This window comes from Tyto alba, unplaced genomic scaffold (assembly GCF_018691265.1).
Source record: "Tyto alba isolate M040663 unplaced genomic scaffold, T.alba_DEE_v4.0 Super-Scaffold_9, whole genome shotgun sequence".
In the NCBI taxonomy this organism is placed as follows: domain Eukaryota; kingdom Metazoa; phylum Chordata; class Aves; order Strigiformes; family Tytonidae; genus Tyto; species Tyto alba.
The window spans coordinates 19464055-19585950 of record NW_024881330.1 but is presented as its reverse complement, the minus strand read 5'-3'; the positions used below and the strand labels follow the sequence as shown (position 1 = coordinate 19585950).

At 40.2% G+C, this 121896-nt stretch overlaps 2 protein-coding genes across 6 annotated transcripts; one reads left to right on the top strand and one right to left on the bottom strand.

Moving 5' to 3' along the window:
* Nucleotides 1-483: 483 nt before the first annotated feature.
* Nucleotides 484-20725, top strand: EBAG9 (estrogen receptor binding site associated antigen 9). 4 transcript variants are annotated; one of them, XM_032988427.2, is made up of 8 exons: nucleotides 484-651; nucleotides 5865-5989; nucleotides 7831-7928; nucleotides 11210-11288; nucleotides 11498-11656; nucleotides 13694-13801; nucleotides 14800-14891; nucleotides 20190-20725. In XM_032988427.2, the coding sequence occupies exons 1-8, from the start codon at nucleotides 567-569 to the stop codon at nucleotides 20308-20310; spliced, it is 867 nt and encodes a 288-aa protein (XP_032844318.2). In that variant the 5' UTR covers nucleotides 484-566; the 3' UTR covers nucleotides 20311-20725. The 4 variants fall into 4 exon arrangements, with proteins under 4 accessions (XP_032844318.2, XP_042642043.1, XP_042642044.1 ...); XM_042786110.1 differs by lacking the exon at nucleotides 5865-5989 and adding an exon at nucleotides 6745-6920 and having other exon boundaries at nucleotides 571-651; XM_032988419.2 differs by lacking the exon at nucleotides 484-651 and adding an exon at nucleotides 6745-6920.
* Nucleotides 20726-25385: 4660 nt separating this feature from the next.
* On the bottom strand, nucleotides 25386-66965 carry SYBU (syntabulin). Of its 2 annotated transcripts, XM_042786170.1 has the most exons (7): nucleotides 66834-66965; nucleotides 66420-66606; nucleotides 52655-52852; nucleotides 32397-32499; nucleotides 29780-29983; nucleotides 28609-28758; nucleotides 25386-27486 (listed from the first exon to the last, which is right to left on the bottom strand). In XM_042786170.1, the coding sequence occupies exons 1-7, from the start codon at nucleotides 66858-66860 to the stop codon at nucleotides 26376-26378; spliced, it is 1980 nt and encodes a 659-aa protein (XP_042642104.1). In that variant the 5' UTR covers nucleotides 66861-66965; the 3' UTR covers nucleotides 25386-26375. The 2 variants fall into 2 exon arrangements, with proteins under 2 accessions (XP_042642104.1, XP_032844331.1); XM_032988440.2 differs by lacking the exons at nucleotides 52655-52852; nucleotides 66420-66606; nucleotides 66834-66965 and adding an exon at nucleotides 34358-34413.
* Nucleotides 66966-121896: the final 54931 nt, after the last annotated feature.

The following is a 121896-nucleotide window of genomic DNA, read 5'->3' as shown; positions in this document are numbered from 1 at the left end:
ACAGATTGCTTAACATCTCCCTCCATCTCTTTTCTGCACATCAGCAGTGAACGGACACACCGTACCCAAAGGCCAGCCAGTTAACACGCACAAGCAGTTTTTGAAGAGACACTGGCAAGACCCCCTGCCAGCTGAGGCTGCGCCCTCTGTCAGAAGCTACTTCAGCGATTTCTTTCTTTGTAGCTTCCGAACTCAGCATCTAGCCGATCACATACGCAGCGCCCTGGTAACATTAAGAAAACAACGCATTTTTATTACGGTTCCCCGAGGCCACGAAGACCTGGCCCAAATCTCCCCGGGGTCAGGCGGCCGCCGAGGCGAAGGCCCCGCCAGAGGCGGCGCGGGCCGCGGGGCAGCGCCGGTGCCGCGCGCCGGGTGCCGTCCCCGCCCGCGGAGCGCGGCCACGTCGCCCCGGCCGCCGTTGGCCCAGCGGCCCCGGGTGGGCGGTGGTTGGCGGCGCGAGGGGAAGGGGCGCGGCCGGAAGGGGCGGGCCCGTCTCCCGGGTGACAGGAGGCCGAGATGGCGGCGCGGGAGGCGGCGGCGCGGCGGGGCGCGCCCGGCTTTGAATGAGGGGCGGCCGGAGGCTGCGGGAGCGGCCGCCTCGGCCCCTGGCGCCCCGCGCCCCCTGGAGAGCCCTCCCCCTCGGGGCAGGTGAGCGGTGAGCGCCGCTTCCTTCGCCGCCGGAGTGGCCGCTTCCGCCGCGGCGCGGCCGGGCAGGGCGCCCGGCCTCGGCGCCTTCCCGCCGTGGGGCAGGCCCCGGCGCTGCTCCCCCCGCGGCGCTCCCGCCCCGTTGCCCGCCGCGCTCGAGGCGGTGCGGGCAGCCCGCGCCCAGGGGCAGGCCGGCCCCGGGAGCGCCAGGCCCGCGGCCGCCCCGTGTGTCCGCCCGGCCGGTCCGGGCCCCGTCTGGGACGGGGAGTGGGGGGAGCGCTCAGGGGCTGGGAAGAAGCTCGAGTGACTGGCGAGTAGATAGGCAGCGTTTGGAGGCTGGGAGCTTTGGCACCCTGTGGTAAGGGGGGAGGAGGCGGCCACGTCCTGTCGGAGCGGGTGGGGTTTAAGTTTTTTGGGGTGTTTCCGGGGACTGTGGGACCGCACTGTTTGGGGTTACCTCGTCTGAAATTTTTCTTTGTTCGTACTGACTGACAAATTGCATAAAAGTTAAAGTTGCTCAGTATGCTTTTAAAGACTTAAGAATCTCTAACAGGTCACAGAAAACTTCAAGTGCTACCATCTGGCTTCGATGCTGTCTCTAATAACACATGAGCCTGGGCTGCTCTGTAGAATGGTGGGGCACTATTTCATGGTCATGAATTCACAATGTAAGTGCTTCAGTTGCACATCTAATGAAAAACAGTATAGCTTGCTGCTTTATAGTCCTGAATAGTCTGGAAATATGACCATGCCCTGTAGAGAATTTTTTGAAGCCATCTTGCGCAACATGTCTTGTATCTTGGTTGTAAGTAGCTGGTGCTTGTTGGCACAGAAGGTGTTGCAAGATGATTCTGTGGTAGTGACAAGGAGGGTGTGTTAATTTATCATCACTGGCTTTCCATGTAGCTACAGATAACTCAAGTCCAGGATGGCTAATAAGGACTAGAACAGAACTGGAGTCTCTTGAACTCTGGTTCTGTGTCTGAGAACTTCTCCAGTGTTGTGAAGTGAGTTACATGAATTAGTGCATTATGAGAAAGACCTCTTTCAAATATGAGCAAAGTTGTAGTGTGGTATCATGGGATTGCATGACTTCAGTCTTCATATTCCATATGCCCGGTTTTCAGAAGGCAGTGGCATATATAGATAAGAAATTGTCAAAAAATGACTGTGATTAGTCAGTGAACACAAACTTTGTATTTTGACTAAAGCCTTGAAAAATTAAACTTCCTCTAATTCAGAACAGAAAGCTTCAAGAGTTCACATTAGCAAGATTGGAACTGTATTCAGTTTCTTGGAGAAGAAGGGGTGATATGTGATGGTATTACTGTAGAAGTTTTATGGCTCTAGGAGTAGCACGTTTAAAAAAAATTTGAAACTCCGTATGTTGTATAGCAGAGTGTTGGGTGTCTAGGAATATCTTAGGAATCACCAGCATGCACCAATTTTTACTGCATTTATTTAGAGAAACAAACATTCCTCCCTGAATTTTGGTATCTTCTGCAGCTCCTGATAGTCTTGAAATCTGTTCCTGGATTTGAGCACCTTAGGTGATTTAGTTCACTCCCATAAGTCATAGGCAGAGTAGTCTCTCACAGCTGCCTAGTTAGGGTGCTTGCACTGAAAGTTGGGGCATTAGTGTTGAAACTATAGTGCATGTTACGGACATCCCTCAACCACATACCTATAGTTAGACAGAGGAGATGCCTCCTAATCTTCCCTTTGGATTCTGCTCCTCTCTCCAGTGCCATTGTAGCATGGGTTCAAGGTTCAGTTATGCTGCCATTTAGTCTATCCGTTTATCAAACTCAGTGGTAAAAACACTGACCTGGTAAGTTTCTTCCTCCTTCCGCAGTGTTCCCAATATTACATTTCTATATAAAGCAATTATAAAAAACCCCAAACAAAAAAAGTAGCCAGGAAGAGGGGAGTGGAACCTCCTTATGAGGCTACAGAATCATGGTTGCTCTCTTCGAAATGCAGGAGATGGTGGTTGTGTCTTTCACTACCTGACTGAATGCTGTTCCTGGATCATTACATTGCCTTTTTTAAAATACAGAATGTCTTTGTACATCTTGTAATGTACATGATTGAAGGAGGGTTTGTGTGCTTGAAAATAAACATTTTTTTTAACTCTACTAATCTTCCTAAGATTCTTCCTATAAGCCTACTTGGGCATCTTTAGATTGGTGTGGCCGCTCTACTTTTGTAAAATTTCATACAAAATCAACTTTTAAGAAGTCCTATCCTTGCTGCTGAAACTTTGGCCTAATCATATCTTACTTGCTAGGTTTTTATCAGCTGGTCTAGCAAAAACATACTGGTTCAGTGGTGCTTTTCTGGAGTTTTGGTGCTGATGGATGTAAGCACTCAAGGCTATCTTAGTCTTTTGTACAAGGAAGTGGGCTTCTCATTTTGCTTTAGGAGGGTGAGGCTTTTTTTGTGGTTACTCATGTAAATATGTAGTTGGCAGGGAACCATTCAGTTTCAGACAGGTCATTTTTAGTATTGATTTAGATACCATCCTTTGACTATTTGGCTGTGTTTAATATAAGTTAAAGTCACTGTTTCCAATATTTCTTCATGTATACAGAGTCACAGATGAGCTGATGTGTAAGAAAATTTAATCAATTCACAAAGTACTGGTAATTCAAGGCAGAAATTCCATTTTGAAGATGGTGATATCTGAAGAAAACTACACAATACAAATCAGTCAGCATTCTAGGGGGACAGAGGAAAGCAGGATAGTTGTTCTATGAGTGTTTTGACATCTCTTTCATTGACAGTAAGAGATCATTCACTAGGAGAAAACAAGTTTCTAAAGCAATTTTAGTCCCACAAAATGACTTTATTTTAGAATTGGCTCTGTCTCCTGAAATATTCTTTAAGTGGTGTTTGTGTGTGCAATTAGGTATGAAAGAGGAAGTGCTTCTCCAGATGACGATGTGCTCATTGAACAGTGATGGCCAGTGAGAGTCTTGCTTGTGGTATGGTTGGCAGTTGTAGCTGACTAACTCAGGTGGGCTATGCATGCTGTGGATGATTTGCTGGCTGGTATCAGTGAGGTCAGAAGTGCCAGGAGTTCTAACAGGGCTACTACTGCAAGCCGAAAGCAATGTAGAAATGTTTCAGTTCAATAAATTTCTGAACATTCCTTCCCTTCGCTGTATTTCTTTTATGGATCCATAGAATGTTGCTGGGATAAGCTGCTTCATTCTTCTGAAGTGGCTCTAATGTGTTTGCTGCTGCCGTGTTTTAATCCTTTATGTGCTCATCTTCCGTGTGAACAACTGCTGTGGCTTTTTACCAATAGAAGGCACGATGAGCTATGCAAGTCAAACTCCAGCTAAATTTGGTGTCTGTTACAAAATTGTTGCACTGGCTCCTAAAATTAAATTAATTAGGATTCATGTCCTGATTTATTTGCTTATTTATATCTGCTGTAATGGAACTCAAAAGTTCAGTTGACAGCAATTCTGATAAATGTAATACATTAGAAGCAATCTCGATAGTCAGGGAAGGAAAGCTCTATCCCATTTTATAAAAGCTGAGACGTGTTATGCACAATGGTGTATCAGGCTGACAGACAACTCTGAGTTTCTTAATTCTAGTCCACTGTTTCACCTTTGCCTCCATCTGCTAAGAAATGTTCTAGGGTTCTTGCTGGAACACAGCCACTTTGTATTATGTGTCTGTGCTGTCCTGTGTCATAGTCATCTGCTGATATAATTGTAGTTCCTTTTGGGATTGATATCAAGGAAGGACTTGAGAGGAGAAAAGGAATAAAGAAGGTTGTGGCCCTGCCATTTAGTATTATGCTGTTCAGTATTTGTTCTCATTCATGAGACAAGGAGGATATATAGTTGTGCTTCTTTCCAGTGGTTGAGAAAGATGGACAAGAAAGGAATGAACACTGTTTCACTTAACAAGTTTAGTGTAATGGTATCAGGTGAATGAAGTTTGCAGTGAACTCAGGAAATACTAAGGTTCCATGTACATTTGTATTCATACAACTGCTTCAGAATATAACATTATTTAACTTTGAGACAATTATTTAACTAACTTTATAAAACCCCCAAACACAAACCAAAAAAAAAAACAAACCCAAAAGGTACCACACAAAACTCAAAACCTTTAGCTGACCATTAACTTTTCTTTTTGTGTAGTGCTGTCCTTAGAACAACAATGCAAGTACTTCAAGTGTTGTTTCAGACACTGGGGAGAATGCTTGATTTGTCCTAATCTTGAGCCAATAATTAGTTCAAGATCTGTTTTAAACAGCTTTTGGCATATTGCTAAAATAATACATATATACTACTTCATATCTTAATTAACAGTATAAAAACTAGATACACTGATTAAAGTACTTTTTAAAGGTGGATGATTGGTGATATTACTATGACTAGCTGACAGCATATTGTTGACAAAGCTCTGGTTGTGCATTGGACAATCTGTAGTGTATGGAGCTTAATTTAATTGAGAAAACTATATTCAAGCTCAGAGAAGAGGCAGGCAAAACAGTACTTACTGTCTCGAAGGGCCTAGCACTGCCACAGTTGAAGTGAAATGCAGCTCCCTCACAAATCCATTTTGTGTGTGTGTGTCTCTCTCTCTCTCTGTATTTCATGACACATAGAAAGTGGAGAGGGACAAGTTACCTGATTGTTACGGGGAGTGATGATAGCTGTTGAACCCTGCCAAAAAGACATATACTGCTGATATTAGAAGTGTAGTCTCTCATGTATCAGGGGAAAAATTGATTAACTTCTGGTGGCTAACTCTTGTCAGCAGTGAACTTCACAGACTTACAGGCCAGAGTTCTTGTGGATTCTGTTTTTGTAGTTGTTTAACTTTATATTGAGAAGTCAATACAGTATGCAATTTGATATATATAAAAAAATAAATGGAGAGCAGTTGAAAAACTGGGGTTATATTTGTATATAGATGTATGTGTATATATGTAACTGACACACTTGAACATTGTTTTGGTTTTAGCTTTGCATGTAGGTAGTAAACTTCCCAGTCCTTTGAACTTGGGCTCAAATAATATTGAGTCTGCAGAGGTTTTTAAGTAATGGATGCTTCCTAAAACAACCTTTTCAATTAATAGTTAGGAGTGTCCAGTGTGGCAGTTAGGTAGGCTAAACAGTGGGGAAAATGACTTTATTCTTTCTAACATTGAGTACTTTTCTACTCCTTCCCTTCTGCCCCCCAAGCTGATAGAAGAGTGAATTCTGATAGAGAAGAGTGGAGTGAGCTTCTGAACAAGCTTCCTTTCAGCAAAGAAGTACCTTTATTCTCATTTCAGCAGGTCACCTGCTCTTCATACCTCAAATCCCAGGTAGATGGCTTCTAGATGCCTCTTTTAAAAGTAACAATTTATTTCACCAATTCAGTATTAGTTTGCAATAATTTCTACCTTTAGAATAGAGAACTGTCCATCTAGTTACTGTCCACTCTTTTTTCACTAACTTATACTGGTTTTTGAATCCTTCAAATTCTTAACTGGTACATTCTCCTGTCACCTAGATACTGCCAAAATTGCTTATTCCAGAAGGTAAGGAAGTGCTTGAGCACAGTATGAAATGATAGTCCTATCTTTAAAACTAAAAGCTAAATGTGTTGGGACAGTGTCTGCTGTTCCTGCTTCTTTGTGGAAAGTTTGACTGTTTCCTGTTCCTGTTAGGTGAAGAGCCCATTTAATACCCACTCTTGTATAAGGTTCTCTACATTTTTAAGTTTCCCATGAAATGAGATTAATGCAACGCTAGTGTTGAAGTAGAGGTGAAATGTGTCCTATGAGGCCTTTTCCTGAGTTACAGCTTGGTAATGTGGTCTGTAATTTGGCGGTTACTGATTGATTTAAGCATTTCATTTTACAGTAAAAGGGCCTGTTCATTTAATAGCCACCCTGTATGGTTTTTCAGTAGCAGAAATTCCTGATCTGGACTTTATGTGAAGCAATATTTCCAGTACTGTATTACTGCAGTGTTTAATACTAGTTACATTATCTAGCAAATGAGCACCAATAAAAAGTAAATCTAAGCTCCATGAAGCTCACAAATCCCATTATGTACTTTTTAATAAAATCCTCAGGACAGTATTGGAGCAGCCTACCTAATGATCCACCTTCCTGACTCTTCCTAACTTAAAGCCTGGAATATAAAAAGTGATTTAAATGCCATAGCATATTTGAAATCAAGCTGTCCTTCCATGGAATACTCATGGCCTGAGGAAAATGTCACAGGGCTGCCTTCTCTTCTCACCAGGAGGTATGTTAAACTTGCAACAGAAAATGTTGTTACAAGTGTAGATGTATATAATGAAAAGCTATTTGTGAAGCCTAACCTCTTATTCTTTGCTCTGAAATGTTCATCTGTAGAAGAGAGAAAAGGTATCGTTGAATTAGAGCAGATTATTCTGACTCAGTCTGCACCTATAATGTGATATACTGAGTATAAATTCTCTAGATTATCAACTTAACACTGAAAAATAGCTGCCAACGTAAGTGGCTTCAGCCAAAGATGAATTTTTTTTCTTGGCTGGGTTTGCTAGCATGATCCAGTCTGGCACAGGAATATTGATAGATCTAGGGGTTAACTGGTGCTATAGTGCACACAGAGTGAGCAGAGTCTTTATTTGCTGATGATTTTTCAGTGACCCTGGTTCCAAAATAAACAAGACTTGTCCTCATCATACAGTTCCATCAAAATGGAAACTAAATTTAAATGGCCAATTTTGGGTTTTGACATAATGACTACATTTATAATTTGTATATGCGGAACTTGCTTGAGGAAGTGTGACCTTCTTACTGGTGATTGTTCTGTTCTCCTTGCGTTGCTGCTGTTCAGTGACACTGATAGTGTCTAAAACAGATCAGTTGTATGGCCACTGCAATTGGTTGCCCACACTTCCCCTTTAAAAGTATCTTTAACTGTGACTTTACCTATGATTATGTGCTGTTTCTTTAAAGGCCATATGCATTAGGTACATGTATTATTTACATCAGTGAAATGTCCCAACAGTAGGCAGGTAGCATCTTTGTTCCAGGTACCTCCTCTATTTCCTTGCATTAATACAGTTTCACAGAATGCTCCTTGTTTATCAGCAAGTAAAGAAATTGACTTTAAGGTCTATGTAAAGATGTATAATCCTCTACATCTAATTATTTTTCTTTTTCAGGAAGGGTTTCTCACCATGGCCATAACACAGTTTCGACTCTTTAAAATCTGTACTTGCCTGGCAGCAGTGCTTTCTTTCATTAAAAAGTTAATATGCAGGTAAAGATGTCTTACTTAATTTGGTTACCTTTTTTATTACAGGTTCTTGCACTTTTTTCCTTCTCCCAACACCCATCCACCACTTTTTCCAGTTCTAATTTTACTAATTGCAAAACAATCAAGACAGATAAAAATGAAGTCAAATTAATTCTTTAAACTGAATATTCCTTCAGAGTTCAGAAGTGTGTAGTGCAGTTGTGAGTGTATTTTGTGGTATGATAGCTTTAATGAGGAGTGTTTTCCAAGCAGCTATGACAGGGTGTTAAAATTGCCTTTTAAAACTATTGTCTCAAACTTCAAGAAGAATTGTTCTCCGCATTTTCTAGAAGTACTTGGCAAGAGATACTTTGTTTTTTAAGAGATTCAGTTAACAGCAGCATCCATCCAGTCATCAGGCTTTCATTATAAATGTGATTCTCATCCTGCTTTGTCAAGAAACAGTTGCCTGAAACTTCAGATTCTTCTGCCTATTGAAGATTATTTAAAAAGTTTGGAGGACAGTGATTAAAGGGAGCTGCTTTTTTTTTTTTTAATTAAATGAGCATGACATTTTTTGCTTACTCTTTTAAGTCGTATTTAGTGTTCTTTTCAGTTGTAGACCCATGAATGCAGCAGTGTAGTACGCAGAAGCATTCAAAAAACCCTCAAGAGTTATGATGGTATAATGGTAGAGGTCAGTAGTACAGTAGCAGAGTAACCAAGGTAGATCTCTGCACTGTGCTGTCATGTGAACTACTGTTGCTTCTTGCCACTCTTGCAAAATGTTGTTTTATGTAAACAGATAACAATTGAGAGAACTGTAGTCTCTGTTTGTGTATGATGACTACTACTTTGCCAGTGAGGTTAAAGCATATACGGAATATGTGGTAGACACAAAATAACTGTTTATTTCCTGTTCACCTTTATTTATCCCAAGAATAAGAGGAAGCTTTCAACTGGTTGATAAATTCACTACAGACCTAGTGAAGCTTTAAGAAGATACATTTTAATGCTACATACAACTATATAGATATCAACCTTAGTTCTATGATTTGAATTCCAAATTAAATTAAGAATATTTGCTGTTCAAGTTCTAAAAGAAGTCAGAACACTGAGTTGATGATAGCTTCTCTTTAAGTGTTAAGATAGCTTTTATAAGGAGGTAGTTGTTTAGTAGGTGTAATACCAGTATTTTCATCCGTTTTTCAACTTTTGAATGAACAGCTGAGAAACTGCTTAGGAGTGCTTATTAGTTGAAAGAATGAAAATTTAAAATTTTTTATATAAGCAAGTCAGTGGATCAAATTAGTTTAGTCCATTACCTACAGATGTTTCTTCTGTTTAATGTCACCGTGTTGTCCTGTAATGCAGCCCTGCATCAGAGGATGCCTGATAACCAGCAAATGGGATTTCATTCACTGTGCGTTTTAATATAATGAATATGAGCTATACTTATTTAGTTTATATAGTTTACGTTAGTTTTTTCATTTAAACAAGTATATAGATCATGCATCTTTCTAGTCAGCATAGAGCCTACAGATAGTACTCGTTATCTCTTTAGTTAAAACTTTTTTTTTTTGATAAGCAACAGCCTGCCTGAATCCACTGTTTCCATGAAATAAAGGTATAAGTATAAAACAAGATGAAACTTCATTCTGTTTAAAATCTTTAGTTGCCTTCTCCAGCTGAGAAATCAGGATGCTGCTAATTAGTAAGGCGAAACAAACCCAGGAATTCTTGAAACATTTGGCATTCACAGCAGTGATCAATATCTGTCTAATGATGGTTGTGAAGCAACTGTTCCTGTAAGCATCTTTTCCCCTTTGTAGAAAAGGTGGAGATATGTAGTCTTTCTCTGTGCTGCCCTGTGTAGCATATTCTTTCCCATGTTGTATGACAAGCTGTTTCCTCCCACCTTCACCATTGTCAGTGTAATAATTTTGGCTAGATTAATGTTTGTTATAAGCCGCTTGCTGGAGTCTTCTAGATCATATAAATAGGGAAATATATATAATTACAGAGGTGTTGGCTTAGAATAGTATTAAAGATATGTATGTTGTACAGGTCTGAAGGAGGATGTTTCTAAGCTTGTGTTGCCTTCAGAGACATCAACTAAATCTAGTCAGCCAGAACGATGAAAGTCTCTATGTGTTTGAGGGTCCTTTACCCCTAAACTGTGTTGCTTTTCAGCTTAAAAGAACAGTTTCTAAAGGGGCTAGAGGCAATTATATAGAGCTAGAATATTTGATGATAGCACCTGATCTTTTCTAAGGAAGAATCTATTGGGCTTACAGCAGGAGAAAAATATATCTAATCACTCACCAGCATGCAGCAGAGGTGGTAATTACAAGCAACTCAGCTATTCTGTGTTGACAGTAGAATGTTCTGTAATAGTAAAACTAATGGATACAAACTCCAAATTATAGTTTCCCACTTTCATTCTCATCAGTAGTAATAAATGAAACTTAACTTTTCTAAGCTGCATGAGGTCAGTTACATGACTGTCTTGCTATAGGAGATTACACTCCTTGGGGAAAATATGTGAGCCTGAATTTCATTCTCTTTATTGTAAGGTTTTAAAATATAGTAAATATCAGCTGAGAATATTTTAATTATTATTATCATCTTTGAATGCTGTCGTTAAATAAATATCTAGGTGATTTATTTGTAATGCATTTGTGTTTGTTTTCAATTAAAATTTTTTGATATAGTTGCTGAAATGCTTTCATTGAAACAGTATTCTTTAAGTAGAAGCATATATTGAACAGAAGCTGTTGGCTTGCACAACCTTATACTACCTCTGTTTAGACTTTAAAGGAAAAAGTGCTTTAGAGGGGCTTTCAAATCAAGCAGCTTAGAAAGCGATTTGTTAGACACAGCTTAACATGTAAGACAAGTAGAAAGATTTCTCAGTTTACAGTAGAAATGCTTATCTTTGAACAAATGTAGATTGATAGCATTTGCTTCATAAACTCTGACAATTTAAACGTTGTAACTGACTGTATTCGAATGAGTTACTTTGTCCATTTTCATATTTCCTAGAGTTGCTTCTCCTCTATTTCCACTGCAGTTTAAGTAAATTGCACTTTGAAATTGTTGTTAAACACTGCTTTAAATTCATGATGAAATTCCTTTGTTTAGCAGACTTTTGCTGGCAGTAGATAATACTGAGGTAGTTTAAGCACTTGATGTTTTAGCCATGACTATTTTCAGTAGTGCTGTTCTCAGACTTCCTTTTTGTTTTTCTTAAACTCAGTGCTCATGTTTTCAGAGCTTGGAGGAATCCTACATTTTTCTTTCAGGTCTGGAAGAGGGCGAAAGTTAAGTGGAGACCAAATAACTTTGCCAACCACAGTGGATTATTCATCTGTTCCTAAACAGGTAATTGCTTAAGTGGTAGGTAGGTGACTTAATAGATAATTGCTTAACAGAGTGATTATGCCCGTCCTAGAGTAGGACTGGTATTACCTTAGAAAGATACACTACTATTATATGTGCTTTATAATATTGAGTATATATCTTAGCAAGATATAAAAAGACAGGATTGTACTTGCAGATAATAGTAACTTGTACCACATACTTCTATTCAGCCTGAAGTAGAAGACTGGTCTTCGTGGGATGAAGATGCACCTACCAGTGTGAAGATTGAAGGCGGTAACGGTAATGTGGCTGCTCAGCAAAATCCTTTGGAACAAATGGAACCTGATTATTTCAAAGATATGGCACCAACTATAAGAAAAACTCAAAAAGTAAGTATTGCACTTTCAACCATACTTGTGGAGGGTTTTCCTTGCTTTAAAATAGGCTGTAAGTAAGTTGGCAACTTACAGAAAGTGCTGCTGGTAAAATTAAGCTGTCTTACTGAAACGAGAATAGGTGTTGATGTGTAGTCTCACATGTCTAATTGAAAGTACTGACTCATTGAAATCTTAACAAATGTGATGCTTTAGCCTTAGTGTTATTGGAAACTTACAAATAATTTCATAGCCTGAAAGATCTAGAAAGTATAATGTGAGAACCCTCAGGTCACTTTAATTCTGAAAATGGAACCACTGCACTGAGATACTTGTGGTCATACCCTTCCGTTATTTGAACAGACATTCTGTGTCCTGATCTTCTGAAGTTTGAAGTGGCAGCTGCTGTTTCAGAAAACAAGGCTTACTTGTTTCACTAAGTTATGTTGGGGAGTCTGGAATTAGGGAACTGATATCTCAAAATAATTTGCTCTTCAAATATCCGTTCTTATGATGAAGACAAGACAGAAGGGCATATCCACAAGAGCTTCAACACCATAAATAAGTGCTGCTTAAACTTCTGGTAACTGCAAGTTTTGTTTCTATCTGGAAATCTTCCAGCTGGGTACTTACAGGGCTTTGAGTCAATTGGACAACATTTTCACAAGAAAGGCAGCCAAGTACTGGAGCTGGTTACCACAGAGGTTATACAGGCTCCATCTCTGGAAGTTTTCAAGACCGAGGTGGATAAGCCCTGAGCACTTTCATCAGGCTCAGAGCTGACAGTGCTTTGAGGAGGAGGTTGGATTACAGACCTTCCGAGGTCCGTTCCAACCATGACTCTTCCTGTGGTCCTATGAAATGGAGATGATACTGGGGTCAGTTTTCTGTACATTCGGGATCCACAATATTCTTCTAAATTCTTCTAAGGATTTTGGTCTCTCAAAATCTGGGGGGGCAGAGGAGGACTGGGGAGAGATAGATTTCCTCTTTGTATCTAATGACATTTTTTGCCTAATAGAATGAGCTTCCGGTTCAGAACAGAACTCGAGAAGAGTGCATGCTGTTTGAATACTGTATACTGGGCTTAGTTTAAATGTATTTCTGGGAATGACTGCAGGCACAGTAAAGAACATTCCTGATAACTTGGCCTTGGTACCACCTTTAAATATGAATTTGTGTTTGTATTTTCACTGAATCTGGGCTCAATATAAACCCCAGGATCTGAGGTGGAATCTACTCGTGTTACTATTCATATCTTCAATGTCTGGAAATGGAACTCCAGTCATATAACTGTCATTGCTAAATAAGATAGTCTAGTCTGGTTTCCTTTCTTGCATTGGTACTAGTGCAGTCAGTGGAACTGTGAATCCACCTCTTTCGGAAGAAGCAGATTTAAAATAGGATAAATGAAATAAGCAAGTTGGTATGTTGAGGTCAAGACAAGTAAGGGATACATGATCATAGCAACCATGTTAAATTTGGTAATAAGCCTTTTAGGAGAAGCATTAATGCATGTTTTTCAGCCAAATCAGTACAGAGCTTTACCAATTGATGTGATAGTGAATTACATTGCAACTATTGAAACTTAAATTGTCTGTGCAGATATGCTGTTGAAGTAGCTAAGAGAGCTTGTGCTCCAAAGCAGTGTAACTGAGCAGACAGCACTATCCTCGAGAGTGGTATCTTACAGTGACCTGTCACGGAAGCAGGGTTTCACCAAGCATTGGTAGCTTATATGAGTACTGGGAGATGTAGCTATTTGGTATGTAATTCTTTGTGCACTTTCTCTGTCTTGATACAGTCATAGGTTTCCATGTGACTTAAAAAAAACCCTAGTGGCGGGAGGAGGGAGTTCTCGTGTCTTTTGCATTTGGCTTCTCTCACTTCTCAGTTCGTTTGGCTGTACAGCTTCCAGAACCTGAGCAGGTTTGAGGCACAGCGCAGTGTTGAGTAGCTGTACCTTCACAGACACGGACTTATATGATCACCAAGGAATCTGTGCAGTGCTTTGACTTACCACTTTTCATTCTTCTTTTTGAATATTTTCAGATAGTTATTAAAAAAAGAGAGCCTTTAAATTTTGGGATTCCAGAGGGAAACACAGGATTCTCTAGCAGATTAGCAGCTACACAAGATACTCCTTTTATTCACCAGTCTGTAAGTATGTTCTAAGTATGGCTCTTGTATTTGACAGTTAAATGACTGTTCTGTAGGAGAAGGAATAGTCTGCCTAAGGTCTACATTGTGGGGAGCAAGAGGAGTAGTTGTTAAATAATGTAAATTGCTTTAAAATTGACTATTTAGTTCAAAGCAATGAAGTAGTTAATTTACTTTTAACTAATTTATTCTACTGAGAAACTCTTAACAGGTCAGTGATAGAAAAGCACAAAGCTTCCAAACAGTTGTACATTTGCAAAATACAAATACTTACAAAACTGTAGAAGTCTTCTTTTTTTTTTTTTTTTCTTGAAGCCTCTGTGTTACCTTTGCTTTATTATCTTGGACCCATTTTCAACTTTCTGAGTTTCTCCCTCCCATTCTGTACAGATCTTTTTCTAAGTGTCCTAATTTTTGCTCTTTAGCCTTTGAAAAAATAGTCTTGTTACCTAACAACATGGCTGTTCAGAGATACTCGCCCTCTCTTCCTGTTTGCCTTCTTTAACAGTGCTTCTGCTTTGATTAACATAATGCACAAAAGGGTCTAGGCAGAAAGCAGTACAGCATGGTCATACCACTTCCCTAGACTGTCTGTAATTAAAATAATTCAGGAAAGGACTTGTAGTGAGTAAAAGCAGCACTCGGGTGATATCAGCCACAAAAACGTGTGGATGTACATGTTGGTTTGTCCATGTAACTTGCAGAAATCCTTTACACTATCTACTCAGTTCATCTGCTCAACTCATCTCTCATCTTCTTCCTAAAAATGCGCTACAGTACTTCCTTCCTTCCTTTGTTACACACCAATAGAATCCAAAAAAACCCTCCAACAATTAACTGGAAAAAGTCAGTATTAGAGGAGGGGAAAACACATAGAAAATAAGCTGAGTAGTACTGTCACATCCCAAATATTTCTGGAAGTCTGAAGCATCAAGGTTAAAAATAAGTCTTCTATATCATTTTTCCATGTGCTTAGAGCTTATCTTCTTTTGTTTCAGCCTGAACTGGGAGACTTGGATACTTGGCAAGAAAATACTAATGCCTGGGAAGAAGAGGAAGATGCTGCCTGGCAGGCAGAAGAAGTTCTTAGGTAACTGAAAATAACGTAATGCCATGTAAACTTTTTATATGTGAAAGACTCAAATACCAATTTGTTTGTAATGCCTTTCTGTTAAGTGCTAAGAATTCTTAAGACAAATTATTTTTATGCATCTATGTGACTGGTATGTGGCAGAATACATTTTGGATGTAATCAATTTAGTAGATGAGATAGGAGAAGAAATCTGAGAATCACTGAAACAGCGGAACAACACATTAACACCCTCCCTCCCAAAACCCCACCAAAACAGCAGCTGCCCCGTAACACCAACAATTTATTATGTACAGTAATTTATAATTTAACATGTTTCACTGGATGTTGTTATAAAAAGCATCACAAACATGTGCTGTAAAGTAAAAATAGTTCAGGGTAGAAGGTGAAGTGGTAAGTGTGTTCTTGGAATACCTGTAGGAGCTACACTTCTCTAGCTAACTAAACTGGCTGATAAGGCTTGCATGTAAAATCAGTGTCTTGCACAAAGTTAGTGCGAAGCTTCATCTGTTCCATTTGTGTTCTTTTGTGATCTTTTTCTGTCATTTTGTGTTGTTTTTTTTTTTTTCTCTTAAGAACATGTGGAAGGAGTATAAAGGGTAAAGAGATGCAGATTAAGTTAATCACCTGCAGTGATTTGAATTGGCAGTGATTTATGTTAATCTGTTTTATTTCAAGGTTTTATCAAACTTTAATTGTTCTCTACATCATATAACCTTCATCTGGTGGTTCCATCTTCTTGAACTGGTCTCATTCTGCTCACAAAATCGCAAATACATGGCTTCAGTGGGACAATAGTGATTATATGAAATAAGGACATGATATATTAAAAAACCAAATCATAGAACTATGAATCCTGAAAGCAAAAAAAGGTATCTTTGCAGAAAAAAGGGATTCTGGTTAACTATTTAGTGTAACATTTGGGTAAATTTTCATTTTTTCAATTAATAGAATAAGACAAGAGGAAAGCCACCAGCACACTTTGGATGCATTAATAATAGATAATAAATTCAACTAATTCTAATTCTGTCAGTCTTGTTTTGCAGCCCCTTAACATGTGACAATAGTGTTGTAATGCAAATATTTTTGTAAACTTAATCGGATATTGATAAGAATGTACACATAAACATATGTTTGGGTTTTTTTTTTTTACATTATGTACTGAAACTGTTTCCAGTCTTTCACTAATGTATCACAGAAATACAAGCTTTGTGATACGCATGATGAGCCTTTGGGACGGTTTTGTTCCAAGGTAGCACCTTTGCCTGTAAAGAATATAAGTAGGCTCAGTAAAATCTTTAATCTCTAAAATGAAATCCACTGAGACTTAATCTGTGATACACCAGACAAAGAAAAAGACAGTCAGCCTATTTTGCACTGAGAAATGAAACAGCTACTTTTGCTAACTGCAGACACCACGTTGTGCTTAACCCTTGCCACATTTCATTACAGATGTTTTTAGGACTATGGAAAGAAGTACTCAAACTTTCAGAAGCAGGGACTTGTTTTACACAAATTAGCTACTAAAAATAATCTGGTGTTTGCATATGCCACTTTATTTCTGGAGTGTAACATTTGTGTAGTGGATATTCCCAGAATGGTCAAAACTATATTGTCTGCCAATTGTCAGGTTCATGCTCTAGAATACTTCCTAAGAGAGATCTCTTATGTGGTGATAGCAGTGGGGTTTTCCCACAAACTCTGTTTTTCAAAATGTCATCTTACTTGGTTAAAGCTGTTCTAAAGATTTCAGCCTGGCATCTTTACTATTGAAAGGCTTCAGCTCAAGGAGTTAATTTTCACAGAATTCCTCCCTGGCCCCACTAAAAAGTATCAAACTTTACTTGTTTTAGAAAGTTTGTGTATGTGTCCAGATAGTTCAAGTAAATGGAAGGAACGTGATCAGAACTGTAACTGTCAATATTGCATACCTCTTGGCCAGCTATGAATGGCCACCTCAGTACAACTGATCATTGTGTAAGCTGCATCCCAGCTGTGTGAAGTAAAACCTTTGTTTTATTCATGACATATCGAATTACAATGTTTTTCTGTAATTGAGGAAAGTACTGGCTGATTTGTAGCAAGATTGATAGGAAATACCTTCTGGGTTTACAGTTTCTCTTGCAGTAGACATCTGTGGTATAATTAACATCTGACATTTAACAGAAAATTTAAGTATAGTACTTGACAAGCCTGGAACTGTTTTCAACAGACTATAGTAAGCAGGTGATCTGGAGTCTCAATGCTAGAAGACTGCATTGTGGTCTACAAAATGATCTGAAGGTTTCAGACTGTTAAATGGGAGACAAAGTCCCTTTATCCCTCCAGAATATTAATGCTGACTGTATTCCAGCAGTGCTGATTGAGAATTAAATCAGTGTGCAGAAAAAGTAAGGTTCTCCCTTAGCTAGCTGTGTCTGGGTACCTGTTGGTGCTCAGTTAGCATTCAAAAGTATCTTAGACTGGAATAATTTTTACATAGTAATGGAGTGCTGTTCAATCATCCAAAAATGGGCTGTGGCCTGCTAAAAAGTAGAGAAGACTGTATCCTGTGGCTTCTCTGGTGACTTAATGTGTATGTGTAACAGTTGAAATAAGCATGTATAGTAAGCCAGATGCTTCCTGGAATCAAAGCATGCTGAAAGACAGTGCTGAGGTGTAGGCTACTAGTGCATGGGAGGTTCCTGTAGTCTGCTTCGTGTTTTGGGTGGGGTTTTTTTGTTGTTGGTTTTTTTTGTTTGTTTGTTTGTTTTTTTTTCCCTGTTCCCCAGCAGGTTCTGGTCTGGGATGCACTGAAATTTTCCAGTCAGCAATGAATTCTCATAGTGGATAATAGATTGGATTTTCAGTTAATTGAATTTTGTTAGAATTTGGTTTCTTCTGCAAATTGTAGATACTTATCTGCACCTTTAGACTTTCTAATACCAAGTAAGTTTTTTGTTTCCCAGTGGGAACAGTTAAACTAAATGCTTCTTCATCTTTAGTTGTGTTGAAGTAAGGGACCAAATGTTATGAAAACATTATTACAGTTATTCAGAGGTATACAGTAAATAAAGACATACTGGAATAAGAACATCTGCTAACAGTGTTCTGATTATAATTCATGTTCTGCTAAACCAATGAGAAGTTGAGGGTTTTTTTGGATGTGTTAGGAATGCAAAGCAAGATTGACATCAGGAATGAATACTTTCCTGGTTTAAACAACTTATATCTTTCCATCCAAACTCTGCTGAACTTGTTTTGGAACCCAGAAAAAGTGAGTCAGATATGGCTGCAGTTCATCACAGGCTCTTCCTTTATTGAGAAATGAAACCTTTCTGAGCCTGAACGGTGGTAACTTTGTTGAAAACAAGCAGATGGTTTGGGATAGAGATCAGTGTTTTGAATAATGACCAAGTAGAAGAGTAGTGGGAGGGTAATCACTTAGTGGTAAGCTACTTGTTTATATTTTTTGGTGATTTCAGTACCTTTTATCTGAGGCAATGTGAAGCTCTCTTCTCATTTGGGCATAACTGAAGTCCAGTAAAATTACTCCGTTAGTAGAGAGCATGGAAACCACTTCTGCAGAGGAGTTCTGTGTCATGCATTTTATAGGGGGGGAAAAGAAACATGATCTGCTATGACTTTCCTCACTTCAGAATTGCAAATGAATAGCAGCATTGCTTAACACCTCATGGCATTTTGGAATTCTACTGTCTCTACATGCTGTCTGGTATACATCTAGCTTCTTGCTTTCTCCATCAGTTCAGAGGTGTGGGGAATATAAGAAAATCTGCTACTGTAAAGTGGGAAATATTATTACTTTGCATATGCTAGTCTGACAGCACTGTCAACTATCCAGCTTTCTAGTGGAATATAGAATAGCAGGTCATGATCTCAAACTGGGAAGGTAGATCCTGATGTGAATGACTAATTAAAGTCTTCCATGACAGACAGCAGAGCAGCTTAATAGAGTATAGGAAAACTTCTAGCCATTAATAATCAGTCAAGAGAAGCCGTGAAGGTATTAAATAAGTGCAGTCCCTCTTCTGTCCAATACAAAGAATATGTAGTCTTTCTGTGACAAATATTTCAAAGTTTTGTGTGCCTCGTTTGTCCATAGTTGTAATCTACCAGAGAAGGTTGCTTCAGGTGATGATACTTTTTAATTCTGTGTGTTTTACACTCTTAAATGGGTGTGCTCTGGTAATTTAGATGTGTTGCAAGTTAACTCCTTACTGGCTTGTCAATTAGAATCCTTTAATATCTTCTATATTGTCTTTTAATATAAGCAATTCTTAATTCTTACTGAATGTGTTAAATTTCACCTTTTCAAGTTAATTAAGCTTTTTTTTTCTTTAAATCCTCTTACGAGAAATGTAACAAATTCTTCACACCTAATAAACCGAATCCAGAGCAGGAGTGACCTTATGCCATTCTATTGCTACTTACACAATATCGGAGAGAACTGCCATGTGCCACTTGGAGTATGGATCCCATTGTTGCCCCTGTGCCACTCAGTAATGTGTTCTAGCTGGAGTGGAGGAATAAAATGAGTGAATTTTTGTGTTGCTTTTTATCTTTGCTCTAGTCCACTATGTATTTGTTGAAGTTGGAAACCTATTTCTGTAGACAGATTCTTTGAACTAGTAGTGATGTCTGGGGTTTTAAAGCTGTGATAAGAAATAATGCTAAAAGGATACACAACTGTAGGATTTTAAATTATTTTTTTTTATTTTCTTAAAGGCAATTGTTTATATTTGTACTGTACTGTAGAGTACAACACAGATCCTGAACACATGAAAGGGAATATTAGAAGTTTTCATCTCATGAGGAAAATGTTTGAAGTACTTGCATTAGAAAGAGGGTAACTACTGATGTGTCTGCTGCGGGAAAGGGGGGACACAAGTTAGTGTTCTAGACAAGTCAAACTGTTTTGGTCTCTTTTTGAAAAGATGGGTAAACTTGCTACTCAGAGCATTAGTTAGTGTTTTGGTTTTTGTTTTGTTTTTTTATTCCCCTAAATAGCTCTAGACCTTATAACTGACATACACTCACTGATTCACTTACTCTGAATCTTTGAGAATTGAGTGGCTTTTAGATTGTAAAATAATTGAACAAAAGTTACTGACTAAGACTAGATTACTCTGAAAGGATTTCAGCACAATTAAAGAATAACTGTTCTGAGCTTAATGAGAGTAGACTGAAGCTGTGGTTTTATTAGTTACTATAACCTATTCATTGATGGGAACTTAAGGTATGACCATGCTGAAAATTGGATTCCTGTTATTTAGCAATTCATGCTTTCTTTAATTACAGACAACAGAAGATAGCAGAAAGGGAAAAAAGAGCAGCAGAACAACAACGAAAGAAAATGGAGAAAGAGGCCCAAAGGCTAATGAAAAAGGAACAAAACAAAATTGGTGTAAAGCTGTCCTAACAGAAACCAGGCATCAGTGGCAGCACCAGTGAAAAAGAGAATTTCAGCTCTACAACATACATATTGGTATTGATTTAAGTATTTCTAGGACTTCAACACACTGCTTGGTTTCAATGCATTCTTCAGGTCATATTGGAAGCCAGGATTCTCCCAAAATATCTTGAACTACTACTAGGTGGTTCTTAAAGGAGAAAAAACCCACAGAAAATCATGCCTTGATGGAATGATGTTTCCTGCAATAGTTCTTTTCCAGCACCCTTCTTTGCAGCAAAGGTGATTGAGCAAGGATGTTGATTGAAAGACACTCTTAATGAACATCTCAAGCCTAGAGAAAAGAATGTAAATATTCAGTGGTGGGAAATCTACTGTATTGTCTGTGCTTACCTGAAACATGTAATTAAACAGTTTTAAAGAACCCTTTGCTTCCTGCCTGATAAAGAATGTCTGCTTTTGCCTTTTATAAAAGTATTTATAAATACTTCAGAGTTTTCCATGGGAGGTCATATTGACCTGCACAGAAAGAAAATGACTTGTTACGGATGATCTGCAGCTCTAAATGTACTCCTGCTAGAGTATGCTTTAATAGAGCACAAGTTACAGCTGAACACTGAAGTGAATTTCTTGTCACTTTGTCACTTGCAGCTTTGTGTGCTACCCTGCCCATTTAACATGCGACACTGCCCTGGATACCAGCAGTGGCAACTACCCAACAGTGGTGCATGCTGCTGCTTTCTTATGTAGGCTCACCTTGTAAACACAGGGGAGCGATTTAATCTCTTGTATTGGTAAATTTTTATTTCTAGCAGAAATTCTTCCTACTGTTAGGAAAAAAAAAAAAACCCTCGCACCTTATACTCATTGCATAAGTAGTATAACTGGAAAAAAAAAAAAGTGTCCTGTTAATAAAGCTAGTGTGAAAATTCTCAAGTCAGTTAACAGCACTGTTCAAATTCCATGGTTTTTGTACATTTACTGTATGTATTTACACTGCAATTCCTCTGGAAAAGTGTACATGGTAAATAAGCAGTTGAAGACAACAGTGCTTTAATGAAGAAGAAAACTTTAATGCTTGCTGGAAGGAAAGGTGTATGGGAGGAGGGGAGCCTGTGTGGGTCCCATGTCCATCTCAGAGCTTTGGTGAATGCCTTCTTCATATCTTACCTTGTGATAGATGGGTGAAGACAGCAAATTCTGTGCCTGAGACTTGTTCCTTGTGCATACAGGAACAGTGAAGTTGTAAAAGAATGGGAAGGGGCGGAGGGCTATCTGACTAGATCATGCCTGCCTAGAAAAATAGAAGAAACTTTGACAAAAGGTTTGCTTAAAAGATAAGTAATTGAATAAGAATTACCTTTAATGGCCTTAGTCATGGAGAAAAGGTTTTTTTAAAAGGATTAGTACACTTTTTATGTTGTTTAAAATCTTGCACAAGTCAACTGATTTGACAGCAATTTTCAGATAGGAAAGAAGACAATGAGAAATGTTTAAAACTTAAAATAGATTTTAGGAGGCAACAATGTGCACTTTTGTGCCTATTTTCTGCACAAGCGTTATAGCTGGAGTAGAATGTATGACTACAGTCTGCAGGCTAAACAGCGGTATGGCAAGCAAATCTGCTCCTAGGACATACCTCTAAAGTATCTGGCAGTGGATGGGAGATAAGGAGAAAGTGTGCATAAGCTTTAATAACAATCTGTGTCTGTCCTTTTAACCACACCGATGAAGCGAGGAGTCATAATTCTTCCTCTGTTACTGACACGGGACAGGTAAACCTAATATCCATTGCCTATTTAAGGTAAAACCTGTTGGAAGCAACATGTCGTAAGAAGAATAGTGCTTACTGTTGCTATTTCTGAGACAATGTAAAATTGATGCAAACAGATACTATTTATTAAAAATAAAACATGGGCTAGTTAATGAAAAGTTAGAAACAAGGCCCCTGAATACATCAGGAAACCATATTTGTTTTTTGAGCCTTCAGCCATTTTAAAACCTGTGGGGTGCTGCCACCTTCTTCCATGTCAGCCCTCTTGCATTGCTCTTCCCTCTCCTGCTGTGTGCTGCTTCACTGTTCTTCCCTCCATCTACCTGCCTGTACTTGAGCACCGCTGCTCTAGGGATTATTCCCATCTCCTCTACCATGTGCTGACATAATGCCAGCGAGGATACAGTGCTTTTGTAGGTAGCATCTTGCACGTTAAAAAAACATGCATTGGTATCTGTTTCATCTTTTTCCTGTGCCATATTGTCTTTCTTCCTTCCTACAACTTGATTTTTATCTTCAACAAACGTGAAAACCCTTTTGCTAAACCTTTGGTATAGCTGCTGCTCCATTATTATCGTTTCCATTTGTTTGGGTTCCTTGAGGGATCTCGTGCACCCTCTGTGTACGATTGCTTTCTTTCCCTCCTGCTTCCACAGGCTCTTCCTTTTCCCTCTCATACTTGGCCTATTAGCTCTGTCATTTTTTTTTTCTTTACTGAAAGCTAGACTTGATTGTCTTCACCGTTATTCTTGACTATGGAGAACTGACCTGCCAGGATGACTGCAAAATCAGTCTTTCCTTGACTGTGCTATAATTGTTCTTATTTGCAGTGTCCTGCGTTCATTTGTCTGAAGGGTTTTGGAGCAAAGTGCTCACTCGTTCTTCTGTTGTAGGACATACGTAAACCAGTGCTTTCATTTTAGTATGTTTCTAGAGGTTGGGTTTTAGAAGAGAGAGTTGATTTGGGGGGAAAGGAAAGAGAAATGAGTAAGTAATTAGAAGTTAAGAACCACCTTGTGAGAAGGTGGATATAAGTAAGGGTGCAGATAAATCTCTGGTGGGGAGGTGGGCAGTGCCCAAGCCTCAAAGTTTTCAGCACCTTAGGGGCATGTCAGGTACCTCTTAAGCTGAATATTAAAGAAAGAGGTTTTTGTTCCTGCGTTAGAAAGAAAAACGTGTAATGGGATTATCAACAAGTGTCACTTCAGCCCACGAAGGAGCTGACTTGGTTCCTATGCTATAAGCCTGAATTCAAGTAGATGTCTGCTGGTTTACCCTTAGCCTACGAGCTGCTTATCCTCCCCACCTGCATGTTTTGAAAGACTTTCCAGTGCAGTAGGGGCGTGGGTATGAGCATTTTCTAAACTCAAAAAAAAAAGGATAGTTTTTATTGACCTGTTTGGAGGCTGATGGTTTTCCCCTAGCTACACCATACAGCACTGGTGGGATCCAGGTGAGACACGACTAAGAGTAAAGTGAAATATTAGAGGATAAAAAAAAAAAAGATGGCATGTTTGTAGCAACAACTAGCATATCCTCTGTGGATTGGGGAACAAAGGCCAGTCCCCCAAAGTCTGGAGCTGGAGGTACTTCAGGCCTCTTCTTAGAAAGGGCACCTTGAGCTGTCTACACCCGTGCAGTACGGAGAAGGAAAGGTGGAGGCTTGGAAGCAAGATGAGTTTTGGGTAGAGATCAGAGCAAGGACTTTTATCAGGAATGCAATAGGAAATCTGTGACCTCTCACTGAGCATAGCTAAATGTCTTTTGAGAGTTGAGCAGACCTAAAGATTTTTAAGGGCAGGAAGAAACTTGGATGTTATTCTGGTGTTAGCACCTTACGTCTTCAAACAGCATGTTCAAAAACACTGCTTGGATTGAAACGAGTTTGGCTTATTGAAATTTTAAATGCAAGTTTGTGCTGCTTTGTTGCCTCTTGCTGCAAGAGACCCATATAGTTGCAGGTGAATGTCTCTCCTAGAACTGAAGATCATTTTTTCCTCTAAATTATGATCCATTTCACCACCACTCGAAGTGAAGATCACTTAAACAGTAGTGGCTGTAAAAGAGACATCCAAAATTGTAATAAAGTTGTTAACATCAGGTATAAAAGATTGCTCTCTTGGCCCTGAACAGACGTACTTTAAAGTAGGAATAAGGTATTTTCTGTAATGTGCTCCCGTCCCAAGAGAAGATACCTAAAAATGATGAAATTCCATGGTTATAAAAAGTTCACATTAACTGACCCCCAACTATTAATTTTGGCCCAAGTGTCCATGTAATTATCTTGTGGAAGTGACCTTTGAGCAGTATGTATTGCAGTGGTGTCCTAAGGCAAGCCACCGGCCTACAGGAACCCAAGGCAGCAGGACTGCGTGGACGAGGAAGTTACTGGCAAAGAAAGCAAGATGCTCTCATGGCCATTTCTGTGAACTCTTGGGAACTGTGTTACATCAAATTGTTTGTTAGACTTCTCTTCCTTGATATAATGTTTACTGAACTCTCTTGAATCTTTGGTGCAAAACAAATAATGCAGAACCTGGGCACCACAGGGACATGGAAGGTCTCCAAGTCACCTATTGAGTGTTGCAAGTGCTCCCCCTGTGCTGGCCAGTTATTCCGCCTCCCTTGTGGCTCACTAGTAACTTTGTTCTACTCAAAAACTGCAGTGATGCATGGTACTGTCAGGCTTCACCAGAACTCTTCTGCTCTGGGTCGCACAGGGAAATACTACGCTTGCTTTGCTGATGGGGAAAGCAGGAGGCTAGTGAGGTTTAAATGACCAAAGGTGGTGGTGAAAGCTTGGGTGGAGCCAGACAAACGGCACTGCTTCATGGGTTGCCCTCCTCTGATCTATGCACAGATCTCAAGTTTTGGATGTGGAGAATCCATGGTTTGATGGACACAGTTGTATCTCAGTGTGCACCCCAAGACTGCAAGACTCTTGGCCAGTTTAAACAAGGCCTTCTGGACCTCTGTTAAATGCTGGGAAGACTGATGTTCTTCTGGGAGCACAGAAATGAGAAGTTACAAGTTTCCAGAAGATTGCATTGAGTTAAAGATTAGGTCACTTGCATCTGTTAATGCAGGGTGAGTGCAACAGAGCGGGTTGTATGTCCACAGACCAACTGGAGCCTTTTTCTCTGCCTGAGAGCTTATGGTTGGAGCCGTACTCAGGTTTTCTCAGTCTAATTCTGGGTCCTGATGGTTCCTTATGCCTTGATACAGTGCCTCCTCCTGCTCAGCCTGTGCCTGACAGCTCAGCTGAGACAGAGAATTTTTTATAGCTTTGCTACAGTAAAACACGTGCACGTTTGACATTTCTAACATGCTTTACTGAACTTGTGATTATAAAGGTAATTTACAATAAAGCAATTAAATAAACAATAAGTTAAAACACAAAACATTTATGCATTGTATTTCAAAGGGTTTGAAAGAGTTTCGGGTTCCAATACGTTAAGACTTTAAAACAACATTAAGGTTCAAAGTGTATCCACGCCTATACTTATCATTGTAACAAGTTTCAAGACTCCCAACAACGTACATTTTTGGTTACAGTCCTCGTATACGCACAAGACCAGTGAAATGCTCAAGCAATTGTACGATTGAGAAGAGCACTACACGAGACAGGCATGAACGATGTGCTGGAAGCTGCCTGGGGAATATGGGTTTTACCTCTAAATTGAATTGACACTTTGGACGACGAATGGAAAGCGCTAGCATGCTTTCTGGAGCTCGTCTGTGATACTCGTAGTGGGAACAAGTCTCCATATGTCACTCACTTAATACTGTAGTTCCACAAATGTCTTAGGTTAGTGCTGCCTAAAGAAATACCCCACCTTTCTCTGGCCATTTGTTCCCATGTGCATCTTGCACTACCCTTGAGCCAGTGCAAAGAGCTTGTACAGCTCAGTGAACCAGCCAGGGAAAGGGCCCGGAGCTTAAAGTCAACTCAGCAAATGAATACGAAAGAGCGCTAGCTGTAATACTCCTTAATTTCCCTGGGCATGTTCACTGTGCACCAAAAAGGCAGGGGAGGGACACAGTGCCTGGGAGCAGGAGGACTGTTTCTGTAGGCAGCAGTACTGTTAAAAACACCAGTTAAAAACATCTTGTGGAACTACAGGGTTCAGCTTTTTCATTCTGAAACAAGGAACATGTTTTTGAACTAATTCATAGTGCAAATCAAATAGTCAAAAGCAAAATGGTGGACTCTGCCAGAATATACAGTAATTTCTTATGATCTATCTTATCCCTCTTTCTCTCTGGCTCAGCCATTTGGTGCCCAGGGACAGAGTGGAATTTAGGTTTTGATATTGAAGGGTGTACGGCGTAAAGAGTGCAGGGCCACCAGGCAGCAACCACGAAGCAATGCTCCAATATTGTAAATGGGATCTGTTCCTCCTCTCTGAGTACTGAAAGCCCACATGATAGTTGGTACCACAGGGGCTGCTACAGCCAGAACATCTCTGAGGATGCTGCTGCTCCAGTATCGCCTCTTTATTCCTGCCTGAGGGAAAGTATTGACATACCCAAAGGCTTCATCATCATGAGGTTCAGTAAAATCAAGTTCTTTCATGAAACGGTTTTCATTAACTCTGTGCTCCACCTTCCTGCATGGAGACTCCATAGGAGACAAAAGGATGGCAGAGTTTGGATCACTTGGAGTTAAGTCCACTATGATACCAGAATCACTGAAGCTTCCAAGAGAGAATTCACCCAATTCCTTCAGTGATGAAGGTGGGCTCAGAGGACAGGCATCTTGAGCTCTGAAGATGTTTTGAATGAGCTGCTCCACATCTAGGCTATACGGTACTATGTCAGTCTGGACGGCCTGTTCCACCATCATGTTGCTGCTTTTCTCTTCCTCCTGGGAAGAAGTTAGTTTTTCATCCAGAGCATTTTCAACCATCTCTTTATTCACAGCAGAACTGGAGGGAGCTGGATCACTGAACTCAGAGGTTGTGGTGGTCAAACTCTGTTCAGATGAATCAGTCCTGTTAGCTATGTCTTCATTAAGAAGCCCACTATCTGCCACCTCCTCCAGAGCTTGGTCCTCTGTGATGGGGCTGTCTGGCATCGTGGCACACAACGCTAACGGCTTCCTCTCCAATTCACATGTGTACTCTAGGCGCTGCTCATCCCTCACAGAGCCATTCTGAGCCATCTCCATGCTCTGCAGCAAAGATTCCAGTTTCTTGTTTTGAATGTTTATGTCTATGAAGTATTTCTGAATTTTTTTGTCTTTCTCAGCCAAGCTGTTTTTCATGGTTTCAATAACCTGCTTGAGTTGTTTAATTTCACTTCTTGCTTCCTTTAAGGCCAGCTCTGCCTCCACACGATTACACTCTTCTTCAATCCAGTCTTCCCTCATCCGTCCCAGCTGAGCTTTGAGCTCTTCTATTTCTGTTTCCCTGTAGCAAAACAAAACTGTTGTAACACTTCTGAGGACTGGTCAGCTAAAGAGGCTCCACCACACTGTGATGGCTGTGCTGCAGAGGTGCTCCAAGAAGGCAGCAAATTCCTCCACGCACCATTTGCTGCCGCCTCTGAGGGAGCTGGCAGAAATGTAACCCGGCTGCCAAGACGTGCTGGCTGATTGCTAACGGGAGTCACCGACCTTGCCACACAGCCAGCAGCCTTGTGGGCTATGCCATGATCCCGGACATTTTGAGGCTCAAGTGGTGACCTCTAGGTCAGGGCCAACATCTCACCTACTGCCTTGCCCTGGAGGAAATGAGAAACATGTGTCCCCCATGCCTGCCAACAGCTCTTCATGTACAGCCAGAGGCAACGCTGGCTGCTGCCTCGGCTTGCGAGTGGGGAGAGGGGGCCCCTGCGTGAGATCCAGCCCTCGCGGATGCAGAGGTCGGGCTATCCCGAGCTGGACCACGGGGTGCCCGGGCCTGGGTCTTGGGGCTCCACTCAAACAGTCCTTCGTGCCCACTTGGGTTGTGTCTGCTGGAGAGCCAGCTCTCAGAGCGCGGTTTTAGTGAGAGATGACAATTGTTGCTGTGTAATGCACATTGTCACTTCTTTGCTCAGCGTCCATACAAAGGGCTATTGTGAAAAATTCAATGTCTAAGTGACAAAAACACAAGCGGGCACGCTGGTTTGTGTAACAGCTTTTCTTTCATTAGGGGAGAAGGGGGGCATTTGTAGTCACATTTCACTGAGTGAGGTAGAACAGGAGACTAAGGTAATACATGCTGGCAGGTAGAAATTGGTTTATGTATAAAAGGTCTCAGGGCTAAATCAGACTGGTAAAAAATTATCCTTTAAAAATATTATGTTGTAAAAGTTCAAAGAAGGGAAAAGAGACAGCTATATTCATAGCTAAACTGCATGGTACGTATTCCCTGAGAAGGCTTTGAAACCTGAAACACCTGAAAACAACCTAATCAGACTGATCATATTTCAAATTTCTTAATGAAAACTATGTAGTCAGGAAATTAGTAAAAATGTTCAGGATTCCCTCCCCTAAGTGCTTCTGAGTAACTAATCTTTCTAACTCTGATTTCTGAAGTGAAATTTACCTTTCTTTAAGCTTGCTCTCAGATTCCTTCAGCTTTGTTTTCAAATGCCGTACTGTAACTTCTTTCTGCTGCAGAGGAGTCAAATACTGCTCTGGATTTTGTGGCTTAATGCTGTGATTGTCACCACAGGAATTGTATCTCCCTGATCGCCTGAAAAGAAAAAAACCCAAGCCATCACATAACATCACTCCTACAGTTGCTCAGCCCTGGCAAAAAGAAAAACATCCCATTGGCTGATACAAAGCTGAGACTACACTTGACTTGTCTGGGGCTCTTCAGTGTCCGCACATGACTCCCTCTGGCAGATCAAAATACTTGAGGAAACACCTGATTTGTGGCTATAGTGCAAAATTTACTATTTACTGTACTTGGTTTCAGTGCCATTACATCAAATGAGACATTTAACTTTAAAATACCTAGCCATCCCCTCACCCGAAATGGGTGGCATGTCCAAGAGCAGGCAGCTGGGCCACTGCCAAGGGCATCCAGCTCAGACACGGCCAGGTGAGGTAGCGTGTGGACTGGGTTCAGCTCCACACGTCAGTTATGAAGCTGAGCACACTGAAACCTGGATTCATCCTATCTAGCTTTAGGTGTGTATCTGACATGCTTGGCTGATGCTTTTTTTTTTTTTTTTTGCCTGAGAGAGAGAGAGAAAGAGAGAGAGAGAGAAACAGCAGCAGCATGGTGGCAATTTCTTCTCTGTAATATGTCACATTCCCTGGCAGGTATCTCCTTTCTTTCCTGCACAGAAAATTGAACAGGGAGGTGCCTAATACTGTGCAGGGTGAATTTTCACTCGAGCGCATTTTTTCTATACTACCCCACCCAACTCTCTCCAAAGCGAGAGGACCCTTAGACGAAAGAACCAGTAAATCCCCATGAGAACTGATGGCATGAAACCACATGAAGGAGCCTGACTTGAAGTGAAAACCAACTACAAAAGTTTTTGACTAAAAATAACCTTGAGTTTTACAGTGCTGGAACAATAAGGCTAAATTTTAAAAGGGATGGAGTACCCTGTTGACTGTCAAGCCACCAATATAAGGTGTCACACCTATGCTGAGGAGCAAGGTGACCTGCTCAGCAACTCATACAGCTGATCCCACGTTACAGTGCAGAGAAGGCAAGTCAGTGCGCTGAACACCGGGATGCTGAAATAAAGACTTGCCTCATCACTGGGCTGCTGTCGCTTCCTTTGTATGAGCCTGAGTTGCTGCTGCTGGCTGAAGAAGCCCTGTAACTCTGATGGATGTTAGCAGGGCTCAGCTGGTTTTTGCACAGTGTTGACAAAGGGTCCTTTTCACGGGAAGCAGGTGGGCTGGCTCCAGACTTGTAGGATAAGGATCCATTATTCCGACCATAAGGGCCACGACTGGAAGGGAACAAAAATGGTTAAAGCATATTGGATTATCCTCGTCACACAACCCATTATGTGTCCTCTTTTACACACACAGTTGTCTACACACTAAACCAGATAGATAACTGTGAGTGGCCAGGAAGAAAGAAAGTCCTGAAGTTATCAGCCACTGCATGCTCTTTTACTGACTGTGGGGTGCTCAGTCTGAATTATGTGATGTAGGGAAGCCTCGGCCATTTTCACATTTCTCTGTGAATAGCACACTTCCCAGTGACTCCATCAGACCGTCTGTGTTCCCTGAACCTCTGACTCCATTAAGTAATGAGAGGACTGCAGCCTGGGTGAGTGCCAAGAAAACCACGCTTCAGCTTTCCTCAGCCAGGCCCACAGAGAGATGCCCGTCCGTGGAGGTTTGCTGTAAGGCTGCTTTCATGCTCCTCAGCAAGCAGCCTGAGGGATCACAGCGTGCAGTGAAAACAGATTTTGTTTGAACCACTGTTATTTTCTGCCTGTGGCATACTGGGTGCTTCAGCTGTCATTGTCAGCTATTCATTTCCTTAGATACAGTTTGAACCCCACTGAAGTCAGGCTGAAATGGTATTAAAATAGACAAACGAAAGCACAGCCTTTTCTTCCTACAAGTTTCCCTCATACATATTTACCTTTCTTTTCTCACCCTTTATTAAATAATCTGACCGCCAACTGTGTGTGCTTGAAAGGAACTGGTATCTGCCCTGCCTGACAGCTGCCAAAGGGCTGGGCACTCTGAGGACAGCTGCTCGGGGCATGTTCCTTGCCTGCTTGCTTGGTTTGCCTTCCCGCACTACTACGCTCCTACCTTCGTCCTCCCATGGAAGTTGTTCTTCTAAACTGTAATGAAAGGGCAGGTTTAAAAAAAATACGGAAAAAGGCAAATCCAGCCAGCAAAAGGAAGGGCTTGAACATAAAAATTTAAATACCACAGAATTATGAAGCAAAATCTCTTCTTAAAATTGTCTGACTTGGTTTCCTCCTTTTTCTGAAAATGGAACAGTTTATAAGGAACAGATGGTTGAGCGGCTGCTGCAAACGTTCATCACACTGCTGCGGTTTGGGTGATTTTATAATTATTTTACAATGAAGTGCAGGACTGTGGTTTGTGACAACACTGAAATGTTTCATAGTCAGTTAAGTCGAACAGTTAAAAAAGAACATATTGCAAAGGAGACACCTCCTTCCACTTTGTACAGTATGGCATCAACTCTGGTGTGAGGCAGAACTTGCACAGACTGTGCATAACACAGCAATGCGTTTGAAGGAGCACTATTATAGAGGACTTCTGTTCAATTGAGTAGGTTAGTATGCTCTCAGTTAAAGTTATACTTAAATACAGAATATATCAAATGACACAAAATCTTACTGAAAGAAAGGTGATTTTAGGGCTTCATATTATACTTAGTATAATTTTTTTCCCACAGCCAGTACCTTTATTTGTTAGTTTTAATCTAGAGAGTGTTTAAGCAATGTTTATTTTTCTAAGAGTCTCATGATACAGATAGGAAACTGCTCATTCATTCTGCCAGTCTTTGTACACTGGGGCACACGGTGACCTTGGGGATGTCTGGGTTACTTAAGCATACGGGTATCCTGCTGCCAGTCCCAGCCTGCCTGCCAGCTCTTCCACAAAGGGCAGGAAACCAGTCATGTCAATTTGAACTCTTTCCTCCTACTCCAAAGTATGTAGCCAGCGGGGGTTGCGTGGGCAGAGCACAACGTGAGCTGCTCCAGCCCAACGCCCCCATATTCGCAAGCTGCCCGGATTTGCACTTCACACATGATAGAGAGAAATCTCACAGAAATCTTTCATGAAAGATTCATTTAGATAGATGACTATGATTTTTTTTTCTTTTTTTTTTTTTTTTTGCATATAGTTTTAGTTCTATAAAGGCTGGGCAACGGTATTTAAGAAAAAAGTGTCAAAGGCAATATTGTCTACTTCTTCCTACAAAAAATAAGGTCATGGTCTGGAAATGTATATGCTGAGCTGACAATCTATTACAGAGAGTAAACAATGTGATAAGATCAAAAGGTTAACTGGTTAGAAGTGCTGCTGTTAACTAACATGCACCCAGTTGTTATCTCCTCCACCCCAGGTAATGCCTTTTCTGCCTGGCCTGATTGTATTTCCCATACTTGTTAAGAATAAACAACAAAAAAATATCAGTCAACTTATCTGGCATATTGACAATTTTTGTACTCCAAATATTTTTTTTCTTTCTCATATCACAGTTCTCATCAGTGTAAACACTACCCGACATCATACTGTTACCCAAATTGTTTTAAAACTCACAATACTGTTATTGTATGCATTAAGTGCAAGACTTTACTCAGTAGTCTTATCTTCGCACTAGCAACACTTGCACTATTCATGAAAAATTGCTTTGCTTACTTGCGAGAAAAAGAAGATCTTTTGCTTCCAGCAGCAGACATATGGACTTCAGGTGCTGAAATACTGCCTGTGCTGCTTGAAGAGCTAAAATCAGCTTCACTCCCTGGAAAGGAAAAGGGAAGAGTGAAAACATGATGGAAATTATAACTCAAAGACTGTTTTCAAAATAACAATGAATCACAAGCATCCTTCCTCTGACCGTCCTGTGTGAATTTCAGAAGTTGCATGAATTTTCAAACATCCCTGAGGACAAGGGCTGGATTTGTTCCAGATTTTCAACATTGCTTCAGAACTGGCACTTCAGCAAGAGCAGAAAAACCCATTTGGACACAAAACCCTCACACTACAAAAGCCATTTTAAGACTCGGCTAGGAACACTGTTTGTGACAACCTGTTTGCTTTCTCACAGCCATCAATATGTGAATGAGGCTGCTCACGTGGCTCCTTCAGGAGCATGGTGATTAGGAGCACACAACTGTAACTGGAGATTTCTTTTGCTTTAAACCATATGATTAGGAGCACACAACTGTAATTGGAGATTTCTTCTCCTTTAAACCATATGAAACTTGATGGGAGGAAAGATGCTTCTATTTTGGTTTCTGAGATTACGTAACACATACATGTATATATGTATAAATGTCTATAGGCTAACAGAGTCTATGCATATATATCTATGTATACACATATGCAGGTTTTCATGAGGCACAGAAGCATAGTAAGTCATTTTTAATAGCCTTAAAATAATCCAATAATCATGTGTGACTCTCAAGTGCTTTTCGGGTGGTAAGCCATCTATCTGATTACCGACTTTCTATGCATCACAGCTTTTACTTCCCAAGCCTTGGCATATATACAAGGAAAATTGCTCTCATTTTGCTAAGGTCAGTAGGAGGTGGATGTACTAAGAAAATCTTATCATATGGAAAAAAAATCACCCTAAAGTTAGGATTTTTTTCAGTCAGTCAGATGGCAAATGTCCCAAACCATATTCAGGTCTCACACTGCAGAGCCACAATAGTGTATGATGACTTTATCGAGGGGATGGAAATAACTTTCCAACACCCTTTAAGCAGACGGTCAGGGGGAGCATCTCTCATCTGAGAATTTCTGGGTGCCATCCCACGCACAGACACCCCTGGCCAGCAGCTGCAGATCTACCACAAATCACATTTTTGCTATCTTTTCCACGAGGGGGAGATGCAGCTGCAGCTACCATCATCCCCACCGTGGCAGATAAACTTTCAAGTGCACAATCTCTCTTAAATCCTTCACTGAGCTGATGGTGATGGGCACGTCTTGCACACCTGAATACCTGGGACTGGGAAAAGGCCTTGTTGGAGCTTGTCTTTTGCAACCTTAAAGAGGATGAGACAAGCAGCAACCATCTTTACCATCCGGCAACTCTTAGCAACCGGTCTTAGGATCAGATGTGTTCAGATTTAACCCAATGCTTTCCCAACCTCACCAGGTCTCAGACCAGCCCCTGTTTCTCTGTGCTTCTGGTTCAGCACAGCCCAGAATATTCCTCAGCTCAATTTCAAAGTGCTCAAATGCAAAGCTTAGCTCTTCAAAAGGTATCCCTGGGACCCAGCTTTATCACTTCTAATCAAGTCCACGACCAGTACAACACCCCTGATAACCAGATCCAAGTGACCACAGCTGTAACCAGATCAGAACCGCGTGCAAGTTTGCAAAGGGAGGGAGGGAGAGCAGCAAAACCACTTTGTTTCACAGAGTATTTATATCATGTCTACAGATGCAGATGTCAGTGACCCTCTCCTTGGGGAAGCAAAATGACCGTGGGACATGATGTCCAAAGCTGCTACGGAGTTTTCCTGATAAACAAACTACTTCCATCTATGAGACTAAAATACCAAATACTGTCTCTGTATCATGCTACTCCCAAAGCTACTTTTCCAAGCAAAACCCCAACAGGTAAACACATCACATAGATTTCATACCTCTGGTGTTTGGGCCCCCACAACATTCCTGCCCTTGCAAGTCAGCAACAGCTTTCCAAAGCCAAGTTGTGGCTGCGGTACAGAGAACAGGAGCCCTAGCCGAGGCTTATCTCTGCTTAAGTAGACCACATCATAATCAGATCTTGCTATGGAAAGCATTTCGAAGAAGCAAGGCTTAATAATAGCCTCTCCCTGGCCCGCATGGCTTGGAGCGCAGCTCTGGGAAGGGCTGTCGAGCTAGGCACTGCCAATAAGAGTCAGCAGAGCCTGGAGACGCAACCACCTCGAAGGCTGAGCTTTCTGAAAGACTGAACTGCATTTGAGACCAGGAACTGTGTCTGCAAAGCACGAATTAACCTTTCTGGCCCCAATTCTGATAACAGTTACACCCAAGCTTAACACTAAGCACAGGAGACCACTTATGCTTAAAATTAGGCTTGTGGCTATTTATAGGATCTTCAAGAGCATTTTATAAAGTAAAGGGGTCAGTCACTGCTAGTATCGTTTCCAAGTGCATTAGTGATGTCCAAGACAGCTCTGCGTGTAGCAGAGCTTGACAGCAATGTTCCTAGGAGACTTTAAAAAATATTTTCTCCCATTTGGTAAACATCTCTAAGCAAAACAACATGGCATCTATCCATATAATATCAGTTGCAACATAGTCTCCTGGGTAAGCGTGACTTCTATCTTACAAATGTCTTAACAAAGAGATGAAACTCCTTGCCCAGCAGCAATGTGGGCCCGAGCTGAACACGACCTCTCATCTCTCCTAACGCCATTCTCCAGGCTGACAGCTCTCTAAGGATGCCTGTTGACTATTTTTGTTGCTGTGACAATGTGCAAAAACTCACATATGTAAGCCCCAGAAGAGCCTGCCGATTCAGCGTTAACCACGAAAGAGGTTGACATTTCTCAAAAACATATTCTGTTGTCCCAACTGGCCATAACACTTGTTTAGCTGTGATCTGAGAGTTCCCTGTTAAGAGGACTGTCTTACCCACCCTTTCCTGCAAAAGACGCTACACGTTGAGACGCCAGCTTCAGCGGTATCTTATCTGAAATTCATTCATACTTATTCTTCCATGCTCCAGCCACTCAGTGGCACCAACAGCCTGCCAGCAGGCAAGACGGCTCAGGAATACGCTCTGATGGAAACGCTGGTGCCGCACGTACGGCATCCGACACTGGCAGGCCCACTGCTCTGGCCTCCCCCCGCCTCGCAGCAGGCTCTGAGCAGCAGCACACCCACGCCACGGGAGCGGAGCTGTGCGCTGCTCTGTGCAATGGCAAGAACAACAAAAAGATGGCCAGCAAAGTACTGTAACTTTTTCCAGGATTGCTGCTTGCCTGGAACGGGTATCTGAGAAGCTGGAGTGAAACAGTGCAGCGTCCCTGCGCTTCACTGCTGGAGGGGCAGCGGCACCGCGCTGTGAGGCCAGCATCACGCTTCGTGCTGCCTTTTAGGCTCCTCGCTGCCCTGACAGCATCGCGACAGCCACCTCGCTTCAGTGGACTTGCAGGAGGGCAGAAGGGAGCCTGCAGCCCCGCAGCTGCCCTGGCCACGGCGAGGAGCGCAGGCAGCCCGGGCAGGCAGAGCTGCGGGGGTCCAGCCGGCACGTGTGCTCCTCTGCGCCGTGGGTCAGGGACCACAGCTCGGGGAGCTAACGCCCTCCTGCCACAGCACTGCAAGCAACTGGGGAGCCTCCTACTAATCACCCATGGGCAAATTTTCCACCCTGTGTGTGACGCAAGCACAGACTTTGGGCCGGCATTGAGGAGAGGGAGAAAGAAGCGCATATGCAAGGACAGGTACACCTCCAGCTGGCACTGGTGTTGGGTTTGTCACACTTGTGCAGTGCAGCCAACACAGCCACATTTTGGATATAGAAAAGCCCCACCTTTAACTCTGCTCTCCACACTGCCTCAGCCATAGTGGAAGGGTAATGACACAGCACGCTGACCATAACACAGATTGCATTCACAGCTTTTGCAGGCAGCACAGACTGGAAACATTTGGCTTACCGGGACAGTATGCAAGCACAGAAATACCATATCATGTATGTATGTATATAGGTATATAGAGACAGTATATACGTTTCTTACACCGAGTCATGCAATAACCCCACATGCATGCCTGGAGCATGGTATCTCAGTCTGCTATTTCTATTCATTACAAATGGTTGGATATCCCATTTTATGGTCTTCTGGCCCTAATATTAAAATTTTGCCTGCACTTTAGCATTTAATCTTTTTCCTTCCATAAGAATAAAGCTCAAAATTTCTTGTGTACATTTTATTGTCAATTTGCTATCTAAATAGTAAGATTAAAATATGGAAAAAAAGAAAAAGTTCAAGCAATATCTGTGACAAGAACATTGACAGCTGAGTAGCAGAACTGGATTCCCAAAACTCAGAATGCATAGAGCTTATTAAAATCTAGTCTTTTTGTATAAATCTTTCCTATTTGCAATTTCACCGCTGTTTCATATCTGCCAAAATATATAAACCACAAAGCTTACCTATCTCTGATTCCATAAGCATGACCTCTTTAAATCAATCTGTCTGTCTGTCTATCTATCTATCTATCTCTTACATATAGGCACCCTGTGAAACAGGGCTGTAAATAAAACTGTGCTGGCAGAGAGAGTTTTCCCTCAAAATGTAAAGCACTTAAATTTTCTGAGCTTCCTTGCCTTCAAAAGCATCCTGTTATATGGCATAGAGCCCAAAATATGCATATATGTTCACCACTCTGGTGCAGCAACTAGAGTAAGTGGCACACTCTCTCTGTAGATAGCTTTATTTAGAGTCCCCAGGGGAAGAGATAGGGCCTGACTGCGTAAAAAATTCCCTCAAAGCCATTAGAAGCAGCTGGAAAAGTAGAGAAAATGCAGTTCTAATGCCCACTATTGAAGGGACCTGTATTTTTATGAGATTCAGTTTCATTTATCTTGAAACCTTTAACTCACAGCTACATCTCTAGTTCCAATCTTTAACAGCATAAGCAGTATATTTCCAGGAACCACTAATACTGCTTCTTTTCTATTTAATATGAGATTGCTCCTGCAAGATTATTTTTGTACACCACAAGCAATCTAAGGAGAGAAAAATCACACTGCTCACATGCACTGACAAATGTAAGAGAAAGAAGCTGCAAAGAAATGATCTTGTTTTAGCACTTCAGGCTTTTTTTCAGATCACACCCTTAAAAATGACCTATTTCGAGGGCAAAGCCTCCTAGTGGGAAACGTACTTGATTCACAGTGTCAAGCCCATAGATAACAGTGGGGTTTGGTTCCAGTTCCTGGACTCTGACCTACTTATTTGACTTGCTATTACTGTATGTGAGACTTATCTTAGACTTACTATTATGTTTCACACCAAACAATAACTGTGTAAAAGCAGATATAATCCTAGAAGCAAGGAACAGGACACAGGACCCTCCTCCATATGGACTGCTCTGATCTTTGGGTGACACAAGCTGCTCCCACATGTGCTCCCTCTGCCCATCTCTCCTGCTCTCCACTACCACGAGGTCTAGAGTCAGTGGGGGAAGCCAAGGATGACCGGTTGATTTCAGGTGGTTCAGGAACTCTTATGAGAGGTGCGGATTTGAACTCCTTTGGTCTAAGGAGGGCACTGAAGTTGGATCTTTTCCCTGAGCTCAAACTGCTCAGCTGTGACACAAAACAGGGTGGTACCCCTAGCACCGGCGGTATTTCAAAGGAATGAAACATGCTGGGTGCCTGCACTCACAGAGGTGGTCTAGGTCCCGTACGGAGGCTCAGAGTGAATCCCAGGCACACACCTGGGCACACTCAGGCCTACAAGTAGGTGGCTAATTCTGGGAGGCTGCACTCTTCTCTCACAACTCCTATGGACTGGTGGAGGCGTGTTCCTGCCTGGCATGCTCTCTGCTGTGAATCTGGGATTTTAGTACCTAACCATCCCCTCTGATTTTATATGCAGTTTAGTCATCAAGGTCAGGATTGTGAGTGACACTCCCAGAACGACGGTGAGAAGCTGGGCACAGCAATGTCTGGTATTGTCAGTCCTAAGGGTACCAACAGGCATCGCCTCCCCTACTCGCTGAGCTGGCCACTGAAGCCATCGCTCCACGCTCTCGGGTGGACATCCACCCAACTGCTTGCCAGTGCTTGCTCATCGGACAGAGCTGTTAATCACATTTCAGCTGATTGCACAGTGCAGTAACAGCTGGTAACTTGGGCAGCTGGCAAAGACACAATCAGAAGGGACGTGGAGCAAAGCATTTAGTGTGACTCTTCATAAATTGTTTAAACCTGCTGGGTGAGGAGACTTCCAGCTCAACAGCAGACAGAAGACTTTGGGGAATAACTGCAATGCAGATCTTGTTTCCCTCCATTTGGACCTAAACTGGAGTTTTCAAATGATCCCTTCAATTCAGACTGCTGGTTGTGTGATCTAAACTATTTATTTTGATTTTTTGCTCATCATGCTTGCTTACTCTTCTTATTTTGGAAGAAGGGTTGTTATCAAATAATTAAAATGTATCTCATTAAGCAGTTTTCTGATCTCATCTAAATACTATAGTTTTCATAGTAATCTGAACTACATTAATGCAAATTAGAAGCACTGCAGATCTCAAAATGAATACAGAATGTGACTTGTGTATGCTGTGAAACCATAATCAATCAAGCTCTTCTCTAAAAACAGTCACTACAAACTAATTACTGATATTGGCTGAAAGCCATCATGTATATTCTGCATATCACTGTGATCTGGGCTTGTGTTTTTTGTAATTGTTTTTAATTAATGGATTTGTAAAGCAGCCACAAGAGGATGTCAGAACAGACAAAGAGCACTGCAAGCCGGGGTTTTTTTCAGCTTTATATATCTTAAGGATATTTTTCATACAGAAATCAGCCTGACCCAATTATTTTTTGTGCTGCTATATGCAGTTTGAGCTGTTCTTACAACAGCTAACACCTTAAAAATGGCTCCCATATATTTTCTTTTCTCAGCCTGAAATGACCTTTGTTGGGGGAACATATGTTCACAGAGCAGAAGGGAACAGTCTGGGGAACTTATCTTCCTGTTCAAGCAAAAAGGCTCTTTGGATCAGAGACAGAGGATGCAGCTTTCCTATGCCAACCCCAAGAGAAACACTGAGACTAAAGGTTCAAAAAATACAGACAGATAGTTGTATAACATGATACTCAACTTGCATTTGACAGTTTTATAAAATGTATGTGTAAATCTGCCTATAGACAAGTATTTTTTATAAGCATGTAGTGTCACCTCAGGAGATTTTTTTATGAACCTGTCAGTGCTATTTGGTCTTCTTGAAGGGAAATGAATAGGCTGGTCAGAAGTATTTTTAGGAGCTGGAAAATGTAATCTTTGGCAAGGATGACTTAGCAGTACACAGAAAGGGAGCGAACTCCATCACAGACTGGGAAAACATCCCAGCCCTCCCGTCAAGTTGGTGGCAGAAATTTAACAAAGGGCTTGCAGAGGCCCCTTCAACACATCTCCTAAATCTGGTTCCCCTGCACAAGGATGAAAGAGGCTGTCTGGGGCACAGCAATTAACTGTGCAGGCACGCGTTCACAGCATATATGTGAATGCATGAAATCACATGCTAAACCTGATTCAGCTGAAAGCGTTTGCACAGTTACCCTTAATACAAGACATATGGTTTTCATTATAATGTGCATAAAACATTTTAAATCAGTTTGACATGTTTTCAACAGTCAAAGGAAAAACACTGGAATGAGAAACATATCTGGGAGGTAACTAACTAAACAACCCTGCAGTCCCAGGATGAAAAGCAAAATTTGTCATAAGCTAATCAAATATTTACTGTAAAGCACACATTGAAATGATTATAAAAAACTAATAGAGTTCAAGTGTCATCTGTTGAAAGGAACAGTAAAAGCCTACCCAGTATATTGACTGGTTGCCTGAACTGTGTTTTTTACAGTAATAAAGCCCAGGCAGGTCTGAGGGCACTGCATTTCAAGTTATGACTGTCATTTGCTGCTTTTTTTCCCCGAATAGCACTCTTATTGTTAAGAGGCACAAATGACAGACAAGAAGCCTGTGCTTTTTCAGCTTATTAATCCTTGCGGGTTTGTGGTCACACTGTATTCTGCCAACTCCAGTGAACGGTCACAGCCTGCCTGGATTTCGAAAGGCTACAGCTTCCTGTTAGTTACAGAACTTCAGAGGGAGGAACAGAGACCTGTAATGAAGTGCCTCAGCATGGGAGCAAGACAAGGCTTGTAATACTAATAAAATATGAAACAAACCCTGTAGAATTTTTATTTCCTTTAAATACATTTTATGTAAAGGCATATATAAGATACATTATCATAAAGTAGGTTTACTATTTTGTTATGTCACATTAAAGATGATCTATTTCAAGCTCCTTGGGGAACCAATGTCTACCTTGCAGTTGCTGTAGGCTGGATTTATGAAAGGATACCAGGTCCCCAGTTCCCAGGGGGGAATTTTGGAAGTGGCGCTCTCCCTATCTGCCACCTCGCTCGGGAAATACCTCCTTCCATCAGTCTCAATCAGCAAAGCTGCTCAGCTGTGTGAAACTCCTGGTTTTGGGCATGCCTAGAAGCAGGTCAACTTTAAAAGTGCCCAACAGTTTGGTGCCTGACTCCTGTCTAAAGACCGGGGTGGGTGTTTTACATTATGCCAAATACATCAGGGTCCACGCAAAAGCAGCCCAAAGAAAGTTGTCTTCTACTGTCTGCTTTACTGGGGAAGGGATCCACCTGGGATTTGCAGGGCCAGGTTTAGCTTTGAACTGGGAGGAGGCTGCACAGCATCTCCCCTACCGCACTACCTGGGACATGCACTGTATCCAGCGGTTAAGAACCGGATGAGGAGAGAAGGTGTCAATCCTCACAGCTTATCATGCCCCGCGCCAGATCCTCCATAAATCCACCCAATTTAGGATGTCTTTCTTCATTACTTTCTGCTACATGGGCAAATCCAAACAGACCTGAATTTCCCACAACTCCCATCTCCATCAGGAGACCCTATCCATCCCCTGCACCCAACACACCTCATACAAACAAGCTCTACAACCTACAAGTTTGGGCAAAGTTGGGAAACCTCTATCTAGTTGCTCTTCTGGCTGTTGGATTTTTTTTTTTTTTTTTTTTTTTAATTTTAGTTTATGTATTGGAAGAGGGACTGGGCATACATTTCTCCCTTCTCCTAGGCTCTTCCTGAGCTCAGATTCAGAACTTCAAGTGAGAATCAAAACAGAGCGAAGGCACCTAAAACCCAGCTTCAATAGGATTTAAATATCTAGGTACATAAAAGCAAGTAAAATACCACTGCTTAAACAGGCCAAGTGTTTCAGTGACACCGCTATCTGCAGATACCTGCTCAGTTGTTTCTGCTTGAGCTTCCACTTCTGAGCCCAGTAACCAACATCTTACCTGATGTCTTTATACCACAGTGAAATCAAGTAAGTGAGACTTACATGACTAAAAGTCACCCCCTTAGCTTTCCATGCCTACAGATATATAAGCACAAGGAATATACAGACATATTCACTCGTTACTGCTCAAAAATTATTTAATCACTCTGAGGGAAACAAAAACCTTTAGGTGGTAATTCAGTCACCAAAAATACAAAGTTCAGAGAACACTGAAACTATTTATGATTTGAAGTCAAACACGGCCAGAAAATGGAAAACCAGAATTTTCTATTTTCTGTTTGAAATGACGCTTTAATTTTGAAAACTAAACAAATTTCTTCTTCTTTTAAGAAAGGAGTAAAAAACATCCCAAAAATCTCCCCAAACATTCTAAATATTTTAGATTGAATATTGTCTTTGTTTAGACTGAAACAAAGGTTTTCTTTAATGTTTTGATTTGGCAGCAAATCCCCAAATCAGTTATTTGCATAGCTCCGCTTTGAACATAGTAAGATGTCAGAAAAAAAAAGAAATAAAGGATGTAAAGGAAAAAAGAAAAGGAAATAATCTATCAATTCTTGAGTAAACATTGCTTAGAAAACAGTTTAAATCCCAGGATTCTCATTAAAAAGGCATTAATAACCTGGAGGAATTCCAAAAAAGGTCAACAATAATGATAACAGGATTACAGGGCACTATTTATGAAGGGAGATTAAGGGAATGCAATTTGTGTATTCTTAGATAAGAATTAATACTGGCAACACTGTTTATCACGGGAAGGAAGAATACAGCTGGAAAACTGTAAAGAAAACCATGTAACAACTACACAGGATTCTGGCTGTGATGTGTGTTATTTCATGAAAAATAACTTGAAATAAAAACTGATGGTTGGTGGGAGTTGTACATAGTAAAATGTAGCTGGAGTAGATTCAGAATACTTTAACCAGGGAATCAGAAAGCTATTTTAAACATTCACATAAATAATAGATTGTAATTTAAAAGCAGAGCACAATAAAAAAAAAAAAAATCTCCTAAGGATTCATAATGGCCTCTTTCATATGCACAATGTTTCTTCCTGTAGAGGTGAACGGGACTGCAAACCACAGAAAACAGCCAGAAGCAGCAGAAAATTTGCTGCAGTAAATACACAAATTGCAAAGCATGTTCTAGCTTGACCTCATGCATATTTTAAAACAAATACTTAAGGAGTGTTCAGTGTGTATAGCATTAGTTTCTCATTTTTGGCTCACATTCAGCTCTGGATAGTGGAAGAGAGGAAAAAAACCTGCCTGAATATACAAAAAGAAATTTTTTTGACTAAAGATCACACTTACTGACTTCCATCCTCCACATCTGCCTCAACTCCAATCTCTAAACCCCAGTGCCCTTCTTACTCCAGGCACTCAGGCATCTTTTCCAGATGCAGGAGCACATCCCCACAACTCCCAGAAGACGAGCCTCCCTACCAAAAGGCATTTGGAGCTACAAGATGAATTAGCTGGTACAGGTCTCACTCTGTCCAGCAGCCCAGGCGCTCCCTGCAAAAGTCCGATAGCCGCATCCCCCACTCACTCCGATTTGCAGTTAGAGCCGTGGCTCTCTCACGGACCAAGCACAACGCTAAGCTCGAGGTTGCAGGCATCCTCAGGCGAGAGTGTCCCTGTAACGGTGGCTGTCCCACTTTCTGTGCATCAGGACAATTAACGGGCCAGGGAGAGAGAGAAAGAAAGGAGTTATGGTGTGCCTGCTGGGAGCGCAGCTTCAACCCCCCAATAAAACAGTTGCTAAATTAAATGAAGTGGAACACCTTCCCTGGGAGCAGACTCCCTTCATCCCCTCAGCCTGCCCAGCAGACCTGTATTAGAGCACTCTTATCCTTCGTGCTCAAGTCCATCCTCCAAAAGAGGCACAAACAGATCTAAACATAAGTTTCTTTTCTCTACACTCAACTAAATAACACGGATCTCCTTTTATTTACTTATTTATTTTTATTTTGTGAGGAAGGAGATAAGTGCATAACTGCAAAAGATTTATGCCCAAGACCCTGAACTGCAGCTGAGCAGGTCATTATCTAGGACAGGTGGGACTCCTGCTTCCACCTTTTACTTTTCAATTCCTCCTCTGCAACCTGCTGGCTTCTTTTTTGGATCCTCCATTTTTGCTGTGACATCTGAGTGCTTGCTGCAGCCTGAGTCTCTTCTGAACAAAAAGAGATACGTCTTGAGAGGCCACAGCCCAACCACTAATTGCCTACATCTCTACTGAGCAACATCTAAAATAATTTTTTAGAGGGGGGTAGATTATAAAATTTGTGACATAGAATTAAAAGCTTGTTTTTCTAGGACACTTAACATCAACTTGTAGATTTGAGTTCAATAATATGAAACACTTTAAAGCCAAAACACTCTCTGTAGCTGCTACTTTTTTTATTCTTGTTTGAAAGAAATACTTGGCTATTTGAACATGTTTTCCACATCAATTCAAGCAAATTTGCTTAAATTCAAAGTTTAAATCTAAAACATATATAAATTCAAACTAAAAAAATAGTGTTAAGCTAATAATTTTTACCTCACTTTAAGTATCTTTTGCTCAAAATATTTACATTCTGATTATATTCCAGTATTATTCTCTTGGAAGTTACAGAGTACTTTTTGCACTTTAGTGAGATTTAGTTAGTTTATGTCCTAAAAACACTTAATTCCTGAGAATTCACAGTGCAAAACGAGATATAAAATCTCCCAGTGCAATGCTAGGCACCTTGGGCTGAAGTCCTCAGAAGCAGGACAAACAGTGCCTACGGTTATCAGGGATCAACAGGAGAGGAAAAGGCATCTAATTAGACCTACTTGAAGATCCATGCATGATTTTCAAACACAAACTTTCTGCTGTAACTGAATGTCTAAGACCGACTTTGCTTTCTGTTAAAAAAAAAACAAAGGAAAAAAAAAAAAAGAGAAATAAAAGAGACAGAGACTGTGCTTGGCTTGGCTTCAGTAAGGGCTAACAGCAGAGTTGTCAGAGAGGCCTGATGAGGAACACAGGAGATGGGGTGGAATTCACCTGACTAAACATGGGTGTCTCCAGTGTAGACACCCATGTCCGAGCCAACCTTGGTCCCATTTTTAGTCAGAGTATAACAGTCAGTATAACCAATCAGTTCAAGGTGCTATTTATCTTATCTGAATGTAAATGCTTATATATTTGGCCAGAAAGACTGCACACTAGATTCACTGAATTTTTTCATTATATCTCCTTTAAAACAAAATAGGACTTGAGTGAACTTGTGCAGGCAGAGATGGTTAAAGCTACATTACAGACATGGAATTGAGGTCAGATAAATTACAGGCCATCTCTGCTCAAGACTGTAATTTGCACCTACCTCACCTCAGAAACAGCGCTCTCAACCCCCAGAAGAAGGGAAATGGCAGATTCACCTGTTAATATTGTTCCACCTCCTGTGAGCAATGGGACCAGTCACTGAACCAGAGAAAGACAGTCCCCACCTGCAGCCCACTGCTTCTGAAGCTTTTCTAAGGAGACCTGTAGATTCAAATTTCACCTCTTCCGAATCACAAAGCCTGAGCAATTTATGCCAGACAGAGGAGTTCCAATGGGATCTACAGCCTGCACTGGTTCTGTTGACCCAGCTGGGAGGGACCATTCCAAAACTGCCACAAAGACCCAGACATTTTGAAGCATGCAGGGAGGCTTGGGCCCTGCAAATAAGAGACCCGGCCAACAGCAGCTTCTGCCCCACTGCCATCCACCAGACCTCACAGCACCGATCTGGCAGGGTGACGCCCCACTCTAGGATGCAAGCTTTGAGGATAGCACGGGCTTGAACCTGGATATGGTGTCCTCACTCCTGAACGGCAAGATGTGCGTGTTCATCTCCCTGTGAGGCACAGCCGGGTCCTCCGGTACCCATGGCAACCGAGTCCCTCACAACTCCCTGTGCTGTCAGGTCAAGTAAGCAAATCTACACAGCTCCATAGCAACAGACGTGAAATTAAAGAGGATGCCATTGGTAAAATATGTAGAAGGGCTCAGTGCATAAAGAATTATTATCCAGAAACACTGTTATTTAAAAAAAAAACATAGTAGCTATTTCGTATGGGCTCAAAATGAAAGACGAAGAGAAGGAAGAAAAGCAAAAGTAAATGAGAAAAAGAAACAGGATCGAAAACTGCCCCAACAGTATTTGTTAGACTCTGTGTTAGAAAAGACCTTAGAAACTTTACTGTCCCGAATGAAACTATAAAGTGCACATATAAGAAAGGGAGAAGAGTGAGATTAAAACTATACAGGAAATAAATGTTCAGTACTGTTGGATTTGAAAGTCAGGATGGTTAGGTTGGCTGCTATCAAGTGTGGGACAGAAGCGAAGCATTTGAACCATGTGCTTCCTCCCTTTTCATTGCCAAGTTGCTATTTTAAAAAGCAAATGGAAAGCCTTCTAGAAGCACATATAATTGACCACTGTGTATCTGCTCTTTGCCACATATTGAGCTGCTTAAAAATCAAATGCTCAAGTTAAAGCCATCCTCATCTGATTTAAGTTATTCAAGGAACCCAGGCTTTTCACTTGCATGCTCCTCTGTCCCCTCAGAGAATTTATGCTTTACACTTACAATAAGCATGGCCGTATGAAGAGATTGCTTATTAATTCAAATACTTTAAGGAGGTACAGAAGTAACAAATATATGGACAACTTATGGTCATAGGCAATATGCTCCATCATTTGTTGTCAACTTACTTCACTCAATCCATCTTCAGCACATTTTTCTGTTCAACAACTGATTATTGAAACTAAACTGAATCAGGTGTAGCTCATTTCCTAATTTAAGCATTCTTATGCACATGACACCAACCATGTATTTTATTATATGAATATTCCTAGGAACAGAAGCATGAATCTTCCCATCTTCACCGCACAAGTAAGGTTATGACTGACTGCAGGATGGGAGCATGGTGTACTCTGATTAAATCCTGCATTTGTTACCAGGTTAAATGCTCTTTGACATACCCTTGTTCTTAATTATCCCTCCCTCAGAAAAGATGCAGGCTTGCAATGTGGGTTATAAAGTACTGCTAAGTAAGTCACAGCAGAAAGAGAGACACAGTACACTGAGGTCACCAGTCTTCTCATCACTCTCAGCTTTGTGTGATTCTGTTTTTAAAATGAAGCACACCAACTTATTTTGGGGATCACTCAAGGCAAATTGCCATCTCCAAATACAGGTTTTATGGTGTCTGGTTTTTTTTAGACAATCAGTGTGACTTTGCATTAGAATACACAGTACAACACCAGCATTTTAAAAAGTATTTCAACATAAGAGGTAGAAGTACTAACTAGTAGTTATAAAGAACAATGAATCTCTTTGCATGCCCTAGGATCTATTCAAGTTAGCACATTCTGTAACTTGGTTTTTGTATTTTGTACCGTTGTTCCTGAACAACGGGGACAACAGTTCTATTGTTTTTCCTACCACTTGTAGAAATTTGGTACAGAGAATGAACAAAAGCCATGCAAATACAAGATACAATGTTGCTGGATAAATGCACCACTAAAGCATATCTTTCTAATATTCTATCAGCCTTCCAAAGATAAAACAAAGTCCTATCGTTGCAACCTTCTGCAATCAGAAGGGCTAAGTTCTTGGAGTATATTTCCAGAATTACCTCTAAGACAATCTTCTCACAGAACTCATCTGTTTTTCAAAGGAAACACACGCATATATATATATATATATATACACACATATATATATGTATCAACCAGATGCTATTATTCCCACACTGTCATACCAAAGAGAGGGAGTGAGCTGACAAAAGATCTGTAAAATCATACAGCCAGTTATCAGCAATATAATCTAAATCAGAACTTTTATGTTTTGTTTTATAAATAACCAAAGTGACTGCCTTTAGAATACAGACACCTATGGAAGTAAAGTAGCAATATGAATAAACTTACCTGCTCATTTTACATTAATGGATTAACTAGCTGCTACAACTTGCTTGCACAGAGTGCCCCCAAGAATAGGTTCCTAGACATCCTGGGAATCTGACCCTCACATACCAGACAAAACAATCAGCAGGAAGAGCATTACATTTTAACAGCTAAATATCATTTGCAGATAACACATTTCATCTCTGATCTGTTTGGCTCATTTAGCTCTAACTGTAATATTCCTAATTGCCCTGGGTCATTTCCCTTGACTCCTTTTTGTTCACTATCATCAGCTCCAACACTGATTAAAAAAAGCACCTGCACCTACTGAGTACTCACAACCAATTTAAGGCTGATACAGTCTACCCCACCTGTCTCTCCTAAAATTCCTAAGAGTCCTAAAGCCTTCAAAGAGTTATCCATTCAGACTGGGACATAATACCCCAAGGCTCATTCACTCATGACTTAACAAATTCATCCAGAAGAAGCAGAAAAGATCACGCAGCAACACAGGCAGACTCAACGTTACTTACTATTGCTCAAAGTTAAATGACATTGTTAATTGAATAGTGATTGCTAAAAGTTACTTTTTTTACACTTCAATTTCTATGAGCTCGTTATAAGTGACATGGTAGTACATGGACATGAAATATAGGGCAGAAAAAGCACAAATTGTGTCTTGCAAATACTTAACTACAGATCTGGATGATGTCCTATTTAAAGGAAAATAAGTCTAATACCCCAGAATTGCTGGGGGTGGAAGGGACCTCTGGAGACCACCTGGTCCAACTCCCTGCTCAAGCAAGCCTAGCTGGAGCAGGCTGTCCAGGACCACATCCAGCTGTGTTCTGAATATCACCATGGATGGAGATTCTACAACTTCTCCGAGCAACCTGTGCCAGTTGGTCTGACCACTATCACAGCAAAAAAAGTGGTTTCTTTTGTTCAGATGTAATTTCATGTTTTTTTTTAAATTTGTGCTCATTGGCCAAAAACCATAGGTGCTCTATGTGGTGAAAGCCTCTGAAATTCAGCCATTAATTCGAACAGGACAAATTTAATGCCTCAATTCTCAATGACCACCCCTCTTGAAATATAATCTATAGCAGTTCAACCACACTGTAATCCAAAATGTTACTATTTTAGCCAGATTCAGTAATAGATGGCCAGATGTTTTATCAGCAGTGAAAAAGAATAACTTTTTTTGCATAGTCTGCAATGGTTATTACTGAACTGAGCTGTAATGACAGCCAGACAGTCTTTACAAGGTTTGGAAGCTGACCCTAACTGTGGCTCACCTAGGTCTCCTTTCATGCAGAGGTGCTTACATCTCTACTCCACACACTCCTGAAGGTGCAAAAGGGACAAGTCTGGGACAGTCTTAATGTTTTGTCTTAAGTCTTAATAATTTAATGTGAAACTTCAGCAATTTCATGGGTTCTAAGAGACAGCTTCAACAGCTCATTCAGTAAACTGTCCCAAGTGTGCCCATGACACCAAGAGCAAGAAAATAAAGACCAGAACTTTTGCCAGAAATGCTGAACACAGCCAGCTGATCAGGTGCCCTTCCCAAATTATGATGCTCACAGACATTTAAAAAAAAAGTGCATCTCTGTGTTACTTTAAACATGCAAGCCTTTTAAAAAGTTATTGACACAACCCTTGCCCAAGATTCCCTTCTTTATCCACATGTATTTGGAAGTTTATCAGTACTTTGCAGCTTGCAGATCCAGATTTTCAGTCCTTGCACTAAGAGTAACGGAAGTTAAAAAACGAGATGAGAAAGACTGTCAAAGAAAGCAAAACAGTTCCCACTATTCTCAACAAGATGTGGACATGAGCTGCAGGAATTCAGGATGGATCTTTGCAGGAGGAGTACACCAAGAATGTGAATATGTACAAGAGTTTATGCTCCTGTTTATTCAATTACAGAAACTGTAGAATTCAGCACAGCATCTTGATACAAAATTAAGACTAGTGTTAATTAAGCTTTTTGTGCCTTTTTGTGAGGGCATTTTCTGCAATACATTTTCTATTGCTTTAAATATCGCATAAATGAATCACACCCAAAAGAAGGAACAACTTTTAAAATCCTGAAATTAAAAAGCTTATTAACTTTCTCCTGGAGTGGATGTTATATATTTTCCTTAGAGTTCCTGTCATCTTCATCCTTTCTGGGAAAGCAGGTACAGATTTCAAGCCCAATTCACCTATAACACTGTTGTGATTCAGATTTAATGCATAGTAAAAACTATTACCAACTATCCCAAATGAATAATTTCTTCATGATTATAAATCTTTCAGAGGTATAGCAAAATGCAGTGATAATACATTCCAGGATTAAGTATGTTTCACTATGCAAACAATATAAATTATGAATGATAACCAAATCTAGTTTGTTAATACTTCAAGAGGTGAAGATGACTTAGATCCATATAACAATGCCTTAGGCTGTTACAGAAAAAAAAGCTATGTTGTATTTCATCTTTTGAAGTACAGAAAAGAAAGATGAAGTGATGTTGCTAGAGCAGCAGAAAAGCACTGGAGCTTGGGAACAGCCTAAAAAGGTCCCAGAGTTCATTCTCAGTGCTATCCCACTCTGACATTTCATGAATTATCTAAATATTTGTGTGAGTGTTACATCTGAGACTCAGCATGTTCCAAGAAAACAATCCTGGAAACATAAATTTGCAGCAAAATGACAGGCATTTTGAAGGTGTACACTGATTGATGGACTCTCCTACAAAAATGTAGTGCAGGACACAGTCTCTAAAAGATAGTGGTAGGCTAGATTTTTGTCTCTTATGCCTGGCTGCTGCTATGTAGTCACTATCTCAAGACGTTTCAAATACATAAAAAGCAGAGATTATCTCCATAAATCAGTGAGGGCTCTTGGTAGAGGGAAAGATACTATGCACAACTCTTTTTGTGCTGCAGCTTGAGGTACCCAACTGTATGCAGAACTAGGTTACGTATGACAGGGACACACTGGCTGTTATTCTCCTCCCAGGTCCCACTCTCCTACTGCTCCCTTGTTACTCCCTGCATGTTTTGCTACATGACAATACCTCTTCTTTGCATAAAGGCTAGATTTTCCCAACTGAGCCACCAGAAATTCATACTCAATTAGGTCATGGGTAAGGGACTGGATTCACCTGAAGCCAAGAGATAGCAATGGGAGAGAATTACACTAACCCCTGTGGCCAACAGTGAGGAAAATGAACCCCACCTGGCCCCTGGTGTGCTCTTCATTTCAGGAATGTCCCTCACCTGTGTCAGCTGACTATGATGTGGCTTTTGACAACTTTCCACTAAAAAGGTGTGACGCATTTGGCAGGAGGAATTTAGAAACACTCTGTAAATCAGACCCAGTTCCTGCTCTGAGAGTTTCGATGTATCTCAGGAGTGATATGCTTGAATTCTAGAGATGAGGTTTCCAACCTTAGATATGAATCAATGCAGAGGTCCTGACAGACACAGAATGTCCCACCTACAAGAATACCTAAACTAAGTCCATTCAAAGACTTGAAATAATGCCATCAACTAAAATGAAGATGACTTCTATTACTGCAAAAGGCTAATAACTTGATATTATAGGTCAATTTAAGTGTAATAATTGAAAACAATTAAGTATTCTATTGAAACAAGTACATAACTCTTTTCCATGTGTATAGAACTCTTCAGTAGAAAAAAAAATTTCAAAATCCTTTATCCATGTTTTGCTAAGCTACATCCATATTCACGTACAAAATGGTTGTGGCAGCCATGGGTGCAGATTTGACAGTCATATAACATATTCACTGCATTCTGCTTGCATTAGATTCCTTGCTTTTAATGGAACAGAAAACAAACCTTGAAAAAATATGTCATCATCCATTATGCAGAGCAATGGGAGACTGTGAACACTCAAGTAACATGGTGTTATGAAATGAGCTGAAGAACTTGCAGGGATAGTGGTAAGTCAGATTTAATCAGCCCTTTCAATGACCAAGCCATTAAAGAGTGTTTGCAACAGATTCTCTACTGTTTCTGGATTAAACATGGTGCTGGTAAATCTGAGCTGGGTCCTCATGAAAGCATCTAAGTTACTTTCAGAGGTAAAATGACTCTGGAAACAGTATAGCCAGGAGGTACCTGAGATCATAAACAATGTCAGTTCTGCAACAGGGTCTGTATAGAGTCAAAACCCACTCTGTCTTCATGATTAATTAAATAATAGCACAAATATCCTGACCGTTTGTAATCAAGACCTGCCTGTACATGAATCACAAAAATATTTTATATCTACTCATTAAAATTACAGCAGCCAGTGACACACTGGGATATTTAGTCTTAGATGTGTGACAAGCAGGTGCTGATTTAGTGGGTGGTCTGAGGTGGCCCATTAGCCTGAGGCAATGGGAGACATGCTCTTGATTCAGTCAGTGTAGCATGGAACTTCTTCTGCCTAACTCCCACAACGTAGGCTACCCGTTATCTTGCCTTGGTTTGACATGTTGTATCCCCAGAGCTATCACAGCCTGGCAGCGTAAACTTTTAGGCAGGATCCAACAATAAATCTAACAACATCAGAAGGCTGTAATTCTTTGCTTTGATAGTAAGTCATTTATCTTTGGCCAGTGAAATATGTGTGCAATTACCATGAAATAGGATAAAATCCATTTCAATTGTTATTTGACATTACCATCGAGTCTCATAAAGAAAGTGAAGACATCAATTAATTATATTTCCATAAAAAAGCTAATACAGATAGCATTTTCAAAACTTGCACGAAGCTCTATAGAAATAACTCAATTATTTTTTGAATTTACTATCAGCATTAGTGGTATCACAGGCAGGACAACACAGTGTATGTAGACACCTGTAGATGTAGTAGTCAATTAGAAAGTATAATTAAAGAAATAAAAGGAACTGTACTCACCTGGCTTTACAAGGCTTGTCTTTGTCTCCTTCTTGTATCGAGCCAGCTGTGGGTTCCCTTCACTCATTGTCCCTGGACTGAATTTCTTCCTGGAGAAGTCTCCATCGCTACCAGTGCAAAAACTGATTGGACTGTTTCCAGCATCAGAAGGAGTCTTAACTGGAGAAACTGACTGGCTACTAGGACAGCCAGTGTCATCTGAAGAGAAAAGGGAAAACATGAAAATTTCTAACTAATAAGTACATGAACATTAGCAGAATGATAATAATAATAAAAAAAGTGTTTGAACTGCAACTGTTTACTGTTATCTGATATGCACAACCCTGGCTCTGAAACCTGGTGAGAAGCTGTTAGTTTCTCCCATTTTGTGAAGAAGTCTTGAATATCTTGAGGCAGACTAAAATGGCAAGCACTTGTTTCACTAAGTCTGACAAAATACAAAATCAGGGGCTACAGATCTAAAACTCAGATCTAAGATAAATTATTTTGACTTAGCTAGGTTAGAGAATATTACGACATGAAGAAATGCACATAAGATACAAGAATGACTTGTGTAATGCACACCAGATGAAAAGCAAGCACAGACCACATGCTCTCCAAGATATGTTCCTATCTGAACAAGAGAATGAATGACCTACAGCCCATATACACAAAGTCAGGATTTTCATTTAACTGGAATGAATAAATATTTCTCAAAAATGTTTTTCCTTTTAAAGCATCCATGATCACAGAGCTCTTCCATTCTTGACAGGTGGCTATGAGGTACTGGTTCTGAAGAGGGTGTGTTATACACAGACTGCTTTTGTTTAAAGCCGAATTCCTCTGAGGGCACACCAGTGCTTCATGGCATCAGCAGCCACCTCAGGAATAGACCCATGTTCCTGACCTCCAGGTATACAAACACTTCAGCTCCTAATAATTAAATGCAAAGTAAGAAGTCTGAGTCCCGGTGAAATCCACATATCAAACACCCCCTTCATCTAATCACAAGTCCTGTAATCTTGAGTAATCACAGCTCCCCTAAAAGGCATGGTGGTTTTAGAGATACACAACAAAAACAAACAGGCTACTCTGACACTGGGAAGCCTTGAATATTTACTCTCCTGGAGAAATGTAATTGTTTGTTCTTTCCCAGGACAAAATGAAAGCTGCCATCTTAATTATGCAATGGCACTCTGCTCCCGATGCATTATCTTTACCTAACATGAAAGTCAAAGAGGTACCTGCAACTGAGCCAAATCATTTGCATGACCATATTGCCCTTACACTTCCACCCTGTTTGTAATTTAGGTCAAGCCTGATCTTGCAATGAGCTTTGCATGAGCAGATTGTTTAAAAAGTCAGTATATGACTGTGCATTTATGAAGCAAAAGTGTCACTCCATAGCTATCTAAACCCTGCCCCCTGCCCACCTCCCCTCTGCAGGAAAGAACAGCTTTTGCTGTTATCTATTGCTCCCTCAGTACAGTAAAACAACCTCACCCTTTCATGTGAACCAGTTTTCCTTCGTGTCTGGCCAGTTACCCTACCCTCACCTATTTGTTCCAGTGTTTTGCTTCTCATTTCTCCATCTCCTGCCTCCAATGCTGAACAGGTCACATAAAAGTGCAGTTAGTCCCATGCATGCCATATGCATTAGGATGTAATACCTGTCAGCAGCCCGAGGCATTGCTGCCCAGGCCTCTGTGAACTGCCAGACATGATGCCAAGTCATAGGGGTAGCCCAGCCTACTGCCAGAATTACCTCCCAAGGCACAAAACGCAGTAACGGTGCAAAGCACATAATCCAGCTTAATCATACTTCATTCCTTCAAATCAGATCAGTTAAGCCTACAAGCATCTCCTTTTGCATCTTGCTGCTGCCTTCTGCAACCTAGCAGAAAAATACTGGGAAGGAGACCGCTAATAAGGTTTTCACCCCATCCCTACGTTTACCCTGTCTAATGCAGGACTGTTGTCCATATGATTTTAGTTTACTTTTTATCCTTTCCATTCCCATCAACATCACAATATAACTCAACACAGAGAAGAGAGAAGGTAGCAATTTCTTCCCAGATCAGCGCCCATTTCCCTCTCCCAAGGGTTGAGAGTCTCTTCTGCAGGCTAAATGAATGTTACCTACAAGGCACAAGGCAGTGGATCAGCACAGCTGAGTGAGCTTTGGGATTGCATTTAATCAGCTCCTTTAGATATGGCCAAAGCATCTTCTCTTTAGAAGCACACAAACATTTATTATCAAATATATTCAGAAAAAAGTGCAGGTTTGTACAGCTTATTTTTCTTATGACCTTCCCTCTTAAGATGTTTCTTTATGTGCCATTATTTTGAAAACTTTTTGTTTAAAAATAAAATACATGTATTTCCACCAATAAAATCACTGCACTAGCTGGACAGGTTCTGCAGACCTCACAGCTGTGTTTTGTATGGGAGACTTTGTATAGAAATAACTCCCAAAGCTGTCATAGAATATCTCAGGTTTGCAGGAACCCATAAGGATCATTGAGTCCAACTCCCTGCTCCTCACAGAATTACTTAAATCATATGGAAAGAGCATCGTCCAAATGCTCCTTGAACTCTGGCAAGCTTGGTGTCGTGACTACTTCCCTGGGGAGCCTGTTCCAGTAACTGACCCCCTCTCAGTGAAGAAATCTATACAGTTGCTACCTGGAAGCACCTCAGAAGCTGATAAAAGCTTTAAGCAATGAAAGAACTAAACTACAGTGTTAAAAATTAGGGCATTGAAAAAACAAGTATGCAAAACCAACTGCAATAAGGAAAAGAGTAGTTATAGAAAGCATACAAAAAATAAATATTTTAATTACCACTCCCCCTGTCATTGCCTGTGATATCACACTGGTGACACTGTATAATCAGATTATGTCATACCTACATATCCCCATTTTACCCTTAAGGACTTCAGCTTTTGTTGCAATGGGCATTTATTAAAGGCACAAATAAGCCTGGCACAAAGAACAATAGCTCTTCTCTACTCATACCCCTTGTGACCTTTAGACACACCAATAAACAGGTGAGCATTCCCACTCCAGCTGAAGTAAATGAATGATTTTATTGTACTCCCTCTCCTACGATCATTTATTTTTATATAACGTACAACTTATACTCCTTCTACCTAGTATTAGCCAGAAATGTGAACAAAATTTTAAAGTTTCCAAATCTAGGGCAAGTCGCAGAGAAACATTTTTCTGTGTCAGCTTTTTGTGGTGCCTTTTGAAGAATCAAAATCTTTACTATAACAGAAAGGAACAGCTGCACACGAAACGCCTGTGCTCACCACCAAAGGCAAGCAAAGCTCTGCTGTACACTGGGGGGGATGCACCTCCCAGCCAACCTGCAACTTGCTGTTCAGGCACAAGGAAAAGTCCTGGTGAATTCTGAGGTCCTATCCAGCTGCTCAGTGTAAGCCAAATCACCTGCCAGTATCTTCATTCTTCCCTGCTACTGAAGCCTTAAAAGGTTATTTAACTGTATTTAATATTGCAGGTGAAATCCCTGCAGAAGAGCAGCAGACCCTCCCATAGATCCTGGCCATGCATCAAGCTGATGACCTCTCCATCCCACAAACAGACAGCTAACTGCTGCAGCAAACACCTCTGCTCCTCATCCGCAAAAGGAAGGATGCAGCCGTGGCAGTGTGGGTTCAGTAGTGCCCACAGACCTGCAGGCTTCTCCAAAAAACCCACTGAGAACTTTGACAGAGGGGGGTGAAGACCTCCACCTTCCCAGAAATGGGCCGAGATAAGGAATCTATCTCCAAAGTAGGCGATGGGGTAACAGTAGCAGATGAGCACACAATGGGATTCACTTTCTGCTGAAGACATGATGTGAATGTCGTTTTCAGCAAGTTCAGCTAAGGATTCAGTCCTACAAACCAGCAAGAGTTTTGCCCCATTAAGGATTTCAGGTCCAGACTTCTCAGGAATACAGAGAGACCTGATTTACTTTCTCAGGCACATGATGAGCATCAGGAAGATAGAAAGCTGGCAAATACTGCTGTGAAAATCCATACTTCTGATCTTGCCTGTATTATTTACTTGCACAAGAGAGAAAAATACATAAATGTATAACACACAACTTTCATTGCTTAGCAAAATTCATGGTGTCTTTTTTCATAGTGGCCTCCTAAGAGCATTCTGGGAGTAGACCTTCCCTTTGAACATCAGCTGGATTTCATCACTGAAACCCTACATCCAACCCCTCTCCCAGATCACACACGCTTGCCAAGTTTCAAAGCCAACCATGGGATAGTGTCTCTTCAAACAAACAATCAGGGAAGTTGCTCAGAGCACTCTGACATTTGCATGCACTTACTAACTTTCAAATAGTAAAGTCAAAGTATAACCAACAGTGTTAATTATACTATAATAATAAAATGTTGTTCTTGTAGACTTTAAGGCCATATGTTGTGACTTGATAATTTTCTCTGATTTTCTGAGCACAGAGACTTTAGATGTTCCACTGGAATATGCCTTTGAATATGCCTTCTTTAGAAACATACTGCTTTGTCCTGGAGACTTCAAGAAATGCTGAATTTGCAAACTCCTTATATAATCCATCCAAATAGTTAATGATGCTTTTGCTGAGGAACCACTGACTTATGTTCACTCTTAACTGCCTCATCTAGTTATGCACTTTCATGAGTCTGAACTGTCCAACCCCTACCTGATCCCTTGTCTACTGTCCCACTTTTATCTTCTGTTAAGGTTCCTTTGACCAATGTTCAGGCTGTACATACTCTGTATTTCTACTAGGAAATATGGATTCCAGAATTAAACATGGGCCTCTAATGAATTTTTACCAGTTCAGTGTACCAAGGCAAAAACTGTTTTCGGACTGTTCCTAATGGTTCCTTTTCTGTTCATCTCAGGATCTGTTAGTCTGAGTAGCCATGGCTCTGCTAGGATGTCACACACTGAGCTGGCTATTGTCAGTAAACCACCAAGGGTATTTCAGAACTTCTCATGATAATCTCCCAATCTGTTTGTCTGTTCCACATTTTTTGACTCCCTACATGTTGCTTTGGTCTTCTCTTCATGACTGGTCTTGTAGCACAGGGGTGTTCTATGCATTAATGAAAATTGCTGGCAGACACCGAAGGGAATATATCACCTAGCTTCTACCTGCTAAGGCTCCTTCTGTTTTAAATGCAGTGAAAGAGGCTCCTCTGGAGGATGAGTCAGAACAACAGCCCAATTTAGGCTTCTCCAGTCTTCCAACTAGTCTGAGTCACTGTCTGGAGGATCTCATCTTTCCACTGACTAGCACAACCACCGTTCTGACTTGGTCAGCTGAACCAGTGAGGTGTAAGGGATTTCAGAAAACATTGCTAACCGGAGATTCACAATATTGTTCTGGAACAACTAGGCAACACAAAGGACCACAGTAAAAGCAGCAGGATGAAATATAATAGTATAAAAGGAGTAGTACACATAGAAAGACAGAGGTGGAGCATATTCACATGCACACCTTCAGGCTCTCAATAGGTAGGAGCCTAGCTCCTGCCTCATCACAACACTGCATGGTCTTCTGGAGGCACCCTCACCTGCCCAGCAACAATTTAGGGAGCACAGATTAAGGTAAGAAGTGTGAATATTCTCGTCAGCTCCTATTTGTACTAAAACTTTTAATTTTCACTGCAGCTACTCAGAAGGTGATTTTATGTACTCTGGAAGATTAGTCATTTGCTACAATTTGTCACCTGCAAAATCACACAGACCTTTGAAAAAAATGTCTCATAACCTTACTAAAAGTAGAGTTCTAAAAATGCCACTAATTTTGGTCCTCCTGATCAATCCTAAACTAATCTTACAGCTACTTTAAAGAACTGTTGGAGTTGGTATTTAATAAAATTAATCAGAGTATCATGTGTTTGTGAGGCAAGTGTCTTACAAGGAATCAAGCACACTAAAGCAGAGCAGAAGAGCAACCAAAACTATAGCCCTGCCAGGCAAAGAGAGGAGGTTTATTTGACAAGGCCTACTTTAAGAAATCCTGCTAAGCAAATTAATTCCACATTTAATCTCTATGTCTCTGCAGACAGAACTTGAATTAACTATGCTCCATTTTGCCTGTGAATGAAGGCAGGCTAGCAGCTCCACCAATCCCTGAGGTCATCTACGAGAGGCTGTGCAAACTCTTGTCCTTGAAGGTTTTCTAGACTCTGATAGACAAAGCCATGGCTGATGTGACATGGTGCTGGAAACAGTCCTGCTTCATAAAAGAGGCTGAACAAAATGTTCTCCAGAGGTCCTGTACAACCTACATGCTTAGGATCATATTTTTCCTTTATATCTTTCAGATATTCCACAGTTGGGAACCACTCTGGTTTTCCTAGTCCATCTTTCAAGATGGAACTATTGATTTTAATGTTCTAGTCACAAAATCTAACCCAGTAGTGAAGTAAAATCAAGACTAAACATCTTCAAATCCTTTTGATCATTGCAGAGGTCCCTATCACTAATATAAAGGCAACTTTTACACCTGTTCCTCGCCAGCCCCTTTGACCTTGCTTCCATCACAGCCAGAGGCTGACCACTAATGGTGACTACTGAAAATTTAGTATGGAAGATGCCCACTGATTTTGGCAAGAGGTCCTTTCTGCTCCTCACAGCATGGCATAAATGATGACAGGCTCAGACTGTGTAGATGACATGGGATGAAGGTGCAAGAAGATGAACTGACCCACTCCTGGAGCTTGGACGTCTTTTATCACGCAGTATTTCCCATAAATATGTACTTAAAAGTATCAGCTCTTGACATCTGACTGTACAATAGCTAAGTTACACTGAAGCAGCAAATTTTGTTTGACTTTGGCAGCAAATGATGGCTCTACTAATCTTCCTTCTATTTGAACATTTCACTAACAAGCAGGACTGATGTGAGTTCTGGGAAACCATCTGAAAAAAGGACTATATAATTGCAGCTTATTGGCTTTGTCATTACATTTATAGCATCACTAATGGTATTAGTATTACAGAAAAAAAGCATCAAGGTTTACTAGTAAAAATATCAATAAAAATAGTACTGTTACTAGGAGAGCACTGTGGTCAGGAACAGCACAGCTCCTAGAGTTTTGATAACACATCACATCAGAGATGACATTTGGACAATAGGTTTAAGATGACAAAGGACTGAAAATCTATTTGAAATTTTAAAGAAAAGTTTTAACTAAAGGTGAGGAGTGAAAAGAGTCTGAAAGAGACAAAGAGTAGTCTCGGCTTTAGTTTTTTTTAAACGCTTTAGTAGACATCACTAATCTTTCTTCAGGCCAATAGCTGGAAGTGGAACCACTACTGCTAGCTCTGGTGGGAAAGCCTTGACTATATCCAGTATAAGAAATATTACCCGTTTAATATTAACATTATGTGAAATACATGTGTATATACAGATGAGTTTGTGTGTGTGTGGTTTTATGTGTTTAATTCCACTATGAAGCAAAGGTAGAAATTATAAATATTCTATCCAATTTTGAAGGTACCATTTTTGGAAATAAGTATCTTCAGTAGACCATATAGACATTTGTACCTGTTCCTCAAATGGTACAACATGTTATATTCCTTTGTTCTCATATAGCTCTGCCTCCATGGCTGACAGCATATGACTGTGACCCTCACAGCTTCAACATCATTGCATAAGGTTGCACTGTTTACTTTCTAATGATGCTTGGAAACAACACATATTCTGTCCATTGTTGTTTTATGCATTATTTTTTTTTAATTGACACCAAATCCAGACTGGCACTTAGCATGATCACACAACTCACCCACCGTATTTGGTGGGTGAGTTGTGTGATCAAAACACTCTTCCAAAATTTCAAGGATGTATACTAGCCCTATAAAAGTAGGGTTAAAACATGTCATAAAGAATTTATTTTTAAATATCATGATTCTCTTTTAATGCAAAAGAAATCAAAGACTTCTGATTAAAGGTTTATTTCTGCTACAAGTTGTGATGTTCTTCAATAGGCATAGCAACATTCATCTTAATAGAAAATTGTATTAAAAGAACTTCAAAACAAAAATATTAGATTATGCATTGGTGGCAAAGAAAATACATGATATAACTTAGAATTCAGTCCGTAGTACACAGCAAGCTTCAACAAACAGGCTAGTAAAATGGGTGAGGTACTGACTGTTCTCAGGACACTATCCAAAATGTGCCAGAGAGAACAGGAACTCTTCTACTGACCTCAGGAGGCTCTGGGTCAGGCTTTAAAGGTTCACAGTGCTGACAGATACATAAAAAGGTGACAACAAACATCCAAAAGGTCAAATGTTTTGGCTTCCAGATGCTGTTGTGTGGAACAGGAACAAAAGGATTGTTACTTAGTAAGAGAGAATAAATAGTCAAGCTGAAAGGAAAGCAGGCAAAGGCCGAAAACTGAGGAACAGGCAGGCTTTGCTCTTTAGTACCGAGGCACTTTTCTCATTTCCATGTTTGGAACAGATCTCTGCGCTGCAGAAACAGAACTGGTGGTTAACAATATGAAGCAATAATAAATTATTGCACGTAAGCTGGCCCAGCAGGAAATTCTCCAGGGAAGCAGCAGTGAGAAAATGAAGCACGTCCCCAGTGTCACCCTTATGCAAAGGCCATACATGCATTTTTGAAAGCAGATTTTGTTTCAGTGTTTGTGTAAACTAATATCACAGTGATTACTGAATGGCCTTACAGAGTGCTGCAAAGAAATGTGCTGGAGAGGACCTCCACTTCAGAAGTTTGAAAAAAATGGCAAGAGGACTGTGGAAAAGCATAGCATAAAGGACTGCAGGAAAGAGAAGCTAAATTCCAATATTACATACTTAAGCACTTGTAAGCATATCTCTCTGATTCAGTAACTCAGACCAAAAAAACCAACAAATAAACCAGTAACAAACTATTTAAACAAAATATTTCTTCCTATAACAAGAAACAAGAAGAATGGGACATCTCGCTCTTTCCATAATAATACATACATATGTATATACATATACAAATACAAATAATAGAGGTAATTATTTTCAGTAATTTGTACTAACTCTCTGGCCCCAACCTGTTGGTTTGTTAAAATACTGCATATTTGTTTTGTTGTATGTTTTCTGATTTAAAAATATATATTTAAGTACACACACTCTAATAGTGTAGTTTCCAAGGCTAGCTGGTTTACAATACAGCCTACTTCAATGCTCTAGAAAATAAATTATTTACCGGAGTGTGCGAAGGTACAGCTTTTTGTCTGGTAACACCCATTCAACACTTTTCTTCTTGTCTGTGGCTAGCAGTATGGGCCGTGCATTCACGTGGATTTTAATAAGCCTGCCTAAAGTCTACATGCTTTTTTTGACATACGCACTGCGAACTGCAGCATCCATCAGCATCTGGGTCAACTGGCAAGTAATCTGTGAGCTCAAGAGGGACCGTGCACAGGAGCAAGAGCAGGGAGCGGTAACACTGAGAGCCCCCTTGCAGCGCCTACACCCCGGGGCTTACAGTGCAGCCACGGTACTGGAGCATGGTTATTGTGGCACACGTGTAAAGAACAAGTTTTAAAAAAAATCTTTACACCAAAAAAGAACAAGTTATGAAATAAGTATTGAACCCAGATCTTGAAATTTGAAAGGAAAAGAAAAAAAAAGAAGCTTCAGCTTGTATTTTTGAGAACTTTGTTGGGAGTCATTCACAATCATTCCTATACAGAGACGCTACTGGTTTTCAATGGCCCGTAGTACTATTCAGACTAGTTAAAGAGGTGACTTGCAGGTAAGCCCAAGAAAAGAGGAACTGTTTATTATGAGCATAAAATGGCTACTCTGGCTCGTAAAGTCTTCTGCTGAACCGATAATTAAAGCACAAGTGCTTTCTGCAGAGCTGCATCTCAGTTGACAAAGCGCCACTGCATTACCCGCAGAAATTCAGGAGCCTGGCTTCTGAATAAAGGCTGAAGGAGAGCTTGGGCGTCATTATAGAGGTTGCACATAACAACTCTTCTTCATAAGAAGAAATTTAAAAGCTGAGCTATTCAGAGGCAGAAAACAGAAAAAAAAAAAGTATATCCCAAACTAACTGCCTTTTAAAATGAAAATCTAAACAGACTGAGTTTAGCACGTCCAGGCTGCCTTCGATCCAATACGCAACTGGCTCGGTATCAAAAGGACGTGTGTACACAAAACCCAAGGATAACGCCCTGCCCTAAGGATCTTATTTCTTACAAGGAAAACACTGCAACTGGAACTGCCAAAGGCAGCCTCACTCTTGCTTGCAGCAGCAGCTCAGCCATGGACCCTTGAGCGGATGATTTGTTTGCAATGTTTAAAATTGTGCTCTCGGCCCGGCCGACAAGGTAAACGCGCGTAGCCACTTCAAAGCCAAGTGCAACTTATGAGGAAAACACGCATGACACAGGCAAACGCTCGGTAGCAGCTGAGCCAGATGAAGCTGCTGGGAGAGTGTTTTTTCATCATTTGACATCATACGAGTTCTGTGGCTGACATCCAAGCTGAAGGAGGGCAGCGGCTGAAGGAAGAGAAGTGCTCCCGTATCAAATGACAAACAGGACCCCAGATGCGCTAAGATTTTAAGGAGGGATTGTGCATGGTGAGTACTGATACAAAGGCTCAGTTTGCTTACACAACATCCACAGAGCATCCATGTTCACTTGGCAGAAACAAAGAGTATTAAAAACACATTTTGTCAGGAGTATCACAGATAAGAGTAACAGTCTCACTGTGCTTCATACAGGCTTACAAAGCAAAACAGACATAAAGTCAATTGCAAATAGTTGAACAACATGATCAAGTGACCAGTCACACAAGACAAAAAGGGAGCGGATCGCACAAACGTAAAACTTATCTCAGACAGAACTAACAACTTCTTCGAAAGAAACTAAGCATTAAAACAAAGTGTCTCTTGTCTGCTGCTGAGAGGTATTTTTTGCTGTTGCCACCACACTTGCAGCACTGCCACAGTTACCAAAGGTTCCCCCTACCTAAACTAACATTAACAATACCTGGAAGACCCTGCTGCTCTCATTTAGAGAGAAAGAACTCCAAGTCTTCACTTATGTGTTGGGATCAGTGTAAGCACCCAGGGAAAATGGACAATCTCAGAAGCTCTAGGGAATCAAGCAGGAAATACATATTTAAATTGACAAGGTAAAAAATAATAATTTCTACAGGGGAAGAGGAATCTACTGATCATAACGACTTGGTATCAATAATAAAGGAAGAAAGGTAGAGAGAACAACTTGTCAAGAGAAGGGTAAAGAGTAAAGGAATTATTCTAGGGGTCAATTCACACTACCTGCTGCTTATCAAGAACTTTTTGGAGTTTAATGCTCCAAAGAAGTTGTCACAAAAAAGACATTTATCCAAGTGCTCATGAGCTTTTTCATACTGTCATCCCGCTATTGTTCATCTGCTCACCTATTCCGAATTTATTACTTGCTAATTTTAAATGCACTTTCTGCGCATGCCACTTCTCAGTTAAGATGGTAAGTGCTGAGTTAACCACTAGGAGAGGCAGGTTAGAGGCTGCAGCCCCTCCATTCACCTCTCCACGCAGCTCTTCACCATCCCCTCCCCAGAAACAGGAACCAGCAGTCACGTAAAGCTGCTGGGGAATTTCAATCTAAATTAGACGTACTATTATAAAGAAGGATCGTAAGTGGAAGACAGGGAAGAGATGTCAAGAGATTGAAGAAATCAAGACAGAGACTGTTGTCATACCTGCATCACACTGAAAAACCCATCAAACCTATCAATAACAAAGCCACATACTGGGACGGAGGACACTGCCTTGGCTGATCCTTGGCTGCGTAAGGTCTGAAGACTCAGAGCAGTCAAACAGGGTAGCGCATACCAGTGCGGGTGCTGCAGGCAGCTTGGGAAGCTCAAAGTTCTCAGCATGGGGAAAAGAATCAAACTAAACCAACACGGCATTCATGAAATAATAAAAGGAAATAAATATATGAGCAGCTGTGCTTAAGAGACAGGTTAAGAGACCAGCATTGCACTCTTGAATACCTCTGTGAAAGGCGCCTTAAAACTGTCAAGCTGGGAGATCAGACACACCCAGAGTAACTACAAAGCTCTGCTGGGCCTCAGGACAGCCGATATAGTGCAGTGGGGCAGCAAGGGTATTACTTTGGCAGCTCTGTGTCGAGTAGATCTGAAGAACATGATACAAACCCAAAAGATATGAAAAAGAATGTCAGTAACCAGGATGAAAGCCTTGTCAACACACAAAGAAAAAAAAAATCAGGATAGAAAGCAGCCATTTGGGAGAGATCATAAAAATAATATATTTATAGAAAACTTCAAAAGATTTTACTTCTTTGTAACAGGGAAACTCAAGCAGGTAAGGATTCAAAAGGCATGGGAAAAAGACTACAGCATTCTTGCAATACTATGTTGTTTGTTTAACGCTCTGCATTGTTCATTAAACAATAACCAAATAGATCATTCCACTGAGCCTGAATTGCAAAATCAATCCAAGCTAGACTCAAACACGGATATTGTGTTTCTCATCTAGGAAAACTGACTGTTGTTGTACACAGTGTTCAATACACTGCTTTTCATTAAAGGAATTAAAAAATAATAATAATCTGATGCACTGTCGTGAAGACAAAGATAAATATGAGTGTTTCTGGCTGTTCTCAGGAAAACCTTTGGTAACTGAAATACTTTAGAAATAAACAAAAAGGAAGTTTAAGAACTTGCTCTGATATTAACTATTACAAAAAAACTTGTTATAATTCATATTTTAGATAGGGAACATTATGCTCTCCAAAATACTATTAAAACCAACTCTTTAGTCACCAAAATGTATTTAAAATTATGACACACATATAGAGCCCAAGGTGTTCACGATGCGACCCCCAATGTTGTTATTCATGTGCATAATGTCATACTTGGTGAAGAGTTTCACTGAATTAGGAGACTACTCACCACTAGTAGGTATCTAAGTCATTCACTACTAGTTGAGGCACTTAAATTGTGCTACACTATACACAGGACAAATATTTAACATAAAAAATCTGGTTTCAAGTTGTCCCTGATGTAAAGGGATATATTGATTTTGAAGAGCAAATGACACTTTTGTGGCCTACAGTTGGAGAGTAGTAATTTAATTCTGATATATCACCGAGCCATTGCCCTCTCTGTAGAGAAGGCTTCATGCCCAACTCACATCTGGTGACACACTTGTCAGAAGAAACCTGAATTCTCAAATAAACAAAACTCAATTCAGTATGACAGCAGAAGCTTCACCTACGTATTTTGTTCTGATTTATGCATGCATCATCACAAACCCCAAAGGAATTGCAGTATTTGACCCAGCTCTGATACATTTAATAGCAACTCCTCTGTTTTACAGACTCTTTGGCTTATGGGCTTTTCAGAATGCCTCAAACCCACGCTGCAGTTTTTAAGGCAAATCCTTCTCTTTAAAGCAGCTATTCTGCTGCAGTAAAACCGCCAACTTTCTAGCAGTGGATAGCAGAACTCGAAATGGAAACATCTGGTGTCGCTTACAGACATGTATTGAAAGAACAGATACTGGATTTCCCTGGGAAAAGTAATGGTTGCCCTTCTTCATCCGCACAGAGGGATGCTCGTCAGGGCTCCATACGAGCCCGTCACAGGGATGCTGCGGCCGGGGGTGACAGCGAAGCCTCAGGGGTCGGCGTGGTGGTGCCCACGGTGACCTCCGGGCTGAGGTTTGAGTGGGGGGGGGTGTGGGTAGGGGGGTGGGGGGTGTCCCTGTGCGGTACCTGAGCAGAAGCTGTTACTGCTGACGGTCCTGCCGGAGCCCCCGGAGGAACCGGGCGGCTTGAATTCCCGGCTCTCCTCTTCCGAAAAGGGCGACTCGGAAGCGGGGGATACCTTCTGCTGCGGCCGGAGGATCAGGCGGGGGATGCGGCTGCGGGACACCTCCTTCTCCAGCTGCGTCTTCTGCTCCTGCTCGGGAAGGGACACCCCGGCGTCAGGGACCCCTCGGATGCGCCCTCCTTCTTCCACCATCCCAGCAGGGACAGGCAAACCCCGGCCACCCCCCCCCCCCACACACACCCCACCCCCCCGAGGGGGTTGGCGTGGGGTGGGGGGGTGGCCGGGGTTTGCCTGTCCCTGCCTTTCCTCCGTCCTCGCGGCCACCCCCGCCGCCCCTTCCCTCCCCGGCCCCTCACCTTGCTGCTCTCCCGCAGAGGCCCCATCTCTCCTCAATCCCCGCGCAGCCGGCGACAGGCACCTGGCATGGGCGAGAGGGATGCGCTAAACCCGGGCTGCTCCCGCCGCTGCTGCCGCTGCGGCGCTGGGTGGGGGGGGGGGGGGTGGCGGAGCCCGGCCCGGCCCCGCCGCTCCCCGCCCCGACACGTGGTGCCGCCGCGCCCGGGGCCGCCGCTGCCTCCCGCCCCGGGGGGCGCCGGGCAGGTGAGGGGACGGAGGCGCATCCCCCCCCCCCCCCCCCCCCCGTCCCACTGCCCGGCTTGGCATCCCCTCCCCTGCCCAGCTCGGCATTCCCCCTCTCCATCCCCCTCCTGCCCATCTCAGCATCCCCCCCCCGCCCAACTCAGCAGCAACCCCACCGTCCCCACCCCCCCCCCCCCCCCCCAAGCCCAGCTCGGCCTCGGCGACCCCCGGGGGGGCAGCCGCATCGCCTCGGCACTGCTGGCAGTGGGCTGCCCGGGGGGGAGGCAGCTCCTTGCCCCGGGTCGCAAAAGGCTGCGCGGAGCGTAAACATATTAAAACAGAGGCAGGCTGAGCGCAGGCTGGGGGTGTGCGGTGTTACAGATTTCACGCTGAGGCACCAAACCAGATACGTAACAGAGAGCAGATGTTACCGGTACAAATATGATGGATGTATGGCTATATAAATAGCACAATGCGTCAGATGTCCTCTGCTCCTTATTATTCAATGACAGCTTTTTATAGAACATGTGGAGACGTAAAAGCTTACCTGATTCTCAGACAATACATTGCACAGTATATTTGATTATTGTATTGTCTCTCTTACCTTCCATTGTGATAATTGTTGTTGACCCTCCTATTGATTAATGCACATGTGTTAACCTTGTTCATCTGCTCCCCAGAGCAGGTCTACTTAAAAGACATGCATTTATTAGCAAGACCATGTTCTGGCCTGTATGCATATCCATACAATGGGTGAAAAGGACTTATTTTCCACAAAAACAATGATTAAATTCTTGATATGGAGTTCATTGAGGTTCCATATAGATGTCTGCTTGTACAACTTAATGAGCTCGCAGAAACTGTACTTTCAGCAATAGTATTTTTGGGCAAAGATTTCCTTTGCATGTATGATTCCTGCAAAGGGTCCAATTCCTGTTGGGAACTTCTGTTTGCTATTAGGGCGTGAATGTTAAATGCCGTCGCAAATATAATTAAGAGCAAACGTGTATTTTATGTGCAGGGCAGAGAACAAGCCATCAGTGATAGGAAAGGTGATGCGTTCATCTAGTCCTCGAAGAGGAAAGAGGACACTGGTGAGTACTAATGCACTGATTGTTGCATACAAAAAGAGTTATAATTACTAATTTATTAACCTGGCATCAGGATTAGATTCATTACTTATGTAGAGCTTCAAGCTATGCTCTGCCAAAAAGATGATACCATCCTCCTCTGGAAGCGTCGAGACATCTGTAATTCAGAGAAATGAGGTAGTTGCAGCTGAAAAAAACACTTAAAATGTCTGTATTAAAAATTCTGTGTACTTATAAAATATCTTCTAAGCGCTGAAATATACCTTCCTCAGGCACAAAAGAGAAGGAAGAATCCTGGACCTTTCCCTACCACTCCAAGACTGTTTCCATGGAAAATAGAAAATTGCAAATCACATATTTTAATCACACAAATTTGCTCTTCCCTTCTGTAGAGACCAGGGCACCTGAGACCATGGGCTCCTCCTGCAAGCCACACGTGGTATGTGTGGGGTGGAAATTTCCCATGTACATTTACAAAGCTGTTGTACTGGTAGAAAGAGTAAGAAGAAGCTGTGCAGCAGCACTGCCATTGCCATAGTAACTCAGCTCGAGAGGAGTTGATGATGATTCAGTTATTGGAGCCTGCTTTATCTTTTTCCATTTCAAGCTCAAATTTTTGCCTTGCTAAGAAACAAGATCTGAAAAGTAAAGTCTTCAAGCTGCCTCAGAATTCATAATGGGATGTGATTCCCTTTGATCTCCTCTCCTCTTTGCACAGATATTTATAGTCTTGTCATAAATCATAAAACAATCATTAATTTTCAAGCAAACATTTTTTTTTTCTGTTACAGTCCATGTATATCTAATAAATATTGAAGGATTAAGTCATTTTTCAGCTTATTAAAATATTTTCACTGTGCACTAGTTAATCATCAGTACCAGGACTTCACATGATTATGTGATATCACTCTTATTCTCCTCTTGATGTCTTTTACAAACCAACAGTATTGCTGTATAAAACTAATTTTCATAACCAGTATGTAACTCTGACCAAACCTGTATTTGTGGTGGAAAGGAAAAACATCATACATTCCTAAAAGCCTCAGAAAACCTACAGAACACAGTATCTTAGGCTTTTCCTTGCTCTACTCTGTTCTGAAAAATAGCAGCTCTCCAGGAAGCGGTGGAGGGCTGCAGATTCAGCAGAAGCGCCTGGACTCCAGGAGCTGCCAGGGAAAGCCAGGCGCTGAGCCAGGCCCTTGGGTTAGACCTTATGCTTTCCTGAAAGGGGAGCAAGGTACATGAAGCAGTTTTTATTCCAGACTTTGCTACTAAGATCTTCACTCAGATGGAATGCCCTTCCAGAAAAAATTGCAAGGGGGAGAGGAGGGGGTGAATTACAGTGGACCATAGAGTACGTTTTCCGCAGAGTTTTGCTAGCCAGGCAGTAAGCTGTGTCCTTTAGCACAGGCACGAGGAACAACTCGGTATATTCCTGCTTCCACATTGGAACTGCTAGGAGAACAACTTCACCTGATGTTTTTGCAAAGCTTTTTGTGCAGTTTGTTTTTATAGGTTTATTTGTCCCATCTGATGGTACATTGTTTCTAGCCACCTGCAGATGCTGTTTTCCAGCTTGCTTTCTTGTGTGGAGTATTTTTGCTCATGATCTGCCAGAGTAACAGCAGTAGCACAGTCCAGCAATGGTCTCAGGATCCTGATTAAGCACCCAAATACCTTTGTTTGGAATTGGGCACTTCAGAAGAACAAGCAAGAAAATACTGTACCCCGGGGGAGAATGGCTTACAGCTCACTGGGAAATGCAAGAGTAGCTTTGCACCCTTCAGCGCAAGAGGTTTATTTATGCTGCCAGCAGAGACCAAGTCTCAAATGAGACCTTCTCCATGGTAGAGCCTTGTATATTGCCTTTCTGATCCCATGAATTTTCCTTCTTTTCTGTGCAGTGGTTCAGCTTCAGCAAGAAGGCTTCCACTCCTAACTCACTTTACTTTTGAGCAGTCCCTCACAGAGTGGAAGCAAGCAGGACTTCTAGGAAGTCAGAGGCTGCAGCTTCTTCAGGTGGCAAAAGGAGTGGAACCTGTACTTTTTTTTTTTTTTTTTTTTTTTCTGTAATAATTAAAAGGCTGAAGAATGATTTCTGCCTTATGTGAATTCTCACTGAACAGTCACCTCATGCACCTTTGCTGTTTTTATGCTGTCATCATTTGGTGATGTTCCGTATACTTGCAAAATTTGACTTTTGTGGGGAAGTGGCATGCTTCTGCACTCAGTTTATCACCTGGAGGATAATGGTCCAAACCAGGCTGGCTTGTTGCTCAGACCAGGACAGCTGCAAGCTTTTATAACACTGAAGGTACCGGTGGACATTTGGGGTGAAAACCACAGAAGCATTTTGTGACCTTATGTTCATTAGGGCTAGGTGGTTTTCTTGCAAAGTTATTCTGAATTGGACAGTTTTGGTGCCTAAATCCATCTAAATTAAATTTCTGGCAGCTGAATTTTTCTTTTGGGTTTGGCACTGGCTTTCACAGGTCAGCGAAATGCAGACAATGCCTTATACTGTTTCAGGACTGTAGGCCAGGTTTTGTTTTTGAATCTCATCTCCTTCTGAGGTCAAAGGAAATGCTGAATGGGGCAGGGGGCAGAGCTGGGCCCTGCAATCCTGGCACTACATGATTTCATTAACACAGGCACGTAGCTGATAATGCTTCTGTCCGTGACCTAGAGAGCAGCTGTACTTTGCCAGCTGAGGCCTATGATGCTTTGACATTTTTTTTGCCACCCAAAACATGAGAATGATGTTGAAATTAGGTTTTCAGAGTTTGGAAATGGATAATTGTTGGGAAGGTTGTGAAAACACACAAAGCTAGGGAAAATGAAGTAAACACTGCAGATTGTCAATATTAAAAATAATTGACTTGGAGATCTTTTTTAAACATCTACTTTGTAACAAAGTGTTTAATATGTAGGTGAGCAAACACAGTGAAAAGCATTGCCAAGTATACGAGAGTGTTCATTTGCAATCATGTGTATCAGTGTATTAGTAGGAATAGGGCAGAGAGAAATGGTGGAGAAATTGGAAACTGGAGAATTAGAAGATTACAAATAAATCTACATTTAAAATGTCAGATGCAAAATGCTTTTGCATAAAGATGAAAAATCAGTATAAAGCACAATCAGATAAACTCAAAAATAGAGGAAAAAAAAGATTAAAGAAATATTCATTTAATATCATATATATGGATTTAATACTTATGAATGCAACTTGTATATTTCTTATTTTTGATGAGTGGTGGAAAATGAACATTTTTTCTGATTTAGAAACCAGGTGTACAATAGAACTAAAATCCAAGTGCAAAGGCCTGCACCTGGGTCAGGGCAATTACCAGTATCAATACAGACCAGAGGATGGATGAATGGATTGAGAACAGCCCTGTGGAGAAAGACTTGGGCATACTGGAAAATGAAAAACTGGACATGACCCAGCAATGTGCTCTTGCAGCCCAGAAAGCCAACCATATCCTGGGCTGCATCAAGGAGAAATGTGGCCACCAGGTCGAGGGAGGGGATTCCCCCCCTCTGCTTCTCTCTGGTGAGAACCCCCTTCAGTGCTGCGTCCAGCTCTGGGGTCCCCAGCACAGGAAAGACATGGACCTGCTCGAGCAGGACCAGGGGAGGCCATGAAGATGATCGGGGGCTGGAGCACCTCCCCTGTGAGGACAGGCTGAGAGAGTTGGGGGTGTTCAGCCTGGAGAGGGAGACCTTATTGGAGCCTTTCAATATGTAGAGGGGGCTAATAAGAAAAATGGAGAGAGACTTTTTACCAAGGCCTGTAATGACAGGACAAGGGGCACAGTTTTAAACTGCAAGAGGGTAGATTTAGATTGGACACAAGGAAGATTTTTTTTTTCTGATGAGGGTGATGAGACACTGGCACAGGGTGCCCAGAGAAGCTGTGGCTGCCCCCTCCCTGGAAGGGTTCAAGGCCAGGTTGGATGGGGCTTTGAGCAACCTGGTCTAGTGGAAGTTGTCTCTGCCCATGGCAGGGGGTTGGAACTAGATGATCTTTAAAGGTCCCTTCCAACCGTTTTATGATTCTATGATCTCCATTCTGACTGGTCTTAGTTAAATGAATTTCAATTCCTGAAGCAGAATAACATGTTCTAGTTTGCTTATCAAATGTGTTGATCCTGTCTTTCCATTTGGATGGTTTGTATAACGTATCAGCAGATCTCACTCAAACATTTCACAAATGCTGAAAAGAACACCGGCTGGAGCTAACCATTTTCATAGCAATATTTTACATTAGAAGTCTTCAGAGAATTACCTGAAAAATTCTCTCATCATCTTCAAGAAATACTGGAAAATGAGAGAAAAATAAGAAGACTATGAATATCATTATAATATAGAGAAAAGAGAAAAAGGGAAGCATTGCTTCATGTTGGTCTTGGGCAAAATAAGAGAATAATTAATTTGTGACTCTGGCAACACAAATCAGGGGTTAAATATATAACTAATAGCCATCAGGATGTCTTTTTAAGAAGTATATCTTGTAAAAAAGACTCATTAGATAGAGTGAATAGTAACATTCAAAAAAACCACAGCCAAATTCAAAGAAAAACATCTGGGACAAATCATAAAGGTCTGCCAACAGGACGGGAAACTGTTTTGGAAAGCAATTATGAGAAAAATAGTTTGAACCCATCGTAGTGAATGTCTCAGTGTGAGCTCTTAGACTGTGGCTGTGGTTAAGAGAACTAGTGCCGAAGAATTGGAATATTTAGCTGAAATAGGGGAGTGATCTTGCCTGTGTACACAGCATAAGACGTCTGCTGGAACAATGTGTTCAGTTCTAGTGGGTAAGAGTTCAAGGGAGATGTTATTTTCTGCAAGATATTTATTTAATCTGACTTCTGATAAGAATTGTGTGATCGGTTTGTAATAGGCAGATCTCTGTCAGTACTACTCAGAGAAATGCAAGCCAGAAAGCATCCTAAAGCACTACACAACTTCAGATGTCTGTGTGGCAGCCTATATATGTAGAAAGGACTTGGGTTGACTTGTCTGACTTCAGGTATCTGAAGTTACTGCGGGAAAATATGAGGCAGAGTCATTGCAAGCAGACACATCCTTGCCTGTGTCCACACTGGCGATGGAGGTGCAAGGAAGGACCTGTGGCCAGTGTCTGCCTGGGTTTAAGCTTCCCTCCTCAGGGGTCCCAGCGCTCTGCCAAAACTCATGACTCAGCTCTGCATCCAAACAGTTTCGGAAATATGGGAAATTTGGGTTAAAGTGCGGTCTGGATCTGCTTTTAAAATACAGTGTAAACACATTAAATAATCTACCTAGGAATAATTACGAAACTGTCTTAACATAACAGGCACTCCCATCAAAGGCTGTTATTTTGTAAATGTGCAGTCTAAGTGACACAGAAATGTCCTATGTGTTTTAGACTACATTTGTCCCTGAGCTCTAGTAGAACAAAATCTGGTATTGCTACATAGGACCTATTTACCCAATTCATAACATGGTTGTATATATCAGGACAGGTGATTTGATAATCTCTGAGAAGATGATTGCTTGATCCACTGTCAAAGTTGAGGAACAGCCTTGTTATGACTCCTGAAATTAAACCTTCTGTGCTGAATAACTGTAGCCTACTGTACCATATGGCTTTTTAAATATAATGTAAACTCTATACAGATTTGCAGTAGATCTTGGGATGTGGTTGTGGTGAGGTCCTGAAAAAGATGATGGTGTGCAGCTCTTTCTTCTAGATGAGCCCTGGTATAATCAATAACCCAAATCTTTTCAGGGTTTGGTGTGGTATTGCTGAAATATGAATGCTCAAGGGAGATAGATTGTTCTGAGATGGACATGTACATAATGACTCCTACCTAGTTTAGAAAGCTTTTTTGCTTTGGAACAAGTGTTCTCTGCTTTTATCTTGGCTCAGTGGATATCAGCCGATCACTGTTTAAACTGGATGATACAGGTATGGTGGATCTGACAGAGATATTTTTCATAGTAAGTCAGAATGAGAGTGAAAGTAAGGAGTAGTGGTATTTCGTGGTTAATTATTTCTGAATGCTGCATCTCTTGGGGTTATCAAGAAAATAGTTTAAATATCATGCCTTATTTTCCTCAGTACTTTATGTATGTTTATATAGCATATAGCACTTGCAGCACAGAGTGGATAGAAAAAGCATTCAGTTGGGAATCTGGACTGAAGTGCCACTTGGAGAGGCATACTTGATGATTTTAGTTTTATCTGGAGATAAGTGTCTCTTGATGAATACAGCACTGGTGAAAGGAGTTTTATGACCTCAGAATGGGTGTCTGAGAAGTGTCTGCTCATTTATCTTGCACACCTAGTTTGGTCTCTCTGTTCTGAGGAGCAAAAGATTTATTTCTGAGCTACTTTTATTCTGTGCTTACCCTGTAGGTAGAGAGGAGTCTGCCTTCAAATGCTCTTCAGTGTGGGAAAGACAAAGGTTTCAGTGATACCCATATATCAGAAGGTTTCACAGGAATTGAAACACACTCCTGCAGAGGTCCTTAGGTGAGCTTGAAATTGCTTGATGACATTTAATACGGTTAAGAGGATAAGCTCTCACTGACCTGGAATCTAACATGTTTCTTATGAGCTCTCCCTCTGAATCAAAGTAATGCCTTCCCTCATACCACATGCTTCTGGCAAAATGTAATGATTAGAACTAGAACAAATTTAATCAATTTGTGGGAACACTTGCACAGGAGCAAAAGGCAAAATGAGAGACCATCATGGTGGAGAAGGAGTTGAGGTCTAGAATGTCCCCACAGGCTCCACTGTGTGACCCTGAAAGTGCTGCCTGCGTGGTAGCCAAGCGAGATGTAATATAGGAGGTGACAATCAGTGCTGAGTCCCTGGAGGCCAGACACAAGGTAACAGGGAAAAGATATCCAGGGTGCAGATGTGATCCAAGGCAGTACTGGCCAAAATAATATGATTTCCCATACTCACTATATGAAGCACAAATCCATCTGAACTGCCACTGAAATAAGAAAACCAGCATAAATGGTATACAATTGCCCACATTGGTAGCTGTTCAGCTTAAGGGAAGAGCAGAAACTGTGTTAGCAGAGCATTTTAATTTGAGTTTAGGATAACTGAATTTAATTTTAACAATATTTCACAAGTAACAGTAATGAAGAATAGTCAAAGCAGAAGCTTTTTACCTTGTGTCCTTTTAAATGACAAAAATACAATCAATACTTTCCCTTCAAAAGTAGACTTTAAAAGTAAGAATCTTAAAAAGTCATTTTTCTTAATTATCTTATTAAATACTGTATTAGTCCCTCTGGATTTTCTCAAATAATAGAATTTGGTATATACATGGGTTTGTTCAGTACTGATGTCCTGTGTCAAACAAGTAGAAATTCATGTATAAATTAGTTCATGAAAATATGAATAGCACCAAAAAGGATCCAGAAACGTGTTTTTTATTTTTTTAACTGATGATGTAGTGTTTATATTTTGGTCTTATCTTTCCGAGCCTGGTCTTGCTTCTATCAGCTTCACAGTATCAATATATAAAAAGCAAGGATCATATCATACTTAACACTCATCCTCCTGACCTTTCTCCTTTTTGCTTTTATTGATGTTCTTGTCACGACACGTATCCAGCAGTGCCCTCCACATAGGCACTCTCCAGGAAGGTTTAAAGCCTGAACTATGAACACGGACATGGCCTTTTGATCTATTTTTTCAGTATCTATTGCAATGTGGTCTTGAACAGGGCCTTGAAATGCCACTCCATATAAATAATATATGATAATATTAATAGGAGTAAATGATAAATTTTAATGCCTTCAACATCAGAAAGATTGTCAGGATGCCAGCTGGGCTCTAAATTCTTCAAGTAATCAAGCAGATTGTGGAGTCCTTGATGGCTTTTAAATCACTGGCACAAGGATTTTGGAGAAGTGTGTTTATGGTTCGTATGTGTGGTTCCTGAGAGTTACATTTCTGCTTGATAACATTCCCCATGTGAATGAGTTGTACTGTTACCATCATCTCATTCCCTTTCAGTAAGATAATTGTGCTATCTGGGACAATTAAAAGACAAATGTCACTTTTTTTATCTAGGCATCTACTTTCAGAAAATGGTAGTATCAGATTTTCCACAACTGTCAGTAAATAACAGCAACACTGCTCTGATAAAAAGGTTTGTGAAGTTTCTGAGAACACTGAATATGCAAAGGGCAGAAATAGAGTGCTCCACTTCCAGGAAAAGATGTGTGTTTGTAGTGCTGCTGGAGAACCTTAATGTTGTTTAGAAATGTCAAGAAGAGAAAATGAGATTTTAAATCTTCATTTAGCATCTAAATTGATAATTTTATTTATACTGTAAGTTTATAATTTTATTCCATTTTTTTTCTAAAAGCAGACAAGATGAAAATATTTTCTACTGATCCTGAATTGTAGACCATGTCAAATATGCTGTTGACTTATAGTCTGGTTATTTAGCTGAAAGAAATGGTTCCGGTTTGAGCCATGAATTTACATTATGGGTAACTGAAAAATTACATCAACCTCCCTTACCTTTTTGTTCAGACTCAGCTGTGTTTTGCAGACATTGCCCTTCTCTCTGGACAAGGCCCTTCGGCTGTAGCCCAGAACAATGGCAAAACTCCTGCTGAGATATGTGTTGGCTCATGCCGTGTTGTTCCAAACTTGCTGGAGGTGCCCAGCCAGCAATCCACAGCTGCACATGTCTGACACCCAGTCCCTTGACTCAGTTTAACCGCTAATTGCACCAAATGCCTTCTCGAATTTGAGTGTGGGGGGAGCAGGGATGCCGCAGGACAGGGTCGCCTTGCATTTACCCCTAGCCACGCTGTATTAAAAATGGCAGTGGGAACTGGGAACTGGCTGCCTTTTGCATTCACTAGCTAAAAAGAAAGCTGCCTTGTAAGACTGTGGGACACTGGCAGGATAGGGATCTGTGTAAGTGCAGGGGGCGGGGAGGAAGCCTGTCGGACCTGGTTCCATATCCCGTTCCCTATGGGATGTGCCCTGGGTACAGTGCCGCCTGGCACACAGGGATTTCAGCATCCCTGCTGCAGCACAGAGCAGGTGCTGAGCAAGCTTCTGTTCAGGAAAGACTATGGGATTGGGCCCAAATATTTCTGAAATATGATTCAATCCCATAGTCCTTGTATATCCATAATTCGCAGCGTAGCTGAAAGGTTACATCCTGCCCTGCAGTTCCTACCTGAAGTAAAGGCTGAGCTTTGGAAATCATCTACTGAGGAATTCTAGATACTAAGAGTATCTGAAATGAATATAATTATTGTGCACCCACTGGTGATATGAATTTCAGAAGATTCAAAATTCTCATTAGTAAAAACATCTGTTATTAAAAATTACCTATTATGCACATTTGTTTTCCTGATTTCCTTGTACTTTGCTATATTAATGCAGATGTCAAATGATCAGTGGGCCTTCTAACTGATTTGGGGGGTAATCAATGCAAATTTAACCTCTTACTTTCAAAATTGTTCATTTTTCCTTTATGAAAGTGTATTGAATGCATTATGCATTTAAGTATAGTAAATGGTAGATTCCCTTTATTATTCTATATACCTCTTAATTTTTTATAATTTTCCTGGATATATTTAAGATATATATTTTATAAGTTAGTGTGAGAGACTACCATTACAGTTTAATGTGAGCTTGAATTGAGATCACAGCAGTCAAGAGCACCTACTAAACCCATTGGAAGCATTAGTCTTTAATCTTCATGGAATACAAATTTAGCTCACATCAACACATGATCTCACAAATGTGTGAGCCTGATGCAAGAGGGACTGCTGTTCAGTTCATCAGCAGTTATATACTGGCAATTCAGCAGGATCTGGCCTCAATCCAGTATTAAAATTATATCACTGCTGGAAGATAACTTAAAAATAAAATCTTCATAAACAATACTCAAATAACACTCGGTGTTATTTTTTATGGTATCAGTAGAGTTAAAAGAAACATACTTCAAGCCAAGATTCAAGAGAGAACTTGTGACAAAAAGAAATATAGCCTGCTGAAACCTATTATAAGCAAATACCATGAGCTGTGCCAAACAATTATATTAGTTTCACCATAAAAGTAACACCAGATAGAAAGAAAGGACTTGCATATTGCTGTCACCATTGGTTTTTAAATCGTACATCCATGAAGAAGGCTAGCAATCATCTGGCCAAAAAATTATTGACCGTAATCTGTTTATACAAATATCCAATACAGACAGAGATTTTAGAGACCTTTTTTTTTTTTTTTTTTTTTTTTTATACAGAAAAATGGATATGAATATAATATATGCTTCCTAATCCTATTTAGGAATATTTAGAAACCCTGTTGTTATTTCAAAATTTAATTTTCACTGCAGTTTAAACACTGGTTGGCTCCTCTGATCCTATATGCATACAGACTTTTTTTCTACTTTTAATTTAGAAAAGCTATGGTGTAATGCATCTGTTATTTGCAACAAAGCAGAAAAAATGTGGTTAATATTTAGATCATGCCTAGTACATTATAATATTTGTAACTCTATAAATGGATTTCTGTGGGTGATGCTGAAGTGGTGAGGTTATATTTACTTAAAAAGTCAGGTGAGGGATACATGTGTCAAAAACAACAACTTCTGATGTACTCTTGCCAAAAGATAATAAATTTTGTATTCTTGTCTAAGAAAAAATAGGCTGTCAACTGGTATAAGATCACATACTCCTGGCTCAGGGCCCTTGATGCAATTTCTCATCAGATACCCCTGTGCCTTTTCAAACACTGTGTCTGTAACTTGACCTCAACCCCTGTTGAGAAGCTCCCTTCTCCACTGCAGCAGATGAAACTGGACATGACTGGAGAATACAGAACTTGATAATGAGGGGGGACTTAATCTTTATAGTTTGTCAGAACACACTGACAGTAGTTTTGATTTCAGAGCTGAGTTCTTCTTCTTTAAGGATCTCTTTGTTTTTACCAGCGGAGAATCTTCACACTCAGTTTTAGCAGTGCTTCAACATGAATACAAATATCTCAAGGTTTTTATACTTTTCAAAATCTATGTATTGGTTTATTTGTAGACCCAAATAGCATGTATTGGAATGCATTTTACCTCACTAAACTTGTTTTTCACAGTCTCTCATCAGTCAAAAATATCCATGTCACTAACCCCACCCAGACTAGTTCCACCAAAAGTTCCTGAATTTGAGTAATTTTTTACATGATCTAGCAAATAATTCAGTACATTTTCAGGGTTTCCTTATTTATCTTCACCTAAATACTGTACCATTTCTCATTGTTGTGGCACAGAGTAAATCATAAGTATATATCTGAAGAATGTAAGGCGAAGTTCCAGTTTTGAAAGTGAATCAAGTATTGAAATTGTTAGCAAAAACTGCAATGCGAACTTCAGGCCTGTAGTCCTGTCTTATCAATAATGTTTTATTATTTTCTCACTGGTCCTATTTTCAAGCTGTAAGAGAGAACTGAAAATAACTTCCCTTGCTTTTTTTTTTTTTTTTTTTTTTTTTGTGTTTTGTTTTTGTTTTTTTTTTTTTTTTGTTTCATTTGCTTTCTAAAGTTAGTTTAAACTACAGTTTCTTCCATGACCTCATCTAACTTTTAAAATCACATTAGCTTTTACGGGTACTTTGGCATGAACCATAAAATGATCTAAGCATTTTAATGACTTCACTGAAATACACATTTTTAACAGTGCTTTTATTTGCCAGCTCCCTGTGACTTACAAGGCAGTATATTGAATTTGTTAATGACATACAGTTCTTGAAGAGGGCAGAGATTTCTTTCTTGCTTTACAGATTGAAGCTGGTACCATCTTCCATAAATTGTATGGGTTTATAATTAAAGGGCACAACAAATTATAAGTCATCGAGAGGCATGTTTCATGCTGCAGCATCTTTTAGGTTTAGGATTATTAAAATATGAGCCAACAGTAAGAACTGAAAATACAGAAACCATTACATGAAAATGATCTTTTCTAGTTCTATAGCTTTACTGGTGATACCAGCAACTCCTCTTTTCTTAATCTGGTTATATGTGCTTGTCCAAATTCATGCCATGAGAGATTTCTCATTTGGTTTTGCGAGGTATCTGCATTTTTTCTATCATGTGAAAAATGTCATGCAGGTTGGTAAAATTCCATCTTCTGTCTACTTCAATGTTTCAGAAACATTAGATCAGAAATCTGAAGTTTGTTTTAATCTAAGATAAGAACATGTAGAGATTTTAGAAGCAAGAGGGTTTTTTTGTTTTATAGGGTGGAAACATCCACTGACAAGGTCCGCTTTCAATGACAGGCTATTAATAGCATCAGAAGAGGTGGTGTTATTTCTTACTTTTCCAATTAGAATGTCATGCTCTGTAGACATAGAAAAAGTAATTGCATCTCTTACTGGATTTGTATTGCAATGTGTCACAAATGCTGTTCATACTCCCTGGCTTTTTCACAGTTCTTAGATGATGTGATGTCTTTTCTGACTTTTCTTAATGATCACTTATTTCTGCTTTTATTGATTTAATATTTCTAATAACCGGACTTTTTTATCATCCTCTTGCAGGTTCTAGATCTTGGCAAATATCATTGTCTTTGTAATGATTATAAATGCATTTGAAATATTCTAAGTGGTGCAGATGGCATCTTACCCTGTTGCTTCTAATAGGGTTGTTGGAGAAGCGTGAGAGGAGCTGTGATTTTCCAGGCAGTGATGTGCCTGTGTAATCCCTGGGGTTGTGTAAAGGCACAGGCATGTGCTTATCTGGAGATGCTCAGACTTTCTGTCATTGCACATAATAAATCAGGTTCCTTCCTAATGTCAATGTGTGTGGTTTGGTTTTCTACTCTGACAAATAACAAATAATATTGTTCTCTGTAAATAGTTAATGAAATTATTCTAATAATAAGGGTTGCAACTACAGCTATGTTGTTTCTGGTGGATACATGTCTAACTCACTCTTAGAAGTCTCCAGCGATGATTTCCAAAGTCTTCCAAATTAAACTAGTCCTTCTCTTAATTATCTTTACTAGGTGTTTGGTGTGAACTTTCTGTGCTCAAGTGTTATATTCATTACTTCTTGTCCTGTCCACCTCAGCCATGAAGAACAGAGAGCCCTTTTTGTCTTCGTAGCAACTTTATATGCACTTGAATATGGGCCTCTGATTATCTCTTATGTATGCCTAACACTCATGTTCTGTGTAAACTCGTTTTAATGTCTGGATTTGTAGTCCCCATCACACCTATAGCAGCTCCAAGTGGCATCCAAACCGGGACACGCTATTTCAGTTGGGCCCTTGCAAGATGAAGAAGTATTTCACGCTTTGTGTCTACAGAATCCATGATGTGTGGTTTTTTGTTTGTTTGTTTGGTTTTGTTTTTTTTTTTTTTTTTTTTTTTTTTTCTGTTAATACGACACTGGAGTTAGCTTGTGTTTCACATCAGTCCTGATCCTTTACTGCAGAACTTCTACCTTACAAGTTCTACCTCACTCTGTTCAGCTCATTATTCCTTCATTAATTTTCATTTATCCTTTTTAGAAAGTCATCCTATTATACTAAGATGATATAATTTGTTAGGATGATTTTGAATTCTAAACATTCTTTAAAGCATTGACAGTCCCATTCAGCTTGGAGTTGTCTGCACATTAATCATATACTCCTTATTTCATCATGCAGGCTATTAATGGAAAGGCTTGACAGACCCAAGGCAGATCCTTGAGGATTCTACTGAAATATATGCTGCAATTTTTACAGTGAACCATTGATAACTGTCCTCCTTATATGATTTTGTAACTGGTTTCTCACCCAGTTAATGATATTTTAATCTCTATCATGTCCCTAGTTTGCTTTGAGAATGTACTCTTAGTACAGTGTCAGAAGAAGTACTAAAATAAAAATATATGACTTCAGCTATTTCTCTTTTATCCACAGGCTTGTCACCCTGTCACAAAAGAATTTACATTGCCTTGACATAATTTATTCTTAACTAATCCACATTGGCTGTTAGTCATCTCCTGTGCCTCTGGCTGCTCACAGATAGTTTGTACAAAAATCATCTTTTTGGTTAGGACTGGGGGGGAACTGAGGTGAGGCCAGCACTGTGGCTGGCTCCCAGTTGAACATCAGTGGATATTACCAGAATAAAATCTACCTCTCTAGGCTCTTGAGCCCGGTTGCCCTTCAGACTGCAGCAAGGATTGTTGCTGCCTGGGAGTTTAGCAACAGGGCTGTGTCTGTGCCAGTCAGCCTTTGTGCCAGGGACTGGTTCCTGGCATGTTTGATCTACTCCTTGGGATGCAGCTTCAGTCTTCTTAACCTCTTGCATGCCTTTTCAAGTCTGAGATCTTTCACAGTTGTCACCTGTGGTAACCACTTGATTGGCAAGTTATCTTTTCAGTGAAATGAAAGTTGGCAGCATCATTTGTTCATACCCAGTGAGTGGTACACTAGCAGTTTGGGTTTTTCTCTTGTTATTGAATTACTCCAAATGTCCCTTGCTAGTTGCATAATTTTTTTTTTTTTTCACTTGTATGAGAGTAATAACTTTGCCTTGCTATTAAAATCTGTTATCTGGTAGTCCTTTTAGAGTAAATTTTCACTTATGTGTTGGCTGAAGTGTGTATTACCATTAAAACATGTGACAGTTTAATATGTATATTCATCTCACTACATTTTAAAACATAATGTCTGATATATTTTTTTCAGAAAGTGGGCATCTCAAAAATGAGAACAAATACCATAAACCTATATATATTTGTATGCATCTCTATATATAATGAAAGTATTTAAGAATAAAGTGTGTATGTGTGTTTTTTAAAATAAATTAATCAAAATAAATTTAATGAAGCTATTTGATGATACATTTGATTTTACCCCTTAAAAGAAAGAAAATTGGTTTTGGTGTTAGGTAGTAAATATACAGCAATATTTGAAAAGACTGAATAATTCTTAACTATGGTCAGCTAATATTATTTCAACTCTAAAGAATTTTCTGTGGAATTAATAGAAACTCTTGGTCTATATCAAAACCAGAAAAACACCTGTCTTTAGAAGCAATTTCTTCTGGCAGGTATTTATCCTATATGAGAAGTGCAGTAAATAATTCTGAAGTCAAATATATTTTTGGAATATAAGGGAAAAATTTATAAGCTAGAATATCATACTGAAGGCCTTCAAAATAAAACAGGCATAAAAGTGATGCTGTAGTGTCAAATGTTCCTTGGAAATTTTGGGGGTAAATCAAATCTTTCCCTTTCATTTTCAAATTTCTATTTATTATAATGCAAACACTTAAGCTAATGAAAACCTGAGAGAGGCCATAGGAGCTCAGGCTAAAGGGCTGTGTGACAGTGTCCTGCCTGCCACTGGCCAGTACTGGGTGCATGAGAAAGAATAGAAGGGCAGGGTTATCCATGCAGTGATAAGTTTGCAAAATATTTTCTCAGACTGTGGCAATTTGTAGGTCAAGGGCTTTCCACAGCAGAGGTGAAGTCATCGTATCTTATAGGTCTAGCTGGATTGTGATCCGTGAATTTGCCCAGTTGTTTTCTGCAGCCATCTCTACACTCTCAAAGTCCACCACCTTCTGTAGAATAGTGTTCCACAGCTTAATTAGTTGTGGGGTCACTTCACTAATTTTTGTTTAATTATTCCTCTCTCGTCACTTCTTTTTCGTATGACCAGTGGCTCATTCCTGAGTTGCACAAGTCCATCTAGCATGGAAGAGGCTACTCTTCCATCCTGAACCCCCTTCTTCCCTTACTTACTGCTTCCACCCATACCTCTAGCACAGAAAAGATGGGGCATGTGTTGGTGCAGCCCCTGGATGTTGCTGGCACTTTCCCCTTCTGCTCTGTGGAAGTGGGCTGCAGCACCACCAGCCAGAGCAGCCTGGGAAGGACGTCCGTGTGTCCTATAGACTCAGGGGTTATGGGTGGAAACGGCACCCTAGGAAGGCTGTAGCTGCTATTCCATTCCCAGAGCTGAATAAAAAACAGGGCAGCATTGCTGTCCTTGTTCTATCCTCAGATGATAGAACTGATGAATTACACACATTGCTTCCAGTTAAAAGTTTGTTCTGACAATTTGACACAGACCAGGTGAGTTGAGTTCCTCCATTTGAAAACTCATGTACATTTAAAAATAAAAAGGGCTAATTTTGAAAGCAATAAAAAAAATTCATCAGGTGAACTTAGGAAAAATTTTTTCCAAATATAATAGAGTAAATTAACTGTGACAGAAAAATAATCATTATGCAGTTAATTTTAATGATATGGCAGAGCTCCCTTATTTGTATTAATGGGTAACATGGAGGTGCTTCTGCTGTTAAGACTGGAGAACCCAGGTGACTATACCTGTGGAAGCTCCTGGAAATAATTAAAGCATGGGAGAAAGGAGCTCACAAACACTGAATTATACAATTTATGTTGTCATAAATACTTATTAGCCTGGGTGTTTTGGCTGCCTGAATGCAATGCTACCTTTTCTGTTTTTATTCTTTAATTATTACTGCTGTTTGTCACTTTCTGAAGTCAGGGGATCATAGCAGCCTTTATAAAATTAGTAACATGATACTAGTGTGCTAGCATTCTTTTTCATGCATCTAAAAATATCAGAAACATTCTAATTTAAAAGGTGAGATGGTACACTACTTTATCTAAATACTTCCCATTACAGAAGACTTCTGTTTCCTAATTTCAGACTGCAGGCTAAGAAAATTAATAAATTTGTTATTTGGAATTTGGATTAACTATTTGGTGGATAAGGAATTTGCTGTATGCCTGCATCCAAAGAGTTGCAGTCAATGGCTCAATGTCCAAATGGGCATCAGTGACAAGTGCTGTCTCTCAAGGGTCCACATTGGGACTGGTACAGCTCATTATCTTTATTAATGACACAGACAGTGGGGAGAGAGGTGGGCTTGTGCAAACCTCATGAAATTCAACAAGGCCAAGTACAAGGTCCTACAGTGGGTTCCAGCAACCCCCAGTATCAATACAGACTGGGGATTGAGAGCAGCCCTGCAGAGAAGGAATTGGGGGTACTGTTGGATGAAAAATTGGGCATGAGCTGGCAGTGTGCACTCACAGCCTAGAAAGCCAACTGTATCCTGGGCTGTATCAAAAGAAGAGTAGATTGAGGGAGGTAATTCTCACCCTTTACTCTGCTCTTGTGAGACCCCACCTGGAGTACTGTGTCTAGCTCTGGAGTCCTCAGAACAGGGAAGACATGGACCTATTGGAGTGGGTCCAGAGTAGGGCCACAAAAATGATCAGGGGGCTGGAGCACATCTGCTGTGAGGAAAGACTGAGAGAGTTGAGGTTGTTCAGCCTGGAGAAGAGAAGGTTCTAGGGAGAATTTACTGAGGCATTTCAATAAAAGGGGGTTATAAGAAAGTTGGAGGGAGCCTTTTTAGCAAGGCCTGTAGTGACAGGACAAGGGGCCAGAGCTTTAAACTAAAAGAGGGTAGGTTTAGACTGGACATAAAGAAGACATTTTTTAGAATGAGGTTAGTGAGACACTGGAACAGGTTGCTCAGAGAAGTTGTGGATGCCCCATCATTGAAAGTGTTCAAGGTCAGGTTTGATGGGGCTTTAAGTAGCCTGAGCTAGTAAAAGTTGTTCCTGCCCATGGCAGGGTAGGTTGGACTAGATATTTAAAGATTCCTTCCAACCCAAACCATTCTCTCATTCTATGGTTCTATGATTTTCTATGGAACCTTTAAACAAGTACATGGGTGAGGCAGATACATAAATCGATGTTTAAGATTAGAGAATGTTAAATCTTTTCCAAATAACAGATGAATCTGTCTCAACAAATTTCCAGACCTGAAGAGATCTCAGTATATTATTTCCCTGCACTTGTAATATGCTATTGGAAAAGGATAGAGTGGGCAGCAAGAAGTCTGAATTAGCAAGGGAAGAAAGTAAAGAGATGGGATAACAGAAAATCAGAAAAGGTTTAATGGACTTTGGTTTGCATTTTGAGGAACAAAAGTACCCAGGGAACTGTTTGGCAGACCGTGTTCTCCAGCACCCTCTCCTGGCTGGCTCAAGAGAAACAGACCTAGAATAGCTGTATGTTGTGAAGCTACAGTGCTGGTGCTACCGAGGAGAAAGCATCTGATGGGTACAAGAAAGCTGGAGAGGGACTTTTTACAAGGGCATGTAGTGATTGGACAAGGAATAATGGCTTTAAACTGAAAAAGAGTAGATTTAGACGATATAAACAAGAAATTCTTTCCTGTGAGGGTGGTGAGGCACTGCAGAGAAGCTGTGGCTGCCCCCTTCCTGGAAGGGTTCAAGGCCAGGTTGGATCTGATCTAGTAGAAGGCATCCCTGCTCATGGCAGGGGGCTTGGAACTACATGATCTTGAAGGTCCCTTCCAACGCAAACCATTCTATGGTCCTAACTCCACCTCCCTGTGCCTTCCCCAGCAGTGGAGCTGTAGCTTCCAGTCACTAAACATGATGTTTCCCAGGAGACACAGCACGGGGCTTTTAGCTGTAATTCTGGAAGGAGAGGAGTGGTAAAACAAAACCCATGTACTGACAAAATCGGTTTCATGCCTAACATGAATAATTTCTACAAAGTATGCACAACAGGGAGAGAAAGAACAGTTTCTAATCAGGTAACCATTGACTTCAGTTACATGTATACTCCTAAAACGTAATAACTTTATTAGTCTTTCATTTAATTTCATGCATATGAATGCTAAGAGGTCGTGAAATGGAAGGCAAGGGTCTTAAGATGATGCTGTTTTAAGAAAATGTTAACAAATTCTATATTGTAAAAATGTATCAGAGAAATTGAATGATTTTCATGACTTGAAGGTAATTTGTTAAGGATGTTGATACATAAAGGTGTATATAATACATAAGATTAAATAAATATATAAACAATTATATAAAGAAAGAAAATATATTTTTAAATTAATATGAAGAAATTAATAATTTTCAAGGCTATTGACAGCCATTTTCTCATAAGAGCAAGAATAAGCCAAATGTAAGGCATTAGTTTTACTATCTTTGATTAGAGGATATTTAAGATCCTTAGGATACTGGTCTGAAGAATAACACATAAAAAATTAATGTATTCTGGTTACTGAAGTGACACCTTAGTAATTTCAGCCAGGTATTGCAGGTCAGGCCTTTCCCAGCTGCCTCCATATGATGATGCTTATATTTGCCCCATGGCTCAGTGACTTTAATTATGCTGCGGGTATGGGAATGGCTGTAGCAGGAAGAACCACACTACAGAGTCAGGGAGATATTTCTAGGGAAGTACCATTGATTCTTGGCAAATGAAAATGCCTAGAGACAATCTAGACCTGTTCAGCCTTAGGAAGAGCGTAATGGCAACCAGGGTAATGAGCTCCATATCACCATCCAATTGAAGAGGTCCCTTAGTGATCTTTGCAGTGGGTGGGGGTCTCCTGTGGTTGCATCTCTAGCTTCTCCTCTAGCTTCTCATAGCTCCTAGCTACTGAACTGCTGAACTGTCCTGGTTGGGACTGGACTAGAGTTCCCGTTGGTCTGGCAGCGGGAGGAGCTGCAGCCCCCTGAGACCCCAGGGGCTCCCCAGGTCCCAGTGCCCTCACCTGTGTGCGGGGGCGGGGGGAGCACAGCTGGAGGGCTGGGCCCCGATTGGCCGATAGTCCGTGTCATGTGACATTGTGCTCACTATATAAAGGCAGGAGTGGGCTGGCAGGGGCTCTCACTTGTTGGAGTGTGGCTGTGGGGCCTTTGTGTTTGGGATTGCTGGCTGGGAGCAGGTGGGTGTTGGTCGGCAGGTGGTGAGCAGCTGTATGGTACATTACCTGTTGATACTGCTTTCAGTGCATTATTCTGTTGCTGTGATTAAACTGTTTTTATCTCAACCCGCGAGTCTCCCTTTGCCCCTCCGATTCCCTCCCCATTCCCAAGTGAGGGGAGGGTAGGTGAGTGACTGCGGGGTGTTTAGCTGCTGACCAGGTTCAAAAGACAACATGAAGTCTCTAGACTGTATAACATGAAAAATTAATTTAGTTGAGTCTTTTGTAAATACAACTCTTTCAGTTCTTTACATGGCTCCTGATATATAGTATTTATGTTGGATTTTAAGTGCTATGGGAGAAGAAGAGCAGATCAGATTCAGAAACATTGATGTTTCTGAAAAACATTTTTTTTAATAAGTAGTGCGTAAACTGTAATTGCAGTTTTAACATTTTATTTGACAATATTGTATTCATTTGTTATTGAAAAAGATGCAGTAACTTTGGTCATAATTGCTAAACGTGAAATGCTGAAACTGAAATAGAAGTATCTGTATCGCCACATTCTTCAGGAGTTTGTATAACTTGTCAGATCTTAATATCAGTAGAAAGTTCTATAAGCACATATATTATTACTCATAAATATATGTAAATATCTCTATATATGCATATACAAATACAAAGATAATTCAAGCTAGTGTAAGAAAATTAACTTTTTTCAGAATCATTAAATCAGTCCTCCACTCAAAGCAATTATAGTCACACACCAATGTCTCCAGACACATTAATTTGACATAAAATCACACCCCTTGTGCTCTATGAACAATGGGAAATAAGAGATTTTTCCTAATGCACAACTATTTCAACTGTTAGAGAAGCTGCTTCCATGTGAATAGGAATATAAATTATTTGTAATCCATTTATCAATTTTATTTTAGTTTGCCAGCCATTTTTAGGGTTTTATAGAAATCACATTTTTTTTAATTGTGCAGGGGAAGAAAGTCCCTTAAAGATTCATTTACTCAAATATTAATTAGGCAAATGCAACTGTCCGATGTGTTAATTACAGATCAGTCTTGGAACTGGTAGCAACAACTGCTTCATGAGAAGTGTGGCAGAGGCTATTAAAAAGAGAGAAAAAAGCTCAGAAAACAGGAAGAACCTTCCTCTGACCAGAGCTGCCCAGTGCATCTGCTTTTATGGGTTTCATCGGAGATCCTGACCTATCTGAGCTGATGATTCTTGGTGGGCAAAAGTATTGTTCATTCTTTCAACAGACTGAAATTTCTTATGAATTGTGCCAGAAATTTTCGCTGCTCAAAATAAATGTCATAATTAAATCTACAAGAAGAACAAAGTATAGTTAGTGGCAATAACTTGACAATCTAGAGTGCTGCAAAAATTGCTGCAGGAGTTAACATTCCTTTGTCAAAGCCTTCAGTACTGAGGTAGAGGGTAATTACTTCCGTATTGTCCAACACTTAAATAAAAATTGTAGTGATACTATTGAATTAATATAAAGCATTAGATATCAGGTTCTATTTTAAGATTTTTTTTTTTTTTTTAAATAATAATGAGATCTATTACACCTTCCTTCTAAATCCCACATCTGCATTCAAACCAACTGCATTAATGCCTTTCAGAAGTACTGCAGAAATGTAGGTCAGGAAAAAATACAGTGTTACTCTCACTTTACAGAATTTAATGCCATTATATCAGTTTCCAGGCTATCAATTTTGAAATCAATTCACTGAAGTAGCACTATTTGAATTACACAGTCATCATAGCACGACCATAAGTCACGCAACTTGAATTAACTATTATTATTTAGTCTCGAATTCAGTTTCATGAATAATATTACCAATTCTATTCTTAATGAGTTTTAATGATCAATGATCTACCAAATCTTGGTGTTCTACAGAACTGTAGTAAAAACTCATTTGATTTTAATGTCTTATCAGTGTGCCAAATTCTTCTAACTTTATAGATATTTTATAAGATTTTCAATTAGTTTACTGTTCAGCTGCTCTGCTTCAAGGCAAAGAAGGTGGCAACAGAAGCCATACAACCTTTGAAATGTATACAGAGGAATTTACTGCTTTCTGAGGAAAGCACAGCATACAGTTTTTGTTGAATATATACTAGGAATGGTGCTCTGCTAACAATTAAATGGTGAGTTAGATATGGACATCATTTGCAATTACTAATCATGTAATATTTATTAAAAAAATCCAAGGGAGATACTGATCCAAAATGTTTGAGATTATTTAGTTAAGGAAGATGGAATCTGTTAAAAGAAGCACTATTTCACATGCATGTGTTGGAATGAATGCTTCTGTATCTAGTGAGAGATATTGGCTGGCCTTTTGACTGGTGTGTATGAGTGAGGAAAGGGATAGTAGAAATATGGCAAATGACAAATGGATGTAAAGGTATGATGTCTCCTGCTTCTTTGTCTATGCTTCACATGTAAATTCTCTTGCACAGCTGTATTCCTTAAACCTTTGTGGAGAGCACCTTAGGTAATTGATTGCCTACTTGGGAGACTTGGCCAAAAATGTAGTTCCTCAGGCCCTCAACTACTTGCTCTCCCTCCTAAATTTTCAGAAATTTTCAGTAAGAAAGCATCCATGGATCCTTCTCTTCTCTTGATTGGCATATGCACAATCATCTGAGATTTCATAGTGTTCAACTAATCAATGTCTAGAACTGTTTTGCAACCCACAGTCTAGAGCACTGGCTCTGAGGAGAGACTTACTGAAACATGTCCTCCCTCTGTCCCCTCACATATAGCTGATGGCTCAGACAGTTGAGAACATTAGCAAAGATGTGGTAGTACCTCCTTTACCTCAGCTGAGGGATTGTCCCACAGCCAAGGAAAGGACAGCACTTGAGAGCTTTAGTAATTCTCAGGTGGTGGTGTCCCAATCCCATTGGCCATAACCATTCAATCAGTTACAAATTATTAATTAGTGCTAGAAAAAAACATTCCTGTCTAAACAGGCAAACATTAATTTCCATAATTATTTTCCAAAGTATTTATTTTCTTGAAGATTACAGACTAAGGATCAAAGTCTTTCCATGACCACAGAACTGAACAAATTTGTCACATTATCTAAGAACTTTTCACAGGGGCACTTAGGGTCTGCTGATGTGTAGTTAGTGTGGTTTGAGTCAATTTTCCTCTTCTATACTAAAGTTTATTGATGCAATTTTGCTGCATCCATTAAGAATACTCCAAATCTTCACAGACTCAAGTGAATGGAAAATAATTTCTTTTGCTATTTTCTGAATCCATGGCATACACAAATGACACAACATGGTATTTGTTAATTGCTCAGCTTTATATGTATTCATCACATTTCAGAGAAAAGCAATTATAATTAATTCTTTCATAAAAGTAATACCTTCAGTATGATAATTCCATGAAAAATAGCTAGCTCCAAAGCAAATAACCAGCATTTATAATCTCAGATCCCATTATCATCAGGTGAATTATCTCTCTAAACACCTTTGGTCTGAGAGGATATATTATGTTGCCAGTGATCTTCCTTGGCATTATACATAGTAATTTAATCAGGTTCATAGTAAATTTATCCTCTGTTCCCTCACAGTTTACAGGACAAATACAATTAATATTTTCTTTTGTGATATAAAAACTTTAATAAAGTAAATTAAAATATATCTTGCAATATGAGACACTTCACAGTTGTTCTGCATCACTTATAATTCATTTTTTTACAGGGTAATGTCTTTGCTTGTGCACAGATCAAAAAGTAGGGAATTTCTGAAAAAATCCCTAAACCTCAAACCCAATGCTATATTTACTTGTAAAAGCTCAAAAGACTGACACCAATTAAGTCATCATGGTTATGCTCTAGGCACATTTTCTAAGCCTGCACCAGGTGCAATGTGAAGTTATAATTTCACAGACTGACATCTTGTTCTTTCCCATAGTCAGTTTAGGCTGAGAAACAGGGAATAGCATCTTCTTACTGTCAAAATGGTGTGCACTGCTGATAGCTATAAAAAATTACTGTTGTGTTCCTTCTTCACAGGTGCTGAAGCAAATTATCCATACACTAAATTTGGTCCTTAAATGATCCTATTAAAAGAGAGGACTCAGTCACAAAGTTTCTGTATTGTAGCAAGTTATGTTGCATTAAGGGAGCTATAGTGATGAACTACATGCTTATTTTTATGATAGATGCAGAGTCACTTGAGTTAATTTAGACATTTTTCAATGCAGGTTAAAATGACTTGAGTTACATCACCCTCATGCCAGACTAGGAAATTTCATCCTTTAATTCAGCTGATAAATTTGATCACTTGTTTCAGTCCATAGATGACAGTTTCCTTCTTGTATGGAGTATTTTCTTTGTGTTTTCCTTTAGTAAATTAAGATACTTTAGAAACTCTATATTAAATTTGACCTTTCTGAAGAGTGAGGACAATTTATACTTATACATAGATACTTCCTTTACTTAATGTCTCTAGAGATTTAAAATCTAATAATGAACTTGAGTGTATAACAGTGGTACAAAATTCTGAGCTTTATAAAATTTGCTAAAACATTAGCAGTGCTTCAGTGTATCCCAGATTAGGCAGCTGATCATGAGTCTTCCTATTCAGAGTATGGTTCTAAGGTGAACCAACACATCAGAAAGCTACTGTACATCAGTGGCTTTGCAGCAGCTGGCTTTGGAATTGTTTGCTTCTCTCAAATGAATGGGGAATTGCCCTTCAATCTATAAAGGGTAAGGTATCTTAAATTACTTCACAGTTTTTAGGGGATAGGAAGACACATGGACAATTACTGTGGAAAAAATGATGTGTGGTAACTTATTTTGTGCACTCAAACTCCAAGGGTGAAATTGATGGAAGAGCTGAGCAGTATCACAGAATTCCCATAGGAGTACCAACAGGGAAAGAGGAAACTGCTGTAAATTACTAGGGGGAACTTAAAGCAAGTAAGCATTCCAGACCAGGTGGAAAACCTTTTCCTTCTTAATTATTGATAAAAGTAATTTTCTTAACTGATTCTGAGAATCACAAGTTTCATCAAATAAGGATGCAATAAACTCATTTCATGTATTCTCAGCACAGATAAGAGAATTTACAGAGAACCTCTTCTTAGGTATTTTGAATAGCAGAGATACAATGTGTGGTTTTGCAACAAATCTGAAAACAATAAAGAACTGAGAGAATATTTGAGACATAGATTTCACAGATGCTAGATATATCAAGGTATCCATCTTTTATAGCACACAGAACCAAAAAATTTTTGATACAGAAACTACATATGAACTCTTTATGTGAACCACATAATTCCAGTAAATGTCAAATGCGACTGTGTGTATCTATATAAGAGTAAAAGCTGACATTCAAGGTCATGTAGTTCCTTAATTTATTATGACTTCCGCAGGGTTAACTGTGGAGTAAAGCAGTATTTGAGTGTGGCTCAGTGAAGAAAAATTGCTGTGGGCATCCTCAGCATGGGGGACATGAGAAAATGGGGAAATGAGAATTTTAGCTTTCATTTTCCTATGAAGGTAGCACAGAAAAGGAAACCCAGGAGTTTGAGTGCAAGCTTATTGCAGCAAAAACTAGGACACCTGTTTGTAATGGTGTTGCCTACACTTTATTCAAAGTCATAGAGTCTTCCCATAAAAATTCACTGTTCTTCCTTTCCTCCCTGTAATATATTTACCACTTAACATCAAGGAAGAAAGTAACAACAATGAACTTCAACATATAGTCACAACAGATCAAGTCAGAAAGAATTGCATATAGCACATGCTGCTCTTCTAAACTACACACTAAACACCATGAAGACCTCAGAAATAAAAGCAAAATAATTTGCCACTGCTTGTGAGCTCACATCTCCAAAAAAGAGCATGCTGCCTTGCCAGTTAGTCAATGTTATGAGTTAACCACACTTAATGTACCCATTTACACATTTTGACCTCTTAAGGTACTCTGACTTCAATACTTTCATGTTAAATATTGAGATTTTGTAAAAGAAAAGGGTAAAATATTTTAGATCAAATAAAACAATTATATAGACTAGACTAGTTCAGTTGGAAGAGACCTACAATGATCATCTAGTCCAACTTCCTGATCTCTTCTGCGCTGACCAAAAGTGAAAGCATGTTAGTCAGGGCATTGTCCAACTGTCCCTTGAACACTGACAGGCATGACCACCTCTCTAGGAAGCCTGTTCCAGTGTTTGACTACCCTCTTGGTAAAGAAAAGTTTCCTTTATATACTTCAAAAAGATAAATTTTTATATGTCAGACCTTTCCAATAAAGTTGTATTTTCCTGCACAATTATAAGTCTAAATAATATAAAGTTAAATAATAATCCTTAAAATATATATAAGGGAACTGCAATCAGATTAACTATTGTTTGTCCATCAGACACTTTCTAGTTCTGCTGGATTGTAGAGCAGATCTGAACTGTTTTTAACTCACATTGAAATGCTGCCTACACTGATAAAGACTATTAAAATCAGTTAGTATGAAATGCTGTCTAAAAAGCCAAAAGGTATCCAAAATAATATTTTAAGGATTATTGTAACAGTCAAGGATTAAAATTTTTGTTACTGCCTGAGATGAAACATGCTGATTTCTTGATTGCTGTATTATTTTGAAGCCATGAACATGAAGGATTTCCAAAATTATTTCCCTCCCACAAACATTATTTTCTTAATCTTTTTAGTACTTATTCCTGGAACAAATCCTGTTGATTTGATTCAGGAAAGCAAGCAGAGCTTGGGCCAGCAATGTCAGTACAATAGGAATGATAAATCTCCTTCACACTTTAAACAATAAAAGACTTGCCTTTTGAGAAGAAAAGATGAGATAAGACAGCAACAGCTGTATTCTTCTTAGAGAAACCTGTCTTTGACACACTGGTAAAAGATATCTTGCTTTTTGATCTGGATCCAAAGAACAAAACTGTTTAAATGCACTTAGCATGGGATTGTTGTGTCCATTCCAAAACAGAAACACATTCACTAAATCCTTAGTTGCAGAACTGCACCTTTGTTCTAGGTAGAGTGCTAATGGAAAACCTGCTACTTCACACTTCTTTTACTTTGCTGAGCAATGTTTTGATCTTACAAAGAGCTTCTAGCCAAATTTCCTGTTAATAAAATAAGACCCATTGTGCTGCACCCTTTCAGAGTGAACGTGGACAAAAAAACCAGCCACAGTTAAGGGCGTGAATAAATGAAGCTGTGGGATATAAAGTCCTTGGACATAGTAGTGTTTGTTTCTCTTCCAAGAAATTCTTGTACAAAGCATATTTAAGCAATGACAATAAAATTTGAACGTTGATTAATTCCACCCCTTTCTTAACATGCTCATATCAATTACAGTGAGCCTGCCTGAAAGACAGTGTGAATCAGACATGTCAGTGCTGTTCTGGATTACTATACGCCTTTTATGAAGGACATATATTGCTCAAGATGAGAAAGATGTATAAACAGGAGTAAGGACATTAACTGAATCCAAGGAAAATATAGTGTAAAATTAAGAACAATTTATTTCCATGGAGTCCATGGTAAGATTTGAGTAATTTAATTCTATGTGGCATAAATCAGTGGAATCTGGTTTGGACGGTGCCATCTGTCCCATGGCAAGTATCACAGCTGGGACTGTGAAAAAAATATTTTTTTTTTTTTTTTTTTATTGAATCTACTCATATGCTTTGAATACTGTAAGTTGAAAGAAAGTTGGTTACCTGGACACTCCAATCCATTAGTTTTGACCCTTTTTTCACTCTTTAGTAAATATTCAGAAACTCCTAGTAAGGAAAAAAAAAAAGAGTGAATAGTAACAGCTAATCGAATCATAGTATAGCAATGGAGTTAATTGTTCTCTTACCCACTGGAGACACTCCTAAAGGACTCCCAGGTATTTCCCATACCTACAATCTAGGCAGCTCTTCTTTGGTATCTCTCTTTGGGATTTCCATCTTTTTTTCTTTGTCTCAGGAGTGCTTTTCTGCACTGATTATGAGTGTGACATTTATTACCTTTGTTTATGTGCTTCTCATTCATGTCTTTCTTCTCTGGCCACTTGCCAGCTGGAGAACAGCTTCCTATGACCCATTTATCTTCCTCATAAGCCTCCTTCTCAAAACTCCTAGGGTCCCTGTAGGAAGGAGTCACTATTGCCCTGTGGAAGTAGAAGTTGTCTTCAGTGCTTTCTTGACTCAGATGTTTGATCTTATCTTTCTCTGATCTCTTTGAACTACTTTATTAATTCCAGAGGAAAAAGCATATCACCCAAAATCCAGGTTTCTTCTCAAGTTCAGACTAGGTGTTCTGTTTTCAAGAAAGAATGTGGAGTCTCTTAAAGTGCACTGCTAGAACTTGCTAGCTGCTAACACTTGAACACAAGAACGCAGGCATAATTTAATGGTTATGTTAATAACCATTAATATGTATAATTATTTGTTTTTAACCTACAGCAGATTCTGAAACAATCACTGTGAAAAATCATGGCAGAAGAGTGACTGCACTCCTGTTGGAGAAAGCTGGTTAATTCTAGTGACATCGGTATAAAAATATCTGTTTTGGAAAGGGATTAACACTGTTTTAATCTGCTTAAATATTCATAGTATCGTAGAAAGGTTTGGTTTGGAAGGGACCTTGAAAGTTCTAGTCCACTGCCTTGCCATGGGAGGTGACATCATATAAAGATGTTTGTATAAGAATTAATATTCTCCCAGAGTAATTAGCTAGGAATATTTTTTTTGATCAGTGCAGGTGAGACTGTCCTGCGTTGTCTCGATCTGTCTGCCTGCACGGGGTCCATACAGTTTCTAGCTTTGGCCGTGCCAAAAGCCTTTCCCTTCTGCCGCTGTGCCCCCGCTCAGCACCGCGGACAGCGCCCCGGGGCGGGGCATGGTGGGGCGTGGCGGGGCGGGGCAGGACGTGGCCGGACGGGGTGGCCTGGCAGTTCGGCCTGCAGTCGGGCGGTGGAAGCCCAACGTCCTTCGTGGAATCCATTTCGTCTCTGAAGCGCACGTGATGTATGCATGAGCCGGCCATTAGTCGTAATGGGATGCAAAGCAGACTCCAGTCTTCCCGGAATTGTGCTTATGGAAGGAGCGTGATTGATGATAATGGGCAATGGGCTCGCTCTTAGACATGCCAAATAGAGCAAGTGAGAGTGATTTGCACCTCTCTGAATGTAACCTCGAGAGCACTTTGAAATAGCAGAAGGCTAGCATAATATACCAAGGTATTTGTCCACTCAGCGTTGCATCGGATAAATTTGATCTACAGCATAACCTGAGTATTTCACTTAGATGAGTCAAAGAGTGTGTAATCTTCATAAAACTTATGCTCAAATATAGATGGTATGAATTGCAAAAATGAAAAGATATAAGCAAAACTTTACATCTTATATTGGTCAAAGGATTGATTCTGTACAGTAAATAACAACAGCTGTGTTGCTAAGTAACAAAATTCAATAGAGTTAATAAAATAATGTGCAAGCAGATAATTCTTCTGAAGCTTCTTGGGTGATTCCAGTGCTGCTCTGTTGCTTAGTAGATGGGTAGAAAGACTGATGTTTACGTAAAAGCTTTGCTTTTATTGCATATGTACCTCTGGCTGTAGAGCACATCCATGAGAAGGTCTCATGATTTCCCTGCTTGCTAAATTTTGGCCCCTGATGAAAGATCTGAACTCACATGGTCATTGCTGTCATACAGGACTTTCAGAGTTGTCTGAGCTCTTTCATCTCTAACAAAGTATACAGGCAAAATTTCAAGCAAGAAGGCAATTCTTCAAAACCCACGCAGGCAATATAGCTCAGTGGAAACAGATATGTGGTTTTTAGTGTAAAAGCCTGAATATATGGCAGTCCTTGTTATGAAGAAACAGTCTTGAATCAACGACATTAAAGTAGCATTTGAGACTATAACTGGAAGTGTTCACACACACATTAAACGGGCATTTATACATAGGGTTTTAGCTGATTCTCCAATCCCGAAAGAAGAAATGCCTTTCAAAAAATTAGACATACTTCTGAACTAGTGCAGCCTGTCAAGGGCTGTTCATAAAAAGAAATCATCATATGACCTACTTCTCTGTTCAGTGTGTTAGCTAAAATGTTTTTGGCACAATAACAAGAGAGAGATGGCTCCTTGCCATATGCCTCTCTCTTGTACCTGGAGCCATCAGCTTCTTAACTCCCCTCCCTTTCTCCCTCACTGTAGCTTTAGAATACAAAGTACTTGATAAATTTACATTGTGCTTGTACATTAATTATAACAGTTTTCACATTCCAATATTAAATTGAATGTATATATGAAGTTCTCAAAAGTGGGTGGATACGGTATGGTGTACATAAGCTCTTAGATAACAGATAACTCCCAGTAGTACTTTTAGAGGTATATGTGTTTAAAGGATCAGTCTTAATCCTTTGAGTTTCACACAGTCCCAGGAAGCACTGACGCTGATATTCTTAAACACAGCAGTGACATGGTACTTCAGCAGGACAGGATCTAAGCACAAACTGTAAAATAATGTTTCCTCTGTTGTGTTTGTGAAGGACAGAGAAGGTATGAGGAGCAGAGACATCACATGTACCCTACCAAAGCTCCTGTTGCAGCTGTGGAGATGTCAGAATAAGCTGTGAAGCAGCCATGCCATCTCCATAGTAACAGAAAGGCAAGGATGATGATTCAGTATTGAACATGCACTCTTCCCATTGCTATGCAACCTCTTGCCTCAGGATTTTTTAAAGTGCAGTCTCCAAATAGAACCTTCCTTTTGCTCTAAGACACCTGAAAATACAGAGACTGCAAAGCAATCCTGTACTGTTGGACAAGTCTGAATAAACAATGGAAAATTTTATGTTGGAATGTTAAGCCATCACAAATCTAAAAACCATAAATGTATTTGCTGAAGAGATTGTGGAATAAATCCTACACTTATTGAATAAAGAGTTAAGTGATATTACATGCTTTAAGATTCCCTCTGTTCCCTCCTCATTTAGGGAGTTCATCTGTAAATCTTTCAGTTGCTCAGTGAAAGGAGGTGGATTAGACTGTATGTTACCCACAACCACCTCTGTGAATCACTTTGACAAATCTATTATTTTTCTTCACCAAAGAAGAAAGCAAAAAATTGGTTTAAATTAAATTACCTGAAAATATCAAAGGGGAAAAGGTATTTTCTAACAATATCTAAAAAACCTTCAGTAGTTTGGAACCTGGTTACTGGTGGGTACATCTGTGTGGATCTTTGCCAGCAGACTAGAGCCTTCTATACCCACATACCAGATTTCTACAATTTTCTCCAAGCTAACTGGTACTCAGAGAACTATATTAGTATAAAGATATACTATGGTGCACCTCTTACCAATGCTTATTAGAACAGACTTGTAGTCGTGCACACCACAGCTTCTGGGATGCAGGCAACGTGAGCTCAGCATTACCACTGACAGCCATGCTGATACACCACAAAGACTTTAATATTTTCTTTTCCTTGGTTAGTGTAGTAAATTTGAGTGCAGGCACCACGTTTCACACAACATATGCTTGAGATTCAAGTTTGCATACACTAAGGGTAGAACATGATGCTAAGACCCGCGGCTGGAACCATAGCCTTTTACTTTGCTTATAAATTCATGAAAATATAAAAGCGTGACTAGTTCTTCTCCACATTTTTTTTTTTTTCAGATTTTGTCCTTCTGCTGACACCTTTCTCATTTCTTTCCCCAGCAAATTAATCTCTTGTCTCTTTCCCTGTGCTGTAGGCTTTTCGTTGTTTTATTATTTTTATTGCGTCTTTCTCTGGGATTTTCTGCACTCTCTGTATAGAGGATGTTGACATGGTCAGTGGGCAGAGGGATTGGAGTCGCTAAGGCAGTAAAATGTAATCTGATTTGCATGTCATTTTTATACAATGGTGAATCTTCCAATGAAGCATTGAAAAGAGGATTTATGCATGGTCAAGGATTTAACCTATGGTTCCTAGATATGACGGTGATAAACATGTCAGAAATTCACCCCAAAAAACATTATTGCTAGTATGTAGAAGAAATTAAGCATATATAGCTGCCTATACTTGTTCTTTCTAATGACTAGATTCTGAATCTTTTCCTGGCTTTAAATGAAATGTTTTAATTACATTTCTTTTTAAATCTGTACTTTTTTTTTTTTTTTTTTACTGAAAACAGCAAGTGGTGAGACATGAAACCACATGTCTTAAGCAAGAAAGAAGAATAAAGAAAATGTTTCTGAGATGGTGTTTTTGATATTAACATTTACTGACAAGTTTTTTACACTACCCAGCAGCACTGACCTTATTATGCCAGTCTCATCTTCAAGCAGCCTCCATGCAGCAATGGGAAAAGAGGGTAGGCTATTTTTATAAAATACAAAATGTACACAGATCACAGTGCTCACTGAAGCAAACACATCTTCTGATGACTTTAAAGGAACAGTAAAAAATAATAATAGTGTGGTTGTTTTTTCTTTAGCTTGTAAGAAAAAAACTACTATTATTCAAAGCATTGTGCTGGAGTCTAACTGGGACAGATAAGCAGCAGTTTTGTCCGAGAATTCAGCGAGTGAGACATTTGAGAATAAATCCCTAAGCCAGATGTTATTAACATAGGTATGTGTATGGGTTTATGTGGCAAAATTTTGATAGCAAGGGGACTGCAGGGGTGGCTTCTGGAAGACACCAGAAGCTGCCCCCTTGTCAGACAGAGCCAGTTCCAGCCATCTCCAAAACGGGCCTGCTGCTGGACAAAGCTGAGTTCCTTAAGCTTTATTGACAGAGCCTCTGTGATAACGTATTTAAGAAGGGGTAAAAAAAGTTGCACAGCAGCTGTGAGAGAGGAGTGAGAATATGTGATAGCAACAGCCCTGCAGACACCAGGGTCAGTGAAGAAGGAGGGGGAGGAGGTGCTCCAGGCACCGGAGCAGAGATTCCCCTGCAGCCTGTGGAGAAGACCGTGGTGATACATGTTGTCCCCCTGAATCCCGTGGAGGATGCCACACCAGAGAAGGGAGATATGCCCAGAGGGAAGCTGCAGCCCATGGAGAGCCTGCACTGGAGCTGGCTCCTGGCAGGAGCTGTGGCCTATGGAGAGGACCCACCCAGGAGCAGTTTGTTCCTGAAAGATTGTACTCTGTGGGAAGGATCCACACTGGAGAAGTTTGTGAAGGACTGTATCCCATGGAAGGCACCCCATGCTGGAGCAGGGGAAGAGTGTGAGGAGGAAGGAGCAGCATAGGCAAAGTTACCTGTCATGAACTGACTCCAACCCCCATGCCCCATTCCCTTGAGCTACTTGGGGCAGAGGAGGTAAAAGAGTGAGGAGTAAAGATAAGCCTAGGAAGAAGGGATGGTGGAGGTGTTTTTAATTTTGTTGTTATTTCTCACTATCCTACTCTGTTATTAACTGGCAATAAATTAAATTAATTTCCCTGAAGTCATGTCTGTTTTGCACATGATGATTATTAGTGAATGGTCTCCCTGTCCTTATCTCAACCCATGAGCTTTTCACTGTATCTTCTCCCTCTGTCCTGCTGAGGAGGGGGAGTGATAGAGCAGCTAGGTGGGCACCTGGTGACCAATCAAGGTCAACCCACTACAGTATGCTTCAATTTGAACAAACACGTTTCACACTGGAAAGTTTTTATTAGGAAACATTTTTAATGAGCTTTAAGAAAGCACCAAGTATTTATAGGTTACAGAGTCTTTCTGTTCCTTAGAATACCTTTGGTCTCGCTCTCACCATCTGAAGGCCCTTTCATGACCCACTGGAAAGGAGCCCATCTTCTCAAGTTGTCCCCCCAACAAATTTTACTCCTGTCTGAGAAACTCACAATAGATATATACAGTTGTTACCCAAGGTCCCTCCTGCTGGAACAGGCTCACAGAAAAGCTAACCAAAGAAAAATACAAACCCGTTCACTGGAAGGTAATGCTCTGCCTTCAGACGAGAACATGGCATTCAAACTGCATCAGTGATGCAAAGAGAGGATGGTTTTATTTCTAAGGGCAGAGGGAAGACATCCATTCTCTTCCTCCTTATATCATGTGATAGTACAGCCTTGTTTAAAAGAGTTACCAGAACTTCAGAATAATTTACTAAATTTGTTTGAGTACTTCCAGGAGGCAACAATAAAATGGGTAGTAATTGAAAGGTCAGTCCTGAGGATTACTTCTACTTACAGAATAGTACACAGATTATCTGTTTCTCTATAATCCAATTTAACATCTACTTGCAGATAGATTAAGATAATATGTAATGCCAGGTGATACAGAACTACCTGAGCTTTGCCACATACATCAACAAGACTGCTAGAAAAACGACAAATCTTAGCATGTGATCTGCCAGTGGGTGAAGAACAGGTAAAAACTGAGCAAAAAAAACCTGTCCAGTGTCTTGGTGAAGCTTTTTTTATTAGAAGCAGTATGCCTGTGATTGCCTAATTCAGCAATGAATTAATGAAGATCACTGCTGGATTCCTCTCTCATGTTAAGTGTCATCCATTTCAAGCTGACTCATGTTTTTCACATTTTTTTCTAATGGCTCTACAGCTGTGATGTAGCTCCATGACCATTCATGGATCTGAAACCCCTAGGGCTTGGGAAGCTCCAGTTGCTAAATACCACCACAGCATTAGTGGCAATGGCTGCTACAAACACATCAAACTGGTTTCAACTCAGTGCTGGCTTCCCACAGCTATCAGATCAAGTTCAGAACCTTTGTCTCTCATTTTCAAAGTGCAAAAAGACTTGAGTTCAAAGAGTCTAAAAAGTCATTTAATCTTCTAGGTTGAACACAGTGACTGAAGATAAAAGATCAGGCAAATGACACAAGTTAATCACCTGTGCTTAATACAGTACCAGAAGATCTTGTATTATGGAAGAGGGAAAGAGGATGAAACATAGACGCCCTTGCTGATAATCTCAGTGGAGGTGATAGAAACAACTGCCATTTGTCACTAAAGCTGCTCGCCTGTGATAATAAGTGAACCGTGCCTGTGAGAAGTTTGCTCAGTCATGGCTTACCTTATATTTAAGTAGTAGATCAAGGATTTTCAGTTCCCAGAGCTGTCAGCCTGATATGTATTGCAATGTCTCATATCCACTGATCTGCTTCTGATGATACCTGCTTGATGGTATTACCCCTGCAGAGCTCTCATATTCCAGTTTGATTCAGATCCCAGCTCAAGTGCTTGCCATGGAGTGAGATCTTTAGAAGATTATCATCCCCTCTGGGAGCTCATTTCATTTGATATCATCCAGGGAACTTGATAGACACCGGAGTTGTGTCTTCGACATTGGTGTAGTATGTTTCTAGCTGTCAATCCCAGCATTAGAGTGCACTTACACCGTTTACACAGTAAACAAAAAAAAAGAAAACCTGATTTTCTGGAGACTTCAATCACTTGCGGGTTATGAAAACTGGGAATCTTCTTGTTATCAAATTTAAAACTTCTGTGCATGTCTATGAATCATTCAACCTGTTCTTTGGTGCTTCTGTAACCAGACACTCTGCATAAGATAAAAGAGAAGATGGTCGTAAATTACCATAAAGCACAAACTATAAAACAGTCATGTGACAACAGTATGAATTTAATGATGGTGCAGGTGTACAAAGACTTCATTTACTGTGAAGTTAAGAGGCAGGGTGACAGAAAAAATCCTCCTTTATTCACGGAAATATGTTTACTTAACCTTATATATTCCCAGTCCCTTTAGTATCAAGGGAAATGTGGTACCCATTTTCCTCTCATGACAAATAACTGCTGTGAAGTCCTAGTGAGACTCCATGAGTACAGTCAGGAAATAATTATTCATTCCTATTTTATGAGTAAGTTAGAAAAGTACAAAGCAGAAGAAATGTACCTTTTTGCCAGGCGGGTGGAAGGATATACCCCACCCCAAGTTGGAGTGTCTTGGAAAGAAACTGTTGCTTAGCTTATATGTAATTTGTCATGACTGGTCTGGATTCCTGAACTTTTTATGAGAAGTGATAGTGATAGCATGCTAGGAATATTTTACTGAACTTCAAAATAGTCAGACAAAGAGGGAAAAGAGGGTTAGGAAGCTGAACACTGATAGGACTTTCTACCTGACAGCTATTGCATTTTAGATCAAAGGTGTTATTTATGTGCAGAAACTGTAGTCCATCTCAGCAATCAAAACCATTTCTAACACCACAGGGAAAACAAAGCCCATAGAATTGCCTGCTGGCTTTTCCAGCTTTTCCATAGGGTTTCATCATCCCTTCTCCATTGACAGGAAACAGAAGCCCTTCAAATTATTTCATTTTACCTTTTCATTATCCTACAAAATGCTTATGTTCTGTGTGAGAAAATCTGGATCCAACCTCAAACAACCTCCATTGTATTTGTTACTGAAGAGTCACAGAATCTTAGGTGTGTGGATGGCATCTCTTCCTTTCTCCACGTTAATCCCTTTTGTTCATGTGCTATGTAACAAAGAGACCTCTGGAGCTGATAGCTCCTAATGTGGGTTTTGCTGTGTGAGTTGATCTGAAGAGATCCCAGCTTAACCCAGGTAGTCCTACTAATTCTTCTGAAGTGGTTTTGACAACAGCCAGCTTGTTTCAGCAGCACATTTATTCCAAATCTTAAGCATCATATCAGTTCTGTATGTTACCTGCAATTTTATTCATGGCAGAATTATATCTCCCAGATATTTTGCATTCAGAGTAGATTGTATTTGAAAAAATTAATGAGCCTTTCTTTTAAATTATAATGTGGTGGCTATCCTTGAGTTAGGGTTTGTCTAAATTCAGTGTCAAGTACTTCTGCTCTTACATTCTGAGTTAATAGGATACAAGTAGGGTAGCAATTATCAGAACACAATATATCTATAAAGCCCTTCCTGTAATCTATAAATTTTAATGGAAGACATAAGAAGTAGCTGACAGTGAAGTAAGCAAAGGTCACAATCACTAAATCACTTTCCATTTTTCAGGGTGTCTGGCTTTCCTTGAGCTTGTCATGGGGGGGCTATTTTTCAGCAGAGACTGTATTTTCATGCACTATGCTACACTAAGGAGTGTCAGAACTGATCAAGTAATAATAGTAATTCGCTTTGATTTGCTTGTTGGAAATAAGCACTTATGCTTCTTTTCTACTGAAAGCAAAAATAGACTAAACTCATGAATACAGACAGATTTTTTGAGAGCTGTTCAAAGCAGCCTTGACCATCCAGTCTGTCTCTTTGGTTTGGCTGTGAGAATATTATGGGCTAATAATGTCTTGCTAAAGCCACATCTACTAGTGTCCAGCTGTTCAGTGACCTAACTACCTCATCATAGAAACCATCAGGCTCATCAGGCATGATGTACCCTTGGTATATCTGTGCTGGCTGCTCCCAATCAAATTCTTGTACTACAAGTGCCTGGAAATGTCCTCCAGGAAGATTCGCCTCTTAATTTTCCTGTGGACAGATATTATGTGAAATGGCTACCCAGGTTTCTTTTCTTGCCCTTTGAAGATAGGTGCAACATTTGCCTTTTTCTCAGTCATTGGGGATTTCACTTAATTCCCATGACCTTATTGTGATGATTCAGAGTGGCCTTACAATAGCATATGGCAGCTCTTGCAGTACCCACAAACACTTGTCATCCAGCCCTTTGGTCTCGTTTACATCCACTTTCCTTAAGTGGTCCCTAATTTTATTCAAAAGGCCAGAGACAGCAGTGTAGCAGGGAAGTATCTTAACACTTGCATCTTAATATGGGAACAGTTATACCATTTTCATTACACTTGGGGATTGTAAAAGCATCTGTAAATCAAAACCAGTTTAATGAGTGATTGAAAAGGGGGAAAACTGATCTATGACAATATTGCTCCACCATCTTTAGGTTAAATCAGACTGCATTTATTATGGCAGGGATTTCCTCTCTTATAAATTACAGATTTTTTTTTTTTTTTTTTGAATCTTACTTCTGGCAGCTGTAATTAAACAAAACTATTATGCCTGACTTTGAGTTATTCAGTAACAGTCATGCATTAAATTTGATCAGAAAACAAGTGTCTTTCAATACAGAAGATGATAGAGGCTCTTGAGTGTTCCCTCCTTCTAAGATATTTCTTGTCTTAGCTCATATCCTAGTACAATGAATAAACTTAAAAGAAAATTCCATGAATTCCAGTATAAAACTTTAGGTCATGATTCAGGGAGGCAGCATTCTAACAACACACTGTGTTTGTCAGACTGAACTTGTTAATGTATGATGGTATGAATATAAACCCACATGGGACATAACATTCTGATTTGCATGAATGAATTGTCACTTTTTTTTATTTTCTCAAGAAACTAAATTTTAATTATATGATTTCCTTCCAGTGATTTTATTTGGTTTGGTTTGTTTTTTTTTTTTGTTTGTTTGGTTTGATTTGGTTTGGTTTGGTTTTTACATTGGAGATTATGGATTATATATTATGTTATTAGATTCAAGCACAGCATAGCTAGCTGGTCAAGGGAGGTTATTGTCCCACTCTACAATGCACTGGTGCAGACCCAACTTGAGTACTGTGTGCAGTTTTAGGCACCTCAGTATAAGAAGGACATCAAACTATTGGAGTGTGTCCAGAGGAGGGCAACCAAGATGATGAAAGGCCTCGAGGGAGAGATTTATGAGGAGTGACTGAGGTCACTTGGTTTGTTCAGCTTGGAGAAGAGAAGACTGAGGGGTGACCTCATCACAGCCTGCAACTTCCTCAAGGTTGTCAGCAGAGCAGGAGTTGCTGATCAGCTCTCTCTGGTGGCCAATGATAGGACATGAGGAAATGGAATGAAGCTGCATCAGGGAAAGTTCAGATTGGACACTAAGAAAAGGTTCTTCACTGTGAGGGTGGTTGGTCACTGGAACAGGCTCCCCAGGGAAGTGGTCACGGCACCAAGCCTGTCAGAGTTCCAGGAGCATCTAGGTGATTCTCTTAGTCATATGATTTAATTTTAGGTAGTCCTGCAAGGAGTTTGGCTTGATTATCCTTATGGGTCCCTTCCAACTTGAGATATTCTGTGATTCTATGAGTCTGAATCAAAATAAGAAGCAAAATCTTCTAGGCAAACAGATTTCCACAGGATATGATTGATACCCAATTACTGAGATCTAAAGAAACTTTACTAGCAGTGCCTCTGAGCTCATATATTAGGAGCTACAGAAAAGCAGAGAATGGATCCCATGAGATGTTGAGTTCCTTCAAATCTACTGGGTGTCACTGGGAGTTTAGTGTTACAGAGAACCCCCTATGACTGAGCCTGCAGGAGTTGCACTGAAAACCCACAGGTTTTGAGAACTTACTAGTGTGTACCAGGAGAGGGACTGCAGGGAGGCTAGACTGGATAGGCATGATGGTCCTTCAGTTTAAATAATCACCATTCTCTCTTTACACTCCTGTTCTCTCTTCATGTGACAGCCATCACTCTGTCAACATTCATGAAGAGAAAGGTTATGTTTTTATAACTCTATCCCCATCACCTGGCCATAATGCAAGCTGGAACAATGCAGCCTCCTACAGCTTTTTCCTTAGAAGTAAGCTTTATCTTGGAGTAAAAAGTGTATAGCTTTTGCTCATATAATAGCATATCACCATGTGGTTAGCATAACAGGTGCTTGAACCTGTTCTATTTCTACTAATTTCTTGTTTCTTGCTCATGGCTTGCAGTCTCAATGTTGGGGAAAAAGATGAATTCAGGACTGAACCTCCTTGTTCTCTACATTTGAGAAGTGAAATCCTGACAAAAAAAATCCCTTCGTAATTACACAAAGAATATAATTTTCTGACTCAGGATGGTAATTCCAGTTTACTTGAAAAGGCTCATAAGGCAGACCAAACTGTTCAGACTTTTTCAGAATGAAAGCTGGAATTTGCTGAAATCTGTCTGGCTTCATGGTTTCTTAGACAAGTGATTCTAAGGACAATTTATAAATGTTTCCAAATAAGGGCAAATGCTGACCTCCAGAGGCAGGATAATGCAGTACTTTACAGTGGCTCATGCAAATGTGAACACTGAATGCATGACAAAAGGAGCTTCAGCAATGACTTCTAAGGAACCTCTTTGCATATTTATACCTGTAATACAGGTAAATATTACCCTAAAACAACAACAACAACAAAACGCAAAAGAAACAAAATCAGAAAATAAAGGATATATTTTTAAATGAGGTGGCATGGATCCTCTAGAGGTCTGTATTTCTTGGAGATGACAAATGTTATTAGGCAACAGCGGCAGCTTCAATGCTCCTTCTTATACGTGGAACATTTTCCTATTCTGTCTCCAATCAAGGCTGCCAAGGCCACCCTGTACTTCAAAGCTTCCTCATGATTTCTACACCTGTGATGTCTGAAGCAAAAACTGAACAATTTTGCAGAGTCTCATTAGAGAGAAATTGTGTGAATAGTTTCACTATTGTCTATTATATGAAGAAACTTTACTAGAATGACTTTACTGAGGATGGAAAGAGAAACATTTAAATGTTAGGCACTATAAACTTACAAATGTTTTATTTTGCAACATTTTGTTCATGACCATGACAGATAATATTTTTTTCCCCATAGGACTGCATTTCTTTCATAGTGTCTGGCCCAAAACATTATTATTACTGAATCTTCAAATCCTGATTTAAAAACAGAGCTATATATTCCTCATTTGTTTGATACAAAATCATCTTAAAAATTAATGAATTTAATTTCCCAGTACCATGACAGGAATATGTTACATTAATCCTATTTTACAGACAGTGGGTTAAAGCAGATTGAGGGTAATAGTGAGGATCTCTTAATTCTGGTGCGCAGCTTTAGGCAAGTAGGAATTGATTGTTAAAATTCTCCAAAACTAATATTGCATAATACTTTATATGTTCAAAGCACCAACAGATTTTATGGCATAAAGAAAACATTTTCACCATGAGGACAGTCAGGCAATGGGACAGGCTGCCCAGAAAGGCTATGCAGTCTCTATTCTTGGGGGTATTCAAAACTTGACTGGACATGGGCCTGAGCAATGCTGTCTCTCTCACAGCTGAGCCTGCTTTGAGCAGGTGGTCAGACTAGAGACCTCCTGAGGTCCCTTCCAGCCTGAATTGCTCTGTGATTCTGTGACTGAGCAGTCAGGGAATTCACCCAAAAATATTACATGTTATGAAGAGCATGGGACTAGAGACTACTTGCAGAAAGCTTCACTGAATTGATTAGCTCATCACCACTCTGGGACAAAGATAAAGTAAGACACTCAGCTACTTAAATTGTCACATTTTATCTTGTTCTGTAACATTGAGGCAAGAATAATCTAGACAACTACCTTTTAACCTGAAATTCAATCAGCCTGGGAGGCTGTAAAATATGAGAAAATATTGGACCATAGCCCATGTAGAGATTTCATTTAAGAACCCACATTTGTCCACAGGAACAAGGCTAAAAATATAATACCTAATGACCATTCATTGCATTCCCCGAGGTTTAGATGTTTATAAATTAAAGCTTCTGTGGGCTTGCAGAGATATTCCTAAAATATTGAACAGTCCTTGCCTTACAGAAAAAGTGAAGGAAGACTGATTGATCTAAGCAACAGATTTTTCTTACTGTTATCATAAAGGGCTTGAATGATGATGTTATGGACACCACTCAGAAGTAAATGTGTAATTAATGACTATGTCATAATGCTTCAGTGCTGGCTTTTCCTAACCTCCAAGTGCCTCATTTTATACAATTATCAATAGTTTGTTCTGACAGAAATGCTATCATGTAGGATGAGTGTAAATGTTGGTGCTGAAAAGACCTTAAGGGATTTCCTTTTCCCTGCCTTTTCTCACCAGACTGTTCATCTTAACAGCATTTGACTTGTATGTTTCTGGTCTCAGTGCTCAGTCTGCATGAATCCAGAACCCACAGACATGAGCTGTGCTCAGTCTCTGCCTGCCCTGCCAAGGAAAGGGATTCGTCCAATAACCTTTGCTGACACTGGGCTGTGTCAGTGGTGCAAGCTCTCATTGCTAACAAGCAAGCAAGACCTGTATATCTGATGCCAAAGGCTCTCCAGGGATCTGAAATGTCTCTAGCTGGGATAAAACAGACTGGTGTGTAGGATGGCACGCTGCTGGAGGCAATAAACTGTAGAGCCATGTCTTCTGCTCATGCCTAATACTTGTTGTGGCTGAGCAGGAGCCAGGCTGTGGCATGGTAACTGTGGTGTATTTGGAGAAGAGAAAACCTCTCTACATGACTGAGGACGTTGTTGTACAGTTCTAGTCACAACAATAATGTCTGGTGTGACTTTAAAGACTTTTCTCTGAAACTGGGACAGAGCTATCAGTTGCGGCTTCAGACCTTTCCTTCTGCCTTTTTGTTTCCCGTGACAGCTGTGGCCTGATCCTCATATTTGAAATAGCAAATCCAATTTTGTCTTAGTTGCTGTGAAGCCTTGGGCAGGCTCTGCTCATGTCTTGCACCACAGCTCTCTTTCCTATCACTGCTGACCCTCATTCAGAGTTCCCAAGCTGGCCTCTGGCTGCTCCTGGTTCCTCCTCCCTAGGTGTTATCCCCGCTACATCACTTCATCCTTCCCTCCACAAATAATTACATCAGGAAAAAAAAGCCTTCAGCTACTCTGGACAAGATTTAATTTCTGGTTCGGTGAATTGTCCATATAACATATTTCTAATCAAATCTAGTCTCCCCTTCTCACTCAACATCTTCCAACCTCTCAATAGGAACATTTTATTTTACATTTGCCACCAAGTTCTGGAGAAGGATGGAGCCCCTCTTACCACGTGTGTGCCTAACATGACACGAGGTGCTAGTCAACATCGAGAGGGAACAAGCTCATAACCGCGGGATGGGCAATGACTTGGTGCTTCGCTGCATCTCAGACTGGAATGACAGTTTTAGCTAGAACTGTATTAAATTTTTACTGCCACAAGATGGCAGACGGGAACAAGACAAGAATACAGGGAGAGGATTTAACAGACCAGTACATTTTCCTCACTTTTGAGCCAAATAATAGTTACGGACAGTGATTCATTTACCTTGTGGGCCACAATGGGATCTCCATGGCAAACAAGAAAATTTTTTCATTGATGTTGAAGGGAAGCAGATGATGCTTGGGTGACAGCTGGCACTAAAAGAATAGCATAAAAACATCTCAGAGACTAATGATGTCAAGATTCAAAGTAGCATTCTGGCTTTTATGATGCTGATCTTTAAAAGAAGTACATTTTGTAGGTATGAATTTTAGACTCTCAAGTAAGAGCATGATTATAGTAAATGATACTTTTTTTTTTTTTTTTTTTTTTTTTGACTTTACATTTTTGTTTATTATTACCTCAACTAAACATACCTGTCAGGATGCAATCCCTTTCCTGAGGTGGTATGTGGTTTATCACTGGCTGTTCCCTTTTCCCCATTTTAATCTAAATAACCATCTCTCCTTCTTAGGTGTCCAAAAGCCTGGGAAATCTTCCACTGCTCCAGGACACTGCCCTATTTGCGGTGGATACTCTCCCCACTGAAGCCGGGGCTTTATTTTGTTCAACCCTGAGCTGCTCTGAGCATCCTGAGAGCGTGTCCCCAGCAGCGTGGCTGCCGAGGTCCCTGCCACGTACGCTGCTCTGCACCGCCCTTGTGGGGAGCTGCGGGCCGCAAGGGCCAGTGCTCTGCTAAGAGGTTGTGACACTTGCTAAAAATCTTGGAAGCAATTGGCAAATCAGTTTTCCAGATGATGGGTCTGGCCCTGCCAAGTGTTATGTTTTATTTGAGAGAAGGTAGGGACTGCGTGTAGATTTAACATCACTGTAGAATGTAAGCTGTGTATGAATAAAACAATACACTGTGCCTTAGCAAGAAGCTAAACAACACCAATCTGTCAGCTCTCCAGAGCACAGGCCCATTGAATTACAAGTGAAAACCAAATACAGCAGCCTTTAAGCCTCTGCCCACCACTCAAAGCAGCCTTGTTAGAGGGGCCATGCCTGCGTGCCCCCTCACGCAGCTGCAGTGTGCAGAAGTGAGGGGTGGGGGTGCAGAGGGACGTGGTGGCCCTCAGCTCCCTGCAGCCCAGTGCTCCTTCCCCAAAAGGTGTTTCTGCTCTTCAGAGCAGGGCAGGCGGGGGGCACTGGGGCAGCCCCAGGGGGCAGCCCCAGGGCAGCACATCCCTGGGGACAGCCCAAGGACGGGCCAGGATGTGGCTCATGGGTGGGCTCAGCTCAGCAAGGCCCGAGGCTGGACAGGGCAGGGCTGTGGTAGAGCCTTGGCTGAAAAGCAGCTGCCATGGGCTTTGGTGGGTCCTGGCTTGGCTTCCCTAGCAGGATGGAGGCCACCCTCAGCTGCCCCAACTCTGACCTGGGCCCGAGACCTGCAGCCAGACCTCCTGCCCTTGCAGCCATTACAAAATATAATAGTCCTATTAATTATTTAGTCTTATTATTTCATTACTAGGGTTGGCTGTCTCTTGGCTTTCAGGTGGCATTTTAAGCTTTTTTTGTTTTACCCAGGAAGACCTAACTGATCAAGTGATGCCTGTTTGAGGGATTACCAGTGTTGGCACATGAAGGCTGGCTGGAAAAATGGATCCCAGCATGCAGAATACCTTCACGCCTGAATACTTGTTTTACAAGATGTGAACAAAACCCAACACCTTTAAAGTTACAGATAGTTAATAAATGGGCTCTTAAATAACCACCAACATAAAAGACCCCATAACAGAGACTTAAATGACCACCAACATAAGAGAGAAGAAGTTAAAAGAATCTTTCATGTCCCAGCTAAAGTGATTGAAGGCCCAGGCTGGAAAGCAAGTCTCTCTTCAGTTTGCCTAATTGAGATGATCTGCTTTCTATAAATAATTAAATATTCATTAGATCTCTAGGCTCTGTAGCACTTTCCTATTCCTTCATCTGCTTCTTCACTGTACTGGTTCTCTTGGGCTGACCTCCCAGTTGCAATCTGAATACATCTAAGGAGCCCATGCAGACATATTTTTCACAAAGCTGGTTACATTCTCAAGGAACATTAAAGTTTTGATGGAAGTAATGAGAAACTATCTACCTTTCTGTAAGTGAGTTAAAAATATCTTCAGGATGTTCTGACACAATGCCCTTCAGATTAAGATTTGGAAAATGCTGGCAAAATAATCTCCCCTGCCTGTTAGTCTGCCCTGGAACCATCTTAATATTTGGATTGAAAGAGCTGTAGTTTCTTGGTCCTCAAAACAGGCTCTACTGCCTTAGCTTCCTGTGTTGTAATGAAAGGGTAAGAATACAGAGGGATAGATGCTTTTGTGGAAATGGAGTAGGAAACTATTTCTGGACAGCTAGGAAATAACATTTTTAAAGATTGATATAACCTCACTCAGTACCAGGGAGTAGCAAAAAGCATTGCTTTCCTGCATCTACAGATGTATGTGAAGAGCTCAATTTTCTGACTATTGTCTTTCATGTTTCTTATTTCCCTGAAAATTTCATGTGGGATTTCTCCACAGGAGCAGTGACTCAGTGCATGCAAACCAACAGTTCTCCCACTTATCCTCCTGTGCAGGAAAATTTATTTTAGTTGAATTGGGTGTTTACAGTCACAGAGGAGAAATGAATGTTTGTCTTTTCAAGTGGAGGAGAAGTCAAAGAACCCTCAGAGATGGTGAGTTCATGCATGAGATTAACGGCATCACCTAGTTGATCCCCTTTCATCCCCAAAGAACAAACTCTAGACCACACTGAATATGCTCTGACAGGGTAGTCACTAGGCCTTTCAGGTGTCTTGCCCCAGTGCCAGGATTGCTGCCTTTGTTATTTACAATCATGCTTATGTGCAATAGGGGAATTATGACTCAAACCCCACTCTCTGCTGGTTTACAGGCAATATGAATCAATACAGACATTGCAAGAAACTGAAACAGATTAGACATTAGTCTGCAATAGCTTGGCCAAAAACAAGACTATGTGACCATCCTTCTTTGAGGCCTGAATGTAAGTATTGTAAGCATGGTGGATTTAACAGTCATCTATACATATATGTGCATGTGTATATATATGCATACACATATATGTATACACATATACATACACACACACATATCTATATATATATGGACACAAATGATGGGAGCCACACTAAATAGCATCTGTTTGGGTATACATATATCATGCATATAATATATATATTGTACCTATATGTAAATGTTACTATAAGTGAGAATCACATTAATATATGTACCTTTATGTACATATCTCTATATATACACACTTTATAAATGCATGCATACTTATATGTATACATACATACATATATATATATATATATAGTAGGTATAGTTTATATACCTGTATATATACAGGTACATATGGTATTTATGTGATTCCAAAAATGTAAGCGTTTTATAATCATATGCTATTCAGTAGCCATAATTCAGCTCTTTGTTGCCTAGAGACTGATCTCAAGAATGAAAGCACACTACTCGTAGTCTGTTTGTTTCAGACTGTCTGAATGAGAGACCCAGTACCAAGGCAGAGATCCTGATTTCTGATTTCTGAGACTCGGAATAACTTGCATACTAGATACTGAATACTGAAGTGTGAATAGCAGTAATCATCCCATGCACTGTACTGTAAACAGGATTATTGATGACGTTTCTATAGAATCCTGCTGATAGTAGCTATGTTCTACTCAAATTTAAAGAAATATGATGTACAATAAGGGATTTCTTCTGGTAAAACTTGTGTAATTGTGTCAATCCTGAAAAGGCCAGGTGTTGCCGTTTCAGATTGTCATGTCCACCCTACTTAGTGCCAAAACCCATCCTCCTGTTGACTTTTTAAATACCAGAACTATTGCTAAAATGATCCTATAGAAGAGTTGATTGGGAGTCAAGTTCATGGCTTTACAACAGTAATTAGTTCCATCACTTCAGATTTCCTGCCAAGAAAAGAAAATGGAATTTATTCCTCTTGAGCATGTAGGAAAAAGAATATTCTAGGTCATTTTCAAAAAAAAAGATTATTATTGGACTTCTCTGCCTGTTAATTCTCTCCTTGCAGTAGGTTTTGAATCTAAAGCTTAATTTCAATTGTATTTAATGCGTTATTTCAGTCCCAAAACTTTGATGAAAAATGCTAGCAGGGAAAGGAGAGAGATAAAATTAGTGTCTCTGATAAGCTAAGGCCTTAAGTCTGAACTCAACTGACACTTTTTTTGTGGTTTGCAGGTTAGTTGTTCATCATGTGCACATGTCAAATCAGTCACCACAGGCATATCTGGAATCAGATGGGAGTTAAGAGGAAGAGAATTGTGAGAGTACGGATGTGGGGAAATTGTGCATAAACTTCACTTTTTAAACTAAAAAATAATTCTGTAGGAAAACAGACTTCAGTACCTACAAATATTCAAGGAACAATGTTTCCACCTATGATTAACTACAAGATCTTATTCGTCGCTTGCCAGACCCATCAATGCCCTTTGCAATGTTTAACTGAAGTACTGGACAGAGCTCCAGCTTTAGCCTTAGAGAGCATTCAGGAAGTCTGCTTAGCCAAACACAAGACAGGCTGTCATGTTACTTACTGTAGTCAGCCACTGCAAGTGCACAGTGTCTGTTGTCTGAAACACTTCAATTGATGTTCCTTAATCAATTACATTTAAATACTGAAGTTAATCATTTACAGTGGAAGTATCCTTGCACTTTTTTCTCACACTATCTAGCAGAAGCTAGTTTTTGCTGATATAGAAAGGCCAGGGTCAGATACAGGTATAATTGTTCAGGGTTAAAAAGCTTATAGCTGAGAAGTATTAGTCTATGTAGTAAGAGATGTTAGCAGAAACAGACTCCATATAATATTACTAAAGGTCTATTATGTTGGAAACTGTTCACAGTCAGTGGAGGTCTTTCTAGTTGTCTGCAAAGAGATTGTTGCATTGATGCCACAACTGTCCCAAATGTCATTCAGAGTAAGATTAAGAGGACAATTGCTCCCATTAAAAGCTACATTATGTACCTAGTGACATAAGAAAGAAAATTTATCATAATTAATCTGATTTGTGTGATACCATCGGTTTCACATTTGAGTGTTTAGAATCACAGGCTTCTTCTATAATAGTAAAACATGCAGGCCAATTTTTATCCTTTGTTTGTGAGGGCAAGCAGTATTGTATATCCCATATCTCTCCATGTAAATGATCTTCTCCCCTGACAACAGGATAACCTGGTTTATACAGTCTTCTGGGGAGGGTTTGTGTTTCATGCTATCACCTGAAACATGCTTGGACATTCCTTTTTGGGTAGTGTGCTAGTTGGGGGTACACCAAAAGCATGATAGACACATGCCAGTGGTTAAAGACTACAGACAATCACATTCACATGTTTCAGTGAGGCTTTGACATTGCTAAGTTTAGTAGTATAGGCATAGTAGCTGTTTTTTGTCTAGACATACCACTTAAGTATCAACTAACTGATTAAACATTTGAAAGACTGAAGTTTCTTTTAGATGACAAACATACAGTTAGATGCTGGAGTTTATAATGAAAAATAAATAATAGGAAAAGTCCAGAAAGTTTCTGGATGTTGGCTAACTGGTTGGATCAAAGGAGCAATGATACAATTAAAAAAATATTAAAATTCCAGGGTAAAACTTCAGCCTGAAGCATAAAGAAATAAAGCCTATAGTCCATTATCCGCCATCTTTCTAGAGCACATTTAAACATGGCATCTTTGTTGCATGACAGGTGTGTACCTGCTCACATGATGAGCATATGTGTGTAGTTGCTGAGTCAGAGGATGAAGTGTGCATTTCTGACATGCCAAGTACACTTCTGTTCATGTGCTTGTAGGCTGGTTCTGAGAGGAGCAAGGCCAGCTATGTGCAAGAGGATTGGAAAATGGAATTGTGTCTTAATAATGTCATAAGGTTGAAATGCATTCAGTCATGTCACAGATTGGCATCATGTTGGATAACTTAAATTGTGTGACAAGGAGAGTGCCATTAAATGTAGTCTTTAAGTACTTTCATAAATGTCTGTGGAGTTTACCACAGGGGAGGATTCCTACCACAATTTTACCTTGGCAATTTGGACTTTGTATAGAACAGAGAATGCCTATTGCTGCACAATGCCTGACACAAAAAATAGGGGCTAGGCTAATCCAAGAAAAAGCTTTTATGTATTTCAGTAATTACGAATAAGCAAATAATGGAAGAAAATAGACAGACTTTCGTATTTTGACACTATTTCTTTGGGAGAGAAATCTAGTTAATACATTGTGAATACCATTTGCTAGTCTTCATGCAAAGAACAAAAGAGAGGTTTATTTAAAGACTGTAAAAGGTTTGTTGTGACCCTGAAGTCAAGGAAAAATGCCCTCTGCAAGTCATGAGGCAGCTGTGCTCTGTGGAGAAAACAACTGTAATGGGAGAGGTAGTTTGAGGGTCTTGCTTAATTCATACTATTAATTGAAGGAGTTAGGAGAACAAGGAGATAAAAATAAAACATTTTCTCAGCTGCTGTCTCAGATGTGAATCTTCATGCAACAAGAACACTTTAACTGGTAACACACAAATACAGAGGGGACAGCAAGTGCTTGGAACCTTGTTTAATTGAGCAAGAGGAGAAGGCACTTCTGGTACATTTGCAGGATACTGCAAGGTCAAATATAGTTTCTCTAAGGAGTAGGTATTTTTCAAGGATGCAGGATTCAGGGGGATAAAGTTCAAAATATTAATGCCATGTTTAGCACACATTTCATTTTAGACCAATATGAGACTTATTAATAAAATATACAGTATGTTTTTAGTAACCAGCCTTGCAGGAACTCAGAGATGAAGCCACATCCTGTATAAAAGTACTTAACATCATAGGACTCACAAGCTATCTCTAATTATATGCATCAGAACTCCGGAACATTTCTATTGTAAATGTGTAATTAATTTGCATACTAAAAATATTTCAGTTCCTAAAGATCGGATTCAGGAAACAGACAAAGCTGGATCAGAAAGTTATTATCATGAGTTATTTTAGTAAGATTTATGTTGAACAATGAAACACCTGGGACAAGATGCCTGTTACAGTAAGGGTATGCACTCACATATGATTATTGTTATTTGTACTATTGTAGGGAAGAGGCAAACAATAAGCATCACAAGGAAAGGGTTTATCAGGACTTTTCCACTGAAAATGGGTAAGAACATCTGAGTATTTCTAGCCCTATCTATTTTCCTTGATTAGTAGTTGAGGTCTGTGGTTTTTTGCATGATACCCTTTGCACATCTAACAGTCACACAAATGGTAACTTCATATTAAACCAGAGACAGATTATTCTGTCTGATTAATAATATTAGTGCTTTCTTTGAATTACCTCTCACTTTGTGGTTTTCCCCAGCTGAGACACAGAGGTAATATGTTATTGTCTCTTATTTCCAGAAGGATCATTGTATTTGATTTATCATCAAAAAATACTTGGCTGATGTCTGAATGGATGCATACACGAAAAGGAAGCAGCAGGAAGCTAAGATCAGATGGCTTCTGGACCTAGGACCAGGGGAACAGAGAAGATAACTGGGTTTCTTGTAGTGTTGCTATGTGTTTCTACGCATTAATTCCAGATATTTCTTTGGGTGGCACTTAAAAATATTTCTGCTCTGTGCTGGGTAGTCTGAAATGAAGGCTGCTGGAATATTAAAGTGGAGAAGGTCACTCAAAAGTTTTGTGGGAGAAAACTTATGTACTACTCACCCCATTTTACCTGTGATCTCTTCACAAGATTTGTAAGGTCATAGGCTGACTCTTTTAAGTAATTTTCTTCACAAGATTCCCATTACTAACTAATGACTTTATCACTTGTATTGTTTTGATGCTGAGACCTTTATACAAAATGGATTTAATGAATAAGGTAATTTCTGCTGACGTCAAGATCAAGAAACATCTTTACCTCAGAATTTACGAATAAAGTTAGGTCTGATTAAAGTGAAGTTCTGAAGAAAGCGATTAGAGTTTAACATTTACTTAGGAGATAATAAACATTGACGTTCTGCAGTGAATGCCATGCTCATATCTCAGTGCAGCCTCATTGGCACTATCTAGGACTCTTTCCATAAACCTGAGTTTAGAGCTCAGCAGTTAATTTTTATCCAGATCTGCTGGGTAATGTTGCTGATGTCTGTTCAGTAGGAAGCAGAATGTCAGCTCCTCTTCTTCTGGGCCAGCTAGATGCTGCACAGTCCCTCTGAACTGAAAACTGAACAGCATAGAACAGCTGTTCCCCAAAGGACCGGGAAAACAGTAATAAATACAGAGCGTCCCACTAGAATTGAGAATCTAGAATTGAGGAGAATCTTGGCGAAGTTTAGGAAGAGCCATTGTATCCTCCTTTTCCAGATCTGGACTGTAACCCCTCACATGGGGAACCTTGCTGCAGAGTAATCTTGAAAATGTAAGTTGAGAAGTAAAAACAAAAGAAGCACAAACATCTATATAATTGATCAGACAGTAAAGATTATTGTGTGTTACTTGACTGGCTTCAGAAATGGGCTACTGAAAGCAGGCTATTTCTAAGGAGCTAAACAGCACATAAAAAATCTCTGTGGAAGTAGATGGGCTACCTTTGTTCTAGCCCTCAGTGTTGTTAACCTTCAAGGGGGCACATAGCATCTCCTCATGTCTCCTCAAATGCAATCAACTAGTGTCATTTAATTCAGCTACGAAGTGGATCAGAGCAGTAAACAACAGAATAATCAAGTTATTGTAGTGAGAAGATTCTTGTTATCCTCTCAGTGAGGAAAGTCTAGTTTCATGTCTTTTCCCTAAACACATTCATTGCAACTGATTAAGTGTTTTGAACACTGCTATTTAAAATCTTCAAGTCTTTGGTTAGAGCAACTGTCCCATTAAGAATGTTCTTGAGGACTTCTAAGCAGAGATTGGTGACTAACTGTGAGGTCTAAGTAGTGGGAAAATATTTTCACATTAGCTATTGGGATTTTATTTTCCCTTGATAAAATAATCAGTTAGAGACCTCTGAATTGGACATATTTTGCTCAAACAAAAATGAAATATTTTGCTGATCTTTGAGCCTCCTTTTTTCTTCTTTAGATAATAAGTTTGGCTTTGTTTTAATTAAATGTCATCAAGGAAAAAAAACTGATACAGTTTTATTATCACAGTTTTGTCTTCCAGTTTTCTAGTAAAAAAACATAATTATGGTAAATTCACAGACAGTTTAAGGTTACCTGAACAGACTTTCTGTTTCTCATCAGAAAAAAATTGTCCAGATCTGTCCTTGTATCATAGTTACTCATATTACCACCTTTGATAAATAGTTATCTTTATTTTTCTATAAATGAGTGAAGAATTATTGCAAATGACTAGATTTTTTTCTGCCTGAAATGGCTATAGTACTATTCTCCCTCCTGCCAGAGACATAAGCATCCAATTACAGCAGGAAGTACTCTAAAGGTCAAAGCTGTATATGTAGCTTATTGTCATAGCTCTGAAAATCCTAGCATTTATTTCTCTCAGAAAGAAAGGCTTATAATCAAGAGAAAAGCATGCAGCGTGAAACCATTTCTTTTGTTATAACGGTGAAGGTGTTAAAATCGCATATGCTCAGTTTGCTTCTGATGACTTGTTAGATGATGTCCTTTTCAATGTCTCCAGGGATGGACTGTTTCTCCTAAGCTTTTCTTTCATGGCTGTCAGTTTGAAAAATAGTATTCATGTAAGTGCTGCATCTGCTGCCTGTATGAATTTGGGATATTCCCTGTTGATAAAGAATTTTTGTCTAATTAGACATTTAATTGAAATCTGTAATTAACAGCCTCATTTCATATTCTGATTTGCTGAAACCAAGATGGGGTGAATAGTTCTTTTCTTTCCTGTAAGAGGAAAGGTCCAGTCAGGCAACTGCAAATGACACTGGCAGTTTGAAACAACAAAAAATCTTTTGTTAGAAGGAAAGTGTCTTCATGACCAGCCCACTAAATAACAGTTAAATGCACTCAACAAATTTTAATGTACCAGAGTATAACCAGATGGTTGAAATAGGTGATTATCCCATGGTATTCAGTGTTTGTGCGGCCTCACCTTGGGTACTGTGTACAGTTTTGGGCCCCACAATTTAAGAAGGATGTGAAGGTCCTTGAATGTCTCCAGAGGAGGGCAGCACAGCTGGTAACAGGAGTGCAGGCAATATCATATGAGGAATGGCTGAGGACTTTGGGCTTGTCTAGTTTGGAGAAAAGGAGGCTGAGGGGCAACCTCATTGCTCTCTACAGTTTCCTGAGGAGGGTATGTGGAGAGGGAGATGCTGAGCTCTTCTCCATGGCATTCAGGGACAGGATGCATGGGGATGGTTCAAAGCTGTGCCAGGGGAGGTTCAATCTGGACGTTAGGAAGTATTTCTTTACTGAGAGGGTGGTCAAACTCTGGAACAGGCTTCCCAGAGAGATGGTCAATGTCCCAAGCCTGTCAGTGTTTAAGAGGCATCTGGACAATGCCTTTAATAGCATATTTTAACTTTTGGTCAGCCAAGAATTGGTCAGGCTGTTGGACTAGATGATTGTTGTAGGTCCCTTCTGACTGAAATAGTTTCCTCTCCTCTCCTCTCCTCTCCTCTCCTCTCCTCTCCTCTCCTCTCCTCTCCTCTCCTCTCCTCTCCTCTCCTCTCCTCTCCTCTCCTCTCCTCTCCTCTCCTCTCCTCTCCTCTCCTCTCCTCTCCTCTCCTCTCCTCTCCTCTCCAGGTTTAGACCTGTATAGCTCATTAGTAATGCAAATAGTATTGAGAAGTCCCTCCATTATAAATGTGTGCTCTAACGAGTGAGTGACAGCCAGTCTTTTGCAGTTCTTTTGACCCAATGACTCGTTTGTGTTTCTGCACAGTGACATACATTTGGTAAATATGGTATCTAGGAGTTTAACAAGAGACAGCTGTGTTTAAAATTAGAATTTTGGCCACCCAATGCCAGCTTTCAGTGTTCG

Coding starts and splice junctions, on each gene's coding strand:
- EBAG9 (XM_032988427.2), top strand. CDS start 567: ATGAGGGGCGGCCGGAGGCTGCGGGAGCGGCCGCCTCGGCCCCTGGCG. Junction 652..5,864: donor AGCCCTCCCCCTCGGGGCAG/GTGAGCGGTGAG, acceptor CTGCCCCCCAAG/CTGATAGAAGAGTGAATTCT. Junction 5,990..7,830: donor CTTCATACCTCAAATCCCAG/GTAGATGGCTTC, acceptor TTTCTTTTTCAG/GAAGGGTTTCTCACCATGGC.
- SYBU (XM_042786170.1), bottom strand. CDS start 66,860: ATGGGGCCTCTGCGGGAGAGCAGCAAG. Junction 52,853..66,419: donor CAGTAACAGCTTCTGCTCAG/GTACCGCACAGG, acceptor TTTTCTCTTCAG/ATGACACTGGCTGTCCTAGT. Junction 27,487..28,608: donor GAGAGCAAGCTTAAAGAAAG/GTAAATTTCACT, acceptor GTTTTGCTACAG/GGAAACAGAAATAGAAGAGC.